A 144,179-nucleotide genomic window follows, 5' to 3' on the forward strand; every position below is an offset into this window, starting at 1 on the left:
CAGCATACAAATGAGAACTCCTCTGAATAAAGATGGATTTCGATGCCTAGTTCTGTACTCCTGAAATTGGAAATGTAGCTATGCAAGACTATAGACTTCAACCTCTATTTCTTTCTTGATGCTCTGCATCACTTAGAATTTGGAAAGTTGTCTTCATGAGTCATCACTAGAACTATCTACATCCTGGAGCTGAGGAAAGGAGTCAGGACCCTCCATGCTGGCACCACAGCATGAGCACGGGGCTTCCCTGTGCTGCAGCAGTCCCCCCAGGTATCAATTTGACTCCTGAGACAGCTGAAACTACATCAGAGTAGGCCCGAGGCTCTGCTCAACTTCAATGATCTTTTCAGGTAGTGAGGCTCCTTCCGTACTCAGCAGAGAAAGAGTAGGACAGTAAGTGAGCCCCTGCTCTGTCTCAGTCACAGGAGATCCCTGTGTTTCGCCATTCCCAATAGCAGGACTCTAATCAGACATGCCAACTGATTGTCTTGCCTAAAACTGTGGTGTCAGCATCCCTCCTGTGCACCCAGATGTGCTCTTGTGCCAAGCCCAGCTTGAATAATCTGGACCTCTGTATTCCATTAGCAGTCCTTTAAGTTCTCCAGTCTTCTCTTTTGAATGTAATGCATTTTTAATACTGCAAACATGAGTGTGTAATTCAGTGCATATGTTTTGGGAGTGGGGAGTCTATGAGAAGGCCAAGCAAATCAATAAAGGTTTAGCACATCGTTATTCATTGTTGCAATGCCATGAGGTATTTTGTATGCCCTTTAGTAGGGAGGGGGGAAAAAAAGGGGAAAGCTGTTACATGCGTAGTAAAATTTGATTTGAGAGGAAGAGTTTGCATCTGAATTGCATGAAGTCTATTAAAATTTTGGTCTTCCTCAGACTAATAGGATTATGCCATTCCCAAACTGATTGTTTCCAAGCAACGACGCAGATCCTAGTACGTGTTTGCTTATCTCTTTAGTTTGCTGCTAACCAGAGAAGCTTCCAAAGATAGCTGCAAAACTGATGATATCAGGTGTTACACATAATTTTGAAGACATTGTTTTGAAAAGATGGTCCATTTATCTTCTCTTTGGAAGCTGGAAGAGTGGACCAGGACTTGTGTAAGGCAGCTGGAAAGTGATTTTTATTTAATCTTTTTAACAAAGGAAATGACCTGCACTGTCACCAGCATGGAATGCTCCAGTATGCCATTTCCATTTGTACACAAACACTTTACTGTGTTCAGGGGTAACTGCTCTCTCTGAGGAGCAATCCCTAAGCGGTAGCTGCGAATAGCATCGCACGGCTTCAGAAACTGCAGTTCCACAAGGCTCTTCAAATGCCCTCAAGCGTGGCTGTCTAAAGGGCCAAATCTTCCCTACTTTACTAATTAAAAGCTTCCTTCATGTATTATAAAGGAATGCACAGCTATATAGACTGTATACTAAATAATAAATAGCCAGTTGCAAATGAAGTCGCCATTTTATATTCAGAACCGTCCAAGTTATGTGGAGATTTTGAAAGGTGCGTGAAGAGGAGATTACAGTATTTTCTCTCTTTTCTGAATGCTTTTGGATTTGATGACATAATGGGTTAAATATCATTTAGGAATCCTTGTTTACTCTTCTGGCATTCAAAAAGGCTTCTTAAATAACTCTGTTGCTTAACATCATTCATGCATTTTCTTTATAGTAAAAAAACCTGTGCATTTATACATAATTTAATATTAAGAAATTACTTTTTACAGTTCTCTGACAGCTGCATAAAGAACATAGTGCAGCTGAGTCTCCATAGAAAGCAATTGATCACCTCAGAAGAGAAATACATCAGCTATTTAGTGGTATAAAGCAACAAAGCACAAAGTTTAGGACAGGAAGTGAAAAATACTGCTATTGATAGAAATTTTAGAAGGAATTTATTGTGGCAGAATGTAATTACCCAACTGGATGGAGTGCTGTGATTTATGTTTGTGCCCATGTGAAGTGTTTCAGATGATTAATAACTGGCTCAATCCTTTGTACTCATAACAACACTTCTGGCACAATAGCACTGTAGTGATCTGTCACTCCAGCTATTGTGTTATTGGATATATAAGACCCCTGCATTAGGCAAGCATGGGGTCTTGGGGCTGGTGAGCAGGCAGATGCAGCCCCCTTCCAATTTACATTGTAGGCTTACCAGGGATCTAATAAGGGCTCAGAGCCCTGGTGGGCCAGATGCTGAGCAGTACTTGAAATGAAAGATGGCTTTCCCTTTCAGAGTTCACAATTTAATTATGTGATGGGAATCAATAGATAGAGCAGAAAAGGAGGGCTGCATCACAGGAGTTGTTGCACTTCATATAATAAACACCAGCCAGAGTCCATCATCTGTCTGCATCTCTTACAAGACACACTATTTGATGGAAAATGAAATTATCTTGTATACAAGTTAAAGGCAGATAATTTCTTTTCATTTGTACTTCAGGAGTAGCCAAAGATAACTGAGATTGTACTGTTCAGGGTTTGACTGCCCAATGGTTTGCAGTCAAAGAAAGCAAAATATAAGAGAGAGACCCTGAAAACATCATGTATGATGTGATGGTATCCCCCTTAATTTGGCTCCCTGGCTTTTTGAAGGATGTAGAGCAGCGAGGAAATAGCAGTGAGGCTGAAACATTTTCTCTTCCTTGGCTGGTTTAATGGTGGTGCACAATGACTAAAAAGAAAAACAAAGTGACAGAGATGATGCACAGAAGTGAGAATATGGTGGAGGAGAGGGAGGCAGAGATTGATGTAAAGAGAGTGAGGCTAAAATAGAGACTTTGCAGGGGATTGTGAGGAGCCTGTGAGCAGAGATTGATGATCCCAAGGGAAAATAGCAGTGTAATGATACCTAGCGTCTGATAGCCTTTGAAGACTGTTTCTTGCAGCTGTTTAAGCCAACCTGGCTGCCTTGGCCCTGAAGCTGGCACTTTCCATACTGAACAACAGGACTTGACATTTGCAAGCAAAATTACATGGTTTCTGAAAGAAGTGATAATGTGCTCAGGATTTCCACCATGCCAGTGAAAGAAAATAATATTTGTCAGATAAAGGAACAATACAGAAGAAGAAGCCGATTTTAATGAAATGACCAGGGTCAAATTTGCACTCTCTGGCACTTGTAAAGAAAAAACATTTATATTGAAAGAGACACCTGGATTTACACCAGTGTCGATGAGGAATATTTGACTGATGTTCTCTCCCTCAGGAAGGCTGTGGTTTTGAGTAGCTGTGTGGTTAGAATGGTCCAGAACTTGTTTTATTTTGTGCATAATATTGGTGGATGCTTCCTCTCTTGGCTGAAGCACACACTGCTCTATTTCTCCTCCTTATTTTTGTGCTTTGCTTGCATTGAGGTCTACTCTTCCCTTCTCCTCCTCCTCCTTTGCAAAACTGCCAGGTTCCGAGATATGCAGCAGTAAAAAACCAACCAACCAACCAAACAAACAAAAAAAAAAACAGGAAGAAAACCGACAACCAATTTCACATTGCCCTTTTCCAAAGGACATGACAAGTTATAGAAAATACAGCAGAGTGCTGGCGATAAACGCATGCAGCAAAGAAAGACGCCTCACCAAGGCTGCTGCCCCTCCCGGCCGGCTGCCAGGGGGCCTGGTGGGGATGGGGAGGCAGTCTCGGGGGTCCGCGGGGAGGGCAGCCCCTCTCCCGGCCTTCCCGTCCCGCTCCCTGCTTGCCCGTCCCGCTGCCTGCCTGTCCCCTGGCTGCCGTTCCTCCGCGCCCCGTCCCTGCCGGCGCGCCCTGTCCATGGTGCTGAGCGGCGGCTCCAGCCCTCGCCCCGCGCCCGCACCACGAGAAGCGTTTTTCCTTCAGGTTCCGTAGGCATCCATAGGCTTGCTGCTGCCTCCCTGGTGCAACAGATGTCTTCCAGCCTGGATTTTCCTCTTTTAGCCCCTCTAAGAAGGCAGGGAGATTAATTAAAGCCAGAGTCCCCATAGGTGAATTAGCTCTCCACGCGCTCAGGGGGCTCTCTCACTTTCCCCGGTTGTATCTTCATCAGTTGCTGGCATAGTAGAGAGGATTAGATCAACACTGAAAACGCCTTCTGCGTTGATTTGTTTGTGTGTTTACTTTTAATTTTTAGGATATCTGCAGAAATAATGAGAAACAGCAGGGAACGAGAAACTGATTGAGATTGATCGTTTTGTGTATTTGGCTTGTGATGACCTTTGGGGAAAGCGGGTATTTAATTTTTACTGATGTTGTAAAGGCACAGACAAAGTCCTGACCTTTCTGATCCGGGGTGACCACTATGAGCATCCCACTGAGAATTAATTACAATTGCCTGGAGCAGCTCCAAGCAGCATTTATTAGAGCACTATAAATGTGGTAAAAGCGATCAGTATGCCTGGGAGAAGCCATTCCATGTGCCTGCTGCGATATCAAAGAGAAGCTCAGACTTGTCGGTTTGTAGCATTGTTTTGCTGTTCATTAACAAGACTGAAATAGGAGAGACAGCATTAGAACTCGAGGGCAAACATTTCCCACCATTCTGCTCTCCACACAGATACTTTTGTATTAGATTAAGGCACAATAGATAGAACCAAGCAGAACAGAAATCAAATGCCTCCCTGAGAGACCAGACATGGTGAAATTCTCCGATTGTGCAAAGCACAGTACAACAGCTTCTAGCAATCTCCTAGAGATGTAAAGTGGAAGTGAACAGAATGCTCCACACAAGAACTCTGTACAAGGAAGTACTTAACACTCAAGGTATGCTATGATGCCATTGTACTTCAGCATCTAGCACAAAGCTGGGACTATTAATCCCATGGGACCTTAAGCCCTTTTCCCCAGAGATCTGCCTAAAAATGGAAGATCAGTTACATGTTCAAAGTTTAGGCAGAACTATTTTCTATAAGATATGATGATTTTGTCTGATACTCTGCCAAAGGAACTGGAATTGAATAAGAAGGTTTAAATACAAATTGTAAACCCATCAATTTTTTGAGAAAGATTTAATTGGGAATGATGATGAAAAAGCCAGAAATGTGTATTAACCTAAAAATGAAAGGGCAGCCAAGTTACAGCAGATGGCTTTTTCTTGTTCTTTGAGTGTCTCATAATGAGGAAAATATGCTATGTAATGACAGTTGTTTCTAAACTGACTTTTTTTTTTCAGTTGGGGGAGCATGTGTGGGATGTGGTTTCCCATGCAGCATTGGTTGAAAAAGGAGAATAAAAAAGACATAGCTGCAGACAGCCTGTATTGAACTGTTTTTGTTGCGGAGTTCCGGAGCTTGGTTTGATGTATGATAGGAAAGACAGCCATCTCCCACTTCAGCTAAAACAGAGTGAGCAAATAGCCTCTATTTCTCCTTGCTGCCTCGCCTCCCTGAGCATCTACATAAAGGCTCTGCCACTCTCTTTCTGCAACAGAGCCTCCCAACAGCCCTCTCTGTGGGTTGACCAAGATTTCTTTATTCTGACAGGTTTTTGTTCTGTCTTGTTGTGGTTGCTGTTATTTCCTTCCAGTATCAGTTAAGAATTCCTCTTGTAATGCTGTTATCCAAACAAAACATTTTCCTACAACTGAAAAACTTCTGCTAAGAATTATTAAAATCTCCCCCTCATTCCATTTTTTTATTCCTTCCTATCCAAAATGGGGTTGAGAGGGGGAGGGAGTGAAAGAAAATGGAAGAGGCAGCCTACTCTATATGACATATGCTCGATTTCCCAGCAAGGCTTAATTACCATTGGGAGTAAGGACTCTTGTTCCTTTTGACACAGCGAGCTCTCAGAGTGCAGCCAATGCCTCTTGCCTATGCCAGTTTGCATGCACATGGATAAGATTTGATTGTGCACTGGGGCACGTGTATATGAATTGTATATGAGAAAGGAGAGTGTAGGCATGTCCCCTGAAGACTGTAGACATCCATGCAGCTTTCAGGCAGATGTAAAACCCAGAGAAAATTATACTTTTTGTGCTCTTTCCATATCAGGTTTCATCTTGCAAAGAAATGAGCATGCTGACCCAGAAAGTACAGGTGAAATTTTGAAACCCCCATGGAACTCAGGCAGAAGGGCCTACGATAACGCAAGGGCAAGGGAGCCTTGCAGGACTGAGCTCACTGATATCTGAAGGGACTCGTGCTTCATGCTTCATGGGTACACAGGTCTAATTGGAGACAACAGGAGGCTTAGGATATAATGTGCAAGATGGAAACCTATCATGGTGATTGCTCTTCAACTTTGCATAATGACATGTGCATTGTGCTTTGAGGAAGAACATGATTTCCCTTGCTTTTGAGTCTAAAATGTAGCAAAATCGTACTAGCTCTAGCCAAAAAGAATAACAGGTAGAGAATTCGCATGCTGAAGCTACGTTGTTAAGGACAATAAAGAATAAGCTTCAAGAAAGGAATCCAATAAATATAGAACTCTAAAACTTCATTACAAAGAAAATTGTCGTTTTCAAGATCAATCATAGTGATGTTGACCTTCAGTCATGTGAGCAAACACTCAAATACATATTACTTACTGATGCTCAAAATCTAAGGACCGTCTATGAGTGAAAATTCAACTTTTGCCTGTCTGGTATCCAAAATGCCCAGCTTTTACTGTCTATTCTGAAATACGGTTTTATGTCTCTTATGCAAATACTTAGTGTTCCATACTAGAAACAAGAGATAAGTAATCAAATTTAATATACTCATGAATTTTAAGGAAATTTTTAAGTTCAACTCCCTTTAAAACATTGATATACAGAGTGGTTTTTAACTTGGTTAGATGTTCTTTTAAGAAGTTGGAAAAGATTGTTTGGAAAGCAATAATCAGGTAATAGTAAGCAAAGGTTCGCTACTACAATGGAAAACTGTTGCCTGACATTCTCCAGGGACGTGTCCTGAGTTTGGTAATATTTTGTATTTACTTTAGGGACCTGGATGATGAAGTAGAAAGTATGTTTAGCACATTTGCAGATGTCACAAAGCTGGTGGAGTAGCAATCAAAGTGATCCTGACAAATGGGACAGATGGCCAAAAAATCTAGGATGAACTTACTTCAAAGAAGAGAATGCAAGGTCTGCACTTAATCTGGAAAAATTAAGTGCATTAACACAGAATGGGAAACAGCTGACTAGGCAGAAGTTTTCCTGAAAAAGATGTTGAGGTTACAGTGACTCACAAGTGGGATATGTATCAACAATGTCATAGTATTACAGTAAAAGCAAACATGAGGCTTTGCTATTGAGAGCTGCATGTCCAGTTCTGTGCAGTCAACTTCAGCAAATGTGGAGGCAATTCAAAAGAAAGAAAGGAAAATGACCAGAGAATTAGAAAACGTCCAATGAGGCAAGAATGAAAGAGCTAGGGGTTTAATTTATTGAATGAATGACTGGAGAGACGTGAGAAGCTTTCAAATAATCACACATTGTCATCTGTTCTACATATTCCATTGTGGATATCAAGAGAAAAGAATGTGCTAAAATTACATCATTGAAGAGTTACATTAGATATTAGCAAAAAGTTTTCGACGATAGACACTAGGCAAGAATGCATGAGGAAATGGTGAAATTCTCTGCTTTAGATTAAATACTTTAAAATAATACAGCAGACATCAGTCCATAACCATATCTCTCTCATTTATTCACACTTGGCACAGGAAGGTGGATTAAGATAGCCCTTTCTGCCATTTTGGCTCCATTTTCCATGTCTCTATCACTACTCTTCCAATTTAATTCTAGTGTGAACTTTTCTAATTGCAGTTAATTTACATATATTTTTGAAAGGTGGTCTCAGTAAAACTTCATCTCACTTCTATAATTCATACATTTGATTTTCTTCTGGTGCTCTCTAACTTCTACCTCCACACCTTAATCCTTTACAACTCAACTTCTTCCACTCTGGGACACCAGATGCCAAGTCCATTGGGCAAGTCTAACTGGTGATCCAACTGCGTCTAGCAGCTGGGGTCAGGGAGTTGGAGAGTGGCATCTCAACTGGAAAATACACTCCTTTGTCATGCTGCTGGAAGGAGACAGTCTCACTGGCCTTGTGTCACTCCCCTGTCACATAACAGGGTACAACAGTGCACTTGTCACAGGACTCCTAAGAGGGAGCCGTGTACAATGGGCCAGGGAAGGTTCAGAAGAATTTTGTACTCACTGTTGTGCATCCTTGTACACACATTTGGTCCCTGCCATCTAAATGGCTGTGCATACAGAGAATAGATTCTTGTGAGGTAGACTCTGAGATTAGTAGCTAGGGTGCTCCCATGACTGCTTTATTCCCATGAGATATGTATGGTTAAAAGCGAGGTTTTTAATATTTTTTATATTTTTATTCATTTTGTACCATACTCCTCATGTTCGTTTGCTATGTAATATGCCTCCTTACAATTCCAGGATATGCCAGGAGCATATTTTTTATTGGAACCCACTATGATTTTTATAATTGAATGAAAAAATGAAAAATAATTTAATGTAACTAATCCTTTCATCACAGACACCTCCTCCATTATTCCTAGGTCACCTTATCTCACATACTAGGCTGCAGCTATTGCCTGTCCAAAGAGGTGGGATGCTGCTGGGACATTCCAAGCTCTTGAACAAGCTTGGGTTTGGCCCTGCAATTTTGGGCATCCATGTGTCATTCAAAGTACTTTCATGTCTAAGGCAAATCACAGGGGTTCAAATATTAGCCAAAGTCACTTCTTGTTCTGATAGCTTATTTTCACTCGGTCTCCTTGACTTTCCCAAAGTCAGAGATGGTAATGGAGGACAACACTGAGGCACTCAGTCTTTTCTGTGGATGAGAAGAGAGATTTCTAAGGGGCCCTAAAGGACCTAGATGATAACCTCTTGCTGAAAGTCAGTGGGAAATGGATGGTTGCAATCTGTGCTGGTAAACTTTACCCTTGAGAGAGACAAGAGAGACAGACAAATCAGACGGAGTGAGGCTACCAGCAACTATTGGACATCAGGCTGGGAGCAATCCAACATAGTTATCATGAATCTTTCAATAACCATGTCTGTTTATGGGCTTAGTAGAGTGAGAAAGCAGCTAGGGACTTCCCAGAACACTGAATAAATCCTTTGACACCGAACAACATGTTGTTATTTCTTACCCTTTTATATTTCTCCAGGAAAGCCTATTTTTACCTATATAAGAGATTTTTTCTCTCTTGACATTACACCCATGTTACAATTGGTGGCCATAATACAAAGAGGCACAGAAGTTTAGGAAAGGACTGCTGGGTTTGTAAAAAGCTATAGTGAATCCAGCCAGGGGAAAAAAATTAGCTAAAAAATTAGCTCATCCTTAGCTGATGGGAAAGTGTTTGTTACAGTACTCTTTGAAACATTCACACTGTCCTGTTTGCAGAAACCCAATTATTCTAGTCCTTCCCTTCCCTTCCCTTCCCCTAGATATTCACCCTGGTTCCCAATTTTTAGCTTCATCCCATTAGTCCTAGCTGTGCCCTGCACCACACTAAATCAAGTGTACTACTAACTACAGCTTTCTGTATATAATTTTTAAATCCCTCAGGGAACTTGGAATCATGTCTTTCCTGTGTTTCTTTTTATAAATGGAGCTTGTTCAACTGGCCACGCTGTAAAACCATTAAGAGAGTCTGTCCACTCCCGCTACAGATCACCAGTCCTTCCTTCATAGGATATCCTGCTACACTGCCCTCCCAAAATGTCAGGACCAGCAAAGAAAAAATGAGTTCTTTGCGTAGCAAATAGTTTTTATGACTTACAGTTAATGGACCTTACTATTAATTGGCAGAATTACAACTCCTGTTTAGTTGATGAAAGTAGCTGTCTTGAAAAGTTATTAGGCTTCCTTTTGTTCTTGCTTCCCTGTATTTTTTTCCCCTCAAGACTGATTACACAGTGACTCTTTGAACTTATATTGAATGTTTCCTTTGAGGATCTGCTTGCATTTTGGTTTCATATTCTTTGCTAGTCTTTCAGTATTCCAGCAATCCAGGGATAGCAGAAGGAAAACAATAAAGAAAAAGCAAATAACTAATAGTCTCAGGAAAATATTCCTGAAAAATATGACTCATATGGTAATATCAGTAACGCTGAAAATATGAGTAGTATGAGAAATACAGACGCAGCCTTATCAAGGCTAAACAGTTCTGTGATAAAGGAAAATAAACTCCATTAACAGAGATGGAGTAATTCATAGAGCATCTTAGGCTGTGCAGTGTCTGTATCTGCTGGCTATCCTAAATCAATTCCATCAGTCAAGACATGGTTCCCCTTTCTCTGGGGTGCGGCTGCGGATGGAGGGAAAGCAATTTATTTCAAAAGCTGGTTCAGCAAGAAACTCTGCAGGGGCCTATCAATGTACCATTAATAATCAGAGATGCTGTAATGATTATCAGTGGTGTTGTAAATAATTTGTGCAACACTATTTATTTTAACATTATTCAGCAATTCTGTGTTTCCTGGAAGACAAAAAAGTTTTCATATCATGAAATACGCCCTTCAACAGGAAGCAACAAGCTATATAACAGGCTTTCAAAATATTGTTTCTTCTTATGCTGTATCTTTTTTTTTTTTTTTTTTTGGTGAAATTAACTATTCAAGAAAAGGAGGTCCTTATAAATTTGGTCTAAACCAGTGATATTACAAGCAGACATTAAGAAAATGTCATGCTCACTCCCACTAACTCATCTTGGTTTTAGTATCCAATAACCCTCCCTTTTCATTACCCTCTGAAGTCTGGTTCTTCCTTCAAGTGAAATTAATAGAAGATCAGTCCTGGATATCTTTTGGTGTGCCAGTCTAAACCTCCATTTACTGCCTTCAGAAGGCTTTTCTGAAGCAAGATTTAACTTAAAAATAATATTGGTTCATACAAATGCTGATTCAATTATTCTTTGCATTTAATTTAACCACCTTTCTTTTTCTCTTAATGAAAACTCAATACAAATTCAACGCAAATTGTTTGGCAGATTTACCTTATTTGCAAATTCAAAAGCAAGGTCAAAGCAGCAGTAATAAAGCTGTGCCTGACTTCCTTTTTTACAAGATCTAGATGTTATTAGAAATGGCATTAAAAATGTCATGAATACAGAGCAGAAAAATGAAAGCTAAGAAGTAATCCAGGAGACTGGGAAGCAGCTGGAACGAAATAAATGTTAATTAATACCTTGCATCACACAGACTACTTACTTGTATTGATGGAGCAGAAAAAAAGTAGGGATAAGAGATAGGACTGTTTGAAATTAATATTTTTCAAACCGCAAGATCCCATTTTCAGCATGAAAAAAGGACCACTGAATGAGCATGAATGCAGCTGTATTTTAACAATAGCAAGTCATTTCCCCTCTGTTTTATTTTACAGTCTCTGAAGTGTTTCCACTTGCTGCATATGTGTTTTAGGAAAAATACCCTTTTTTTTTGGATAGAGAACGAATTTTTCTGAAAACCTTGAGACTATTTTGTTCTTAGGATTTTTGTCCCACTAAACCCTTTTGCTGAGTAAAAAGCCTGCTGCTTCCTTCTTTTAGGGTTCTGTTACTTAAAGACTTCTTTTATGTTTGTTTTGCTAGTGATCATAAAACTGTCACCATCAGCAGTTCAAAGCTGGCTTGCTGCTTTTTGCTGTGTAACCTGGAGTGATTACAGCAGTGGTTCTCAGCTGCTGCTTCTTACCCTGACTGATACCAGTATCAAATACAAATAATTTTTCTGAAAATTATAGCAATCCCATATATTGTTTTGTTTGGTTGTTTGTTTTTTTTTTTTTTTTTGAGACGAGAAGGTGCTTGTGAGCCTGCAACTTTGCTGTAAGGCAAGATGTGGGTAACTGAAGTGGTACAATCGGGTTTGAGTTCAGTAAACTTTTGGTTGCCAGTTGACTGGAGATGGTGTTTTAAAAACTCTTTTAACTGTTTAAAACTTTCAGTTGTGATTATTTTTATTGACTAAATAGTATTTATTCAAAGCTATTACCGAGACAGCGGCTGCCCCTTCAGCTTTCCATAGCCTGAAACACCACTGCATCACTGCTCCTTGGAGTCCAAGTGACTGCAGCAGAGCAGCCTGAGCCTCCATGGATGAGGGCAGGCTGCTGAGCTGGTTAGACTGGCTGCCCATCATCGCGGCGGGCTATTGCCTGATCCTCTTCTGTAGAGCATTATTCCCAGTCATGATAACGGTGGCGTTCCTGACCTCTTCGTCCCATATAAAGGCCAAGCAGAGACTCACTGTCGATCTGGACAGCCTGCTGAAATGGGCAGAGCAACTGGTCGTCATCTTCACAAGCTTGCTGGTTTTGGATGCACTGTGTTAGTTATCATTAGGTATTGAAGCCCCCCCGGCCATTAAAATCCATCTAGCAGTTGTTCTACCCCCCCTGCCCCTCCAAAATCTGATTCACTTGATACACTCCCACCTACTTTTTTCCTAGAGGTTTTGCAGCGCGCAACAAAAGCCCCCGCTCCAGGGATAACCACAAAGGACAGCAACTCAGGCAAAGCTGGAAGGGGCACATTGTAGGGGCTGGGTCGGCAGCTGCAGCCCTCGCAAGGCACCTGCCCAGCGGGACAAGGGCCCCGCCGGCGGCAGAGTCCGCCGCTATAAACATGGATCTCTTGGGGGCCCAGATGACCAGGAGCTGGATTCAGCAGGAATTGGGTCGCAAGGGCAAGGAAAGGGCAGGGGAGGGGTGGGTGTGCCTGTGGCAGTCAGGATTGAGGGCAGGAGCGCCGCAGAGGCCTCTTGCGGGCAGAAAAGGGGCCAGGGAGGTGGGAGCGTGACAGCACAGACCCCGCGAGCGACGTGGGGGAGATGCCCGATGGTCCCGTGGGCTGCGAGGGACTGGCCACCGCTGTCCCGCGGCCGGGGCCGGGCGGGGAAGGGGCGGCTCGGGCACCGGGGCTGGAGGCGGCTGCTCCCGGTGGGCACATGGGTCTCGGGGACCGTCTGGGAGCCCCAGGGCAGCCGCCACACCCTGGGGGCTTGAGCGGCCGCACGGGACGAGGCGGGACTCTAGCCGGGGCTGGCAGGGGTCCAAGCGGCGGGGACGGCCGAGGCGGCCGCAGGAGAGACGAAGGGATGGAGGGATGGAGGGATGGAGGGATGGAGGGATGGAGGGATGGAGGGAGCGAACTGCCATGCCCGCGCCCGACCGCTCGCGACCCCCAGGTAGCGGCCGCTGATTGACAGCTCGCCCCGCCCCCCGGAGCCCTCATTGGCCGCTCCCCACGCCGATCGGCGCTCGGCGCCGCGGGTCGCTGCTCCCCATTGGCGGGCGCCGCCCCGCCCCCCGCGCGCGGGCCAAAAGGGCGGTAAGGGGCGGGGCCGGCGGCTCAGGGGGCGGGGCCGGCCGCGGCTTAGCCCGCGAAGGCGGCGGTGGCTGGAGCGGTGGAACGGCGGCGGCGGCGGCTGGAGCGGGATGGGACGGAACGCGGTGCCAGGTGGGTGCGGGGCTCCACTCCAGCCCCCCACAGCCGCCGTGCAGGGAGGGCAGGAGGGTGGGCGGCTGCGCTCAGGAGGTCCTTTCCCGCCTGGGAGGAGCGCGGAGGGGGAGCAGACGCTTTTTAGCGGTCTTCAGCCCGTGGGGATAATCCCGGCGCTGCCCTGCGGGAGCCCCCTTTCTCCTCCCGGTCGCGGCGGGGGCGCCGGTGGGTCGCTCCGGAGCTGCTGGCTGTGCTCCGCTGGCCCGGGCTGAGCTGCCCGTCCTCGGGCCCTCTCGCCTCAGCTTTGTTCCGAGTCCTCCCGCTGGCCTCGGCCTCTCGCCGGTCCCCGGAGCCGCGGGGCGCGTTCCCCTTCCCCCCGCCGCTCTCGGGGGAGGCTCCGGAGCCCTCCGTGCGCGGGGTCGGGGACAGGCCCCCGAACTGTTCCCCGTGTTTCCCACAGCCCCGGAGCGCTCCGTCCGGCAGCGGGAACACGGCGCCCATTCCCGGGAGCCGCCCGCCCGGGCTTGTTCCCCGCTCGTGTTCGCCCCCCGAGAGCGGCCCCCGCGGCGTGGCACCGGCAAGGCTTTCTCATGTCCAGCGCTCTTCAAGTACTTAGAAATAATCGTCTTTGGCTTTGAAGGGCGCTGGGAGTCCTTGACAGCTCGGGAACTTTTAAACCCTTCCCCGCCCCACCACGTTTTTTGTCTTTTGGGTTTTTTTGTGGGTTAATTTTTTTTTACTTGGTTCTTGAGTAAATGTGTCGCTGCGAAGAAGCTGGGAGTCTGAGTGAGTGCAGGCGTGTGAAGACAGGGATGTATCTCAGCTGCTGAATGTCTAACACTGACCTAAAAGCAGTTAAGAAATGCTTTGTTTATTCTCCTTTCTGATACAGTTCTGTAATCGCTGCAGATAACAGGAGAAGGGCTGATAGTTTTAGGTTGAGCAGTAATCTCTGAAGAGGGGCCAGTACTTGAGTGATGGGTTATTGGATACAGTTGTGAGATTCCTTGATAGAAAACGCTTCAAAGGACAAATGGTTTAGTGTGGTGTAGTTCTTTGTGCCCCTTTTGTAAACTACAGGGAATGAGAGGACAGTATTCCTATTAGAAAAAGATGGGGGCAAATTATGAAAGCAGCCAGGAACTTCAAGAAACTTTACATCTGGGGATGAGGAGGTTGTTTTGTCTTGCCTATCATGCAAGACTGGCCTTCTTTTTAAAACTTTACATCGGGAATCAAAAAATGTTACATTTAGAGGAGACAGACTGTTGTTTTGACTTTGGCTGACACAGTATTTTCCATAAACTAATAGTGAGTGAACTTGAGAGGAATGAAGTAATGGAATAAGGCTGCAGTTGTTATCCTTCAGTATGCTGTGCCACACTACTGTGATCTGTAGTTCAGATGCTAAGTTATGTGGCCTCTAATATATGGAGGCTGACACAATATGCAATAATCATGCTAGAGTAGTGCTCAGGCTGGAAAGCTGTTAAAGTTACGGGTTATGGTGCTTGCAAACTTCAAGGATTCAGGATTAAGCCTTGTGTTTGAGCCATGGAACTGAGCTTTGTTAGTTGTTATGCTACAGCTTCTTGCCTTTAAGTTCTCATCAGAAGAAAATATGCTAAGATGGAAGGACAGTTATCTGCCCACAGGCCCCAAGTCATTCTTAGTAAGAATTAGGATGTTTTATCTGCAGCTATTCATTTGAGACCAGGACCATACTATGTTTCCCTTAAATGATGTGGAAACTTGATTTGTTTCCAGCCGAATTCTGGGGATGAGTTGTGCAAAGCAAACTTCTTCTGTCCCTTGCTGGAAGATTAGTTTTGTGTTTATATAGCTAGCGGCAGTATGAATGGAGTTATTAGGCAGTGAACACAGAGGTTTTGTTGTATGTGAAATAATGTATAATTGAGCCAGTCCTCTTCTCATTTTCCATGGCTATTTTCCTCAAATAAAGAGAAAACAGAAAACATTTTTTTTAAGCAGATACTGAAACAATAGTCTTGATTATACTCAATAGTTACAGAAATTGAATAGTCTTTGTTAATCTTTCCATTTGCCCATGGAAATATTAAAAATTATTTTACATGTCAGAAATAGCATTGTTGGTGCTTTAAAAAGGTATTTTCATAGCAGGAATAAGTTATCACCACTGCATGTTTGATTTATATGGTATAACACGTGTGACATTTCATAGTTAATAGCAGTATAAACCTGTTTTGTTTCTCAGTATATGCCTTTTCTGTAAAGCATGCCTCAAGGGATTATGATTTTAGGAGTAGCAATATAAACTCCTTGCACATCAGCCACTCTTTGGTGTGCCTGCTTTAGCTCAGGTTTATTTACTTTATTCTTCAGTGAGAAGGTATATGCCATTTATTTTTCTGAAACAAGAATAACACAGTCTGTGGGCAGTATTTCTGTATGGAGGAAAGAGAAAGAAAAGCCATCATCTGACAGATGATAGAGTATTTTGAAGTGTCTTACACAGTGATGAGGACAGGGTTACTGAAAACCTAACCAAATCAGAGCAGATACTTTGGTGAAGAATTCCAGAAGAGCTAATGGTAGCTGAGTGTTTCAGTCACTGTATCAGTGTCACCTGGACAGTGAATTAGCTTTCATGCCTTTGCAAGTCTTCCTTTTGGGATTAAACTTCCTGCATGGACAGTCACATCTTTGTGTACTTGTTTTGAGCAGTCCCAGAGCACTGTCTTCCACAGTTCTCTTGACTGCTTTCTGTGAGGAAGGAGCAAAATATGTCGTTGCAGTTAGTTTCAGTCTGCTCTTGCAGGCTTGTCTTTAGGTGATTTGTACTTAATGTTGTCTTGTAACTGCACTTGAATCTGATACAGGTTGTATAATACAACTCTTCTTGGACTTATCAATTCAAATGTGATGTGTTATTACTTCCTGGTTCACGTGTGGCTCCAGTTAAAATTTTTGGACAAATCGTGGTCATTACTTTTGACTTGTTTTTATTTTATTTTTGCTTGCATAGGTTCCTGAGCTACAGGCAGTGAATCACTTGAATTGCGCTACTGGTATAAATTACTGACCAGGTTGTGCATGTCCAGTGGCTTATGATACTAAGTTTTGTATCTCAGTAGCAGAAATACAGTCGTATACAGTACTGATGGGGAGCAATTGATTTTGTCAGGCTAATTTCTTAGTTCTCTAATCTTAATGGCATTCATATATGGAAATCACTGATAGGATCAGATTACAAATGTCTTCCAGTGTAGGATATAACTACTTTGCCTGCAGAAGCTTCCCTGTACAAGGAGTATGATGAGTTGCAGGCTGCCACTGCTTCTTCTCTTAAAAGGTGGAGGTAGAGGGTGGCTATTAACCTCTCCATATGGAAGACTTGCATACAGAATACCTGTAATCTAAGAAAAATTAGTGTCTCGACTGAGAATTAAATTGAGGCACCTCGAGCCTTAGCTCAGTAGCAGAACTGCCATAGCACTTATATTCTCTCCTGAGGACTTAGTCTCCCATTAGAGATAGTAATGAAAATAACCTCAAGTTACACCAGATTTATTTGTTCAATTTTAACCAAATGTTTTCCTTCACATTAAACTATTGCTTAGATCCAAGCTAGCCTTTGGTAAAAGCTGTTGAAATGTTGCATTGGGTTGTTTTCTTAACTGGTAAAGCACGGTTGTTTTTCAACCCTCTTTTGAAAATTCAAATAATTGAAATATTTTTAGCTACTCAGATGTAATTTGTTCTGTCACAAGAGAAACCGAAACATTTGGGAAGAAATTAAGAAGTTTGTTTGTACAGACAGCTGGAGATCAAAATGGCACCCTTTGTGCTGATTTAGCTGCAAACTTGAAGCTTATCTTTGGTTTCTTTGTTTTTGGCGGGTGAAGTAGCTGGAGAATTATTTTGAAGGCTTCTAAGTACGGTAAATATTTGTTGGATTTGGTAGTTTTTATTTGTATTAAGGATTTATAGGTGTCTGGAATTTCAACACATTGTGAATTAGTTTTTCCTTTCACATACTGAAATATTCTGCCATTGAACTGATGGTGTTTTCTGGGTCTAGAAATGACCCAGAATGTATGGGGATTTTTTTTTTTTTGTGGACTTCTCAATTCAGCAGAATTTTAGTTACTCCTTCAAGATTCTTGGAGCCCCTTCCTATCTGTTACTAACAAATAAGATCTCTTTATTCTAACAGAGATTTGGTAGCCAAATTCAGTGATTGGGACAGCGTGTGTTTCTATTGAGTGTAAAGCATAGTATGCCAGATTTAATAAATATTTTGGGTTTGAATATTCATTATACTTGTGCCACTTGAATGCTTGAACTGATTTACTCTTTTATATTTTCAAGTATATGTTCTAGAAGCAGAAAAATTGAGTGTTATTCAGTACTTCAGCTGATCCCAGGTTTCTTGGGCATATTCACAATGGCAAACCACTTTGCTCCTTACAAGTAATAGCTGGAGAGCTTGTGTATGTAATGGGTGATGCATAATACATCAAAACATGTTAATAGTATCCAGTGAATGTTGTAATTGATTTCTTGATGTTTGTTTTGAAATCCCGTAGTTGAAAAGGTCAATATCAAGTGATGCTGAGGAAAACCTTTCATCTGCTATGGACTTGGCTTTGTCCTAACAGAGCAACAGGCAGCTGTGGGGACTAATGTGCTAGAAGACGAGGCCTGCAAAGCTTGTTTTATTTTGAAACTTCAAACAGCCTTTGGAAACACTTCTTTGAGAAGTTCTTCTGCCTCATTACATGTGAATGAATAAATGAAGTTTGAACTTGTGAATTAGAAGGCGGGGGCTTTAGTGGCAATGTGGCTTTTTAGTTCATTTTTCTGCAGCAGTTAAATCTTGCTGATGAGTTTTCTATAGAATGTTGAAATTCTCTGGAACTTATATCAGTACAGGTGTACTGCAGAGTTATTTCCAGGGAAAGTAGTTTTTCTTTTTAAAGCTTGGCTGCTGCTTTGAATGCTTAAACAGCTATAAACGTGGACAAGAATACATCACTTCAAATGAAGCCTTTTATTTCATGCTGGCTTTGAAGGCATTCTTGTATCAATGTTTTTTACACGTGGAATATTGACATTTATTCTCACCTCTGCCTGCCAACTCGAGCTGGAGTGGGCCTGCATTTAAATCTTAAGTCATGTTTAAAGAGGATGTCCTGGTACAGTTATACAAGTGGTTTGGTCACAGTTTCAGGTTATTTAACTGAACAGTAGGAGAAGGGTATTTGCATTTCTAGACAAGCAGATGTGCAAGTCATGTGCTTTCTATCCACCCTTCTTTTGGCAGAAGGAACCAGGAACTAGCATTTTAGTGACTTTCTTTTTTTTCCCCTAGATGGAGGAGATCCTGTCTCCTCCTGCTCGGCCAGCTTGCTTCTCTTGAAGCTTTCCCTTCAAATCCTACAGGTCTTGTACATCTTCACTGTAGCAATCACTGTATGGTTATAGCAAGTGAAGAGTTGCAAAGCTTGGGCATGGTAAGTGTGATATACCTGAACGTTGAAACGAGGAGCTACAAATGCCTTCCAGAGGAATGTCTGAGAATGCACCAAGGTATCGTCTTTCAGCCCTTGCATGAAATGTTGCTGTTGCAACATTTACCTCTGTCATCAAGTGCTGCTCATGCCCTTGTAGACTATCCTGAAAGTTCGGGTATCCTTTGATTCAGAGCGGATAGCTCCACACAAGCACAAAGTGAACATTAGGAGCTATACCTAGTTATAGCTCAAGCTATTAATGCTGGAAAGACAGACCTTCGTGTCTAGTGGCTGAATTTCTGTACTGGATTTGCACTGGTAATGACACGAGAAGCTTCCATGTTGGCAGACTAATAAGTGGTTAAGTTTTTAACCTTAAGGATTTTTCTTATCCTGAAATAGCTGCATCTGAACTACCACTGTGACATCTTTGGGATTCTGTTCTTTTTTTCTAGACTAGTTTCTAGCTTACTGGGGAAGATGTGTGCTTTGCAAAATGTTGTTCTGGTTGCTGTACCAACAATTCTGAGGGCCTTGAAGCTTGCATGGATCTGCAGCTTGCTGTTATGCTTGGTCACTCAGCTGGCTGAAGCATTGTCTGACTAGTTTGCTTGATGCTGGAGCAAGTTTAGCAGGCTTCAGTAATTTCTCTAGTTTGGAGGGTGATGGCTAGTTTCTATTCAGTGGGATTTAGAACTCTTATTTGCAAAAACTGGGGAGAGGCAGGTGATACTCCACAGCTGGGGAAAACTTCAGAATTTCTGTTGTCTTAGCTGCTTGAAATGGACTAAATATTTTACATTGCTTGGTAAATTGGTACAGTTACTATTTCTGTGAGTTACTAATGAAGGACAGACTCAAATATTGTAGCAGATTGAACCCTCATCTTAAAATTCTGGCTTTCTGAAGTGTACTGAAATAAGTCTTATGTAGTGTGTAATCCAACTTGCATGCTTCTATTAGCCATTTTGTCTCTCAATCTAAAGCTATTGAGGCAGCAGTGAAATAACCACCTTTATTGGGTATGTAGTATTACTGCTGCCTGTGACAACAGCTGCTGAAACCTCAAATCCATTGCCTTCTTTCCCTGTTCCATGCTTTAAAATGAAGCTGTTAATGTTTTGTGTGCCACTTCCTCATTTGCATTTTCTGTTCCACTTCCTCTTGCTGCAAACTCTCGCTGATGCATTTTTTCTGAAGTCTTTTACTTCCCTTTGAAACTCTCTTCTGTATCCTAGTATTCCTGGTAAAAAAGGAAAACATTATGGTGAACTTCTGCTTTGTGTCATTTCTAGTAAAATCCACAGATGCCTTATTTTTAGAGAGTGAAATACTTGAAGATGTAAAAAACACAAACCACAACAAAAACTCTTCCCAGTGCCACATGCATCCCTGAAAAAATTTAAAATGGAGGGAAGTAAATGCAAGACACGAAGTGTAAATCCTTGCCAAATGTAAATCCTTCTTCCCTTAGCTGAGTGAACTGCTTACTATCAAATTTCTTTAAGCCACAGAATGTTTTTTTTGGCAGGAACATCAGAAAGAGTTTTCTTTCTTTTAAACAGTTGTTGTTTAGAAAACAAGCATATGTTTGGCATCATCATGGATCTCCAAAAGAGGAAAAAGTGATTTTATTTTCAAAACATATAGTAGAGCTGTGTTTTCAGCAGAATCAAATGTTAAATGCTTCTGGAAGCTTAAGTATAATAGTGTGTCCATGCAGTTGGTTGTCAAGGTTGAAACAACAAGCACAGTTAGCCCCAAGCTGCTAAATGCAAATCCAAGCTTGGCAAGTGTTTTTCTCAGCCAAGTTAGCTGAGGAAGTTAGAGAAGCTTGTAATAATCAAGTTTTTTAAAGCAAACTTAAATGTTGAGGTTCAGGTATAAATAAATGCAGCTTCGTTTTATACTTTTTGGTAATGGTGATGTTAGCTGTACGATCTGTGACTCTAAATCTGTAGTTTGAGTATCCCCACTGTTACTCATCTTGGTGGAATTATGGCTGTTAATGCTTTTGAATATGAAGCATTAGAAAATACAATGAATTAGTTTTTTAGGTTTTGTGAACCTAAGAGATGACAGTCTAAATAGTGAACAGCTTTGATTTGTTGGTCAAAGATAACTTTCTTCATGCCTCATCACAGAACAATAAACACAGCATAGAGCAGTCCGGGTTACTCAAAAGAAGTTTGTCAGGCTCATTCAGTTACAGGGATAGGCTAAGAAAGGAGAAAAATGATGTGCTTTAGCACTGGGTGGGAAACATCAGGGAGATTGAACTGTGAGGGTGGGAAGTATGGGTGTTGAATCTAGAGGAATAAAACAAGTGAATTTAATTGAGGGTTACTGAGAGTTGTTATATTCTCTTAAGATGTTCAGTGTGATATTTTAGAGCTAAAATATGGAGGAAACCCGCAAACAAAAGCTTGTCTGAAATACAAAGCTTGGAGGACAAGTGTTCTTTTGTCAGAAGTGTATTTTTGAGACTTCTAAATCCACTTCAAACAAAAAACTAAAATAAATGTAACTGTAGGAAGATAAGACTGTAGAAATAATTGAATTCCATTGTGGATTAGTTAATTTGCATTATATTAGTATTTAGTGTTCTCTAAAATATGCTTTCCATACTTTTTTGCTCATTTCTGCAGGTGTTTAATGAAGCGTTCATCCTCTTTTCTTGTTCAAAGCATACAGGACTTGCTGCTTTGAATTAGATTCTTATTAGGTGTTAAAAGAAGAACAAGCTCGGCCTAAGTGGGAAGCTTAAGCAGTATGTTTTCCTGTAGGCTAGAAACAACTTTTGGTGATTCTGGATATAAGAGAACATGACCTATGGAACCGCTGGCCCATAAGTAGTAGTTTTGTTGCAGAACGGGCTTACTTACATGTTAACTCAGTAATAGGCCACTCCTAAATAAATGCCTTTCTCAAGGGCGAAATATCTCTATACTGTTGTTATACTTGAAAATGAGGTAGTTGTGAAAACGTAGGATCTTGAAAGTGTTGGGGGCACTCACCTCTTAAAAAAAAAAGTATGATTTCCATGGTAATCTGCAACAAGATTTTCAAAAATAACAAAGCCAGTATGCATCTGCACTGCAGATGAAAAACTGTATTTCTGCAATGCAGAAAGAAAAACTATATTATTTGGGGTCAGATGATAGTTTTAAGTGGTACTTCATAAAGGAGGCTTTGAAAAAAACAATGAACCCCAAACATCAACAAAAACCTCCAAACAGACAAGGTTCCATGCCTTCTTGGATGAGCTGTTTCAGTTCACTGTGCTTGATGCAGAATTTGCCGGGGGGTTCATAACCTGTAATAACATGAATGGTCAGCTCAGATGACGTGGTGCTTACACCACCTTAGCACTTACTAGTCACAGAGCTCACGTCTGAAGACCTACATAAGCATTTCAAACCGAGGTCAGGTGTGGTAGAAGAGTAAAGGCATCACATTCTTGGTCTGGTGTGGCTTTAGTTGCAACCTTCCACCCATCTGCAGTGCATGTGCTGGTGCTCTTTGAACAAAAGCTTCATGCACTGGATATCTGTAGTTTTGATTGAGCCTCCTTGTTTGGTTGTATTTTATTCCTCTACTGCTCTTTTGCCAGCACCAGGCAGCTGTTAAATGAAGAGGGGAAGAGGAAGCCATGTGTCACAGCTGTGCAGCTCTGGCCTTGCCCTCTGCGAAGTGGAGTTGTTACTCTTCAAAGCGTTGTGTGGTTTCTGCTATTTTGTAGGTGGAGGTGGGAAGAGGTGGATTTGAAGCTGTGCCAGGTTTCCGGCTGACTCTTCTCTCTTCCCACCCCAGAGTGAAGTGGTCAGTAATAACCAAAATACCTGCTTGTTTCCATTTCCAAATGTAAGCTACACACTGCTCTAGAGCTGTCAGCTGCTGCCTGGGCAGGCATGGCATTACCCTGGGACACGGCATGCCTTCTTTCCTGTGATACATCCTGTGCCTCCACTCCTGCCTACATAGGGTTAAACAGAACAGCTGCTCTTCAAATGAAAAAAAAAAATCCTTGCATGTTTATTGGCAGCCCATGTCTTTCAGCAACCAGTTGCCACATTAAATGTCGGTTTGGTTTTTTTTCCCCCAAAAGTCAAGATATTTTGTATCTGACATGATGTAAATTTGTATTTAATTATTGGAAATCTAAATTGTTTATAGTTTTCAAAATGTTCAACAGAGGAAGGCAAAATTGAAATGGGTATTTTCTGGTTATTGGAAGACTGAGGAAGGGATGCAGACAAGAAACCAATCCAGAATAGGATAATTTACCTGCAATCACATTATTATGGAGAAATCTAAGATGTATATATTGTATGTATGTATTAAGTAATTTAGGTTTTCTTTGTGGTCGCATCATATCTTTGTTATTGTTTCTAAATCTCTTAATGGAAATTACTTTGTAAGATGCTGCATTTGTGGCAGTTGACTGCCTCTTCTTCCTCCCCCCGGTAGAAAATACTAAACATGGCTGTGAATGTCACAGTGAAGTAATGTGAAGGACAGGATTTACTGAATTTATTGAATGGGAATATGTAGTGGGAACAGGTAAAACTAATCTCTTTAGTTAGTGTCTGTGTGGCGTTGAATCTGATGGTAAGGCAGTAGATGACCTGGATGGGTTATGTGATTAAGATAATGAAGTTGATACTTTTCATTACCCATATTAAAAAAGTATTTTAAAATTCCCTTTTATGAAAACAGGTCTTAATTAAAACCATAAAAATCTCATGCTAACAGCAGGCATGATGGTTTTAAGCCACTTCAGCCTTCTTTTCAAAAGAAAAAGTGGACTTTATTTCACATACTTTGGGATTTCTGGTGATTTGTTTGATCTTCCTAAAGTGCTAAGCTCCTCTACATTGAGTAAGATTTGAGGGCACAGATCCATGCAAAAACTGTTTTAGTATAACTGGCTTATAAATAAAAATGTTAGTAACAAAGAAGACCCAAAAGAAACAAACAAAACTGCCTGTTGTATCTGGCCCTTTAAAAACAGGAGGAGGGAGGGAAAAAAAAACCGTAGAGCAATTGGGATAGACCTGAACCATGTAGAGTGTTCCAGTCTCTTTCAAGAACTGCTTTCCAGCTGGGGTGTAGAATGGAGTAATTCAACACATAAGTTTCACCTGTTAAAATGCTTTCATTTTTCTCCCTCCCTTCTCACCCTCCTTGTTTCTTTATTTATGTCCTTTATTGAACCCCATAGGTCAGCTGTAAGGAGTGACTCTTTAATTCCATTGAGTTTTAATTTTATAAATGGTGGCTCTTTAATAATTAAATCTCTGTGATACCTATGTCTGTTTGAAAACAATTTATATGCTTTTTGAGACTTTAAAGCTGGGGGAAAACCCCACACTTTTCACAAATATCTTCAAATCGGTGTCCTAGTGATAAAACATACTAGTTTTATGTATAGAGAGAGATTTGTGTCTGTAGATACACAAGGCTTTATAAATAGTGAGAACTAAACTACAGGATTAGCTACATGCATACCTAAGTATGTGCATATGAGAGAGCTGTTTATGAGAATAGAATATTTCACTTGGAAGGGACCTAGAGCCATCATCCAGTCCAACTGTCTGACTGCTTCAGGGCTGACCAAAAGCTAAAGCATGTTGTTAGGGACGTGGTTCAAACGTCTCTTAAACACTGTCAAGGGTTGAGGCATCAACCACCTCTCTAGGAAGCCTGTTTGAGTGTGTGACCCCTCCCTTTTGTAACGAAATACTTCCTACTGTCCAGCCTGAACCTCCCCTGGTGCAGCTTTCAACCATTCCCACATATCCTGTCACTGGGTCCCAGGGAGAAGAGTTCAGTACCTCCCTCTCCATATCCCTTCCTTGGGAAGCTGTGGAGAGCAATAAGGTCATGGCTCAGCTTCTGTTTCTCCAAACTAGACAAACCCCATGTCCTCAGCCACTCATCACAGGACTTTTCCTCCCAGCCCCTTTTCCAACTTTGTTGAGCCCCTCTGGACACATTCAAGCACCTTCACAACCTTCCTAAATTGTGCAGCCCAGAACAGCAGACAATCCTTGCGGTAAGGCCACACCAACACTGAATGCAGCAGGACAATCCCCCTTTTTGCCCAGCTGGTGATGCTGTTTGATGCACCCTGGGATGGGGTTTGCCCTCCTGCCTTCCAGGGCTCACTGCTGACCCAGACTGAGCTGCTGCGTACTGTGAACCCCAGACCCCTCTCTGCAGGGCTGCTCTCCAGCCACTCCTCTCCCAGTTTATACTTGTGCCTGGCATTACTTCGTCCTGGGTGCAAAATCCGGCATTTGGACTTGTTAAATGTCATGCTATAAATCATAGCCCAATGTTCCAACCCATGTAGATCCCTCTGCAAAGCCCCCCATCCCTCAAGAAAGCCAAAAGCCCCTCCCAGTTTGGTATCACCAGCAACCACAGTAATGGTGCACTGAACTCCTGCATCCAGTTCATTGGTAAGTACAGGAACAGGACTGGCCCTAGAACTGATCCCTGAGGAGCACTGGTGGGGACTGGTCACCAGCTGGGTGTAGCCCCATTCACTACAGCCCTTTGAGCTCTGCCCTTCAGCCAGCATACCATGAACCTGCTCATCCTACAGCTGGACAACTTGTCCAGAAGGATGCTGTGAGAGACAGTATTAAAAGCCTTCCTAAAAATCCAGAAAAACTGCATCTGCTGCCTTCCCTTCATCCACTAGATGTGACCTTATCAGAAAAAGTTACCAAATTAGTGTATTTGTTAGGACTTTCCTTTTGTGAACCCATATTGACTGTGCCTGTTAATTGCATTATTCTTTAAATGCATTTCAGTATTACCTGGTATAATCATTTCCTCCATAATTTTTCCAAGAACTGAGGCTACATGAACAGGTCTGTAGTTTTCTGGATCTTTCTTCATACCCTTCTTGTAAATTAGAATAAAACTAGCTCCTGATCAGCAGGGACCTCTTGACTCCAAAAACTTTTGGTAGATGATGGACAGGGGTGCTGCTGAAGCACCCCTGTCTCATGAAGGTGTCTCATTTTAGTGGTTTGTGTGTGTGTATATATGGTATTTTTGGCTAATGGCTCCTTCAGAACTCTGGGATGAATCCCATCATGCCCCATGGAATTGTGACTAATCAGCTGATGCAGCTGATCCCTTACAATTTCAGTGTCCACAAATGGAAAGTCACTGTTCCCACACTCACGGCCTTCCAACTCAGGGGACTGGGCAGCCCCAGGTCTATCAGTATTATGTATATCTATCAGTATTATGACTGAGGCAACCTTTTCAGCAGGCTGAGGGAGGTGATTATTTGCTTCTGCTTTGCTCTTGTGAGATTCCACCTGCAATGCTTTATCCAGCTCTGAGGCTCCCAGGCTAAGAAGGATGAGATGTTGGAGCAAGTCCAGAGGAAGGCCATGCAAATAATCAGAGGACTGTAGCACATCTCCTGTAAAGGAAGGCTCAGAGAGCTGGGGCTGTTCAGCTTGGGAAGAGAATGCTTTTTGTGTCAGGACAAGAGGTAATGGCTTTATACTGGAAGAGGGTAGATACGAAGGAATTCTTTACTCAGAGGGTGTTGAGCCACTGGAACAGTGGTATTGTGGACTCCCCATCCCTGGAAGTGTTCAAGGCCAGGTTGGATGAGGCTCTGAGCAACCTGGTCTAGTGGAAGGTGTCTCTGCCCATGGCAAGGGGGTTGGAACAAAATGGTCATTAAAATCACTTCCAACCTAAGCCATTCTGTAATTCTATGAAAAAAGCACTGAATACCACTGTTTTTAATTCACCCCTAGCAGTTAATCATCTCCCACAAGTCCAATTTTTTTTTTTTTTTTTTTTTAGACCTCTTGCTGTTTATGTACTTTAAAAAGCCATTTAAGGGATGATAAAGCAGTTCCCAATGGAAGCAAGCTTCATATCTCAGTTGTGGTTTTTTAACAAAGGATGTGGCCTCTTAGGAGGTTATAATAACAGGGAAGGTGAATTTTTTTCTATGTACCCAGCTCTATACCACAAAATACCTTTCTGTCTGCTAGGGTGAAGGAGGTGCCTTCTATTCTCCAAACATTAAATGAGTGCTCTTATGTTTTTTCATTTCTCTTTCACCACCAAGCTATAGGGGAATTAGCCATGGAGTGATGTGAGTGGTTGCTTTCAGCTAGATCCAGATGCAAAAATATGTCTTGGCCCTGAATGGGGTGTGCTAGAGAGAGCAGCTGCTTGCTTGATCCAGGCTGTGACCATCTGCATAATTCTGATTCCACAGATTTGAAGTTGGCTGTCAGCTCCAGCAGTGCTGAGTTGTTTAGTAGGACCTTGGTGCTGCTTCCTTCCCTGTTGCGCTTCTTTATAGATGTGGTATTTTTTCCCCTTTTTAAAAATCACATCAGTTCTGTTTAATTTCCCTTTTTTTCCTGGACGTTCTGGAGCCTACTAGATTTCATTTATCAATCTTGAGGTGTCTCATTTTAGTGGTTTATGTGTGTGTAGATATGGTATTTTTGGCTAATGCTTTTCAGTGGGGCTCTGTGGCCTGTGCTGATTCACGCCTCCCTTCCTCTGCCACTTCTCTCTAACGTTACGAAACTGTAGGGTACAAACTGCATGGCCCTCTGCTATTTCTGGAGAAGTGTGAGTAAAGAATTATCTTAAGTTTTGTCCAGCACAACGTGAAATCTGGTATTTGCTTTGAATGTTGGCTGTTAATTATCTGACAATATTTTTGTATTGATTTTGTCACCAAATTTAGGTATTTTAATTAAGCATATAACTTGAAAGTCCCATCACCTAGCCTTGGACTAATGCCCTTAATGGACCCGCAGGTTTTCTGTCTGGAGTACTTACACAAAGCATCTGTCTAGATGTTCATGCTTTTTAGCAGTGTCTGCTAACAACAAGAAGTGAGGCTGAATGGTCCAGAAAGTAGATTTTAAGGGACCTTTTAATTTTAATAAACATTTTCTTAAATATTAGTAATTGAAAAACTGTGCTATGTAATGCTGGGCAGGTAACAACTGAAGTTAGAGATGCTGTCTGCTGAGGATGACTCATTTTTAGTGTTGTGTGAGAGTGGGGATGCACTTGAGTAAAGCCATCAGCATTCCTTTCGTGAAGCATTAGGGAGACATCTCTACAGGCTGGGAGTGGAGCTAGGAGGGAGCTCTCTGCTATTCTGTAAAGATGTGTACGCTGTACTTCTGGAGAGGAGTGCAGGGCTGTATTGGGAGAAGGAGCAGGCTGATAGTACAGAAGACTTGTATTGTGATATTAGGATTTAGGGATGGTGAATGCTGCCAGCAAACCTTTTCAAGTGTTTGAAAACATTTTGATATTGATATCCCATCTGAAATCTGTTCCTTCTCAGAGGTATTGGCCTTTTTTCTTTCCTGGTGGTGGAAGAACCCTTTCTTTTTGGATCAAAGATAAGAGAGCTACTTCCTGTCTCTTGTGGTTGGTACTAGTAATTTGTTGTATAATCTTTGTTTGGCTTCATTTGCACTAGAGTCAGTGCTGACCGTTAAGAAGAGAATGTAGTCCTGGGCAAGCCTCTTCTTGTTGAGACACCAAACAGGTGATAGATGTAGGGATGGTCGTGCTTCTTACCAGTGCAGAATGTCTGACAAATCACTGCTGTTACTGGCTGGCCCATAGGCTCGATGGGCTGGCTTTTGTAGATTGCAAAATCTCTGATGATCAAGTGTTTAACCTCAGTTAAATTCCACAGGATGTTTAGGATTTTGCAAGCCTCCTGTTTAGATGGGTTTCCTCTGTCCAGTACTGAAGGACTGCTATACTCAGTCAAGTAGTGAATATTTGTACCATAATCCAGTGAGTGAGAAGGAATAAAAGAGACACCAGGTACTCCACACAGGTTCGGTATTTTTAATTTATCTGCCTATGCTCTGAAGAAAAACTTCAAGAGCTTGAACTTGTTCGTTCCTTGGAAGGAATTTGTGGCAAAGGACACACTGGGTGTTGTGACTAAGTCTGGCTGTCAGAGTGGTTCTCAAGGACATGCAGAGTGGGAAATTGTCCCTTGAGGGCTTGTCAAAGGGCAGATTGCTCTCTGCACTCCAAGTACAGTGTTTATCCCAACTAATTCTGCATTTCTGGATGCCGTGGAGACTCAGCGTTCAGACTAGACAACAGCAAGAGAATCTTTAATTAAAGACCACCTGGAAAACATGAACTGCTGTGTCTTTATGCTGTTCCTGTTCTGTGCCCAAATTTAAGACTGGGATATGGAACAAGTCTAGTTTAGAGATAAGAAACTTTTGAGTTGTCTCGATCAACCTCATGAAAGCTCCTTAGGATGTGCTACTGAGAGGCCCCTTAGTTTTAAGAAATTGATTGTATGGCTCTTTTACAGAAAAGCCCCCATCCCGCTGTAGAACTGCTTAAGATCGAGGGGGACCTAATTACTAATTGATGTGTGGTTCTACTCTTTGAAGATTTCAGAATCTGTCTGGATTTTCCAAATGTGTGTTGCAGAGTTACACTAGCTTCCAAGATTGAGTTTCATGCTTTTAAGATTGAATACATGCATGAATTTAACAAGGCAAACCAGTATTGAGGTTTTAAACCACTTCCTTTTTTGTGTGTATCCATTGGTAAAGCAGTTATTTGAATTCAAACTATAGTGGTAAGTTTTGGATCTCTATATATGAAAGCATGTTTTAAAAACCCTCCCCCCACCCCAGAAAGCAGACTTAAAAAAAAAAATCCTTTTTTCACCATTTTCATGATGACCTGCCATTTGGATACTTTTAATCCTCAATCTGTGTAAAAGTTATGTCTTGCATTAAATCCTTTATGGTTGTTTTCATGTGGATTTCTGAAGTAATCCTCTGTGTGCCATATAGCTTGTTCTTCAAATTGCTTGCCTACAATACCCTCTTTTCTAGGAGTTCTGTTTAGAAAGCTTTAAAACATTGATTTTAAACAAGATTCAGTTGGATATAAATTTCTTGCCAGAAGTCATTGTTATACATTCTGCATGTCTAAATTCTTATCCTGTTGAAACTGTTTAGTACTTTCTGTAACTTAGTCAGTGAATGCGTCAAATGGGGCACTTGGCAGAGGAGTTGGTGATGTACTTGATAATGAGTAAGAATCTTTTATCCTTTTATAATGGCTTTTTTTGTGGGTTTTTTCCCCCCCCCCATCTTGGGGACTTAATGGGAAAGAAGGAAAGAATCCATTCAAAAGGTAATGTGTCGGTTTTCACAGTTGTGGCAGTAGATAGGTTTTGCTGGACTGTTAGTGGTGTGCCAAAATATATTTTCCTTTCTGTATCTTGTGATATGTTTTCATCATAGCTGTGTATCTTAAATGTGGAACACAGAGTCTCCAGCACTTTTTTCTCTGGCTTATCCTGGGTCTTTTTCAATGTTCTACTTAAAAAAAAAAAAAAAATCTGATTACAGAAAAGAGATCTAAAACTGCTTGACATTGACCACATCTTGATTTATACTGAAATATATGTCAAGTTGATTTGTTTTGATTTCACTGTGAAAGCTGAGAATTGTCCTCACTGTGTGGTAATTCTCAGCTTTCTTTCCATCCCTGTATAGGTCATATATCATTGATGTGAGTGAGGAGTTCTTTCATCACAGGATGGATTCAAGGATCCTGTTTATGTAGTGCAATGCTACAGATGATGTGTAGATGTAAATGATGGAAGTGGTAAAGTGTGTGGACAAAAATGTGTAGCTAATGTGGGGAACTGAGAACTTCATAAGGTGCCTTTGCTGCTGAGGATAATGTAATGTGTCAATACATTCTCAACCACCCTGATAGTACTAGAGAGTTTAAGATCTAGATGAAGTTCCAGTCACCTTGTACTACAAGTGCTCTATGGTGTCGTTTCTGTAGTGTTTTTAATGTAGTGCTATTTGCTCTAAAGCAGATTTACTGTTTTCTGAACCACAAGCATACTTAATTCACTGCTGGTTGAAGTCACTGACAGAATCACAGAATAGCCTGGCTTGGAAGGAATCTTGAAGAACATCTAGTTCCAATGCCATTGCCATGGGCAGAACACCTTCCACTAGACCAGGCTGCTCAAAGCCCCATCCAACCTGGCCTCGAAGACTTCCAGAACTTCTCTGGGCAACCTGTTCCAGTGTCTCACCACTCTCACAGTGAAGAATTTCTTTCCAATATATAACCTAAACTTACCCTCTTTCAGTTTAAAGCTAGTTGCCCTTGTCTTTTCATTACATGTCCTTGTAAAAAATCCATCTCCAGCTCTCTTGGTGGTCTCCTCTTGGTTCTGGAAGTTGCTGTAAGGTCTCCCTGGAGTCTTCTCCAGGCTCCTGTTTTCATAGGACAAGGTGCTCTAGCCCCTCTGATAATCATTGGGGCCCTCCTGGAATCTCTTCAGCAGGTCCATGTCCATCTTATGTTAACTCAAGCTAATAGGATCCTGTCTGACATAATTTAGTTGGGATTGTGAAGCTGTGTTTGGAAGGGACTTCCCCCGTGTAGTACACCTGTCCTGGAAATGAGAACATGAATTAGTGATATGTATGTGAGCCTTTGTAATGTCTCTTCAAAGCAGTTTTTTCTCTAAGCGCATAAACACTTAAGTGAGTACCAAGACTTTGGCAAACTGGTAGATTTTGCTAGCAAGTTAACTAGAGGGCAATATTTTATTTGGAATAGGTAGTTACTGCACCAGTGCTTACTGGAATCCAGGTTTGGGCACATTAAAGTTCTAATATTCTGAGGGAGGATGAAGGAAAGTGAGCAAGGCAGGGGGTGTCAGTGAGCAAGCAGGATACTGCTGTTTTGCCTTTGAGAAATCATATGGTGACTTTAACAGTGTCTTGCTCTTCTAGATGCTTTGTCTTTCTTATAAATCCTGGTTTATAATTGTGTCCTTAAGATCAAGAAGTTTTTTTTCTCTTGGAAATTTTAATAGCCTAAAATATTTAGGCAAAACAATGCATAATAGCACCCTTTAAAAATCTGGTAGTAGTATTAACCTCCTATAAGCAAGTGATCTATTTTAGAGATCATTTTTATACAGTTCTTGCAGAAAGGACATTTATATCTTAACTGCAAAAACACTAAATTTTTATAAATTAAGGTTATGACTAAATGTTAATCTATAAGTCAGAATGTTCTCTTGATGCTAGGAACTGTAATATTTTCATGGAAACATCTCAATACTTAATTTTTGCAAGAGATTCTCATTGCTTTTTTTGAGTCTGTTTTTGTGGGTTTGTGTTTAGTAATATTTAATTTGCTGTGAAGAATCTCAGAGGGACTTAAACCTGCTGTTTTATTGTGTTTTATAGTAGGTCATTATATGATTTTTCCATCCTCACAGTTTTAAAGTGGGTAAATGTTACTTTCTCTGCAGATATTTCTATTTAAAAATTGATTATAAAATAACATAAGCTATTTTGTTACCTTGAAAAAGATTAAGCTGTAACGTGAAATATTTAGCACAAAACAATTACAACTGTCTGCATTCTACTCATGTATATTTTACTAAGTTTTTTTTTCCAGCTGATCACTGAACCAAAACCTATTTTTAATGCATAATGTTAATTATTCTGTTACTGAAAGACTAAGCTAAATTTGTCTTTGTTTGCAGAAAAAGCCACCTGAGTGTGCTGGGAAGTTGGATAGCAGCTGTCCCCTGAATCGTGTAAACAGTACGGATATTCTGTACTCCTTTGTAAATGGTAAGTTGTTCAGGAGAGCTCTTCTGGAACATTCCTTGTCACTTACTTTGCATTTGTGTGAATCTACTACAAATAGCTTTGAAGACTGTGATAAGTCCCTCGAACTGAAGACCAGTGATGAATTTTGGAAACTTGTCCAGAAGGTTATAAGTTAGCCTTGTGAAGGAGGTTTATGGTGTGCTGTATTAGGCCCTGAAACAAATGTCAAAAGCACTGCTAACCCAGGAGACTGGTAGCATTTAAATACTAATCTTATTGTGTAGAAAACCAAAATAAGTTTACTTTATTCGTGGTTGTTCATGAGATATTGGATTTATAAATTTGCATCTGTTAATTACTTTTACCCTGTATAATCTGTACTTTGTTCATGTATTGTCTAAGAGATTTAAACTAAATCTGCTGAGGTTGAATGTTCGTTTGCCTCAAAGTGCAACGGATAATAAAAGATTTATATTTATTGATATTAAACTAGCTGTGTGGGGAAATATTCCACTGCCCCCAGTCTCTCTCAGCTGCCACACTCAGCACCAGGGGCCTTTTAGATGAGGACTGTCTGTTGTGTTGCTGGAAGAGTAGCACTTCCCCGTGTGACATAAGAGGTGGGACACACCTGGGGGGGGGGGTGCTAATGAAGGTCTACTGCCAAAGTGCAGACAATTTTGTTTCAATAAGTAAAAGTGATAAGTGTGTGTATATGTATATTTCCAGGGAGCTGCAGCTTGTTGGCTTCTGCAGTGGGAAAGAGAAAGCTTTTGAGCAGGGGAAGAAGCTGAAAAGCAGATTTGTTGTTCTTCCTTCTGAGGGGGTGAGGTTAAAAGTAGTATTAGGTACTTGCAGGTGAGACTGTTTTCTTCCTGTATTGCACACCACAGTGCTGCCTTTGGCAGAAATCACTGCCAGCCTTGCTTCAAGGTCTCTGAAAACCGGTAAAGTATGCAGCAGTGCTTTAGGAGACTGTTGTTAAGGGTACTGTTCTCCTGTGTCCTAGAGCTGACTATGTCTATAACCTTGGCTATGATCCTTTGCCACACTTTTCCTCTCAGCTGAAATTTGCTTATGCTTATTTCAATTTTGAGTTCTGAGTATATACTTGATGATACTCAAGATGCTTATCAGCATACATGTTCTGAAAAAGATTGCACTTTAAGTTAGGAAAAAGAATTATTCTGGAAAATGTGTGCATTCACAATGTCAAATAGAAAACCATTTTGAGGAGTGAAGGAATCAGGAGGAAATATGGAGCACAGAGGAATGGGACAGATATGGCAACAGCCTTTGAAGGAGAAGGGTGAAAGAAAACCCACTCTTTCCCCCTTTACCCTTCTTGCATTACCCATTAAATGGAAAGGTAACCTGATAGTTATGTACTGAAATCGTTTGGAAAAAAGATCTCTTGCTCTAGACGTCAAAAGTGGAGGAACTGTGTCAGGGAATGTAAGTAGTCTGCAAAAAAACCCCAAGGGTAAGCCAAATGGGCATATCCAAGATTGAATACTAGATTAGTAGTTTAGCATATTGCTTATTATTTAACGAAGCAGTGAATGTTACAGCCCTGTTATATTTGAGTTGCATTTCATGATGCATGGAATCATCATTGCTTTTATTTGTGAGAAGCTATAGGAATTAGTTATTACGAATTATAGTAATAATTAGTAATTAGTAACTAAGAATAAGAACCTTGGGTTTGGAATATTTTACCTAGGTTATATTTATTCATAAAACTTTAAAAGTTATTTTGAGATATTTGCTGTTTGTTCTCAGTGTAGTTTTATCAAATATTTTGTTTCTTTGTGCAGTTTAAGCCAAACTTTCATGTAGAGTTTAATTAAAGTGTTTAGTGTTTAACTAGTCTGGAGTTAAATGTAACTGAAGAGTGTATAAAGACAGTGCTGAACATACTTGAAAATAATCAGCCTTTAAATTAAAGGAAAACCCCAACAACCTAATTCTAGTAAACAAGTTCTAATTTTTGGTTGAACATTGATCATTCATGTATCACAAACGTTCTAACTGAACATACAATTTGGAAACTACCTGATCAATAAAATGAGAAACTTGTACTTAAAATAATGGTTGATTTCTATAGAAATGTAATATATTTTCTTTTAAGATTTCTATTCAAAGAATTTCACTTAAAAGTCATAATAAAAAATTTAAACAGCTTATTTCACCTGTTCTGCATTTGTAGTGAGGCATTTGAAATTAAGTCACTCAGTTTGTCACTTGGATTATAGTTGTGCCTTGTCTTGCTTCTCTGGATTTCCTACTGTGTTTTGCTAATATAAATGCCCCCAAAAGTTGTCAGGTTGATAAAAATACTACATTAAATGTTTGTAAACGTTGCTGATTGCTTAGAATACCATCCTGTGTGAGTAGCATGCACTAGCTTTCCTGAACTTCTGTTATAAACCTACAACACTACAGTACAAAAGTGTCTTCCACAGAAAGTTAGCATGTAGTGGGGAATTAAATACCAAATTCAGGGCTTGAAAACAGCCTCTGATGCTTATTAGCCCCAGCTGTCAGTTCAGTAGACTACCAGAAGAATTCTTTTGTCATCACATACAAGCAGTTCTAAGAAATACACCTCTACACTTAGTTTTTCAGATAAAATATTGCATATTCAGTTACACATTTTGAAAAAAGGTGTTAAAAGTGTGTTTGTGATTGCTGTGTGCTGTGAATACTCTTGCAGTCTTTGGAAATACTTTTACTGGGAAAGCAACTTGGATACTTTTAGTCAGGGTTAAATCAAATCTATATGCTAAGACTTTTGCCTGTGCTATCTGGCTCTTCAGTTGTGTGACCTGTATCCTTTAATCTTCATGGCTGCTAAATTATAGATTTATTTAGTAACTTAAATTTTTGATTTAAAATAAACCATTAAGAATAGTTCCCTGAAGGAAGGAAGACTCTAAGAATGTGGCGGAGTGAATATGAAAAGTAGGTTGGGCAGAAGAGAAATAGTCTCTGGAGAATGGTGGAAGGTTTTTGGACTACTTGACCAGCCAGAAGCTGCAGATCACTAATTGCATAGCAGTGGATGGGGGGAGTAGTAAGACAAATGTTTTCCCAGTGGTCTCCTGGGGATGGAAAAAGACCTATGAGAAAGGCAAAAGTATTACAGAATTCTTGCATTTCAAACAGTAAAGCCAAAATGAGGTGGAACTGGTTTTGGGAGAGACTAACTTAAAACAGGATAGAGAAGTGATCACAAATTTCAATCTTGAGGTACATGCATTTTCTAGGAGCTTTTCTTGTTTTCTGTCTGTTTTTGATGTCAGGAGAGGCTGAATATTTGGGCTTAACTCTTGCCTGTCTGGGGTTAAACTCTTCAGTATGCACTTATCTACATTTTGGACTTGACTGCATGGTGTTGAATTCAATTGCAGCCTGGCAAAATGGGTTTCATGTAAACAAATTTCTTCTCTTTGTGTATTAAAACTGGTGTCTGCACTGTGAGAGCCTTAGCATGCTCATCACATATAGATATATTCTTTGTTATCACTGTCTGAGACTGGGAAATTTTCATTTCTGCAAATAAATGCAGTCATTGGCCTCTTCTCTGAACTCTTCTGTGATTGGCATCATAATAACTTCCCTCTGAATTATGCAGCTAGTGCACAGGGCTCTGCTTGAAGATGAGGTTTAAATCTTGGTTGTCTGTGCAGTGATTAAATAAATCAGTTTCTAAATTTAACTGATGTAGTTAAATTACTTTTTGAACTGTGTGTAGATTAGTCTCTAATGGCTTGATTTTTTTCCATATGTGCTTGTAGTCTATGTAGATTACATTGATTATTTTAAAGTGTAGTTAAGAGCAATGTAAGTATTGATAGGTTTGTTACATAATTTGGTGGGGTGTATGGAAGATCCATCTAATCACAGATAACTTTAAATTACAGTCTTTGAGAATTGGAGTCAATGTGTTTGTGCCTACAGTTACCCTGTCAGTCCATAAAAAACCTGGTCTCCAGTCACAACAGGTTTTGCTTGGTTTGATGTGATTCTCAACCTCAGGAGGAATGCCAACAACCATAGTATTGCCCACTGGAGCCCCATCACAAAGATGGCAGTGGCAGTCCCTTTTCTGTTTAGCAGCCAGCTGGCCACAGCTGTAGTTAAGAGATCTATTCCTCTTGGATTGTGGGATCTCATCAGCTCAATGGGTTTTAAACTAATAATTGCATTTCACAGGAGAAGATTTTATCACTGGTGTAACAGCAGCAGCACTGCTGTGAGGGAGGCAAGCTTAGATTAGGTTCACTTCAGAATTCTGCATCTTTCTTCGTTTCTGTTGTATGTTTTAAAGAAAAACAAAAGCATCCTGAACATTACCATTCCAGGATTTAACTCTGGTCCCCCCCCGCCCGCCCCATTTTCACTTCTACATGTTTTAGGTCCAAAATCTACTTACCAGTGTTAAGAATGGACATCTAGAAGTCTTTTTGTTCAAAGCAAGTTAATGATAGGTAATATTGAAAGTGTTTTGGTCCAGTATGCAAAATGTTTTGAAGCAAACTCATGGCAAAGTTCAGTACTAACCCTTGTGGAACTGGAGGGGGGGAAATAATCAGCTGGGGTTTTCTTTCTTGAGGAATAGGTGCCCTAATTGATTTGAAGCTGCTTTTTTTAAGTTTACGAGAGACTGCAGTGATCATCAGGATCTAGATGGCTGCCCTTTCTTTTTTAAATTCAGGAATAAAATTAAAATCTGCTTCATCAAGACTCATTGTGGTCTTATACTTTTGCTTGTAAATAAAGCATTAACTTTTAAAGCTTCCTCATTTTTTATGTGCAGTGTGTGTATTTCACAGAATGGATAAGGTTGGAAAGGACCACAGAGGGGCATCTGGTCCAACCTCCCTGCTCAAGCAGGGCCATCCTGGAGCACATGGCACAGGATTGTGTGTAGATAGTGCTTGAATGTCTCCAGTGGGGGAGACTCCACAACCTCTCTGGGCAGTCTGTTCCAGTGTGTGGTCACTGCACAGTGAAGAAGTTCTTCCTCATGTTCAGCTGGAACTTCCTGTGCATCGGTTTCTGCCCGTTGCCTCTTGTCCCATTGCTTGGCACTGCTGAGAAGAGCCTTCAAGATAAAACAGACTGCCCTTAAATTATCTGGTTGCAGCTACAAAGTAGCCTAAGTTATGCATTAAAACAATTTAAAATAGGCATTAATGGATCCTTATACTTAAAAAATAGAGCACTGAGTCTTTGCAGATAGCTGTCTGGTGTAGCCTGTCAGCATTCTTTTAGTTACAGGACTCTTTCTTCTGAGAGAAACAGTCTTTAAAATCTGTCTCTGAATAGTAAACAGTTTTAATAATAAAAAAAAGAGAAATGTTTTGTACCAAATAGGGCTTGTTGGCAGACACTGGATTGCAAAACTGCAGGGGTGAAAGCGTAGTCAGAAGGATTAGTTTATATCTCTCTTCTTAGTTACCAATGCCTCAACTCTTGTTGGACCAGCTGGCAGCTTCCAAAGTAATAGTGAGATGTGACATTGCAGAAGTGAGGTGTGGAGAGCAGAGCCCAAGTTAGTAGAGGAAAGCAGGTGTAGGGCATGTGAAGGACACAAGTCTTGGTTGCTGTGTTGGCAACTGGAGTGGAGAGTATGCACGAAGCAATGGTAGTGAAGGAGGAGATAAAGCACTGTCAGTAGGGCTGCTATAAAGGAGGAGAAGGTTGGACTGTGGCTCTAAAATGTGGGCAGGGCATCTTCTCACCAGTATAAAACTGAGTGGCATCAGGTGTTTGGCTGAATGCTGATAGATGCAGTTGGGAAATATGAATGTGATCAGTTCAACATGCAATCTACTTGTATACATTTTATGGCTGGTGATTAATGGTAAACAGGTAAAGAAATGTTCTGTTCTCTGTGAATTACAAGATCAATTTGGATTAAATTTGGATTTTAGATCGAAAACAGAGAGAGAATGGTTCCTTAATTTTTTTTAATGGTTTATCCTTGATTCTATCTTAGTCTCTTGGAAAAGAAAAAAGGGACCTTCACAATTTACCAGGAGCTAAGGGTAGCTACTTTTCTTGAGATGTGATGGTACCTTTCATCAGATAAGTGACTTCTTGTTCCTGAGAAGAGGATACGATACCAATTTTTGTCTTGAGCTGCTATCCATGCTCCTGTTTCAGAGTACTGTATACTTATTACAAAAAGTACATATTTAATATTTCATTCTTTGAAAGGAAATTTGGTCTTAAATATTTATGAGTATATGCTGCTTGTTTCTTTTTGTAAACAAACCACAGAAATCGATGTATACCAGGTTAGCATTCACTAAAAGCATGGTTTTCAAAAGAGATGGAAAGGATACAGACATAAACTACTTATGTGGCTAAAAAGATAAGCAGAATTTGTAATGCACACATGGGATGTCTGTTTTCTTCTGTTCAGTAAAGTCTTTGTTGACCTACTCAGAGTTTGCTGGGATGCCTACGTGATTTTGGGAAATATAGCAGCAGAAAGTGGCTGAAAATTGCAAGAGCTCTGAGCTGAGCTCTTTATTGTCATTGATTTCTGTTCCTACCAATAAGATGGACTGGGACTAGAGAGAATGACTTATGAGGAGCATCTGAAGACACTGTGTGTAAGCTTGGGGAAGAGGGTACCTTATTGCTGTCTACAAATTCCATGTGAGGCGGGTGGAAAGGGAGATGCTGCTCCAGCCTGTGTCCAGGTGTCCAGTGACAAGACACAAGGGAATGACGTAAAGCTGCATCAGGGAAGTTTGGATTGGATGTTAGGGAGAAGTTGTTCACTGAGAGTGGTGGTCAAGCACTGGAGCAGGCTCCGCAGGGAAGTGGTCATGACCCCAAACCTGTCAGAGTTCAAGAAGCATTTGGGCAACATTCTTAAGTACCCGGATTAACTTTTGGGTTGCCCTGTATGGTCAGGAGCTGGACTGGACTATCCTCATGGGTCCCTTCCAACTCAGCGTATTCTATGACTCGACTAAAATTCTTTTAATATTACAATGTTGGTGCCATTTCTTGCAGGAAGCAGTTGCTAGTCTTTCAGGTCTTGTTACCTAGTCACTTGTGCTTAGCTTGCTGTTCACCTACACAACTGAACACTGTAACTGGGTATGAAATGGGAGTTTGGCTTGAATTGCTTTGTTTGTTGGGTATTTTTTCTTTTGTCCTGAAGCAGATTGAATGCTCTCACTATCACTTCCATGCTCTCAGATACAGGGGTAGTAATGCCGTAAACTGCTTTGACTTCTTTCCCCTGGATTAGATTTTTGCTGACTTCCAATCTGATTCCAGCATGAGAAGCAGCTCAGCCAGGAGCAGCGGCTATAATAGCACAAATGTTGAAACAGGAATAGGAGAAAGAATCCATTTAATTAAAACAAGGAGTGGTTGGCTTACAGCTGTCTTAAAAAGCACAACCTTAAGTGGAGCAGATCTTAAGGCAATGACTGGGTTTTGCTTCTGAGAAGGAAACATAACTCATTTTGCGGTTGAAACATTTGTTGCTAAGTACTGATGTGATCTAGGTCCAATTTCTGATTCTTCTACAGGCCTTGATGATGGTGACCAGTACACAAGTGGCTTTTTGCTTCTCAGTGGTATAACTGAGGTGCTGCTTCTTGCCTTTCTCACATTTGGAGAGTAAATTTAATGTCAGGGTGTACAGATATTGTAGGAATGCAGGTGTTTGGTAACCTTACTGTAACAGGCTTTGTGATGCTCCTTGGCAGTTACAGCCTTGCTAGGTTTAGGCAGTCTGTTCCTCTTTCAGTGGTTTTAGTTGGCTGTATTGCCAGGATTTTGCTGTGTGTTTGACTGCCAGTTAGTAAGGAAGATGAGGTCCTTCCCCAAGGATTGGGTGGCTGAGTGCATTATAGGGAGTGAGAGGATCAAGGAAGCTCTGACTCCTGTACATAGTTTTTTTTATTCCCTCCTTTTCTAAGGAGCCTTCGTCTGTAAGTATTGGAGGAAAGCATAATTAAAAAATACTGTCACATATTTTCAGCATTAAGATGATTTTTTTTTTCTTTTTAACCTGTATTTGCCTCTCTTCTGCCGTCTTGTCCTGACAAAATTAAAACAAAATAAAACTGCTCTTTTTCAGCCTTTATATAGCAAATCAAAGCATGCTGAAACAACATTGTAGGATGTATTATGCTGCAGGTTTAGTTTGGATCCAGGATTATATTTATGATGCAAATACCCCAGATGTGAAGTATATGAACTCTTTCACGAGTCTAAAACCAAAAGGTTGTCTGTAGGAGCAGATGTTATGGTGTCAGCATCTAACAGGCCGTAGACTGAGAGCACTAATGTGGAACAAATATTCCTGTTTCCCTACCAAAAAAAGTGTATGCAAATAGACTCAGGATCATCACCAGCAGCTATTCTGCTCTGAAGGTGCTTATGCTCCTATTGTACCACACAACTTGCTAATGCAGTCTCTGAAGTCTTTGAATATCCCCAGAGGCTCACAGGTGAAAAACCTGATGGATCATGCTATTCTTTATTATGGAGTTGATGTATTTTGATGGTTTGTGCTTTTATTATACTATGTAAGACTATTTTCATCCCAGCTCACACTTAACATTCACCCACACTTGACATTGACTAAAAGAGGAGAATTACAGACATAGGTGTAAATCAGTGTGATGCTTTCAAATACTCATTGTTAGGTTCTGAAATTTCATAGACCCTTAAAAAAGCTAAGACATATATGTCTTGAAAAAAGACAAAAGGTTCCACAAGGGGTATTTTAATGCACTGATTTGAAATACAGGAATAAAGCAGATTAAAAACATTTAGTGTTATCACTGATAACCTCTGCATCCCCAGTAATCTTAGCTGTGATTCAATGATTTTTAGCTAGGAGAAAAAGTTGCTTAAGCCTCTTTTTAGCGATTATTTGTATGTGGTAAGAACGCCTTTTTTTCCTTGAAGCTGGTTTCTGGAGCACTTCTATCCTGCCAGCTCCATGGAGATGTGTTGATACAATGCCAGATTTCATGGAACACAACTTTCTTTCCAGCCTTCAAGTGTTGAAAGGGGATTTTTACAGAAGAGTAACTGCTGAATTCTGTCTGAGACTCACTATGGTTTTATAGTAGCTTATTTGTCTCACAATGGGAGTTACTGTATGTGTAACGAGGAAATCTCTTCAATGCTGAAAATGAGGTTTTGTACGCCAATGTTACTGTATCAAAGCATGTTACTTGTAGTACTGCCTGACACTGACTTTAGCTTTAACACCCCCCCGCCCCCCCCCAAAAAAACCCCTCCAATTAAAAAAACCCACAAAACCCCTACCCAGAATGCTAGTATAAGCTCAAAACAGCAGCAAAAAGAAAAATCTGAGGCCAGCATCATATGTTGAATTACTAAGAAGGTAATGGTGGGCAGAACCTTGACATCTGAATTTGTGATCCTAGCTAGAGAGAGGATCTGTCACAAAAGAGCCAAAAACACCAAGAGAGAAGGTAGTGTTTTGTATCTGGGGAGATGTAGCTGCTTACGATCTTGGTGTGCCTCACATATCAGTAACAAATATATCAAGTATGTTTAGATTTATGTTTCTTACTGCAGTTTCATTTCTCTTAGTATTCTGTTTCTGGTGAGAGGAACAAATGGATATCTGCCCATGTAGGTTAGTTTTGAAAAAATGTGTTCGGTATTGATAAGGGCAGGAAAAAAAGTATGATCCATCTTGATTTCTGCTGGACCCTATGTTACTTGCTTGTGATTCAGTTGTTGGAGTACGGGGAGCTCCTATACTTCTGATAACTGGATGTTCTGCTGTGCCATCTGTAACTATTACTATTTCATTTTATGAACTGAAAAATTACACATTGCGTATTTCTCATGCGTTAAACAGGAACGGCTTCTGTGATTAACTTAAAGATGTTGACTGTGTAGAAAAACAGTGAGGAAGATTACCTAGAAGAGGGAAATGGCATCCTTAGTGCTCAGGTTACTGTGCACAGGCAGATAACGTGTAGGAAAGACATGAAATGCATCTCCACCCTGGGAAAGTCTCTGACCAGAGCTCAGCCTTCCTTAGGCACCAGAGTGAAATAACCACTACACAAAAAGCTGTATTAGCAGGGGGCCTTGATAAGGCTGCTTGCGCTTTGTGGTGATTTTATTTTTGGGTGGTGGGTTGGTTTTTTTGTGTTGTTTTTCTTTGGGTTTTTTTAATTGTTATGACTGTCTTTGAGTGTTGCTTTGTGTCACTCATAGTATCTTTCTTGATATATGCACTAGTCCTTGATCACATGGCACTTTGGGATAATGCTGTAGTACGGTAGCTACCAGAAGATGGACTTCATGGGAACAGATGGCACACTTGGCTTAGGATAAAAATAGTTGGGAATTTTTGTCAATTCACTTAGAGTCAGCTGTTGGATCCAGACACAAAATATTTAGTTCACTTTTTCCATGAAAGCACCCAAAATAAATCTGTTTTTCCCCCACATAGACTAGTTGCCTTTTCCAGGTTTCTGATACATAGGGAAAGTCAAGTGTTGGTAGGAGTGTCAAAATCAGGAAGATTTGTGGTGTGGGTGTAAAGCTTCACCTTGAGGAACTCCAGGGATGTTGCTTTATTTTGTAGTAATTAAAATCTTCATGGGCTGTCCATGTGTTTCCTGACACATACCAGGAAATTTCTGCTGCTGTTGTCTGGCTGTTCAGATGGTTATCAAAGTTGCTTTGACTGCAAGGTATTTTAAGTATTGTGATGCATAGTGTGGTAGCCTGAAAAAGCATCATTGCAGTTGTTTCCCAGTGGTAAAGTGTCTTCTGCCTGGTGAGAACTGGGAGTGGGGCAGGTTTGTTAGGAATAGAGGTGGAGAATGTATCATGACAATTCAACATTAATCTTAAGTGCTTTTTCTTTTGCTGTTTGACCTACATCATTGGTCTTTTCCATCATCTCTGTGTGTCATATGAATAATAAATGTGTATGAATTACGTGTATATATAGAGCATGAATGTACACATGAATGAACTGTATTTGTGTGTATATGCATAAATGATATCCAGAGGATTTCTTGTATGGAAAAGAACTGTAAGAAATCTTGACACTTCCCTGTGACATTTTAAAATTTGGATTAACTGAATTATGTGAAAATGTAACACTTCCATGTGACATTTTAGATCAACTGCTGGGGATAAGAGAGTTTAAGAACAGTTGGGTTTTTTTTCTGAAAAGTCCTGTTTTAAAAGATTTTTCATGGTGAATATTAGATATGGGAAATGGGGAGCACTGTGTATTGCCATAAAATGGCTATTATTTGATATAAAATGGAATGCTTGATCCCTTTTTTACTTTCCCTTCCAATTTAAGGTTAATTGGAGTTCTGAGAAACAAATTACTGAATTTGCTTCTGGTTTAGCTTGAGGTCATTGGAGGATCTGAATGGCAAGTTGTCCCTGCAGGAGGGCTCCTGAGGCCTCACCAGGTGGCCTTTATCACATGGACTGTGACCCAGACAGTTATTTTGAGCACTTTAAATCCAGTAAGGCTCTGTTAAATGGGATCAATGTAAGTCAACAAGCCTAGCTGCAACTTAGGTTTTCTTTATATAATCAAGGCATTTGCTTCTGATAACCCTTGCTGTTTGTGAAGGAGGAAGGCTGGGACAAATGTACTTCAAATGGTCTGCAGGCGTTATTTATACATTATTGTTGTCTAGAACACTAAGAAAAGGCTTGTTTATAGTTGCAGATTTTCAATATTCTATTACGAGTTGTTCCAGCACCAAATTGTCTGAAGTAGTGTAAAGAAATTACATGATAATGATTCTTGTCACAGAATTTTTCCTTTTCTGTAGTGTGGATAAAATGTGACTGTCTGTAACGTTAAACTCTTGAAAGAATGTGCATCAGATAACCAAAACAGGCTTAAAGTAAGCACTGCAAGGTGTTTATTGCCATTATTCAAGAGACTATTGAAAGAATCATACTTAAAATAGTTTTTTAGTGGTTTATCGTAAATTGGAACATGAAAAGCCACTCTTTGTCTTATTATTTTAATTGTCAGATAGATGAAGAAGGAGTTTGTTTGTAATGATGCTTTTTGGACTGCAGTCCAAAAAGATCCTGGAGTAGGTGGGTAGTGAACAAAGGAATTTCCTTCAGGTGGGTATGATTAATTGTTAATGAAGTACCAGTGTTAAATAAATAGCAGTTCTCTTGGTTTTGTCACATTTAATTTTTTTATTATTATTATTATTTGTTGCTTTATGGTATTACTCTGCTAGAAGAATTAGCAGGTACTAAACAGGTGGGAATCACTAGTGTTGCAGTACACAGCAAGTTACTTGAACTATGATTTTCTTTTAAGGCTTAATTCATCTTCACCAGTTCATGGGAATACTTCTGGATTTTGAGATAGTGGCTGATAGACGTTTTCTCAACTGTCTGGGCTGCTGAGTTTTGCTGTGGAAAGTGGGAACTGTGTGGCTCTGTCTGCATAACAAACTCTGCTCACATCTGATTAAGATCCAAGCCTGTTTCCCGATGACATCTGGAAACATTTTGACCCGCTGGTGGAGGGCTGTTCCTGACCTAATTAGCTTGGTGTTATGACTAGCTCTCTGCTGCTTTGTGATTTTGTTCCTTTTGACTTCATCCGGTTTATACTTCTCACTGAATGTTACCATTTAGGGTACTAAAAGTCAAAACAAAATTAGGTTTTACAATCTGCTGCTTTTCCAGTCAGCGTTTCAGTACTTCTAAATTTTCATACATGTGATCATTGGGTATTCCAAGTACAAAGAGCTGAATAATTCAGCAGCCGTATGGCTCGCACATGTCAAGATGATACAAAAGGGGGGGATGATCAATCTAAGTCTTCTTTCCTGTGCTGTAGGACAAAGCATTGTTTCCTCCTCTTTCTTAACTCTGTTCTGAGTTTCTCCTAGTTCTGGCTGGGTGCTTCTTTTCAAGAAAGAAGTGTTATTTTTAAAAGGTAAATGTCTCTTGAGAGGTAGACAGTATACTGTAGTAAGGTATTTATATTTTCGTTTCTTTCAACTCCGCTTAAAAAACAAAAGGCTACCGCTATTTCTTTATATGCACAAGCAAAATGTTTTTTAGCTGCTGTGCCAAACTGGACAAATAAAATTTAAACAAGCTCCAGCAAATGCATAGTGTGCACCTTTGCAGTAAAGACAAGTAATAAAACCAAAGGGAAACAAATGGTGACTCAGTTCAATTCTGTTTGCTTGAACAGCAGAAGGGACGATAATAAATTCTGGGGGTATAATACAGAAAGGTCATATGGAAGAAAACCGTGTTTTCAGTGCAGCATAAGTACTTTGTGATTGAAACAAGTCCGTTCTTAAGATAGCAGAAATGAAACAAGGGGTTCTTACATGATTTGAAAAGACATTTTTTCCTTTCTCATGTGCATGCATAACATTTACACTGTATTTGGTGTTAGTCTAGCAGTATTAGGTTGACATAGTAAAATTGATAGTGGCAGTAAGGTTTTTATTGTTTTTTTGAAATGTATGAATGCAGTGGAACAGATGTTCAGAACAGCATGGAATATTCCTTGTTCCCCATCCCACCATCCCTTTCACACCGAGCCATCTGGAAGGGACTGTGAGCAGGATGAGCAGCCATCACGCTAAGAACAAGATTAACGTGTCGGCATCTTTTGTTGATACTTTAAACTGGTCGCTGTTTGTTCAGCGGAAAGAAACAATGTGAGGTCTCATGATCCCCTGTGTGCTAAGATCATTCACATGGCTATGGAAAGAAGGCAGAAGAGAAAATGTGATTTATATAGAACAATTAATAAATTTAATGGTAGTCAGTCTGGACTTAGACCTATACAGGCAGAAACCAACTTTTTCCCCATTCAGCTATATTGATGTGACTAGCCACCTTTTACCATTAAGCACTGTGTCAGGTAATAGCATTCTGTTAAAACAGATTAAAATTTACTTATTTGTGAAAAAACTTCTGTACATGTTTTCCAGGGTTTTTCAGTTCATGCTCTTCATGAACTTTATTTTTTTACCCTGAATTTTTCTTTTTTACAGCAACAGGTATACCGTGTGTTGATGTCTTTCAGTTTACTCAGTTGGGTTTCTTTAGTACCCTTTAGCCTTGCATCTTTTGAGAGAAAGTGTAATTAGTGTTTTGGCTTAATGAACAAAATTTTGGTTAGAGAAAGGAGAGCTTGTGGTCTAGAAGCAAGAGACTCTAGTCATGTGTGAAGGTGCACTGGATCATCTGTATTCTGATACAGAATGAGTAGAAAAGGGTGGGTGGATCTGATACTGGCAGAGTGATTGGATTCAGTACAGCAAGCTATTGTATTGTGCACTCTGTAAACTTCTGTTAGATTTCAGGTAAGCAAATCTGTTTCTGAATAGATAGCTGAGTAACATTGTGTGTCAAGGAAGACTAGAATGTGTCAGTGAAGAAGAAATTGTTTCTAAGCTTAACACACAGGTTCAGTGGTACCACAGCGTATTTGTTACATTGTTTTGTGTTTCTTTCAACTGAGAGAATTTTAAGGTATGGAAATCTGAAACAGATTCAGGAAGGCTATTTGAAAAGGAGATGCTTAAAGTCTGAAACTACTACTGTAGTGCCGTAAGCTGTTCTAAGGGAGAAGGTAATCAGAAGAAAGTGACACAACCCAAGATCTCAGCTTTCATCTGTTTTCAGAGTAAAGATAAGCATGAGAAAAATAAGTGAGGGTAAAACTAGTTGAGGGATATGCATAGATGTTCTGGGAAAAACTTATTCTGTGAAGAAATGAGGTGATGGAATTAAGTAAATATTTGTGTTTAAAAAAAATGTACTTCAACGTGAAAAATATTCTGTGTATATGCTTTTCCTGTATTTTCATGAAAATGATAAGGCATGTTTAAAAAGTATAAATATTTAAGTGACAGGAGTAAAAAAATCCAGTGTAATTTGCTGGCAAAGATTTTTACATGCTGGGCAGTGGAAAAAATGCTGTGAGTATAAATGGCAAAGTCCATTAATTTGAACAGTGAGAATTTAATACAGGAAATACATTCTATATTCCATACGTATATTGCAGTTGGGCGAGAAAAGTTGCATACTAAATAGAGATAAATTGGTGTTAACCTTCAGTTAAGTGGCTTCATTAGCAGAGTGTGAAATACCTTTATTTCTTCCTTGAACAATGATGAAGCCATTTAATTGGGTGACATGTATGTGATCCCTTATTTTGGAGCAGGAGATGAAACTTCATCATAATCTGTCTGTATGTACTTCATGATGATAAGCTTTTTATTTCCTTAGAAACTGTGGTGAAAAGTATTGTGAATGGGAAAAAATATTCTTGGGATTGTGGCTTTGCAATGGTACAGTTCTGTTGGGAGGAAGAAGTTAATGCAATAACTTTGAAGTGGTACCCCAGTCTTCTTTTCTTCATGGAGGGACTCTTACTTTAAGCAGAAATTCATGAGAGCTTTGACACTATCGGAGAATGGCAGGTGCCCAAGGATCATCTTTAGCTACAGTGGACAGGTAATGCAAACATGGGGTTGTAGAACAAAGGGGGAAAGACCCCAGAATACTCATCCTGGAAGCTGTAGAGAAAATACAGCAATTTCTGACTTCATAGTTGTTACTAATATTTTGAAGCCTTTTATATTACAGTATGTAGTGTCAAGGAGGAAATAGCTACTTAATTTTAGATTGGATCATCCTCAGGGCCTCTTCTTTCCTGCATTTGTGCATTTGTGAATGTTATCTTTTCTGTGCATATTCATAGTTAATGTGAAGTACTGAGAACTAAATTTAAAGTACCTGTAAGTGTTCACTACTGTGAAGATCTGTTTACCTTTTTCTCTCCCAACCTTTTAATTGGTGGAAATTCCTGAATTAATGCGTTTGCCTTTTAAAGGTTCTGCAGACTTCCGTGTGTCAGGCCCACTGTGTTAGCAGAGGTAGCTATTGTTCTGCTTCTTACACGTTTTTTGGAGATGTGGAAGGTTGACTAGGAGAGTGTACATCCATAAAATTTTAGATTGTAGATAAGCAAAACTAATCACCATCCCTTCCCCTGTTGTCCTTTCTCTTTTCGTTGCTTAATGTCTTGATTTCCTTCATAATATCAGTGGACCATAAAATCTGCCCCGAAGATCTCAGCACAGACAAAAACTGTGCCAAATAAAGAAAAGAAAACAAAACAACCATCCGAGTTGGTGAACCTTCAGGAACATTTCATTGCAACAGACATTAAAGAGCTCTGTTAAAGAAACAAAATAGCTTTAGGGATTTCTGTGCCCATTTCATCATTGCTAATACTTAGATTGGTATGATGTGAGAGGAAGATCAGAAGTGGTGATCTGATACTGAGGAGAAAAAAACCTGCTTTTGTTCCAACCTTGACTGTCATTCCTTTCATGTAGACCTGGTAATCAGGAGGAAGATCTGTGCAAACAATGGTGATAGAATTGGCTATATATTAAATTGTAGTGAGTAGGACATTTTCTAGGCATTTCACTTTACATGTATTGTTGAAAGATGTTTGTTGTGGATAAGAAATGTTCTTGATTTTTAGTTATCCTTAGGAAATAGAATCCTGTTAGACCTTGTGTATATTTGTATCAAAAGTCTGCCCTTGCATCAGCAAACTCCTATCAAAATGAAGAGAGTTGCATTAAAAATCACGTAAAACATAATAAAAATGGTATATTAACTAAAAAATACACCATCCCTTAGATTGGGGTAGCTCTAATAAAAGTAAAGTACTTGGTACTTAAAGCATGATTGTGGTTTAGTAAAACCATATTTTGTTTTGATACTCGTTACATAGTAATGTGGCTGAGAGAGGAATGGCATACCTGATGGAACTTGAATAGCTAGAAGAAACTATTAAAAATTAGTCTTGTTTGTATGCCTTTTGATAAAAAATTCTGGGGTAATAGAGAGCACTATTAAACAATAACTGATGACTAAATAGTCTGTACTGTTTTGTAGTATACAAAATGTGGATTCAGATTCTTGTTAGAGTGAAGCCAGTTAAAAAAAAACTACAAAACTTTTAAAAGTACAGATGAATGATGTTAGACGAATCTTGAATTCAATAGCTTCCAGAATATATGCTAGTTATGGTTTATTTGTTTTTAACTTGTCATTACTGATCAGGTAGTAAATAACATTCAGCGATGACAAGTAGGAAAGGTTCATGAACATCAGGTTCTCAGTCATCTGGAATAAGGAAAAACCAGAAAGGAGCATGCATTAAAGGCACATTTATTCCTTTCCTTCCATTAGGATAAGAGGGATGGCAGTATTTGCACTCCATGTAGCCCTTTCCTTTTGTCTTGAGAAGGATGAAGATCCTTTGGAGGACATGGAGATCTGTAACAATGGCACTTCCACGGGGAAAAAAAAATATGGGGATGGGAGAGCATCTCCAAACCTGGTGCTTGGGGTCTTTCATCTTTCTGCTTTCCTTTCTATTCCAATTTAGTACTTACATGAATGTTGAAGGTGAGTGATGGCAGGCTATCTAGAATTACGAACTTGAACAGGAAAATGGTCAATATTACCAAATTGGATGCCATTCAGAGATGGAAACTGTGTGTTGAATTGATTGTTAGGACATTAGATATGGGAAAACTTAACAGTCTGTAAAAGTTTTAAATGTTGAAATGCCCTAGACATGGAGACTGTGATTAGGACGTAGTGTAACTTGATTGTGTGCCTTGAGGTGAGGAAACTGACAGTATTTCTCTGGTTTTGATGAGGTGAAATGCAGTTCTAGATTCAGACACTGAAATTCAGGTGAGTGCCTATCAAAGCTTACACATGAGGTATTTGAGCTCACCGTGTCATTCTTGTATCTATCAGGAGATGCAGGGATTTGGTTGTTCTTTGGGCTTCTGCTGAGCTCATATAGATGTATTCATACAAATTTAGGTGCTTAATCTTGAATGGAATCCCATCTGGTACATTACTCATGGCAAGCTGCGTATTCAGTCCATCTCGTTTTTCTTCTCCATAGAAGGAGAATTATGGTGCGTTCTCTTTTTATAGCGGTCTGGGAAATTCATCAATGGAAAGCTCTAAAGCTCTCTGAAAAGAATAGACTATATTCAGGGAGAATTTAGAATTGATGCATAGTAAGCTGTTTTTTGTGCTAAAATGTTCAGCTTTGTCATATTTTACTGGAGGATGTAAGAAGAAACCTCTGAAGAGCTTAAAAAAAGGCATTGTACAGTGTCTTTGAGAAAATGTAATAAGTAAACATTCACAAGTAGAGGGGCTGTGTAATGAACTGGAATTTGTTTTGTGGTATTAGTGAATATGTAAAGAACTTAAAATAAAGAACCATGAAATTCAGGTACATATTTTTAGCACGCGTGTAAATTGCAGTGCCTTTTTGGGGATGTGAAAGGATAAAAGGCAGGTTTGGGGGACAGCTGGTACTTCAGGTTTTTGCCAGTAGCTCAAGTATTTGAAAAACCAGCTTGTCTCTTGTAATAGCTGTGCTCTGCTGTTGTTTGGAAAGATTGCACATGGTGTTTGTCATCTTTCAAGTTTGTTACTGTACATCTGCTTTCTACATAATTTTTTAAGAATCTGACTTGCAAAGGCAGTGTCAGACTTCTTGCATGCAGTTTAACAGCTGCTGTCCAGGGGAAGGTGGTCTGAGTAGACCTGGAGTGGTACTTCTGTGGCTGTGGGGGAAGCATGCAAAGAAAAGCAAAAATGCTTTGATTAAGTCTTTCTGTACCACTCTTGCCTCTACAGCAGTGACTACTGGGATAAGTGCCTTCTAATTTTAAGACAAAAGGCAAATTGTTGTGGAGTTGTTATGCAAGTTGTTACGGGAGGGGGAGAGAGAAAGAAGAGAAAGGGAGATGAGAATACTGAGGAAGCATGCAAAATCTGAATTTTAATGGATTGATCTAAGCTAATTCAAGCTTTTGATGTCCTGTCCTTTCAGAATGCGTGTGGAAATCGAGTTGCTGATGCCTGGAGGGTTTGGAGAGCAGTGTCCGTCTGTACTCAGTCATAGTTCAGTCCAGCCAGATGTCGCATCTGATCCATGTCCAATGAGGCACGCATGGGTTTAGTGAGATGTTAAGCGACATCTCACCCTCATAGTTTTTCTTCTCTTCCCTTTTGCCTCCTCTTTCTGGTCTGACACTAATGTCTCATACATTTCCACTTCAGCCAGTTGTATATGTGCAATATAGCATCTTTCTAGATTCTTCATCTCTTGTGCTAGATGCCGCTGATGGTTTAAAGGCGGCTGTCAGGCATAGATGGCCTCACAGTGGTGATGAACCTGTTTATCCAAACTGTAAGTCTCTGGTTTCAGTGTGTGCTTAGCTGGGGTAAAACGAGTAAAAAAATTACAAACTTAGGATTGGGACCAATCTACTGCACTGACACAATTTTTGAAAATAATAATTTATTTGCGTTAGAGTTTTCAATTATTTGTGGGTGGAAGGTGTTCTGGTATGGGCTGGGGTAGAGTTATTTTTTTTCCACAGGGGCTAGTAGGGAGCTGTGTTTTGGATTTGTGCTCAACCCAGGGCTGATAAACTAGAGATGTTATTGCTTAGCATGGCAAAAAGCCATGGCCTTTTCTGCTTATTGTACTTCGGCATTGGCAAGGAGAATATTGGGGATGCTTGGGAGATTGGGAGGAGACACAGCTGGGACAGGTGACCCAAAATGACCAGGTGGACATTCCAGACCATTTGGTGTCATAGTCAGTGTATAAAGTGGGGATAAGAAGGAGAAAGAAAGGGGGGATGTTTGCAATTCTTTGACTTCCCAAGTCACTGTTATGTGTGATGGGGCCCTGCTCTTCTGGAGATGGCTGAACACCTGCCTGCCCATGGGAAGCAGTGAATTAATTCTTGTGCTTTGCTTTCATGGGCAGGTTTTGCTTTCCCCATTAAACTGTCTTTACCTCATCCCATGAGTTTTCTGTCTTTTACTCTTTTGATTCTCACACTGATCCAGCTGGTGGGGTAGGGAGTGAGCAACTGTGTGGGGCTTGGCTGTTGGCTGGGGTTAAACCACGACAGAAGGGAAGAGAAGTTATTAAACCTCTGTATTGCAAAATTGAATATGATTTCTAAATGCCAGTGTGTTTACTATATATAGTGACATCACAGTGACTATCTTGTCTAGGAAGAAGCTGAGACTAAATGCGACTCAAAACAGGTGAAAGATGAATGTGGAAGGCAGTGGAATTGCCGTTGCAAATTCTTGTTTTCTGCTCCTGGTAACACACTCCCTTCGGTCAGGCTGTGTCTCATGAAGACCCTGTAATTCAGAGGCCTATTTTGTCTTGATTTCTTGCCTAACCTCTTGTTACATAGATTTTGAAATTAACTTAGCCTCACTTCTCATGCATTTTCTTAAAAAATATTACGTTCATCTGAGTTGTGTGTGGTGAAGAAAAAGGTGGTTGTGCTTTAGTAGTAAGGACACAAGTTTTTTCCTTAGTAATGGGTTAGTGTCTGAATAGGTCTGTAAGTGTTTAATTCAGTTAGATGAAGTTTTTAAATTAGAAGAAACTTATTGCAGTTGCAGATTTCTTTTTTTCTTTTCCTCTGATCAGGAGCAGGTAGTGGATTGCTTAATTTGTTGCATATATTTACTCATCAGTGTTCAGTTTACCTTTTGGAATTAAACTTCAATCTGAAATGGGGTTGCTACATAATAATTTAAATCATGCATTCAAATATGAAGGTTGTTTATTTTCCCTTACCCTCAGCCCTGGTGTGTGCTTTAGCCTGCTCTTTAGAGAAATGGGATTTCTTGGGTTGGTCTGTCACTCTCCTGGTAGCTCTTGAACACACTGGACCATTTCATCAGGAAGTGACAAGAAAATGAAAAGCTCAAACTGAAGTTGTAGTTTTCTTTAAATTAGCTTTTACAGGCAAGAAAGAAGATTATATGGAGAAGGGACTTAAATTTAAGAGCTCCTGGTGGAAGGCATTCTGATTGTACTCAGTGTGGTAGGTGTTTCAAGATGTAGCAGACAATTAGCTGGGCAGTCTGCAGCTAGCTTCCCACTGGGCCCAGTGTGTTGTGTGGGCTAGTGAGGAAGTTGGGTGAACTGCAAAAGGTAAGGGGGGGGGGGCAGCTCTGAGAATGCTAGACAGAAAGCCATGGGAAAAACAGGCTTTATTCTGGTGGCCTTTTCATATAAAAATTTCATTTAGCACTAATTTATGCTTCTATTAATTTATTTCTTACAAATTATGTTTATATGAAATGTATTTTCACTGTAGCATTTAAATTACAGTGAAAGAATTCCTCATAATGACTTCTATTTCATAGCTACAATGCACTAGCCTGTTTGCAGAGTGTTGGTGCTAGATGTTGCTTTTCAGTAACAGTGAATTTCCAGTTTTGATTTATTTTTGATCAAGTTCAGAAAAATGTTTGCAATGGATATGAAGTAATATTTTGAAATGCATCTCTTTGTAAAGGAATACAAAAATATAGAACAGAAAACAGGAAGTTTTTTTATCAAATATAAAAATCGTTCCTCTGTTACCTCTGATGTGTTGTGTAAAATTTAGCAAACTCAGCTAACCTTAAATTTTGGCATACTCAAACTGTCTCATATTAAGAAAGACGTAAAATATAATTCAAGACTACTGCTTAGAAGTCACAAGCCTGTTCCTTCCTGACCTGTTATGAAATAGTCTTACAGCTAAATAATTTGCTTTTTGTTCATTAAAGTTGTTAAGCTTTTAGAAATGTTCTTGAGAATAAAATATTTTAAATCTTTGGACAGGAAGTCATTACAAAAATTACTGTGCAACATATGAAAGGCAAAGAGATCTTTTAATTTACTAATGTGATTTTAATTAGAGAAATTGAAAGGCTACTTTAATTGCTTTAGTACAGTAAAAATGAAATTTTCAGCTAAGTCTTTCCCAAATGAACTATGTCCTTGGTAATAATGAAACTTCATGTTCCAGAAAATTTCGATGCCACATGGCATATTATTCATGAGTAGTACATGGACATTGAATTTTTGATGTTAAAAATGTAATCAAGTTGACTGTTGTGTTAATGTCATTTTAAAGAAAACTGCTTTAGATGTTTTTGTTTTATATTGCTTCCCTTTTGGGAGAATTCTGTCTCACATGGGCATCCTTGCTCTCAAAGCTGCTCTCTGTAGGACAGTGTTTTCTATGCCATTGTGCCCTTTTGTGATGCTTTGAGATCTCTTTTTGTATTTGTTTTCCCCATTTTCCCCATCTGTCGTGGTTTAGGAATGGTACTCTGCAATTTAGTTCTTCCCCCCCTCCCCCCCCCCCCCCCCCCCCCCCCCCCCCCCCGAGACTTTCCAAACCACACTGTCACTCCCTCGCTCATCTTCTCCCCCTCTTCCCCCTCTGCCCTTCACCCCCTGGGTGGCCAGAGAGGAGAACTGGATGCACAAAAAGCAAAGATCACAACTTGAGATAAGAACAATTTACTGGAAACAGCAATGAGATAAGAAAACAAACAGTAGCAGCAGCACTATTTGTAAGAAAAGAATATAAAAAGAGAGAATGATTAATGTGCAAAAATGCTCACTGCAGAGCCTGCCTTGACCACAGCCAGGTTGTTCCTGACTGTAGAGGAACGCCCTGCTTCTTGGAAATGAGAGAGGAATCCCTTTTCCCTGCCCCTGGCAATGATGTGAGATGGTATCAAATAACACAATGTCTTGGTCCCTCCCCTTGGTCTGGGCTGGAACCAAGGTGCCATCTTCATTTGTTTCATTTTTCCAAGAAAACCAGTTCTGACAACCTTCGTTTTCTCAGATAAATGTCTTCCTGCATCTGGCCTGTTCCCAGAAGCTGTTCAGTTCATGCCCTTACCCCATTCAGAATGCCATACAGCACCACCTGTGGAAAACCATCTTCTTCCTCATGCAGCCTGTTTCTGAGAGGCACTTGCCCTTACGTGTCAGATGAATTTATCATTTTTACTGAAAACTGTCAGAGCTGGGGTAGGTCGGTGTCTGACGTAGTCAGGGGGCTGCAGTCCTTGATTGGTCTGTTGGTGGCCAGTTGCCAAGGCAGGATGCCAGCTTGCTCCAGACAGCGACCTTTCTTGCCACTCCTGTGGGGACTGCCAGTTTTTTTATAAATGCAAATGTGCACTGAAGTCCAGTGATTCTGGAACTGCAGCACAAGTCTGTGCATACAGTAAATCTTACACCAAATCTAAGGCAAAAAGCCTACATTACCTATATTACCTATATTGCCTGTATTCTCTGCTGTCCTGCAGTGCTCTTGTCATATTCTGGCATGAGTGCAGAACTCCAGTGCCTCGGTAGGAATTGTACAGGATCTTACAGTGGGAAGGCTGAAGCAAGGGCTTTAAAAGAAAAATGGTGAAGTGTTTTCTGGAGAAAAAAGCCTGAATGTGTGCTACACTGATTCAGAGCTCTTAATTTCGTTTTTGTAAATGTCATATGTATTTGTTTGTAAATTCCAGACTGTGAGCCATGCCTTTGGTGAAAAGGAACATTGAACCACGGCATCTCTGCCGAGGAGCTCTGCCAGAGGGAATTACAAGTGAACTGGAATGTGTAACAAATAGCACCCTTGCTGCTATCATACGCCAGCTAAGCAGCTTAAGTAAGTATCTGTAACTTCCTGTAAGTATTTGATTAATGATGAAAAACTGAAGAGATGAAAAACTTTAAAATGGATTGTTTTAAATAGCAAAATTATGGTATGGGACATTACCACTTATGTATTGTAGTAATATGCTATTTCATTGCTTTTATGCTCTTCTGTATTTTGGAGTTTATTCAAGAAGCAAAAAGCCCAACCCAACCTTCCCCCGACCCCCAAACCCCACTCCAAAAAGCAAATTAGCAAAAAACCAAACAAGCAAAAAAATCCCAAAAACAAATTTAAAAAAACCCAAAAAACACCACCAAAAAAAGCCCCAACCAAAAAACTGGAGCATAGAAAACCAGAACTTACTTCTAAGGTGAGAGAAATTAGTGCAAGAAACAAGACTAGCACTTGAGTTCTTCTTGCCTTGCAGTTTTACAGGATTGAGCCAGCAAACTCTTCTGCCTCCTGGCATCAAATGACACATTCGACTGAAATTTTAGTTTTTCGTAATGTGCTAATATTTCTTAAGTTTCCTCTTTTATATATATGTGTGTGCTCAATTCATATGAATGAAATTAAGCACATTGAAAGGATGCCATTTGCTGAACAAGCCTGCAGGCTACCATTGAGGCAGGCTAACATCAGCTCTGTACAGAGTAGCCTACACACCACACCTGTCAGGTGACACCACCACTAGCAATTCTAGAAGCATGACTGGAGTGTTTGCAAGATGAACAATATTTTTAATGAAAGGGATAAGAGATGTTTTTCAGACAGTGTTTAACAATCAGCAGCTGTTGTTTGTGCTGATAACGCTGGTCCTAGAAAAGAAATTACTGCTTCATCAGTTGCTTCACTTTGTAAATGGAAGTGGTTTAAGACTGGGAGTCTGTATGGAGCTCAGACTATGGGGCCCACTGGTGTTCAGTTTATGATGATAGAAAAAAGTGCTTAGGGAAAGAGGACAAGAAACACAGCATTTCCTCTTTTCAGTAGTCAGTGATTTAGCGATTTTTCTGAGCTGGAGGTCCATCTGAATCATCCTATGTAATGAGCATTTGTAAGACTGTCACCTGTGGTGTTGCTTAGATCTGTTGAAATAGGGATTGCAGCTTTTTTGTGGCCAGTGACCTGTGGCAGAATGTCCCACAATAGAAGTTGACCTGTTTCTTCCTTTTGATACCTTCTCATTCTGGTGTAATACAAAATAATGAAAGGTGCTTTCATCCTGTGCATTTCCATAATAATTTGTGATTTTATAAAGTGTTTATCCTGTTCTCCTGGTGATATTTTTCCAGGTTGAAGTGTCCTGATCTGTTAGTGATCTTCTCGAATAGAAACCATTTTGTTTTTCTGATCACTGTTATTTCTGCTTTGGATATGTAAGTTACGATATATTGTGGGTTTTTTAAGGTGGAGTGTTGAGGACTTCAGATAATATTCAAAACAGACTTTCTCTGTTTTGTCATTATTTCCCTAAAAATTTGTAGAATTTTGATTGTTGCTAAGCATTGAGGTACTATTTTCAGATAAGCTTCCAAGCTATCCTGTGGTCTTTCTTGAACAGCAGCTGATGATTTAGTGTCTAAAGTTATTTAGAGTTCATTTGTGTTTGTATTGAGTTTCATTTACTGTTTTCTCAGGCAGTTGCACAGTAGTGACATCCTTAAGTTTCAGAAAAGTTAGAAGAATGGCTAATGTTCTAGTTACACTAAAGGATACATGCTAAGACCTCATTTTGGTATTGTGCAATGATTGTCCAAGTGTAGATAATACACTTTCTACTTGTCTGACTTGCTAGGAATGTGTACAGCTTTCATTTATCCAGATTTGGTCTTGCAGCTAATCTGTTACACTGCCTGTTTACATCCTCTTATGATTGTTGCTGAGGAACTGACTACTTACATCCATATCTTGCAGTTTTCCCTTAGTGGATTTCTAGGGTCATCTGAAGTCTTTGTAGACAGCCCCTAAAGTTGTTAGTGTCAGGTTAAAGATCTGTGCAAATAAATGATGTGTCCTTAGTCTTAACAGATGAATACATGGTATTTAACAAGTGAAATGTATCACCATTCTCATCCACAGTCTGAAAAATGTCATATTTGCAGAGGGTTTATTCTGCAGACAGCATTTGCTTTGCCTGTCTTTTGAGCCAGCTGGGAGCAAGGAAATGATCATAGAAAAATGCTGTGCTGGAGCTGAAGTAGTATGTCCTGCTGACAACATCAGAGCTGGCTGGTGTTTCCACAGCTTGAGGCATAGAGTGAGCAACTTCAGGTCTATCTTGCAGTCACACTGGGTTTTTTTTGGTGTTGCACTGTGAATTCAGTGTGGATTTTAAAAACTGGCAGGTCTGTACTGTTGCATACATATTTGGCATGCTTTTACCTCTGTTCTTTTCAGGAGATGTTAACAAGTTCCTATCCAAAGGGAATGTGCTCTCAGGAGAGCTTTTTCTGTATTATGTTTTCAGATTTGGGTTTGTTTCCAGCCAGCTGTCTTGGAGCACAGGCAGAGTGAGCAGCATTCTGTATGAAACTGTGCACTTTTATGTAAGGCAGAATCTTGTCTAGGGGATTCACCTTCACTTGGGAGGAGAGAATCTACTGGAGGGGAAGGACAGGGAGCATTTGCAGGCTGTACCTGTAAGTACCGTGGAGGAAGTGTAATCTGTGGAGACTTGGAAGAGTTTCTCTTTCATGCAGAGAAGAACAGCTACCAACTTGCACTTTGGTATTTTCCTGGGTAGATTGGCCATTGGCTCAGTTTCACTGGTTTTCATGCAGGCCTGAGCACAGTGCATCCATGTCACTACCCTCTGTAGTACTGCTGAATCAGGCTGGGTTGGAAAGGTTGCTTTTTTGCCGTTACGTATCTTGCTAGTGGTATTGTGAGAAAGGAGATCAGAATCAAGACCTAGTCAGTAACAGCCTACCACTTTTGCATCTTTAAAAAAAGAGGAAGGGGAAAGCATGATTCTAATGTTTCTAGTTAATCCAGTTACAAATGGGTGGGTGAAATCACTGTCTTCTATAGTTGGAGGGAACCTTAGAAGGAAAGACTGCATAATTTCTTGGTGGATTTTTAAATTAATGGGTAGGTTGTCCACATATTGGGCAACACCTAATGTTTTAAAATTATTGTCTTAGAGTACCAAAATCAGCTCTTAAATTGAAAGATATATGCTTGCAATTTCAGATAGGTTTCTTTTTCATGCTTGTTTCTGTTTTGTTAAAAATCTAATGTAAAAGATGGCAACATAGCAAACACTTGAAGTATTACTTTATTTCTAAAACTTACTGCATCAGATTAATCACAACAGTGTGTCCAATACTGCTTTACTATGTCACTGTTTTCACAGACAGGAGATTGACAATCTGTCTTCCACGTGTTCTAGGCTAGTAAGTGTTTAAAAAAAAATCAAATATTAAAGAAATATGTTCCCACTTTGCCTTCTGAAAGATAACTGACAAGCATCCATCTCCTTGACTTCTCTAGGGCTGATGTGTTTAATCCTAGAATGTGGCAGTCCTCCCTCAGCAGGCTGATTTCAATATATTAACATAAACTTAACATCTATTAAAATTGATTGAGCTCTGAATACTGGTGGCTGAAGAATGTAATAACTGCTTTATTTAGTTGAAGAGCTGAAAAGCTTATTTTTTCCATAGCTTGGAATAACATCTTCATTTGAAGCAACTAAATCAAGTGGGGATTATAAGTGAATTTCAGCTAGCTGCTGGGAAGCACTTAGAGAACACTTTAAGTGTGAAGGTGGTTGAACACTGGCATGAACACTTGTGGAGCCTCCATCCTTGCAAGCGTTCAGAACCCAGCTGGTCAGAGTCCATTGGCAACCTGCTTTGTTTCATTGTGCTTTGAGCAGGGAATTGGACCAGATGATTTTGAACTTCAGCTGTTCTGTGGTTGTGTGTGACTTTTGTTGGGGGAGGAGATTAGGAGCAGGTAGACAGCATAGCTTTCTTACCCACCTTCCACATATATATGAAGCAGAGCTTGCATACACTGGCATATCTTAATATTTTGGGTTAGTTATTGGCTGATCTTACACATAGTAATGAAAACTATTATTGGTAAAATCCTCCATTTGAAGGCAATCACTTCTTCTTTTGTGATTCGCAAACTGTTTTCCAAAAATGTTTTAGTCTAGTTGTTGTTTCCTCCCCCCCTACCCACGTAAGTGATCCAAGAAAGGGGCAGATTGTCCTGTTGACTTCCTAAAGGTGGCCATTTTTTTTACATTGAATTACTGTCTAAGGATGGGATCTTAACTGAAACTTTCATTGTATTTTTACTTTTCTTTGTTAAGTATTAAGGTTGGTTGTTGGACCCTACTTTGAATGTCAATAATGACTGTTCTTTTGGAAGTCATTGTCATTTAGGTGGTTAATGCATATTCCATATTCTTCCAACTATGAGGTAAGTTTTACTTTGCCCCCCCATGTCAGCTCTTTTCCTGATACTGGTCATAACAAGATGAACTTAATTCAGAAGCAGGGGTTTAACATTTATTTTTGTTTAAAAAGCGTGGTTAAATGCAGGAGGCAGGACTTTTCTTTTTACAAGGATTTCTTGAAGGTGTTTGGCTGCAGAAATTGTAGAGGGAGGCATCTTAAATGAAATAGCAGTGTCTGGGTAGGCAGGACCATCAATTCAGTGAGTGGGAGCAATGAGTTTGGGTGGAATCTGAAAATTGTAGGGGAAGTTCGGGGGCAGGCGAAGTATTAAATTGTGGATCTGGAACCAGTGATCTGGAGTGGAGGAGAGTTGTGGACTGGGGTATAAAGAGAGTCAAACTGTGGATGAGTATGCCTAGTTCTGTGGGAGGACTGGGAAAGGAAGGGCCATGCACAATGATCTGTGCATCAAGGAGGGATTTGGTTTATCATGTGGCACCTTCTGTCCACTGTAGCACTTTTAGGGAAGGGCCTGAGGCTTCAGATCTGTACTAGGCACTGGTGAGGTCACACTTTGGAGTACTGTGTCCAGTTCTGGGCCTCTCTATTCAGGAAGGACATTGATGTGCTGGAGCGGGTTCAGAGAAGGGCAACAAAGCAGGTGAAGGGTCTGGAGCACAAGTCTGTGAGGAGCAGCTGAGGGAGCTGGGGGTGTTCAGCCTGGAGAAAAGGAGGCTCAGGGGAGAGCTTATCACTCTCTACAACCGCCTGAAAGGAGGGTGTAGCCTGCTGGATGTTGGCCTCTTCTCCCAGGGAACAAGTGACAGGATGAGAGACATAGTCTTAAGTTGTTCCAGGAGAGGTTTAGGTTGGACATTAGGAGGAATTTCTTCACAGAAAGTGTGATTAGATATTGGAATGGGCTGCCCAGGAGATTGTGGAGTCACCATCCCTTGGAGGTGTTTAAGGAAAGACTGGATGTGGCACCTGATACCATGGTCTAGTTGACCCTGATGGTGTTTGGTCATAGGTTGGACTCAGTGATCTCAGAGGTCTTTTTCAACCTTATTGATTCAGTGATTTGGTGATCTGGACTGGACTGTCCACTCTCACAGTGACTGAGAACATACAGCATGTGAAAGGGAGGCTGAAAAGGTTGTGCACTAAGTCCAGTGTGGCCATGGGTAAATGTGGTCAGTGCCCTCTGACCCTCTCTCAAGTGACACCAGGGACAGCAACATACGCACTCGGCATTTGTAGAGATAAGTGGGCTGCCTTGCAGGAGAATCCTGATTTTGATCTGTTTCACTCTGCTTTAATTTTGATGTTGGCCTGTGCTTATGCTTAAAATTAAATCTTAGCTACTATGGATTGCAAGATTTTAATTTCAAAATGTACTTCAGAAGCTTTTATGGACTGCAGTAACTCTAGGCCTTTTCATCACAGAGGCAGGTTTTAATGCTTAGTTGTCTGTCAGTTGGCACTAGTTCAGTTACATAAGGATTAGAATTTTTAAGTCCCCCTGTGTTTTTAAGATGACTACTAACCAGGATGTCCAGAAGAATCAGGCAGAATTTATGATGTATTTTGACATTTTTGTACAAATCTGTTGCCCCAAATTTTGCTGCATGACAAACTGTGCTGTTCTAATCCTACAGCTACTGTGTTTTATTATACTTCATGATATTGAAGCCATTTGTCTTGTGTTTTGTAAGCCACTAGCAAAGGGATTTCCTTGTCTATTTTCTTACACAGGCAAACATGCTGAAGACATATTTGGTGAATTGTTTAATGAGGCCAACAGCTTCTACATCAGAGCAAATTCCCTCCAAGACAGAATTGATCGCCTTGCTGTCAAAGTCACCCAGCTGGATTCAACAGTGGAAGAGGGTAGGTAATTGCATGAAAGCATTGAGCCAGAAGTGATGTTGACAAGACAACAGTATTTAATTGCACAATAACCTCTGTCTTTTCAAAGTAATCCTGTGCTGATATTTCATCTTGTTGTCTCAGTAAGGCAAGCTGGGAATAATCACTTTAGAAGAGCAAGTAAAAATATTCTTGAGTCAAGAAGCCCCTGTAGTAATGGAGCTATTAAGCTGCCTTTTTCACAAGGAAAACTTTGAGGTTTTGAGTGTAGTAAATCATAAATGAATAAATATAGACCTTACTGGAAGTAAGTCAGAATATTGGAAAAGGTTTGAGACACTGGGTGTCCCTGTTAATTTCAGGGTAGGGTAGTCACAAAGTACATTAGTAGTATCTGTTCTGTGGTTGTCAAAGATCTTAAAATACTCTGTATCTAAACAAGGTACTTTGTTTGGATGAACTAGGTGAAATTTTTTAGGGGGTTCTACTCACTAGAAACTGTATTTCCTTTAAAAATATTTCCTGCTTCTGCGCTTGGTCATTCACTTCATAAATACACAGTAAAACCAAAGGATTTAAGTAACATCATTATATTGTTTGAAAGCACTTGGGTAGATAAAGCATTTCTCTGTCTAGCTTTAGAAGCTGTTAACATGCATCTTGGCTTCCATGCTACATGTCTGAGCCAGCCACTGCATATACTTCCTGTTTAGATGATTCCTGACATTTACTAAAATGTAAAAGCTTTTTATATCAGGACAATAGGGTAATATTGACTCAGTAGTAGTTAATGCTGCTTGTGATATGCAGTTCTCATCTTGGTTTTGCTACTGTTTTTTTTTTTTCCTCTTTTTTCCCCCCCTCTCTTTTTTTTTTTAAGTGCCTCATTAATGTCTCATTAGTGTTATACAGTACCACCCAGGTAGTTTTCAGAGTTTGGAGAATAATTAAAAGCAATCTATTGGAAGAGGAAACTAGTGTATGGACTGAGAATTTAATCAGTGTTTATTTTAAATTGACAGCAGTTGTTACTCTTGCATTGCTAATCATGCTTCATATTAATAAGCTGTATATACAAACTGCTGTCACCTTAGTGTCAGTAGTAGATTTTCTTAGCTATTTCACTGTAGAAGTTGAAGTCTATAATAATTCATTGTACTGTCAGAAATAGTACGTTTCTGGATAGCTTCGGCATTTAAGCAAAATGCCAATTGCAACATTATTTTAAAAAGCCCTTCAGATTTGATTGCATCAGTGATTTCATATATTCTTAGCTATGACTAATACAGTGTATTTAAAAATATTTAATATACATAATACTACAGCTGAAAAAAACATTAAAATAATTGAGGTTAAGCTTTCAAAAGCATATAAATAACTTACTCTAAAAATCCCCAGAAAAAGGTTGGTTTTTTTTTTTTTTACTCTTTTGAATGTCTTCCTATAAACAAGAATGAAACAATTCAGATACATATATCTAAAAAAATCTGCCTGAAAAACCTTATACTTACAGGCAGGTTTAAATAGAAACTACTGTCAAAAATGGTGTTTTGATACTTCATATGATGTGAATGGGGGAACGACTACTAGACAGGAATTATTCTATTTTTAATTTTTTGCTACTGTAAAACTTACAGAAGAAACTCAGTAGTTCTTGGAGTCAGATGCAAGACCTCAGCACAGATAACAAAAATAGTTGGGCAGAGAAGTCTGAGTGGGATTTGGTGTCCCTCATGACAAATGATAACAGTGCAAAATTTCATCCCTTTTTCTTTTTTCAGGTCTTTACTATACTACATTTTTGGCCATTACTGTTCAGTTACCTTGTGAAATTTCTCAGTTTGTCCTTGAGACTCAATAAATTAGATGAATGGGCAAGAAATATTACATAAAGTGTCAGTGGGAATAAAAGGACACTAAGCCAGTGCATTTTGTTTGCACAAGTCCTACAGCTTGCACTCCTATAAAACACTTGGATCAAATCCAGAAGAGGTCAGTGTAATTGTAGACAACCCAGTGAAGACTTCAGCATCCTGTTCGACTGCAGTCTAAAACCTGTATTTCAGGGTGCTTAGGAGTGGAAGATGGTATCAAGAGCTTACTGCCACTTTTAAATTGCGATTGGCCTTTACCTGGGTCTTCTCTAACAATGATTGCTGCATCTCATGAAAACTTAAGAGTGAAAGAAAGTCCTGATAGAAGTGAAAGGAACAATTAAAACTAACTTAAATCTTTCATTTGAAAAGGAAGAATGAAAAGCCTGGTATTGTTTACCCCAGGGCTGTGTATGAGAAGTGCAAGTATTCTCTCTGTAGAGACATGAGGAAAACTTTAAAGTAAGGAGTGTTCAATTATATGGGAAGACTTAGAAGTTGAAAGAGAGTAAAGTAAGTGGAATTCTCTCTCACAGGAGGTTGTTGCAGCTGTAATTTAATTATACTCAGAATGGGCTAAATGTGTATGGATACCATGTGTAATTATAAAACACACTGTGTTAGAGGAATACCAGACCTTGTGTTTTCAGTCTTGAAGCCAGTCTTTCTGCTGTTAGAACTCCATGATAAACCTCATAAAAACGGGAAGTTGTTGAACATCTGCATGTGACAGCATTCTTGCATCATCTTCCAAGACACAGTCCATGGTCCCATTATTTTAAGTGAGGTTCTGGACCAAGTGGGACTTAAATCTGTTTTATTGTGGTAATTCTTACATGCCTTTGCACTTAAATATCAGGATTGTCCACTAAGGAAAAACCTGTCTTTCTATATCTTGCTGAAAATATTTCAAATAATTAGTGAAAAATGGATGTTGTTTATCCACTTCCATTTGTTTCAGACCTGTGGTAAATGTATTTCTGTTTCTAACAGTATCCTTACAGGACATCAACATGAAAAAAGCATTCAAGAGCTCAACAGTTCAAGACCAGCAGGTAGTTTCAAAGAACAGCATTCCGAACCCGGTGGCTGATATTTATAATCAAAGTGACAAACCACCACCTCTGAATATTCTTTCACCTTATAGGTAAGGAAATATTGATTGTTTACATTCTTGTACTTGGCCCTTTATTTCCTAATTGTATGCAGTGAATTATAGCAGAAGGGAAATGCTATATTGATTACTGAGATTTGATTTTTCAAGGACTTCCTTGTTCATGGAAACAAAAATTGCTATTGACACACTTAGAATTGTAAGTCATACGTAACAAAAATCATCATATTTCAAGACAAGTTGTACATGGCAGCACAGGAATCAGAGAACATGGGCCATTGATTATGTAAAAAAGTGAAAAAATTAATACACTAAACTGGCTTCCTTGGTGTCTTTATCCAGAAAGTTGTATTTGTTGCTTTTGTCTTCTCACTATTCTCCCTCTTGTCCCCAACATATACACAGGTGTGCATACAATCTGTACCCTTCCTTTTCCTGGTTACTTGCTGGTGAACAGAAGAGCAGCAAGCAGGACTGTGTTTTCTGTTTCCTTTTCCCAATTCCATTATTGTTGTTCATGAAATGAGTGCAATTTGTCTGAAGGGTTGTGGACAACAGGGTTTTACTGTGTTCTTCAACTTTTGAGAGGTACTACGTTGTGAGGTGTCTGTATAAAATTCAATCTGCAATAAATAGATGTATTTTTTAAGAATGGTATATCAGAGCATTTATAGTGTATTTAATTTTTAAGAATTTTTAATTGGAAGGTAAATTTGTAGGCTTTATGACTGAAGGATGTGCTTTTTCTGCTGCTGCAAACAGTGGTGGTACTTGTTTATGGATATCCAGTTAGTAGGGGTTGTTATTGATCAGCTTGAGGCTTGGATGATCATCAAAGGTAAGTTTTCTGTATTTAAAACATACTAATTAATGTATTTTTAGCTTTTCTTCTGCTGTTTTTCCAGGGATGATAAGAAAGACGGATTGAAGTTTTATACCGATCCTTCCTATTTTTTTGATCTTTGGAAAGAAAAAATGTTACAAGATACTGAAGATAAGCGAAAAGAAAAGAGGAGGCAAAAGGTAAAAGCAGAAACATAATAGCACATTTGTACATTACAATTTTATGTGCAGTTGTCCAGGCATAAAAATTGCCAGGTCATACTTAGTTTGTGTGCATGGAAAGACTGTTCCTCTTTGTGTGGCTGTAGATTCAGAGCATTCCATTTTTATAGCTTATCCTGTCTATTTTAAGAAGGCAGCAAATTGAATTTTAGGAGCACTGTAGTTATCTTCCAAGATACTTTCTTGAATCCTTTGCCAGTATCTGCTTATTGGTACCCAGAAAAATGGCCTTGTTGTGCTCCAGAAAAAGACATTGTAATAGGAGAGGAAAGGAATTGGAATTACAGCGTTTTCCATTCTGACTTCCCATTTTTTCCATTCTGATTTTAAAGGAAAAAATACAGATGCTCTTAAAACAGTTTATAAAATGACTTGAACATTTCTTTATTCCTTTAGAATGATTTCTACAAAACTATGTATTTAAGTTGCCTTTAGACTTTATCTTAGGGCAACACATCCTGCTTATTTCCATACGTGGTATATTTTTGTAGATTTTAATTGTCTTCTTACAGTCTACAAACCAAATGCAAATACGCTCAATGCCAATCATGTAGGATTATAGCCATACATCACAGAAATACCCCTTGATAAATTCTAGCCTAAGTTCTATTTGATTTGATTAAATATATGCCAAGTCCACCTAAGAAGAAAGCAGCATAGACTTGAGTTTGCATGGATGCAATTCACTTTGTGACAGGAAGAAATCTCAGTTTTAGCTGTCCAGAAGATGGTTTGCAAATGAGCATTTCATGATCTGGGTCCCTTAGAGAGCAGGATGGTTTGGGTGAGATGTCTCCCAGGCACACTTTGTTCCACAGGTTGCTGAGCCAAATGTCCTTTTTCTTTTGTTCTTGTCCTTATGATAGCAGAATCCAGAGCATTTGTTAACAATTTGGTAGCTGAACTTAAATTTTCAATCTATTAAATGAGAATTCTTTACTCAATTTGTACTCTGCAGAAGCACAAAACTTGATAGATGTTGAGGAACTGTGCAAGTGAAATGAATGTGTATTGTTTAGCAAATTACAAGCTAGACATCCACGTGCCCTCCTACTCAGCTGATGAAATGCAGCTAGTTTTTAGCCTCAATTTTTCAGGTGCTCAGTGAAATCTGAGTGAGTCCCTGCACCAGAGAATCAGTTTTCCAGTATTATTTTGGTAATTTGCCCTAAGTGCTGAAGCTGTTGCAGCAGGAGGTTTGTGAGTAGTTTAGTTTTCTTGCCTCAAATACCATGCTTTTTGTTTCTGTATACACTTTGATTGAAAAATTCTAACTGGCTTCCTCTGATTTGGCTCCTTCAGGTAAACTTTTTTCTGAAGAAAACTATAATTTTGATTCTTTAAAATCTGTGTAGTCAGTTTGTTTTCCTTTCAGTAGATCAGTGTCTGAGAGTTCAATGTAGTTTTGACTTGGTCTGTATCAGTAGTATTCTGAATTGAATGACTGTAGCTGGGGCAGTTGTAACAAAGGAAAGTTGTTATAATTTGCTTTTTATTGTTCCTGCTTTTTATCTGAGAATAATTAGCTATTTAAACAAGTAAAAATTCTAAAATTTGGAACACTTGTATCTCAGAAATCATTCTTGATTACTTGTGTTTTGATAGGATTTTATAAATTTGTGCCTCTTGCTTCCAGTTGTTTGAAAGTATTGAAAATACTTTCTGAAGCTACTTTCTGTTACTAGCTCTTAATTCTTTATTAAGATGCTTGTAATATCATTTGCTAATTCTTGATGCAAATACCAAACTTAAAATTAACTCAACCTTATTTGAAGGCTCTAATATGTTTTGTGTTTGCTGAAATAATTTCCTGACAACTTCAATGATGTACCTGTTTTCTGGCTTGATCTACAGCACCCACTTGTCTGCCATAGCTTCTATTACACTTGGTTTAAAAAAAGTAACTCCTCTTAATATTCCTTTAATTTCCTGAGAAATATTTCAAACTGTAGTTATCTAGAAAGGCTTCAGCTCTCCTAGAACTCTGTCATCTTTGCCCTGGGTAGTAAAGCTAGAACTGTCACCATTGTCAAGGGCATGAAACTGCTACTGGAACAATTTAAAATTACTCTTAGAGGTATATTTAGCTTTGTCAGCTGCTACTGATAGGGCTGCCCCACTGTTTTGGAAGACATTTAATGTTTTAGAGATGTATCGATACAGTATTCAATCAAAAAATCACTACCAGTAGGGCTTAGTACTGCTTGAGTAAAAAGGATTCCAGTGTATTTATTCATTAGCATGCATACAGATGCTGGTCTGGAACAACCTATCCAGCTGAAATCTGATCCAATTAAAACCAGCTAAGCTTTGTGTTTGTTTTTTGTTGTATATACATCCATATGTATTTACCTTTTCATAAAAAACCAATGATCTCTTTAACCTTTTAAATAGTAAGCAGTAACTGTAAGCAGTCATGTAAGCACTCGTGGTTGTACAGGAATTGTATAAAAATGATTGTCTTGTCAGTGGCATCAAAAGGTGGATATTTATTTTATTTAGAATCTTGCAAGAAATATGTAGTTGTGACCCCTAAATGACAAAATTATTGTTCTGAAAGAAGATAAAACTAAGCGTTTTCGATGAACCAAAAGGCTTACTTGGTCTTTCTCCTCAAATCTAACAAGACTCAGTAACAAAATCTTAATAAATGAATCAGGATAAAAGTCACAAATTAAAAAAACCCAAAACAGTTGTAGCAAGTAATTGAAAAAGACAGATGTAAAGCTTTTAACAAGCATATATGCAATCATGGCAATTAGAAAAACTTCATATATTTAAAATAAAGCATGACTGAATCTGTGTCCTTTCTGCTCCAAATCCTATATTGGCAGAATTTGATGTGAAAAAGTGGTTATCAAATGTAAAAAGGGTGTGATTCTAAAAAGTTTGTGGAGGAAAAATATTGTGGGAGAACTGATGAAGAACCAAGATGATCATCTTTATTTAACATAAATCAGTCCAAAAATCTGTTTACTGTAGGAATGAGCAAGAGTTGTCAAAACATTTTGGTGTTGAAGTCTTTCCTGTCATTCTTAATGTTGGCAGGATCAGCAGGTCCCTCATGCAAACATGCACGAATGAGCGAGAGATCCAAAACAGGGGCAAATAAGCCATTTGGTAGTTTTTTGTTAGTTATGTAATGCCAAATATTATTTCAGAATTATTTACTCAGCGCTGTTCTACAGTTGGAGTAAAAAACCTGTGTTCATCTGTGATGCACTTTTTGTTGAGCTAGCTTTCCAACTCTTATCCCCTACTTTGCAGGTCTAAATTCCAGGGAAAGGCTTGCCTGCCAGGGTTTGACCGAGCTCTTCTCTCAATACAGTTCATTGACTGCATCCTCAGAATAGCAATATAGTTCTTTCATGAGAAACTATTTTTCTAGCAGCTAAAAGCCTAATGCCAACCTACTGATAGAAAAAACATGTATTCTAAGGTGTGGGTTCTAGAGCTGATTAAAAAAACCCCTATGAACTCATGAATACTGAGAAAAGGAGTAGCAGATAAATACCCTTCTCAGTCTGAACTGAGCAAACTTGTTCATTTTTTGTGCTGAAGCACCAGTATGATTTTTATATTCATACTGAGTAGTCAGAAGTAGGTGAGGACAACATTTCTGAGGTGCAAAAGCATTGAGACCTGATATTAGGAGATCTTACTATCAGTGAGGTAAAGATAAATAAGTAACATAAACACTGACATTGGCTGAGCCTGGGGTTATATTGAAAAATATAGGCAGACAAGTTTGCCATGAACCTATCAAGCTGTAATATACTGCTGGCCTGGGTATTACTGGCTCACTGCAGAGAGAATTAGTGTAATTTATTTTTATGTAAGATAATGGGAAACAACGATGAGGAGAAAGTAGGAGGAATTTCGGTAGCTAATCATATTTAAGGAGGGAGAGGAAGTTAAACAAAAGTAATTTCACATAGACTATGGAATAGGAAAGTGTGTCCTTCTCCATACTTCCCCAGGCCCTCTTGATTGTGACCCTAATGAATAACCCTGATCTTATTTAACATTCTCAGAAGTTTGATTTGCAGGAGATAAAATTACAAGTGCTTCAGGGTGGTCTAAATAAAAGACATGATGTCAGAAGAAGTTAAACTTTCTGGCTTTTAAAATTGGTCATATTTCTGTATTACGAAAACCAGTAGATTGGTATCACAGTAGCACATGTATCATACAGAACAAAGGCAAATCAAAAGTCCTGCTGCTAATGAAGTTCGTAGCATAAGGAGATATTCTTATTTTCAGTGCAGAGAAATTATATGAAGACTTGGCTTCATCTATAAATCTGGTCTTATTTTCATGCACTCTAACTGCATTTTAACCAGCTTTTTTCCTTTCCTTTTTTCTCTCTCTTTGCATGCTTTATTTCTTTTGTTTGGCATTAGGAGCAAAAGCGTATAGATGGCACCACCCGTGAGGTGAAAAAGGTTAGAAAAGCCAGGAACAGACGCCAGGAGTGGAATATGATGGCATATGACAAAGAGCTTAGACCTGACAACAGGTTGTCTCAAAGTGTGTACCATGGAGCATCTTCCGAGGGATCACTGTCCCCAGATACTAGGTCTGTTTACAGCAAAGCTGTTTGTTATACCACAGTTGTATGTTCAGCAATACTGAGTAGAATTAGGTGTTTCTACAGGATGGGAATAGTTAGACAAAACATACAATGCATGTTTAAAACATTCTTTTCAAAATTATTTTAAAGCATAAATGACATAACAGATTCTGTAATGATTTTTTTCTTCCTCAGCTTCACATGAGCATTTTGTCACCGTAATGTCATGCACTGCAGAGGAAGAAGTGTTTGCTTTCTATTTGATCTTCAGTAGCTGTAGTTACAAAAGCATTTAATCCTCTACTAGATAATGTCAGTAGCTCTTCCTTAGTGTCTCATTTGTTGTTTGGTGCTCTGCTGGTAGCTTAATAAATATTTTTCTGTGATCTACTCAGTCGAGAATACTTTTGCCTGTAACAGAATGCTTCAGTGGGAGAAGAGTTCAGCTATTGATGTTACATTAGTCTAAAAAGCAAGCTACAAAACCAGATGAGATGTTATTGCTTGAAATACCAAAAATCTCTGCTTAGAGATACGCAGCAGAATTCATCTTCATTGACTGAGATTCCCTTTGAGCTCAGTGGGAGTTACTTGATGTGCGTTGAAATCTTAGTTTTTTCGCTAAGCTGGTCTCTCCAGAGGATTTTCCCACTTATTTTATTTCCTCTGTCTGTTGTGATTAACTATTATAATAAAGATAGAAATAATAGAGTCCACTGGAAAAAGTGTTTAAATTGTTAAATGGCCAGGTTGAGGAGGTAGCTACCACTGCAAGAATATGGACTGCTAGCTTTAGTCCACTGTCCAGTGGGGATTACTTTTAAAAAAAACCTACTCAGAACTTTGTAACACTGTGGTCTTTGTGAAAAGTAATGAACTTGTAATTGAAACATAGTATTTGATATTGCTATTGGTCGTTGAATAATGTATTAGACTCCCTGCCTGTCTGAAAACCTTTGTTTGTTTTTGACAGTTTCTAATGCAAAACTTTTGTCTCCTATTAGTCTTAATGAAGCACTGCAGACTGACAAAGCTTTCCATAGGTTGATCTAGTAAAAGAGTAAAAGGTGTGGATTTTTTCATCAGGAGATCTGTTTCACACTATTTGAGTCTTTTTTTTTTTTTTTTTTCCCTCCGATTTAACACCTTGCTTCCAGGATTCCTGAGTTTAAATTATCATGTAGAAGTGCTTTGTTTTTTTCTCCCTGCAGTGTCAACATGTATTTGGCTGTTTGCAGATATCTGCGGTATTTGCAGTCTGTAGGATTTTTTTCAAGCAGAAATTGTAGGATGCATCTCTGTGTTGGATTTTGATGTTGTGGCATGACAGATACCTTGTATTTATATAAGCCTTTCATATTTTATAAATTATGGGGTGTTTTACATTTCAGTGAATCAGATATCTGAGATTGAATCCTGAAGTCTGTTTCATATCCATGAAGGGTTAATTCTGCGAATGATAGTGAAGAGAAGGCTTTTCTAAAGTACAAAAAAACCCCAAAAAAACCAAACAAAACCGCTCGTATTTCTTACTGTTTGCTAATTGTAAGACTTAAGCATTAAATGTTGACATCGCAGTGTTTGGACTGTGTCAATTTACAATGTATTTGTTATACTTATTGTACTTTAGAGAGAGAAACACAAGCTGAATCCAAACAGAAACCAGCAAATTAATGTGAGAAAAGTAAGAACAAGAAAAGAAGAGTGGGAGAGAAGGAAAATGGGCATTGAGTTCATGAGTGACGCAAAGAAAATGGAACAGGCAGGAAGCATGAAAGAGGACAAAATGCCCAAAGGGTTTGTTATTTTGTTTTACTCAAAGCCCTGGCTTTTTGTTGCTTACCTTGCTTCCAGTCTCACAGATAAATGCATCAGTTTACTGTGTTCACTAAAAGCCAGGCTGCACCATTGTTCATTACTAAAACAAGTCTTCACAGTAATGGGATGAAAAGATACTTTTGCTCCCTCTCTTGGGCTTATTTGACAGAGCATCCTAGACTTTGTATCTTTATGAACTCTCTGCTCAACTAATACTTACATTTCCCAGTTTCTTTAAGCCTTTCCAACAAAATTAATTGTGCAAGGAAAATAAAAAGCATTTTCTAACTTTTGAAATTGGGTTTCTCTTCATTGGTGAAATTTGTACTTCTGCATAATCGCAAGTGCTTGTAGTATTGCTTTTCTTTTTCTGCTGCCATCGTTAACTTGAGGCAGGCTGGTAAGTATTATAATTTCCAATACTGGACTGTCAAAATCATTGACAAAAACCATAAGCTTCCTTATGGCTACTAAAATTCTTGTGCTTTCTGTGGACTTAAAAGGGAGCAGTGCTTGATAAATCGGGGAGTCCTCTTGCAAGGAAAATAATGCTGATTGTATTCTTTTTAGCTTTTTTTGTCAGTTATTTAGATAATGCCCTGTTACACTCACATAATCTGTTCTTCTGCATCAATTTACTTTAATTTTAGGTCCCATGCATCTGATGTTACAGATTATTCTTATCCTGCTACTCCGAATCATTCCCACCATCAGCAGATAGCAATGCCGTCATATGGAGCAGGAGATGGTCCCCAGTACATGGCAGCATCCCAAAGCCATGAGCACGAATACAGACCACCCTCCACCACTGTACGACACGCCACTTTGAACAGACCTCAGCAACCACCTCCACCTCCACCCCAGCCTTCAGATGGCCAGCACAGCTCAGTACCTGTGGTACCAGCAGAATATGGGTAAATCTCCTGATTTATTCCAGTGGATTCTTGGCAAAACCAGAGGAATGCACATTTTTCATAACTATTGTAATGTGTAACGCATCAAACAAAAAGACCCCAAATACACTAGTTACATCCTTGGGGAGGACAGAAGAAAATTGGTATAATTTCTATGTATGAACTGAATTTAAGTGAAGAAATAGTGAAAGCAGAAATAACCAAGTGTGTATTGAATATGGTGAAGTCAGCATGGTTGTAAAATATTAAGGGTGCCTATTACAATATTGAAGAGGGAATAATTTTCCTTTAAAGTGGAAAGTAGTTACAGGATAATTTGGATAATACTTTAAACTTCAGGAAATGTGCAGAAAGAGTATTGTTGATTGTGGCAGTCTCTCCTGCATCCCTGAAATGACTTTTTAGAGGAGCTTGTGATCGAGTTGGAAGGGGTCTCCTCAGACACAAATTCCATACTGCCACAGGAGGAATGCCACTTTTTAATTCAAGATAAGAGATTTATCAAACCCCTGTGTAGATACTTTGCCTGAATGCATTCTGAAGGAAGGCTTGCTCCAGACTACTGGTTCTCCTGTAGCAACAAAACATCTGTTTTCTAATGAGTCTGTGTCTGTCCTTTTGTGTAAATAGCTTAAACTTTCAAGTTGTAACCCCAGGAAAGCTGTAGTCATTCTTGCCTGTATTGTTTTATACTATGCAGGCCAAGGTTTGTCATCCTTGCTTGATGCATCCTGGGATAGCATTTGCCTGATTCATGGCTATCATGCTGCAGATGACTCAGTTAGGAGTGACTGCTCCAGCCTGCCCTTTCTGTGTTGTTTCCAGTGTGTAAGACATTGTTGTGCTTAGTCCTCAGGTCCGTGACCATTGTCAGGGTGTTGCAGTTGTCATACATTGGCATGTGTCACTCAGTGTCATCAGTCACTTGGTTCAACTCCTGTCTCCTGTATCTAGTTCTTTACCTACTTCAAAACTTACAAATTCTCATCTGTTTTCTGCTTAAGATTTCTTCTGATGACATTTCAAGAAAGAAATGAGCTCTTCCCTGTGCTTCCTATTTAAAGAATCAATCAAATGTATCAATTTAATTAAATGGTATTTAAACTGATAAACTTAACCGAAGAAGCACATGAGATACATTTACCTTTGGGTAAATCTTTCCTTTCATACTTTCCATTGTTCTCCATGTCTGTGTCCTCTGTTGTCTCTTGGCCTTCTATGGAACTGAAGGGCATAGTCTGCAGTTTTCTTAGTCCCTTCTTCATTGAAGACTTAGTACTTAACAGTCCCACAGAGTAGAAGTTTAATAATAAATGCAGCTTTTTACTTAACTAGGCAGGAGAATTAAGATAAAAAGCTCACTTTGTAGAGTGCTGAAAGGATATTGTCTTTAACTTCAACATTTGTCTTAAATCTCAATGTATCACCAATATTTGACAATTCATACACATATAATCACTTGCACATTTAAGCCACTAGTTTAAATTGCCTTTGATTTTTGTTTCACCTGAGGTTGGATGAGTGTAGTTTAAGGGGCGATGATTCTGTAAGTCCTAACTCTGAATGCATTAAATATTTTTGTTCTGTTTTATATAGGATGCTCCCTGCTCAGATGGTGGATTATTACAATCCTACAGGTCCTCCCCCTCCGCCTCCCCCCCCTATGATTCCTTCAGCACAAACTGCATTTGTCAGTCCCCTTCAGCTTCCTGTGCCACCTTCCCATTCCGGACTGGTGACTGGCTCTACATATGCAGCTACTCATCCTCCTCCTTCTGGTGGGCTTGTTGTCACTGCTCCTCCTCCTCCCGGCCCACCTCCTCCCCCTCCAGGCCCACCTGCTGCAGGTGCATCCCTCTCTTCCTCCCCCATGCACGCTCCTCCGGCGTCGGAGGCGAAGCAGGCACCGATGAGCGATGCACGGAGCGATCTTCTGGCTGCCATCAGGATGGGTAAGTGCACACCGAGTTTTAGGTATTCCTTTTTTTCAATGAGAGCATTGTGTTTTCCACTGAAATGAGTCTATGGCTTCTTTTCCCAGCTGGGCAGATTTCACTAACCATAGGTACCTACCACACACCTGTTCTGACATTTGTCAGCCATGATTCTGGATCATTTTCTAACTCCTAAAGATGCACAGCTTTGTCAGGCATGTTCTAGGGTTTGTGTGGACATAATCTAAAGAAAACAGCACTTGTGTTCATTATGTAAAGTGCCAGTAGATGCACGTGGATTTTTGCTTCTGTTCAGAAGAACTGAGTTACCCAACACCAGGCTTCAGCCCACTGATTTTTCAACCAGTGACTAATGGCTCTTCCTGACCTGGCTTACAATATGGAGCTGTAGGTCTAATGGTATTTCCAAGTACAGTTTTGAAAACTTTCATCTTTAGATCAAAATGGCCTGTACAGTCTTGAATATTTAGCTTCAACATACTGTTAAGAGTTTTAGAAGTCCAGAAGTATTCAGTTTCTGAGAAGTAATTCCCATCTGCCTTTTTTGTCTTTCCCTCTTCCTTGCTCAGGGAGGCTCTCTTAACTCAGTGCTTGCTTTCTTTTTTCCCGTTCTTCTTCCTGAGTATATTGTTGGAATACAATAAACTCAACACCAGCAGCGTGAAATATGAAATCTCTTGCCTGAAAAGCTTTGTCTGAGAGTAATTGTCTCTGCAGGAATCCAGCTGAAAAAGGTGCAGGAGCAGCGTGAGCAGGAGGCGAAGCGTGAGCCCGTTGGCAATGACGTGGCCACCATCCTGTCAAGGCGCATTGCTGTGGAGTACAGCGATTCCGACGACGACTCCGAGTTTGATGAGAACGACTGGTCAGATTGAACGTGGTCCAAGCCTACTGGCAACTACATTAAATACTTGGCTTCAGTGATTGCTTTCTTAGCAAGATGTAAAGCAGGACGTTGACATGTATTAAGGCTAGTGAGGGAAGTGCTAAAATTGAATTGGTATTATTCAGAATGCTGTAGCTTAGCAACTCTGGTAATAATGATGTGATTATGCTTATGCAGATCAGAAACTTGTCTTACTTTCAGTATTTACTGCATAATACTTAAGTGCCACTAAATGTAGCAACTCTTGTGCTGCGTGCAAAATATGCTGCAGTTGTTGCACTGTTACAGAACCAGCATTTTATTTTACTTTCCTGTTCTTGAAGGGATAAAATATATTTTTTTGACTTTACATCTTATTCTTTTAATCATGTAAGCAACATAGATACTTGTGAATTGGTCTGGTTGTTAGTCTTTGAGGGCAGTTAACTGTATGGCTGAGTGAAGTGTTGAGTTCCATAAATGTGACTTTTAGCTTTTTTATTAGGGACTAATTATGCCCACCTTAGTCTATTTTTAACTACTTCTGGGCTTAAGTTTTTATGCATACAGAATTGATTTTATACTATCTTCGTTTTTATCTTAAAAATGTAGCAGATGATGAAATGTATACTTTGAAAAATGAATCCACATGATCCAAGAAGAACATTTGGTGAGCAGACAGGATATGTCTGTAACAGTACCAGCTCTAAGTTGCTGGCTGCTTGTTGAAAAGAGTGTTGGGGGGGCTCTCTGCTGGATAGCAGATGCATGTCCATGTTATAATTGAAAATGAAAATACCTGTAGAGCTTTTCAGTCTTATGATAAGGTCAACTGCATGCAGGATAGACCTGATTGAAACCCTGTGGCTATTGCAGTGCAGAAATGCTACTGTTATGACTAAATATTGGAACAGTCCAGATCTAGCAATCAGATACATTTCACAAGTATTAAACTTGGTCTTTATGCCTGTAGGTATAAATGTGTGTAAATAAGTTTTGTTGTTGATTTGTACATGTGTAGTCATGTAGCACATTTACTCAGAAGTCTTTCTTTGAATGTATATCTTTACCAGTACCCCATGGATAAAACATGGGCAGTTAAAGCAGTTTTAATGGCTGTTGAGGTACTATGCCATATATATACACACACACTTTTTTGGTCCTTTCCTAGGAATAGTTGCTGCCATAAAGTCTGCTTTGACTGTCTCTGTTTTCCTTTTTTTTTTTAAAAATCAGCAGTGCAGTATTAAATATTTTTTTTCCCTCTCTTCTGGACTCAGAGTCAGGCTGCTGCTTTGCCCAATGAGGCTTTTAAATTTTATTCATAGCAGGGGAAGAGTTCTTTCCTTACCAGATTACAGTTTTAATCTTTGTGACAGAAGTCTGTGTAATTCCAGGCCTAACATTTGGTAGAGCTCCTTTGTTCTGTGAGGCCCCCTGTCTGTTCTTAAAAGAAGTATGTAAAATAAGAAGAGAAATGGAAGGTGATTGTCTAACCTGTGTTTACACCATTAACAGTTTTAGTCCTGAGAATGTAACAGTCTAACACGATGTTTGCATGCAAACTGTTGGCTACTGCATTGCTGTTTAATCTGCATATGATGTTTCAATCTGTGGTGGCTGCCTGTATGGTAGAGGGGTAACGTGCTGCCTCAGTGCTGGTGTTAAAATTTATCACACAAAGTATGACAGATCTCTGCATAGTGGTGAGCAACCACAGCTCTTGGTAACCAGGGGCAGCTGAAGGTACTCGCTGATCTCCGTCCCAGCTGGAGCTGGTTTTGTCTTTGCCTTAAAATGCAGAGCTGAAGTCTGCTTTATTTTGTGTCCTGGGGTCTGAGGTCTGTGTGTCCACCATAGAGGACAGAAGTTAGGCTGTAGCCTGATGGTGGTTTTCATCACCATGTGAGAGATGGCTTGTCCTTACCATCATGCTGTGTTTGCACAGTGCCCTGCAGAATCATTCTTCTGAGAGGTAGCTGAAGGTGCAACTGCGACCTCAGTGTTACATCACTGTGTAGGTACACAAGGTGAGAGCACTCCTGATGTTCTTTTGATACATGCTGAAATGAAATGTCTCAGCAGAAAATCCTTTCCAATCTACTGAAATTTGATATGACAGAAGATATATTTTATGAGCACAGAAGTTGGGGTGTGTCTGAAATTTTGTAATATGTGCTTATTTTAAATAATAAGCATTAAAAAAGCAATCAGTTGTGACCAGTGAAGATAGTGTAGTAGCCAACCAGTCCTAGTAGCTGACCTGTTTTTCTGAACCTGCAATGTTGTCATTTTCCTTTTGGTATTTTATGGACGAAATGTGAATTGAATTTAGTGATGTAAACACTCTTCTAGGCTGTTTTTATCAGTTTTACCATACTTCAGGTTGTGCATAAGTAACAAATATGAATAAAATCTCACTTTTGAGCCTGTGTTTCTTTCCTTAGATTAGTAAGATTTTGCTGGTAATCTTTATCTTAACTTACCAATAAGAAAAATGAAAATGTAAGGCTTCCACATGCTGTCTATGATCCCAAGGAACCATGAGGTTCCTGGGAGGAAGGCTGGAGTCTACAAAACCAGATTCCCTTGAGGTACTGCTGCTCCTCCTGGCATCCATACTTGGTTCTTTTGCAGCCTTGATTCAAGCTCCAAGTTCCTGGCTGGCCTAAGCAGGTATGAATTTCCCTACAGGTAGCTTTAGGGATTTTTTTTTTTTTCAGTGAAATGCATTAAATGCCAGCTCTGCTTTCGGAAAGAACAAGACAGAAAATACAAGTTATATCAGCAAGTCTTCTTGCACACTTTTTTAATAAGTCATTTTTGTAGGTTAGTGACACCAAGCACAATACTGTAAAATACAAGCCCATGTAGGCCTACTAGAAAAGTACTTTAAATTTAATCTTTTAATTGTAATCAGATTAAAGCCAGAAGAGGCTTTTCATCCTGCTGGGAAGAACTTATATAAACCAATTGTGTAATATAGTAGCCTAATTGTAAATTGAACAGATTTGTTTATGCATCTTAGATGCCATTGTTTCTTGGAAAATAAGTTAATCTTTATTCTGTTCAACTGAAAACTCCAGTCCCTCTGGCACTCGGTTCTTACTTCTCTCAAATTTCCCACTTTTTGATTTGAACTTAATTCAGGTAATTTAGAGCACAGACATCAATTCTACATAGAAACTGAACGTGCAAGCTTGACATTTTTTGGTTCAAAGGTTCTCTTAGTAAAGCATTTATAGCTGCTTGTTGGAGCTTGGTTGGAGTTAGGACTGAAGGTCACTCAGTATGCTGCTTCTACAGCTTTTGTGGTTGTCCTTTGAATTTTAAAGAATTTTCATGGAACTAAACTGAACTGGATTTTTGGGTATTTGAGATTTCTGTTGACCAAGATGAATGGAGAAGAAAGACACCTTTATTATGAGTAGTCATGTGTCGAAGTCATGGTGTTGAGAACAAGCTCCAAATTGAGCTCATTTGCAGTGTGCAGATGGAGTTGGGAGGAAGGGAAATGTCTCCTTGGGAAATTGGTTCTTGATCTATTTTTCAGCTATGTTCTCTCTCTGCTGGGCACTGTTTAAATAATGAAGAGGCATTCTCTTCCCCTTGAAACAACATACCTCAGGAACAGCAAAAAAGTAATTTCTAAAAATGTTTAAAATCTCACTTTAAACTGAGCTGAGTGTTAAACCTCATCATAATGAAGACTTCATTAGAATCTTTTGGCTGGAAGCTGAAGTTGCACAAATTAAATTTTGAGCTGAGGTATTAGTTCCAAGAAGTAAAAGAAAAGAACAGCTTAGGTAGAGATGGTTTTTTAGCCTGAATTTTTTTTTAAGGTGACATTACGCATTTTTTCTTTTTGAAAAACCAAATAAACAAATTCAGCCTGCTGTAGTCTGCTTTGAGGAAAGGTGCTTGCCCTGAAGGGGTGTGAATTTCCACTTCTGAATCTGAAGCATTCTTGATAAGAGTGAGTCCATACACACATAAGCGCACACATGCACCAAAGTCCAAGGATTTTTAGCATATTGAGGCAGATCTGCACTCGGGTACTTAAACACTGAGAGTGATATACAGGCGATGAAAATATGCTATGATCCCTGCTAGAATCCCTCAGGTGCTGGTGTCTGCCACAGAATAGTTGTGAGAGACTTGAGCTTATCACTGAACACCCTTCCCAGTTTCCTTGGACTTTAAAGGAAGTGTGAGTACTCCAGAAGGACTGTGGGTTCCCAACTGACCGTCAGCTTTCATTAAAAAGAAGAAGAGAAAGAACAAGAACACTGAGAAAAAGAAGTCCTTTAGGTACAAACGAGGCAGAAGGAATTTCGTATCTTGCTTTCTCTACTAGCACACAAAGAATGTCTTCTTATGTGCTGTCAAGTCTCTGAAATTTCTCTGGAGAAACGTGTTCTCATCGGTGGATGACATAGATGTGCACTCCTACAAGTGAAAAGCACTCTCAGGTTTGTGCTGGGCTGGGCTTTTCAGCTATATGGGAAGAGAAGTTCCTCCTAAGATTCTTAGCTAAATATAGTAGTCTCTTGGAGATTAATTCTTACTGCTGCAGATAGAGAAGTTATCTGATTAGCCGGAGCAGGGTAGAGTTCTGTGCTTTTCTCTTGTTATGTGCAGACTGATTTAGAGATTAGAGCTGAGGGCAACTGTTTTAAGATGTCTCAGCAGCTTGTCTTAAGCGTGTTGCCTCTCTGAGTCATTGGGCATTTCAATCACTGCGCTGTCGCACCACATGGAAACTGCTCCGTTCAGCAGTCACTCGTTGCCAGTGAAGTGTGGGGTAGAGGAGGGAAGAGAGGCCTGGGAATCTGCCCGAGTAATGCCAGTTAATACTGGGCAGCCTGTCCCTTCTGCCTGGGGTAGCAACTCTGAACAGCAGTCCTGCCAAACCTCACTGAAGGGGGTGGCAGAAGTCATCTCTTTTCCTCTGTTCCTGGAAATCAGGTGCTGTCTTGGTATCTGCCAGTGCTGATGAATTTTTTAGTCAGTTTCCTGAGTCATCCTGCTGTTAATGTTTGATTTCTCTAGTGAGTTTAACTTTCTAGTCCCTTACCAGTCACCTTCTCTACTTGCTGAATGGCCCATGCCCGCTGCTTGTCACCCTTCACAAACTGGATGCTGTCACCAGCCATGGTGGCAGTGCCCCTGCTTTCCTGAAGTCCACAGCCCAGCACGGGCTGTCACCTGCAGCCTGTCCCTCTGCCTCCTCCTCTTGTGAGTCTCGTCCCCCTGGTTTTCAGTAGATGGTTTGCATGTTACCAGCCAAGGATATTCCCCTTCCCTGTTTCAGCAGGACCTATGGTTTGGTTGGTTGACCATGAAGTCTTTCCCTTGAATGGATCCTTGTTCTGTGACTGTGCTGGTACCAGTGGGTGTTAAAAGGGGTGCTGCTTCAGGAAAGCACAAGGCTTTTCCTCTCCACAGAGGAGGATGGTGGTAGTAGGATTGTTTATCATAGGCTTAGCTTAGTGGTGAAGTGCGACTCTTCCTGAGTTCACTGCTTACTCCAACCATGCGAGGCCTCACCTTAGCCTTACTTGGGACACTCTTTCAGGTCTGTTTGTATTCATTTTCTCTCATCGGATTTTGGGGTGTTTTCAGCTATACCTGCACTGGTTTGTTTTTCTGTTCTGTTTGTGTTTCCTTCCAAATTTGGTATGCTTCCTAAAACTCTTCTTAGGGTGCCTTCACACAGCTGGCTGAACTGCTTATGGTTGCCATTATGTTGTAATCATTATCTCTGTCTTTCAGGAAGAAGGATTTTTGTTTGTTTCATATTCTCAGAATGACGACCAAAGTAACATTTTCAAGGATGGCTGTTGAAGTTTCCCCATAAATTTATTTCTACGTGATTTGTATTTACGGCACATTTTGCTGTAACAAAGGTTTAGAAGTTTTTCTTACAGCAGATGGTGAAGTTTTTGTATTGCTGTGAAGAACTTTTGTATAGGTTCATCAAAATATGTAATGTGACTGTCGAGACTGTTAAGGTGTATAATGTGTGCAGTGCTGTGCTGCAATGTGATCTTGATTAGTTATAAACGTCTGCGGTTCCTTGGGGCATTTGGAGTTTACCTTAAAATACCAGGATCCTGCTGGCTCACTGCTCCTCCCAGTACCAGTCACTGATTTGCCGTAAGTGATGCAAAGCACCACTGAGACATTTCACAAATGTTTTAAGGAAGATAAGCAAGATTGCTGCCTTGTATGCAACCATCAGACAACCATCTGCCATCAGACAAGTGTTTACCTGAAAGCAGTATCCCATTTTTGATCTTCCCCTGTACTCTGTTCAAAACCCTCAGTTATTAACATGACAACCCATGCTTTTTAAATTTTTTTAAGAGCCATCTTTATTCTATAAGTTGACATGGTCTGCCTAGAAAACTGAATTTAGGTCTACCATGTGCTTTTAAGTAAAGGATGCTCCATTCCTCTCCAGTGGTGCCTCTCCTGTCCTACATTCTTTGCTATGTTTCTAGAATTTATGTGAGTTATTTATATGGCTTGATAGATTTACTTTGTACTTTACTGAAAGAGATAATAAATCCTTTAGGGATTTTCAAACCTCGTTAAAATACACCAAATGACGAGGCATCTGCCAGCCAGCAGCTAGAATTATTTGAGATAGGAGATGTGGGAGTTGTCTATAACATTGCTGCTTATTTACTGTGTTAGCAGAGTAAAAGCATTTAAGCATGGATGCCACATTTATGTGGGGAGAATAACAGCACAGATCTGTGGCTTTCTTCTGTCACTTAAATGGGAGGTAGGAAAATAAAGATTTTTAGGACAGAGATGGGGAGGAAGAGAAAGGTCAGGATTTTTTTTCTGTTTTAAACAATAGGAGAAAATGTTTCAGTGAAATTGATGATACTTCTCTTTGTTTTATCTCCATACAGAAGCCTCCAAATGGTGAGGCTACATTTTAACCTTTTCCCTGAAGATCACCTTCCCTATTTTATTCTCTTCACCTTATCAGCTGCAGTATGCAATGACCTTTCTCTTCAATTCAGCCATCTGCCTGCTTCAGCTTTTATTTCCTTCACTGATCAGATGAGACGTGAGGGTACAAATGGCACTGGCGGCGCTGCTGGCCTCGATACCATAATAGACTTAAGCTGACATTTTAAATAGTAAATAGGTCTTTTTTAAAATTAATGAATACAAGAATTGCTAAAGGAGTCTAGTGAACTGGTAATGTGTTCTGCTCAGCAAAACATAAAATACTCAGGGTGGTAGGATATATAAAAAGAATGTGTGGGTAAAGCACACCTCTAAAGTGCTGCTCTGTTTTAAGGCTTCCAGATGTGAGCTTTGCACAATTGCTGCAATTACCAGCCTGCTGCAGGTATTGCTTCTCTCTGGGTTTGGGCAGCAACTATTTATTCTCACTCAAGTGCTTGAATGCCAACAGGGATTATCAATGCTGTGGAAAGGATGCAGAAAAATTTGTTGCCTCAGGAAGCATATATGGAATGAAATGGAGAGGTAGTGGGATGGAAAGAACAAAATTTCCCTCTGAGAACATCAGTGGTCTTGGCAGGACAGAACTGAAGATATACAGGAGGCACCATTAATTTCTTAGCATGGAAGTTAAAGAAGATAAAGTAGAACTTGAAAGTTGTAGGTCTTGAGATCCTCAGCATGGGCACTGTCTCATCTCATCAGTCTTAATGCCTGAAACTGCAGCCTAGACAGCCCTGATGTCAGCTGGCTGGTGAGATCATGTCCAAGTGACTCAGAAGTGGGGCTCAAAGGGAGCCTGTCTGTGGACCAGGGCAAGGCAGGTGCTGGGGCTTCAGTCCTGCTTCATGCAGACTAAATGCCTGGAGCTGCAGTGACAGCAGGTCTTGTGCCTACCTGCATCTGGCAGGAATTGAATTCATGTGCTGCTCCATGACAGGAATTACAGCATGGAGAAATGGAGTGAGCAGATTTGCTTCCAAAGCGCTTCTGATCCACACTAAAGTACTGGTATGGACTGCAGTGTGTGAGCAGTGCCTGTGCTCTGTGTACGACTGCCAAACAGCCCCGTTCTCATGGCTGTTCACCCTTCCTTGGCACAATCGCTCACTCCTGGTCGCTGCTCTTGCCATCCTCCAACATCATCTGTTGCTCAGCCTGGGAGAGGCAAACACCCGTATCTTTGTGCTGAATGTCTGGCAAAGTGTTGGCAGTAGCTGAGGAAGCCTTGCTAATGAGCGGGTGTTGCTGAAAGCAGCGTGGTGCAGCACCTCTCCTACGCAGCCTGAGCAGCAGCCGAAACAGCCGCCTTCTCTGGAGCTCATCCTGGCACACGAGCCAAGTAGGATTAGCTAGATAGTAAAAATCTATTGGCTGGTAATTACACTTTAGTATCTGATTTAAATACAAAGCCAGGTAATGCGGAAAGTGTGAAAATGTTTCAAAATGGTCATTCATCAGTTATGAGCTTCCTGCTCAATGAGATGGTTTTTTACCCAAGAGAGAAGCCTGGCACTTGGTTCCTGCAACGCTGCAGCGGCGGCAGGAGAGCTGCAGGAGAGCACTTGCAGCTTTTGGATCGAGCCTGCTCAATAGCTGGGAAAACACTACATGTGAGCTTCCAGCAATTCTTTGAGTCACTTTGATTGAGAAGGGACATGCCTGGAGCAGGCTTCCATTATGGACCTGCACTGGGCTTCTGTCTCATCTTGTACCCAAAGGCTTAAAATCCTGTGACAGGAATATGAGGTACTGCTGTAAGATTTCTGTCCCCTGCAGACCCACCAGGTAAGAGGGACAGTCTTTCTGTAGCAAGAGACTGACCTCCAGTGGACAAATGGGGCAGTCATAAGAGCTTGTTCTAATTAAAATCCAGCTGTATGAGGACAGAGAGAGGAGATGAAAAAGTTCTAGTAATAGAGAGAGATGTTCCTCTCTCAGTAATCGAGTCGTAGTGTGGTAAAAGTGGATGTACAGCACAATCTCAGTGCATGTGTGTCTTGGGGTGACTTTATGATGCATATCCCCTATCGCTGCTCTATGCCCAGAAATTAATTTTGTGCATTTCTGTGCCTTTAAACTGAGCCCGAGAGTGGGGAGAGGAAAATAAGCGAGCGAACTTTTCAAAGCAGTTGTTCAAGGGCACAGATACACAAACTCCTCTGCATTCTCCTGATGTGGTAGCAAGAGCAGAGGAAGCACCCCGCTTGCTTTTCAGCCAGCTTTCGGCTCCTCTTCTCTGGAGAGAGACGGAGAGTTGAACTTTGTTTTCCTGGGACTCCTGTTTTTCCCTTCTTCTCTTCTAGACTGTTTCAATATCAGAACACATCGGGAGAATTTTCCACCAAGGCCCCAGAATTTTATACCGACCCAGCTCCCAGAAGGAGGAGAGAGACCATACCTACAGAAGGACTCTGAAATCTTCCCAGGTTTCTCACCACAGCAAGAGGTTTTATTATTTAGCATTATTATCCTTTTCCTGTGTGTTTGTTAAATAAATAGTTTTTTATCTCTTTCACTTTCCTCCGAGGAAAATTTCTTTTTTCCTGAACCTGGTGGCGGAGGGGTGGTTCTAACCTGCTTTCTATCAGAGGATATTTTCCTCCAAATTTGTCCAAACCGGCACAATGTGCAACTGTGCTGACTGCTGGAGGCTCAGAGTCTCAGGGTCCTTGACAAACTTGGAACAAAGTGCTCTGAAATGTAAAACTGCCATGAAGCTAAAAGGACTGGAGTAACAAGGTCTGACAGCTGAGGAACTTATTGCACCTTTGCTGAGCTCCTGCCTGTAAATGGCCTCAAAAGTCCCCTGAGCCTGCCCTGTTTGTGAGGTGATGTGACTTTGCACAAATGAAGAGGAGGCCTTGTAGTGGTTTGGTCCAAAATACTCATTACTGTTTATCTGCTGTGAGATAAGAATTAGGAGAAATGCAAAACAGGCACCAAACTTGAAAGAATATAAAGAAGTTTATTAACAGACCTAAAAGAAGAAAAAAAATTATACCACCTTCAGAACTCTCCTCCTCCCCCCACCTTCCTCCCTTCTCCCACTGACAATGTGAAAAGACAACCCTTAAGATGTTCAGTCTGTTTACCACTTCCATAATAACCTTGTTCAGTCCATTTAGAAAGAGAAGTCTCTTCTTGCTCATGCTATGAAACCATTATCACAACGAGACAGCCGCCCACTTCCAAATATTGTTCAGTCCATTTAGGAAGAGGAGTCTCTCTGCCTGCGTGTGAGTCCTTTCCCCCGACTTGCAGCTTTTCCCGCAACTGCTTTCGAGGGTCCACTCTTGAAGTTTTTTGGGGTACAATTTTAAGGTTGAGCCGTTCAGAAACAAAAACAGAGGCCCTTCTCCTTCCCTGGGAGCAAAGGGTCTTCATCATCTTCATCTTTAGGACTATCTCTGGGAGCATCTCTAGGAACTGAGGTTTTCTCCTTTCCCATTTGGAGCAAAAGTCCTCATCTGATTCATCTCTACGGACTGAGGTTTTCTCCTTTCCCGTTTGGAGCAAAAGTCCTCATCTGGTTCATCTCTCCCTGTCCAAACTTCTCATGAAATTACAGCTGCGTCAGCATCTGCCTATCTCAGCGCAGGTGCTTTTGCTCACGAGTTGAACACTCCACCCCCCATATCTTCATGAAATTACAACAGGATACTCTGATATATCATAGCTTCACAAGAGAATTTCAGCTTTAAGCATCTCCTCTCTCTCTTCCCTCAGGTTTTCAGCTCTTCACAGCAGTAAAAGAGTTAATCTCACCTCGGCCTTGCAGCTTTGCAGCTGGAATGTTGAATGTTTCTTATCGCAGTGGAGAGGGGGGAGAGCCGAGCCGCTCCGGCTGCCCACAGCAAGGCAGTGGGGGGGGGGGGGTTCCATGGCTGGAACAGGTCCATCGGCTTCAGGATGGCCGTGGCCCGGCCCGGCCTGGCCCGAGCAGGGCCTGGCCGGGCCCGCTGGCCCCCACACGGGGCCCGCAGCCACCTGTCCCAGCGCCGGAAACGAGAGAGAGCTTGGAGGGGGAGTTTGTCTATTCTTAAATGTGGATCACAGAGGTGATCACAACTTTAAGTGGCTTAGAGAATTGTCCATATTCAACCTGGCCAGCTGATAGGTTCTATCAGTTCCCAGAGGAAACTGTAAGCACCCCTTAGCAAGGACGTCCCTTCCGGGACTATGCTTGCTAACCTATGACAGGCCTCCAAGAAGTTAGGAGAGGGATGTTAATTGCAGCAGATGTTAATGTTGGATGTTTTAAACTTTTCTTTCACAGAATCACAGGGGGCTTGAGGTGAGAAGGAATCTCTGGAGGTTGTCTGATCCAGCCACCCTGCGCAAGCAGGATGACCTAAAGCTACTTGCCCAGGACCATGTCCAGCTGGCTTTTGAGTATCTCCAAGGAGTGAGACTCCACAGCATCTCTGGGTAACCTGTGCCAGTGCCCAGTCAGGATCACAGTGAAAGAGCATTTCCTGATGTTCAGAGGGAACCTCTGTGTCATTTTGTGCTTGCTGTCTTCACTTGTGTGCTTAAGCCCTATAGATGCTGCCCATCAAAGCTTAGTAACTGTGTTGCTGTAAATGCAATGCTTGAGTTAAAAACCTTGTGAGTTTCTCTTACAGAGAAGATTATGTATGACTAGAAGTGGATGTGCTGTTCAGCTTCTGAGTAACATGGTAATAAAAATCACTAAAGAAAGAAGCTAGTTGCACAGCAAGTTTCATCATCAGACTTCCAATGGCTGGAGCTGAGCCTAATATGAAACCAGAAAACCTCGGCTGTTCTTCTCCAGCCTTGCTTGGGTGATGTGCTTTGAATTTCACCACACAGTGAGGTTTTTTAATGCCTATCAGCAGCCTAATGAGAAATAATCAAGGGCCTTGTTGGGTTTGATAAGGCTGTTTTTCAAGGAGGTGAGAGTTTTGTGGCTGTCTTTCAGAAAAGGACTGGAGGGTCAGAGCAGGGTTTTGGCAGACTTAAGTTTTCCTACACTCTGTTGTGTGCAGCACAGGTTTGGATGGGGAGGTGATTTGAGACCCATCTCCTTAGTCAGGAAGGGAAGTACATTCAGCAACAAGAGCTAATGCTGTTTTCTTAGACTCCAGTGCTGCTTTGTGTGGTGGAAGCCAGTCCTAGTAGAAAGCCTTTGCTCTGCTCTTTCCATCACAGGGTAGTTCAGGCAGGAGGAGGCCTCGGGAGTTCTCTTGGCCAATGTCCTGCTCACAGCAGGGTCAAACCAAGATGCTCCACACTTGATGTGGCCCCCAATGCCTACAGTAACATTTGTTTTTTTCCCCACAGCATGTGACAAGGACATTCATGGCAGGGTTAAGCTTTCCCCTGCCAAATGATTGAGATGTGGGTCCCACTGCTGTCTTCATTGCTCTGAAGAGGAGAAAACAAATGCTTCCTGGTTACTAAGGGAAGAGCACATAGGAAACACCTCGCTGCGGTACAGGGAGAGCTGTTGGCAGTGCTCACGCTCCCTGATCCCCAGGTGTGTGTTAGGGGAGAAGCTGGCTGGGGTGCTGTGTGGGAGACCTTACCACATTGATGCTGCTGCTCTACTGTCTCTCCTCTGGAAGTTCTCCAAGTATTTGAAGGATTTGAATAGCTGGTAGGTGGAAGACATTGCTGTCTTCCCCTGTCCTCCTCAGGTGAAAAGAAAGGGGGTAATTATTCCCCCAGAACAATGATGGTGAGTGATGCTTTTTGCGGCACTGCTGTGTACACCACTCCTTCTCTCACAAGAAATACATCCCAAATTTTCCTTACGGTGTTTGATGATGTGCCTGTAGATGTGAATGTTAATGGGCAAAGGCCTAACCGGATTTCACTGGGTGTGTTATTGCCTGGAACTTGCCTGTTGGTATGAGAATAGATCTAGGCTTGAATGACAACTAATCTATATTGTGAAATATATGATACAATCTTTAATTTACATAGAGATGAAGTCTGCTTATAGGAAGTGGAAATCAATAATGGCTTTTATATCATCTTCTGGGTAGAATATTAAGTCTGAAACTTCATAATATCTAAACTGCATCAAGAGATTACAAGTCAATAGTACTAATAGCATGAAAAGGATCATTTTATCCTCTCTTAATAAACTTGATATATCTGCAGTTTCCAGATGGGGTTTTTGTTCTTTCAGAATGAGAAATGTGTTGCAGGCTTTGTCATTTTATTACTGTTTGAGGTTATGGCCAGAAGCTTGTGATGCAGCTGGTGTATAAACACAGAAGGAAAAGGTGGTCCCTGCAGTCTAATCTGAATTTGAGGGGTAGCTGGTGGGCAGCCACATTATCTGAACAGGAGCCTTGGCTTTTTCCTGATTCAAAACCCTCCCATGAGCAGAGAGATTTGCTATGGACCAAACTGTACTCAATTTAATGCTGTACTGATAACCAAGCAGGGAGTGGATCCAGATTAAACCCAACCTTCTCTGCAAAGAGCCCATTGCCACTGCATTCCTACAGGGAATGGTGTGATTCCCAGTCCAGCATCCATCTCTGCTGTGCCTTGGAAAGGCATTGCTGCCACTTGATTTTCTTTGTTCTTTCCTTTGAGCTAACTCGAGCCATACAACAATCTGCTCCAGCCATTCTGAAGGCTCTATTTTTCTAGTTTGCTTTGATTCTGAATAGATGGGAGAAGTGACAGTGAAAGAAAACATTTCAGTCAGAACAACGTCTCTTTCCAAAGGCATGTCACAACAGGAAATACAATTAAAATTGACTGAATGCCCATGGTTGGTACATAAAACCTTGTGCTGTGATTCACAGTAGCGGAGCACAGTGAACATGATGTGCTGGAATATTGACATTCTCTGGCTGTTTCTCTGTAGCTTCTCCAAGTTGTTCTATTTCTCTTTCACACCCTTCACCTCCCCCAAATGCTCTCTCATTCTGTATGATGAATACAGCCATTAATCCAACATTAACTTTATTCACGTTCTTCACATCACCTCTTTTCCTCTGGTTTTAATCAGCTTTGCACAACCAAGTTAGGTCTGTCTTAAACCTGCTGTGCTTACAAAGGTGCAAGAAGAACCAGCAGGTGCAAGAGGATTGATGTAGGGGGAGGAGAATAGGTGGCTTTTCGGATGGGCTGTTTAAATAGCTTGAAAAATTACTTTTTTCAGAGAACACATAATGACTTCCAAGTAATTTACTCAAAACCGTGACTTCTTTAGACTGAGGTTTTCTCAGAATTTCTCAGGGAATAGAAATTAAAGCATTGAGCCACTTTGATTAATAATCTTCTGTAACGCAGCTGCTTTTGTGTGTACAGCAAAACCATGTACAGGCAGACAATTTTTTTCTGTAAAACTGCATGTCTACTGCAGCATTTAAAGCCTATATCTACTATGCATTCCTTATTTCCCATGCTGTCATGAGAAATCAATTTGATTTCTTTGGTTGCGCCCTATTTAGACCAAAAAAAAAAAAAAAAAGGAAGAAAACTTTAGAGACTGCAAATTTCATGAAACATACTGAAGTTTTCTAGGAAAGAGAGCAGATTCTGAACTATTTCTTTCAAGGTAATTAGCTTGGCTTACAGATAATTCTATTGAAATGCCTAGAGTTTGTGAATTGTACAATTATCATATTTTCCCATCTCTGTAGATCTCTAGCCAAAACAAATTCCAGGGCTGGCATTTTGATTTGTGTTCACATTTCAGCTCTGCCAGATGACTGCTGTTTCTTTAAATGAACCAGGCTAAAAAAGCCTCATGTGAACAGGTGGCAAGAAATAGAGCAGACAGGATTCTTTTCATCATTCTGTTCCTAGATTGCCTCCTCAGCAATGAGTCTCTTTTAGGATTTCATGTCACAACACACATATTTTTCCTGGCCCACCAATATTTTTAATAATTCCAGGTCAGTTTAAGAGTGGACCTGAAGAAAAACTTATGCCCACCAAAGTTGCAAGTGTCACTTGTAAGTACTGAAGGCTGGAAGTTTCAGCCATGGAAGCATGGCCTAAGGATAGGCATGGACAAAAGCAAAGTCAAGAGCAACTGAAATGGTTCAGTGTAACCTGTAATATTATAGCAGAGATCCAAAAAGCTCTTAGCATCCACTGAGAAGGTGACTGTTCCTGAAAGATCTGATTTATTTCATACATTATGGAAGTGTTTGTGATTAATCTTCATCTGGGTGCCTGTGACAGTTGCTGTATTACCAACCTATGGTATGGGGCATGGTGTTGCAAAGGTATCTGGTGTCTGGAAGCAGATGGTTTGTTACGATTCTGCTGATGCAAATTATGCAGGGAAGCCAAAAAAGTGACTCAGCATGGATCTGGTATGAGTTACTGCTCTTGGTAGCACTGGCACAGCCTGATGACAAAGGGACCTGGAAACTGAACTGCTGCCTCACTGCGGTGCCATTTGAAGAGGAAGTGGGAATTCCAGAACTGTATTTGCTCTCAAGATATTCCAGGCACACACTAAGGGAGTAGATGGTACAACTGCTATGAATTTCTTACTTCTCTGTGTTGGAGAGGTGCTTAGGGCTTGATTTGTTCTCAAAGTGCCACCTAGTCGTGATGCTCTCTGTGTCTGCACTGACCTTGGCCAGCCCAGGCCTACTGCATGTTCAGCATTTCTCCTTTTTCATTAATTTTTAACCAGTCCTGTAGACTTTCCAGGTGTTCTTTCAGCTGTCGACTCTGGCTGTGCCACAGCTGCTGCTGCTGAGCCACTCAGTGTGACCCTCTGTGCTGCTCACTTCAGGCAGAGGAAGAACAAGACTCAAGAATGGCCTGTGATATGCAAATGACTCTGCCAGGTAGGAGAGCAAAACCAAAGCAAATGAGGGTGTCTTCTAATTAAATGTAATGACAAGAAGGCCAAAGAGCATCCCCTGCTAATTCCTGAACTACTTTGGCAGGAGGCAGAGAGGAAGTAGAAAGGGAGAAGAGGATATCTGCCAGAATGGAGCAGGGAAAAAAAAAACAGGACAAAAAGGGAGGTGGCACTGCAGCTTGTCCTGCGCGTCCCCCTGGGCTTTGGTAAGGGCACCTCTGCCCCGCTGCTCACACCAGAGCTGCCTTGCAGCAGCTTCGGGATCCTTCAGCTCTTGGTGCTCGGCTTCTCCTCGAGAGAGCGTTACACGAGCAGTCTCTCACTGGTAAGCAAATCTTTTGGATGAGACAGCACTAGCTGCTCTGGTTTTAATCTTTTCCTAATGCTTGCAGGAATATGCATGCGCCTGAGATAATTTTAGAAATGTGGTTTCTGTAATTCCTTTTTATTGGTTATATAGAGCTGAGGGAAAGCCCTGGTGTCCTGGGAGTTGTAGTCATAAAGACAAAACTTCTTCCTTCGTTTATTTCAGTTTCTTTGTCTTTCAAGTGAGAATGTGCTCTGGGCACCTCAGATCAGCTTCTTGGCAGGGCTCATGCATTAGCTCATGCAAGATTTTGTGCTGCAGTAGAGGTAGGTGGCAGGTACCCTGCACAGCTGGTGCGCAGCTCTGCTGGGCTGTGCAAGCTCTACTTCATTTTGTTGCTCAGACCCCACTTGGAAAAACACCAATGACAAGCAGATTCCCCCAGGAACTGTCCTCAGCTGCTCCTTCTCCTGTCAGGGAACAGAGTGGTGATGGACAGGCTTTACCTTATGGATGGGTGTAAATGTGTGTGTGTGATACTATTACCTTTGGTACATCTGGAGCTTCATGTTTTCTCTATTGTTAGTCTCCATTGTGGAATACACTCGACACGGAAGGGATTCTCCACATACCTTCATTTCCAGAAGTGTTCAGGGAGTGATGTGAGCACGTGTCCCCCATGTCTCACTTTCTACACCTTCCCAAGAACTTCCCTCCTACCCAAAACAAAGAGGTTTGGTGGCCTTTGGTGGCCAGTAGAGTAACCCAGGTCAGAGAGCCCCGGTTTCAATGGCAGGGAGGGACATTATTTTTTACCCTGTTTTGTGTGGGTGTATTTTTTTTCCTCCTACATGAAAAGTTAGGAAATAATGCTTTTCTTTTAAGGTGAAACCTGGCACAGTTTATAATGCACATTCTCCTGAAGACAAGCCTCCTCCCATCCTCCCTCATCCCCAGGCTAAGTGCTGACTCTCACTGGCAGCCTCACACCCTCCAAGGCTGAGTTGCTGAGTGTTTGTAGGGCACCTTCTGCTCTGTTTCAGGGTGGGTTCCCATGCCACTCAGGAGTTGGTACTCAGGGTTTCCAGTGACCAACTGCCAATGAACTGAGGTTGTTTCTCTCTGGCTGATGGAGATGGAAGCTGCCAGGTGAGCAGCTTGTGGCTGGGCAGGATGGTGGTGGGCCCATTGCAATTGGTCCAGATGGCCGATATGGAGACTTCCATCAGGTATTTTTGAGTGTGAAGGTTTCTTAAACATGCATGCAGTGTAAGTCAGGAACAAGTTCTTGCTGCAGGTTCAAGACTTTCAACGAATCTTTTCAACAGGACAAAAGCCAAAAAGCAGTTTGAACATGATTCCTAGCAAGGGGTTTTTACAAGTGGCTGGGACAGTGACAAATGAGCTGTTACTTCACTTACTCAGGTGGTTTGGTCCATTGCAAAGACAGAGCAGGGAAGAGGAATTTCTATAAACTGTGGATGTGTAGTATTTTATTCTGTTATAGCAGCAAAATTGTATTATATCTAGAGATAATGCCAGACATAATAATATGGAAAATAGTATTAAGGAATATATATTAGTTTAGCAATGCACCAGCTGCCATAGAAAATGTTCATGTCATAACCATTAGTACTTGATTAGTAATGCTGGCAGAGGCAGGATATTTTACCTCCCTTATTTTCCCCCCTGTGACTTCAGCATTGGTAGTCCTGACGACTGGAGGGTTCACTCCATCCAGAAATAGTGCAAGCTTTTCCTTGTACCTCAGTCCTCGGGAGGACAGGACGTCTTTAAGTTACTTTTGTGCTCTTGGTTCTTTTCCAGTCTGTGAATAAAAGAGTCAAACATCAAGGGAAAAATGGATCAGTCACCACCAACTAGACTGATACCCTCAAATTATTTCAAATAGAGAAATAAATAATGGTGAATTCATATTTGTGATTGATAGTTCTATTTTTTTATTTGTACTAAACACAGGTTATCTATGATTCTAAGGTGGAGGAGCAGGGTATGTTGTGCCAGGTACCCTGCAGACACAAGGTTCTGCTTTAACTCTTTCAGATGATATGGCCCTGCAGACTTGACATCTGCCTACAACTTGGGCTGGAGCTGAGTGACTGTGAGTTGTTTGGTTTCACAAAGAACATGCTTTTAATGGTACTGGAAATTTTTCCCACTGCGAATACAAATGCTAATGCTGCCTCGTGCTGTAACTCTGATCTTTCTGCTGTTCTGGTTTATCTGTTGAGTAGACTGACATACAAGTGTTAACTTTTTCTTTCAAATACTGTTTCTGCCTCTGATCTGACATAAACCCTCTGTGGGTGAATGAAGACCTTGGTGTAATTTTAATTAATTTTATTTCCAATGCTCATGTCCCAAGGCAGATCTTTTTATAATGTTTGAAATTTTAAAGTGTGTTACCTTCTGTGAGCACCCAGTGTTATGAATAATGGGGAAAATACTTAAAATTCTGAAGGACATAGTGTAAAAACTGAAAAAAAATGGCTAGGGGCCCTATTCTTTCTCTGCCCTTCCACTTTGGTAGACACCAAAGCTGTTTGTTACTGTTCAAGGCAGCAGATACCAAGAGGCAGAGAAGGAAGATCCAATGTGTAACCTGTGGAGGTTGTCAATACCTCTGCTGTGACCACGGTCGTGGATTCCTATTGTTTAACACCAGAAATGTCCACTAGATCTTTAAGCCAGACCACCAGTATTTCATAGCCTCTTTTAATTTGTCAGGCATTTATTCTTTTACTAAATCCAGTAGTTTCTGCTTGCCTCAAGCCATCCCAGCAGCTGATCTACATGTCAGGAGATAGGGATCCCCCATTTCCTAGGGAGTGTCTTCCAAGGCTTGATCTCTATCTTCCTCCTTGTTAGGAACTAAAAATAAGACAAAGAAAAATAGGTACAAATTGAATGAAGGGAAATTTAGGTTAGATATTAGGGAGAAATTTTTCACTGTGAGGGTGGTGAGACACTGGAACAGGTTGCCCAGAGAAGCTGTGGATGCCCCAACCCTGGCAGGGTTCAAGGCCAGGCTGAATATGGCCTTGAGTGACCTGGTCTGGTGGGAGGTGTCCCTGCCCATGGCAGGCGCATTGAGACTGGTGATCTTTAAGGTCCATTCCAACCCCTTAATATTCTATGATTCTATGATAATGCTCTGTCAAGGTCTAAGCCTTCCAGATCATGGTACAGACACCCAAAGGTGTGTCTCATTCTCCATGAGAACCACAGGATAGTTCAGGTTGGCAGCGACCCCAGCAGGTCTCTGGTCCAACCTCTGTCTCAAAGCAGGGTCAGACCAGGTTGCTCAGGGTTTTGAAAACCTCCAAGAGAGATTGTACAACCTCTCTGGCCAACCTGTGCCCTTACATGGCTGTCCTGATGGGGAAATAGTTTCTTCTTATATCCAGTCTCCTCCTCACTGTTTCCCTTGGGCCTGTAGTCTCTCAGCATGCACCATGAAGATCTTGTATCCGTTGTCTTGAAAACACCCCCACAAGCTTTGCTGGGTCCTTGTGAAGCCAGATCTTCTCCAGGCTGAATGAGCCAAACTCCCCCAAACTCCCCAGGCTGTTGTGCAACCTCTGACTTACCTGTAGGGGTGTGTGTTTATAAATAAACAAACCCCTCAACATCCAAATGCAGCACAAGATGATGGCAATTTGTTGAGCAGTCTGACCTCTGTTATCTTGATGACAATTTAGGTATTATAAAGCCTTTGTAGGTAAAAGGACGGATGTCTGTATGTTTTATATAAATGTCAGAGCTTCCAAACAGTTCCTATCTAGCCATTTCATCTGCTAAATTTGATTTCATATCGAAACTCATGCATCAAGGTTGAAATCCCTTCCTCCACGCAGGTCCAAGCTGAGTCTCTCTCAGCTGCCCTGCTGGCTTCCAAGCTTTTTTTGGCTCACAGTGATCTGAAATACCATCTCCATACCTCACCAGCTACCCCGACCTCTCTTTCTCCTGATGGTGAACCAGATGAAAAGCTGAGCTATCAAAAAGTTTCCGCATTGCTTCCTGAATTCTTTTACAATGTTCACTGTAGACAAGATGAGCTCTCACATAACACAGGCACCAGCTCATCACCCCACTTATTTCTGGAACACTGTATCCCAGCCGTGATGCTGTGCACTCAAAAGCAACATCCTGCTCTTCCATTTACACATTTGCTCTGGTTTTACCATCAGTAACAAAGCCGTAATCTCTCCTGGGCAGGATTTTGTGTCGAGTTCTGGTTCTCACAGTCAGATGCTACAGCACAGGGGCAATTATAGTGCTTGACAACTGCTGCCAGGTGGTTTTTAAATGGAGTTTTAAGGATTGCTTTTGACTCGGAAAGCTGCAAATGGCCTGTGACCTTTCTGCAGGAAATTGTACCTCTGCTGCAGTTGAACCAATGGATGCTCGTTGCAAAATATCTCTTGCGCTCCAGCTTCACCAGGAAAGAAAAGCATCTGGTAAAACCCTCTTGGAAGTGAGGCTTTTAGTAACTTTTAATGGGTCAAATAAACCTTAGGCCTCATAGGTTTTAACCTGATGCACTGCCCAGAAATTCTCAGTTGCTGTCTCTCCCGTTGTGTTTTCCCTGGCTCAGACTGGAGACATGTCTGCAGTGTGCAAGGGGAGGTGGTGCACAGTGGCCAAAGCTTCACAGAATCTGTGAAGTATCCCTATCTTTCCCTTACCCTATTACTGGAAGCCTTTCAAATTGCCAGCTCTTTTTTACACTGCTATTTGCTCCTTCAGCAGCAGAAAGCTGATGCCAGCCTGTTTTACACTCTAAGCCTGACAACAAGGCAATATTATGTTAAATTTTACAACTGCAATGTGGTGGTGCACTCTTCCAGATGATATGAGCTATTGGCAGGGGGAAATACAGGTGATGTGATATGATGTGATGTAGCCTAGTTCAGGAGTGGAAATTGTTCAGAACTTTTAAGTAAGTGTTAAACTCACTGTAATAATTTGTTTTAGACATTAATCCCACAAATGCACAATGACAGAGAGCACTAGTCTTATCTGCCACATTCTCACAGCAAACACTTAGGGAAGCAAGAAGGAAGAGCAGCAGATATTTGTGTTTGCCACATGCTTGATATGACCTCTTTGTGCTCACGTTGCCATCTGTTGTGGAGCACTTTACATGTGTTTGTCAAGGCTTCTGTATCTTTCAAAACAAAATTGCTACTTTATCATAAATGGTCTGAACTATTCTATAATGGGCCCACCTCTCCACATATACTGACATCTTTACAGGTACTTAGCTGCTGCTTGGGATTTTTGCTGCTCATTTCCACCATGGGGGTTGGAGCCCTGCTGGCTTTTGTCTCAGAACAGCTTTCCAACAGGAAGCACTCTCCACAGTGATATAGTATCACGCAAGCTATTCACAGGGGAAACTTCACCTACGGCTGCAACACAGCTGCGACTGATGTTAAATATGGAATCCACTGATATTTTGACACAAGGGGAAGACCTGTGCTTGGGGAAGTCCTTTAATCATATGATTAAGCTGTCATCTAAATGGTGTAAAAAATAACTTCTAAGCAGAGGAAAAAGGAACAGTCTTTTTGCAAATGACTGCTGAAGGTGAGAAGATTGAAAGGGACACAGAGCAGCATTTTGTTCTGTTTTTAACTTGTCTTTAATGAAACACTGTATCATTTTGTGAAGCAGTGGAAATTATGGAGATTCTGCTGTTTAGATCTCTGGAGACAGACGTGTGTGATCAATGACTGCTCATTAAAAAAGCCTCTAATAGAATCACACAGAAGCAGAAAAACACTGAAGAGAATAAGGGAAACTACTGAGCTCTGATGAATGCTTTATCTCATCTCTGAAGAAGAATGCAACGTTCCTTGGCAAGGCAAATTAAGGGTAAATGCGATGGAAAGACATTGAATTGATACGAGCTGGAAGCTAACAAGCTGCTGTGGGTCTGCTACGTACACACTCCTACAGCACAGCCCTGCTGCATGTCCACACACCCAGATAGCCAGGTGAATCTTAGAGGGAAGATGCACCATAGATGGCTGAGCAGCAAACATATCCTGGACAGGTAAATGTCTGTTCCTACACCTGCTCGCAACCTGGGATCACAGGGGAAGGAAAATCAGTCTCCCTGACCAGTGCCTGTTGCTGTCTGTCCCTCACTCTCCCCAGGCCCCAGGGATGTGGTGACCACAGCAGCAGCAAACAGCACCCCAAGGAACAGTCTCTTGGCCTCCCCTTCTGCCAGCAGAAACATCCAATTTTAGCACAGGCAGGTTGCTGCTGCCATCCGAGCAGGGCTGCCGCTGCTCCTGGGGAAGAGGCGGCTTCTGAGTGCGATTCCACAGCTGACACGCAGCTGCTGAATTGGAGCCAGCCTGAACGACCCTGTGATGGCAGACACGGGGGTTTGCAGATCTAACACCAGACACATCTACTGGCAAGGCTGACTGTGTTTTTGTGAAGGCTGTGCACAAGCTGTGGCTGGATGGAAGGCAAACAAACACTTTCCAGAAAAAGCATGATGAATGAAATGGACTGAACATCAAGAAACCACACCATTTTTCTGTGACATCTTCCTAGAAGAGGGTAAAAACCCAAACCAAAACCAACCTCAGCACAGAGAGCTCCAGGGACACTAATATAGGCTGTTTAATTAAACAACAAAAACCAGATCTGTTCTATTAGTTGCCACAAAAAGCTGTAAAGGGATTGGGAATCCAGCATTGACAATAAATCCTGGAGCCCATTTGAGCAAGAAACAAGGCTGCAGAAGGATCCAAAGCATCAAGGGAGAGATGAGCTGCTGCTGTGTGGCCCTGGCTCAACATAACACATGCTATACCTTGCCAGGCAGTGAACTCAACCATACCTCCAGAGTAATGGAGTAAGGGAGTGTCTGCAGGCTGTGCAGGGACCAGCCCCTCCACTCCAACAGTCCCCTGCCTTTAGGCCAGGGCCAGGGGAGCGGCAGCTTGCCCTTGCTTCCCTCTGAAAGCAGTGGGGCTATCTGATCTGCTTAGATGTCAGGGAGTGGTTCTTTGTTGGGCTAGACTGGCAAATAGCAAGTGCTTCCTTCTCCAGCCTGATGCCCTTGCAGATGTATGGTTTGCCATGTTGACAGTAATTTCCATGTACGTCCTTGCACTGTGTCACCAGTGGCACCACTGAGGAAAAAGCAGAAGGGGAGCTGGAGGCTGCAGCAACAGATGCCATGTGAGAGATAAGGGGGGAACAAGAACCAGCCCCCTCATGCAAAGGTGAAAGACTAGGAATAGCCAGGGGAGTGAAGGAAATCCTGAAGTTAGTTTGAGATTCTGGAATCTTCTGGCCCCACTTAGACCTATCTAATGCCTGAAATGGGAGTTGTGAGGGCTCTTTTCCACTTCAGTTTGCCATATCCTCTGTATTCCCCTTGTAAGCAGAATGATTTGGAATGTGTTGATCCTTGTTCTGGAAACTGTGTGTTTTTGAGCTTGACAGCTCAAAATGATGATGATGGCAAACTCAATGTATCTTAGAAAATGTGTTTATATAGGCTTTCTGTCAAGCACCGTTTAAATGCCATACATCATGATAAAAATGAAGGTGAAAGCAACTCTGCTAGGCCACTGCTGGGAAGACAGTGTCCTGGTTACATTAAAATATCTTTTGCTGTCAGATAAAGAATGCCTGCATTGAAAGGCCACCAGCTTTACAGTTAGTGCAAAATACGGGGATGAAAGGCTTTGGCAGATATGAAAGAAAATCCCAATAAAATTTGCAAGCAGAATATGCTCAAGTAAGAGCCGATCTGCATGTACTACCCAAGTGCTGGTTGTAACGTGCTGTACTGCAGTGGGGTTGCTCAGCTCACATCCACATTAGAGGAATGCAAAAGCAGTAACAACCCCATGGAGCACTTTTGTTATGAGGATGACATTTCGATTAGAAAAAAACTAAAAAGAAAAATAGATTTGAGCTGCTAATTTTAGAAGCAATATTAGAGAAATGAAATACTTGGATGTGCATGATTATAGATAATTTCAAAACAACTTTAAAATGAAGGATTTCTAAAATATCTGCAAATGGCGTTGTCTTTGTCATACATGCCACATTGATGGTCTCTCCTATGACATTTTCAGCAGTGAATGTAAAATCTCCATTAACTGCACAGGCCTCACACTTTCCATAGACATCAAAGATTCACGGTATAGGACAGTGGTGAGGTAGCAGACACTCTCTGACATTCTGCTATGCCTAAGAGGACTCATAAGAATTTAGTAAGAAGGTAAAATATGCTGCTCTGTGTCCAAAAGTCTGTCCAACTCAGCAGCTCATCTCTGATGTGACTTACAGATGCTTAAATGAACCTAAGAACAGGCAGGCACACCTGGAGCGATGCAGTCAAGCATCCTTGAACTAAAGAACACTGAAACTACACTTTTTAATTTCCACTTGTGGGCCTCATATAAAGAACCTTTGTTTTGTTTACTGTAGCATGGAAATTATTTCATCTCCTGGACAGCTTTCAACTTTTTTATCCTTTTAAGCACCGTGACCATTTATTATCGGCCACATCAGTTTTCTGTTGCATACCCATTATTAACAATTCTGTTACCCTCTGCTTAGCTCCAGACTCAGCTGGCATACCTGATATCCAACCATAGTGCATAAAGCACTCTGCCATTGGCAGGAGGCACAAAGTAGTTTTCACTGCTTGGTCTAAGCATTGCCAATGCCTAAGGTTCCCAGTTAACTGTTTCCTGAGCTTCTGATACTGTGGATTGCTTCGTAAGCAGGATGTTACCTGCTCTAAACTAAAATGCAGCCAGGATATCTACCAGTTCTGTAACGTCATTAATACTTCCACCATTTTAACAGGAACTCCTTTGCAATTCTGGCTGATTACCATTAAGTTTTGGCAGGTTTTTACTATTCTATTTATTGTTTTGGTCAGCCGTTTTGCCCTCTTAATGGTAATTCCTTCTGTTAGGCTGATGCCGACACTTGGACATATGGAAGAGGCACCAACACAGAAATGTCAAGATGCTTGAACCATCCAACTCTGCTGTTCCTGGCTCATTCCTGGTCCTCCTGACTGCAGTAGCAAGTTAAACATGCACTGTATGGTCAGAACAGGTTCAGTTCATTGTCCTACTTTAGGCTCCATCAATCAAGCCCTAACTGATCCCCAAACAGCCAGGGCCAGATGATTTCAATATTGGCTTCTCCATTAGGTGAAGCATTTATTTCCCCTCCCTCTCTACTGGTATTTTTCCAATTAATTCTTATTTCTTTTCCAGTCTAGTAAAGTGGATGGCTGAAAGTTCCTAAGGGTCTATATTGTGTAGTTGTAGTTAATGTTTGTTGTAAGCAAAAAACATTTATCAAATACATTCTGGTCACCACTGTGCTGCAGTCCTTTTGCCTACAGTTTAACTGCAGAGAAACCAACTGGGTCTCTACTCCTGCACCATGATATCAATTTCTTCTTTAGACAAAACAGGTGGTGCCTACTGTCTGATGTGAGAGGTGGAGAGGACAGCTGTGTCTGGTAGAAGTAAACATCCCTAAAATCTCCTTCAGGATCCATCTGACACGCAGGACTGCAGTCCTGCATAGTATAAAGGAAGTAGCCTCACTCTTAGTCATTTACCTGGATATCAGTCACTGGCCCATTTCTTTTAGAAGCCACACTTGAATGGCTATGGTACATGATAGCCAGTCCTACGGTTAGAGATGTAACTCATTCCATCAATTTGTATGCCTGGAAAATAAGCTGGGTGTTCAAGAAAACCATTCAGACAAATTAAGATAGACATTTTACAAAAAAATTTAATTTGGAAAATGAGACAGTCGACCATTTTCTTTTAGCCTATCTGAAACAGTCAAACTGGAAATACAGAACTGTGATTGTGCATCTGATTTTTCAGTTACTTAATTCAAGGATTAGGACCAAGCTTCTAAAAAAAATCTAGGTTAACATAGCTTCTTACTTTCATAGTAACTTTTACCTCTCCCAGTTAATGATTGTTAACTCAAATATTAAGTATTTACATCCATTTAGCAAGATGAAATGTAGAACCTCTTATAATCCATACTGCATTTTGTTCCCCAAAACTGAGTGTGTACTACGATAATAAAAGGCAGTGTGTCAGAAGAGAGTGCGGTATAGATAAATTAACTTGAAGGTCACTCTGGCTTTCACATTCAAGAATTCCTGTTAGCTCTTCTTTCAGAGTTTTTGTCTGTAGTGCCTGGTATTTCCTTCTGCAGTGTTAGTAGATGCAGGGGATCCACAGAAGTTCACCTTAAGTTTGCACAGGTTTAGTCAGTGTCATCTGTCATCTCTTTGCACTGGAACATACTTAAATCTTAGAATTTAAAAATTAGAAAGGATATAGCTTTGTTATTTGAAACAGAATGGGGAATTCAATGAAATGAAACAACCAACCATTCTTTTTTTAAAAAGGAGAATTTATTTATGGCTACATACACCACATATAAAATTAACATTTAACTGAAACATGTAATTGTTTCAATCATTTATGACTAAACACTTACAATGTTGACTACAAAACTGTACAGTTTATATTTAGTAACCAATTCTTACAGCATAGTGCAATTGTAACATTTTATAAAGAAAATAATTTGTGCCTTTTTTAAATAAAGTGCATTAAATTACTATCTTGTTTACAACAAGAAGCTCTGTAGTTGCAATTCAAAGCTTTAAGCTTAAGGGAAACTGAGGCAAAGATGTTTCACTTCCTTTTAAAATCACTTCATACACTGGCAAGCTATGGTTCAAACTTCAACCACAGTTAAATAAACAGAAACCAAACCAAAAACCTAAATTAGTATAAGAAATAACCACAGGCCCTTACGTATGAAACCAGTAATTGGTTCTCATGAAAAGCACAACATGCAGGATTTCAATCCACCTGGCTCCTAGTGGGACGTGTAGCATGAGAACTATCCTCCATGCAGATGCTTTTGCTAAAGCTTTTAGAATTCAGCACGGAACTACACTGCAGTCAGTAGTATCGAGTGTCTGCCTGAAATGTACAATGTTTCCTAGGAAAAGTTCCCTCTGAGGACTTCATGAGATGAACGTGATAAACTACAGGTTATCTTTAATTGCATTTGGCAACAAAAAATGTGGGGGTCTAGTTAGTAAGTCTAGAAAATGACAAGTGGTTCTACTAGCCCGGGGTATTCCAAATTTCATGGCCTGAAGCTAAAGACAGTTTACAGTGTTATTTCAGAGGCACACTTATAGCACTTATCCTATGAAATTCCATTTGTAAACGCATTTACAATCAACTTTTGTAGATTTTGGCTGTGACAGTAAAGCTCAGACCAAACAAAGGAGGACTTTAGCCCCAAAGAGGAAAAACCTATAGACATCAAAATGGATAGAGGTGTAATTTGTCTCTCTCTAGAAACAATGACAAAACCAAGAATGCCCATTTCCTTTGGTTGGCCCTGGCTGAGGCCCAACAGGAAAGTCTGTACTCTTCTCCTCTTCCATACATATATGAGACTGCTATCAGCTTCAACCATAAAATGTATTTGAGCACATGCAAATAACCCTAGAGACTGCCTATTTTGCTGTATGTGTATCACAGGCAATTTACCTGCTGCTTCAGCTGCAATCCTCATTCCACACTTTTGGCACAAATCACACACACTGCTCCTGCATTCTGGAAAAGTGCATTTTCTTCCTAGCGGGACCAGCCTGACTTCAGAAGCAGATTGCTGTACCTTCAGCTGCTCGGCTCTGGGATAGCTGCCGTGTAAAAAGCTGTGTGCTGGAGGGTGCTAACTCCCAGCAACCACTTACCCTCCTCCTCCTAGACTAAGGAAAGTCTCTCTGCTTACACTGAGAGGGTGACACAAAAGAGAAGAGCTCCAGTTTGCCTGGAATGTGGTTGAAGAAGGCTCCCTACTTTCTGTCACACCTTCAGAAAGCTCTGTGCTGAGAGCAGAGCTCCCTTCCAAACCTACCATGCTGTGACCTGTGACCAACACTGCAGACACACCTCACCTCTCTGCTCTTTTCTTGTGAGCCCTCTGGGGCAGAGGCACCATGAGGTGGACTGAGTGTTGCTCATATATTGAGGGACTACACTGTCAGAGGGCAACCAAAGAGTGGCAACACAAAAACCTATGGATGTGGCACAACTGCTCACACTCCACGGGGACACAACCTTTTGTCCTTTTCTGGATGTATTTCAATTTTTGAAGGGCCAGGTCATGCTGCTTTCATTTGCATACTATAAAATATCTCTTCCCTGAAAGCAGGGGAAGCCAAATTCCTGATTATTTTGATGGGTTTAATCTTAGTGAACACTGAAGTAAGAGGAAAATTCTATGGGACCGTAAGTAATCAGTGCATTAGAGCTCTATACCTTGGCCCTAGATCTTAGAGGTCCTAGACCTTTTTCCCAGAAAACCCCTGAAGCATATATGTATTTTGTGTGCCCTTTAAAAATGAATGCGTAAATTTTTTTAGAAACTCTAATATTCCCCAGGTGAGCATCAGGCAGTGAGAAATGTCCACCTGTGTCCCATGACTGTGTGGAATCATGATCTGGGCAGTCCTGTTAAAGGACTGTTTAAGTTAAAGACAGAGTTTACAGCGTTATTTCAGAGGCACATTTATAGCACCTATGCACCAAAGCACCTATGAAAGACAGAAGAAGAGTGAGAGACAAAAGGGAACAATGTGTGGATAAAGATGTAACTGCTCTGCAGGCCCATGCTTGTGACAAATATCTTTCCTGAGTTCTATACCACCTGCGGTCATAGAACACATTCCTGTAATCTCAAAGCTGGCAGTGGGATTTGTCCAAATTAAAGCCATGATAATTTGCTTCCCCTCCCAAACCTCTAGCCTGTCTTTGTTTGTTGAAATATCAATTACTGCTGGATCTTTCAGTGTTTGTAAGACTCATGCAAGTTGGGCAATATTTTTCTTTGATCATAAGAAACTGCCTCAGCAAAGAGGTTACACTTTAACCACATCCACAACGAAGGTATAGAGTATGATATATGGCGTGTCATACATATAAAAAGTAACTTAATTAATTGTAATAATTATGTATGTGTATATATATATATAATATTTAAGTATGTAATTATGCTATTTAAAAGTGATAGCTCATCATACTTAATCAAGTTAATGGCATACTAAAATATTCTAAGAAACTGTTTCTCTACTCAGCACGTAATAAAACTAGTATGTTAAACCTGGACATAGGTATTTCCTTTTAAGAATGAGTTTATACTTGAAAGAAAAAATAAAACCTCTATTTTGCTGGCTTCTATTCCTTCAAAGTGGAAGCCCCCTCCATATTCTAAGGTAAATCATTGCAGGATGCAGTCTTCAGCATGTGCAGTTAGTACTGGCTTGCTTTTTCCTACAGAAACCAGGAGTAGGCCTGTGGACATCGTGGTAGACCATATGGTTGGGATCAAATGGTTAGAGGAAAAAGAATACTACCAGCGTAAAAAAACCAGTAGCAGTACACTTGCTTCCCCTCCCCACAGGTGAATCAGATATTTCCTGTACAAGGCAAATGCTCACTTAAGTTGTTCAATGAAAAAGGACTGCTGATATATTTGAAAGGGTTATAACAAACTATTAAAAACTTTGTATATCAGCTTTTTCCTAGGAATGCACCACTGTACTTACGAGGCTGGAAAAAACCTTTACGATCATTGAGTCTGCAAACCAATGCCTGCCTTGAAACAAAAAGGACTGCACCAGACATCTTACTGCCGGGGGCTGCAATGGTGGGGACGTGAAGGAGAAAAAAAAATAACCCAACCTCTAATCCTATGGCCACCAGTTAAAATAGTAATACTCCACACTTGTAATTCAAGGAAGCCCCCAAATGTGCAATGAATGTCCGTAAGTACTCCATGCTTTTTAGAAAGGTCTGGGCTACTTAGAGATATCAGATAACTAAATCAGTTTATCAGTTCTGGGACATAACACACTTTCCCCTACCTGGGAGGGGGAAACATGTAATACTATCTTGTCCAATTGAACATCTGGCATGTCAGCAAGTGTGTAAAAATTGCCTTGGCATATGTAAAGTGCAAAACAAAGGCTTGGGGAGGTGAGGACAATTTCTTTAAAAGCTAATTCAAGGAGTTTGTGACAGCAACTGTAACTGATCATTGTTTTAAAATGAGTTTTACTCTCGCAACCTATTTACAAAGAATCTCCACTAGAAAAGTCTCCCCCCGTCCTTTCCATGGGGCACTGAATTAGTTGGCATCAGAGCAGTGACACACTAATTAATTGCAATATGGTTTCATCTAACCTACATTCAGGTTTGGTTTTTTCCCTTCTCTTTTGTAAGAAGTTAACAGTGAAATGTGCAACTCTTTCTTCTTGGGGGGCTTACAAGATCACAACAATTTTGTGAATAAACTGCAGCATGGACTTTTTTAGTGCAAAGGCATATTGTTTTCAAAGAAACATTTACTACAAAGGTACAGGCTTAGCTGCTCCCCAAAAGAAACAGAAATACATAATGACTTACTGTAAAACAATCTTCTGGTGGTCCCACTTTGAATTTTCAGTATTTTTCCACAAAAACCCTCTTCTGATTTCAAGTGGAGCCATGCAAGACTGTGCTAACAAGAAAAGTAATAATCTGAATAAAATATGGAAAATATTTTCAAGGAAGGTGGGCCTCACTTCTGATCATATCTCCTCTCTGCTCTCTGAACATCCCTCAAGAGGGGCAGCTGTACTGCCAGCCTCAAGGACACAGGACTGCTGCACCACACCCCAGAACAGGCACAGCCCCAGGGCCCTCCCAGGTGCTCTGTGTACCTCGGGTAAGGTTCCAAATGGACAGTTCAAAATAACCTTCTCACAGGGGATGCATTTATTCAAGCATCCTTCCTGGCCAAGCTCAAGCACCGAGTGACTGAACCTGGCTGCCATAAAGGCTTCCATCTCTCATCTTTCCTCATCCACTTAATATGAAAGCAGATATCCGTGCAGTTCATCCAGATTTCTGATCCATTAAAAGGAACTGCGCATTCTTGATCTGAAGAAGAGAGAAGCACCCAGTTTTAAGGGGTAATTTCCTCTTCTACCAAAAAACTATTTCCAGAGAGGAGCCTTTTCAAGTTTATTGGGAGTACCATCATTCTTTTACTGACAAATGAGGGAGATACACATGCCTAATTTATCTTTCCTGACCTATTGCTTATTCATGAGATATAAATTATACCACTCCCTTTTAGTTCCCTATAAGCAGTGATTGAGGGATCTTACTTTTTCTCCATTGAACATCTCTGGACAACCGCTAAGCCAATCTAGAACTGTTCAGTATCTCAGATAAAATTACAGGATAGCTGGTGGGTTTTTAAATAGCAACTACTCTGTCCAATTCTTATTTTTATTTATTTATTGTACATAGGAAAACCAGACCAAATATATAGTTTCTCTTCATAAAAGTCAGGGTCAACATTCTGAAAACATTGTTCTGAATGTTACAGAACCGCCTTTTTTTTTAAAGTAATGAGTGTGTAGTTATGCTTCAGGGGCTTGATTTGTAGCAATGCTATTTTATCCCAACTTCCAGTCACACAGCAGGTTGCTTACCACCTTGGGGAAATGAAGTCACATGTATTTTATTTTTAAAAGCTAAAAAATCCCTAAGAAAATGAGGCAAGAGAATAATAGCTCTTTGGGGACAGCATGAGCCCTGGTACAAGCCAAAGTTCACTGCTGTCCATGGAGGAGTTTTAGTGACTCCAAGATGCCTCAAGGCTGGTCCCTGAACACTAAAGGATGGATGCAACTGCTGAGTGTCCATGGCAGGAAGATACAGCAGCAGTATCAGGCCTTTCAGCTTGCTTCCAAAGAGCCTGGGTATTGGTAGGGGTTTTCTCCACTGGTATCATAAACAAGCTGTCTTCAGAATGGGCTAGCACCATTTATCATAGCCATCTTGATGAGCATGACAAATTCGGGTATTCCTGGGATTAAGTTACAACTGGAAATCCTGAACACTATTAATTTATCCACAGAATGCTGTACAACTAAATGCCAAACAATGAAAAGAATAAAACTCCCCACTGCAGTATATAATTCTTTCAGCAAATAGCACAAATTCAGGATCCAAGAATTAAGGTAAAATGTTATTGCTGTGTAATTCTATTCAGGAATTCAATGATTACAAAACAAATCAACCAGAAATAATGTCCCACATCGGTCTGATAGCATCTGCTTAGCAAAGGAAGACTTACGCTTACTGAAAGTTCTTATGAAAGTTACTTTTTTTTTGTCTAAAATATATATTGCTTCCTCTCTATTGCTCTGAGTTTATTCAGCAATTTATAGTATCCACATCATGGAGGATTTTATTGCTCTTGTGCTAAAAACATATTTCTCCTTATTGCTGAAATACTACTATTGGGGGAAACGGTTTAAAAAAAAAAAAAGAAAAAAAAAGAAGACAATTTTAAAAAATCCTCTCCCAAGCTTTGAGGATAAATGTATACCTAAATAAAGTTTTCCCATCAGGATACAACATGTTATTAACTTTGGGTTAAGTGTGTTAATAAATAAACACGAACTTCTATTCTTTAAACCAAATTACGTGTTAAAAAACCCCCAATCTTTTGTCATTACAAAGGAGATATGAAAGCGACTTCACTGTACACAGAATGGTGAATCTAATCCCCCTGGTCTTATGCACTGTTGTCCTTTGATGGGACAACAAAATATCAGAAACTGCAAATTGGCTGGATTTCTGCCAGTTTCAGGAGGGCCTTGGATGGATCTGGCATCTCACCATACAGAACGGGGGCCTCCCCTGTCATTCTGAGGGGACAGCAGAGAGTTGCTTAATTCTGCAGGGCCTGAAAGGTCACTGGCTGTCAAGCACTTCTTCTGTGCAAGTGAGGTAGGCAGCTTTGTACCCACAGCTCTGCCCCTATTTCCCAGAGCTCAGTCAGAGGTGTGTTATGTAGCACCCATCCCAGTGCTGCAGACCATGGTAAAGTTTGGCCAGACTGCAAAGTTTTGAGCTGCAGGCAAACCTATGTCATTGACTTTCAGTAGGATTTTCTGGCCTATACTGCACAGTCTCAATTTAAGAACATATTTCTGGAAGAGGCAAAATCCTCACTGGAGGTCACAGCAGTAGCTTGGGAGGCAGAATCATGTTTCTCATCTGTTTGTGGTGGAAGGTAACCATGCACAACTCCTCAAACAAGGGCAAATCACATCCCTATGAGCTAGCTTTGTGGGATTGCTATAATTAATCCTTCTTTCCTCCGTTTGACTTGCTCTGCTCCTCAGGAGAGAAGCTTCCAATTACAAATCTCTCTGCTCTGGCACAAGGAAGAGGTCGGCTCCCCCGGCACACTGGAGAGCCTCTGCGGAATTGAGCAGCCTGTGGAGTGAGGAAGATGACAAGGACACGAGGTGAAACAGCATGAGAAGAGGAGACAACATTATCTCCCTCTGTGCTGTTTTTCTCTGGCTTCCCTACCACACAGGTGTTGCCTAGAGAAAAACACTAATGCCTGTGAGGTTATCCAAGAGGATGAGAACAGGTCTGCATAAGGAAAACAACAGTTGCCCTCAGGACTGAATTTTCGTCACAGTTTTAGCTGCTCATCTTCATCATACTTTTAGCAATTTGATACAGAAGAACAAACAAGGGAAAAAGCAGGGGGAGCAAAGTTTGCATGACTTTAACTTATTTTCTCTTTTAAAAGTACCATCCTACATTACTTAGCCTCTCTACATTATTCATCTCATGACTTTTACTGCCATTATTTCCCAATAGTTTGCATACTTGCAAAACTGCACACATTTGTAGCATGGATATTTATGAAGTATTTCTTATACAAAAAATTGAAACAAAATTCAATGACTAGAGTTTCAGTATCATTCATAAGTAGATGAAGAACACCAATACCCTACACTGAGCAGAGGTTATAGTCTAACTTTGCTGAGCATCTGTAAATCACAGGGAAGCCAGGGGAGCTTCAAATTCACAGCTCTACTGGGTCATGCCATGCAATTATTAAACTAATCAGATAACCAAGTAAAAACCAAATATCATGAAGGTTGAACCAAATAAATAATGGAATTTAAACGCAGCATTGCAACTAAAATTAATTATTGCTCATAAAAATCTCTACAGAGCCTTGTTTACAGACAACTCACATTTGAGATTCAGCTTTGTGTATAGCATATGATTCTTAACGTCACAGAAACTTTGCCACAAAAAGCTACAGTCATCCAGATGTCCACATGAAAAGGACAGATTCCATTTGGAAAAATCCAGACCAGCAGCACAGTTGTCTCTACTATCTCTACTACACAGGTATATTTTTTCATTGAACTGTAAATATTGCTATTTTTACATTTGAGTTTTGGATTTTTTTTTTTTTTAATGGAAGGTACTGAAGCAACAATACAATATGCAGACTTTGACATTCAAGGGAGTATAACCTTCTACTGATGCCAGGGCATGAACACACTGAGCTCCCATCAACACTAATGGAAGTGGTACTCTAAACTCCCATGCACTGACATGAGGGTACACCGTAAGTTTCACGAAGACAAGTGCCAGGAAGATTTTCTCTCTGACAATCAAGTCTTCAAATCAGAAAACAATGCTTTATTTCTAGTGCATTCTAATGTGGCTTCAGTGGAAGGTTAGAAGCAGTTTGAAATTTAACCATTCACGAGAGGAAGCTCTGCTTTCTAGACCAGCACTATAAAGAAGTCCTATAATTAAGTGAACTGACGTGTGTACAGTGCAAAGAATGAAACTTCCAGAAAAGGAGAAAACACTGTTTCATCTTGCAGTTCTGGTTGCATATAACTTTGAACCAGATACGCTTTGAGAATTTATAAATGTTGGTATTTAAAATTACATAGGAGAACAGTGAAAACAAATGGTAATAGTTTTGACTTGATAACAAATGTAGGGGAACCATTTCATGTAGTGCTAAAAACGTGCTGCACACAATTTGTAGGTTGTTTTATGAAACATTTCTTATACTCTTCTGAAAAGATAAACTTGTCTGAGAAACCTAGTTTTCAATCTATTACAAATGCATAGCCGAAAGAGGCCATATTATTTCATCAATTTCAAAGATACCCCCGTCAGTTTTAAAATCAACAGCATAGCTCCAATGTCCAACATGCAAGTGAAAACATACGTCTGACTTTTGAAAAGGAAAGCAACGCATATCTCTTGCTTTAACACCCAGCCACATGAGAGAACAGGTAACTCTTGAAAACAATTGTCAACCTAATTCATGCTGAGATGTAAAATAAAAAGCTGCACAAATACTTTCTCACTTAGAGCAAATTTGTTGCACTGAGATTATTACAATAAATACCATATAAATCAGTACAATTGGCCATTATTTTGAAGAGTATTCTCATGATATACAGATGGGGTAACAGGACTTGGTTTGGTTTTTTTTTCCATTTTAAAAAAAATTAAAGAGGAAAAAATATCCTAACAACAGATTGTAACATGCAGTATGACTAAACTCAATCACCTAAATGATTTTAAAGAAGTATGCTATTTCAATCTAATTTTAATTAGAAAACTTAATGTAAAATCATGGCAAACATGGCAAAGTCTGGGTAATATGACAAAAAGGACCCTGAGCAACATCATAAGTCTGTAAGAACACTGATTATTTTGATTTTGGAAATCTTCCTTAAACCACTTGATTGATTTCGGTCGCTGGGGTTTTCTGTTTACAAAAAGGTCCGTCCATCCTGTGGTTTTTATGTGAACCCATCACACACCATTTAATGAATGCATCTAAACCAAAGACAGAATGTCTGGAAAGTAACATGTTAAGGAGCGTCCTCCTGGCTGCCAATCAGACATCACTGGGTGATCTTGCCCTCTGAGAAAGGTTAGAAGGAATACAACCACAACAGACGAGCCAAAGTGCTTTCTGTATCTCCTGGTTTCTAAAAGCATATATTACAGGATTGATGATGGAATTGTAGGTAGCTGGCAGGAGGGTGGCATAGGTGTATATAGAAGGATAGGTGTAATCTGCTATTAAAGAATAGAGCGTAAAAGGCATCCAGCAAGCAGCAAAAGTCCCCAAAATAATGGCCAAAGTAGACACTCCTTTTCGGGTGGTCACATAGTGGGAAGTGGCCAGGAAATGGTGTTGCAAGGCAATCTGATGGGCATGGCGCATCACAATTTTACAGATCTGAATGTAGAGCTGCAGCATGAGGGCAAACATAAGCAAGAAAGAGACCGAAAGGACAGCTGCATTATTTTTAGTGAGTGGTCTGATAACACTGCAGGTGGATTCATCTCTGAGGCAGTTCCAGCCCATTACAGGCAGCAGTCCAATACAGATAGATGCTCCCCAGAGCAATATAAGCATGACATAGGTAAAAGTGACAGTCCTCTCTGAATTGTAAGTCAGAGCATAATACAGGGAGAGGTAACGATCAACAGTGATAGCCAGCAAGCTGCCAACAGATGCTGAGAAAGAGGCAACAATCAGTCCAATCGTAACCAGTTTCGTAGCTTCTGACTGCAGAAGGTAGGCAAAAACAAAATTGATGATCAATCCAATGCCTGCTAAGAGATCTGCCAGCGCCAGGCTGCCTATCAGGAGGAACATGGGGGCGCGAAGACTGGGATTATGGAAAATGATCAGAACCACAACGGCATTTTCGCAGGAGATAAGGGTCCCTGAAGTACACAAGACAATGTCCCAGGGGTTTACCAAAAGCTCTGGCTTAGGGTCTACGGCAGGAACCAGGGAGGAGCCTGCAGCTGAGGCATTCTCTGTAGAGCTGGCTTCTATATGATCCTGAGGCAGCCAGCTCAAATTAACCTTCAGATCTTCATTCATTTTAACCCCTGTCTTCTTCAACAGAAAGACATTATTTTTAATGTTCAGCCACAGCACTGGATACATCACCCCCCGGAGCATGCAACGCCCTAGACAGGAACACCAGCCTGATGTGCAGGCAGGCACTTGTTACATAAATGTGACAACAGAAAATAAAAACAAAAACGGGGGATGGGGGAGGATATTTTAAACTGCCCGAGATTATCCTCCAAGGGACCGATGCACGAAGGCTGAGTGATCCTTAGGGTAACCTGCACAGGGAAGGAGGCACGGGCACGGGAGGCAACCCATAAAGCAGCTAAAGCTCCCTTTAAGCGCCGCAATTTGGGGTGGGGGCCGGCTGCGGGGCGGCGTAAACCCCGCTCTCCTGCAGCCGCGATTTGAACGCGGGATTATTTCTGGTCACGGAGGGAGCGGACAGGATGAGGAAGGAGGAGGGGAAGGGGAATATCTTTCACCGACCCCCAGTGAGGAAACCCCGCCCGGGCTCGGGGGAGAGTGGGGCGATATCCTCTGAGAACTTACAAACTCGACGCGGACACCACACACACACCCCCCCACCCCGACCCCACGCACGCCCAGCGGCGGTTCACCTGGGCTGTCCCCCGGCGGGTCGGAGGAAGGATGGATGAACGAAGGAGGAGGAGGAGGACGAGGCACGGAGGGGTCGCCGCGGTCCCTTCCAGGCGCCAGCGGGGCCGGCGCGGCGCGGGGGGGGGCGGGGGGGGGCCCGAAGGCGCAGCGCAGGTGCGCGCCCCCCGCGCGCGCGCGCGCAGGGCGTGTGCGTGTCCCTGTGTGCGAGGGAGGGAGTGTGAGGGAGGGGGCGGGGGCGCGCCTCGTGCGCGCGCGCCTGCGCAGGTGCGCGCGGGGGAGGCGGTGAGGGGGGAAAAGGGGGCGGACGCCCCCGGCCCGGTCCCCCGCCCCCGAGGGACCGCCGAGCCCAGCCCTGCGGCCGGGGCGTCCCGCCGGCCACCGGAGAGATGCCCCTCGCTGCTCTGCAGGGACCAGCCGGCTTCTCCCTTGCAGCAAGAGCCTCCCGGAATTATTTAAATGAAAATTGTACTGTGGGGGTAGCCAAGTGCTGGCGGCACGGGTTTGCCCAAAGAGGTTGTGGTGTCTCTGCCCCTGGAGGTAACTCAAAAGCTGATGACATCGCCGTCCCTGGTAGTGTTTGAGGCCAGGTTGAATCGGGTCCTGAGTGACCTGATCTAGTGGGTGACATCTCTGCCCATGGCAGGGCATTTGAAACTAGATGGTCTTTAAAGTTCCTTCCATCCCCAACCATTCTACACTTCTATGATTCTGTGGTCCTGTTCTAATTGACCATGTTTTGGGAAGTGGGGCTGGACCAGATCATCACCAGAGGCACCCTGAGGCCTCAAACATTCTGTGATCCTGTGGTCTACAACCATATGAAAATGAATCACAGAATCATAGAATGCCAGAATCAATTAGGTTGGAAAAGACCTCTGAAATCATTGAGTCCAACCCATGACTGAACATCATCACATCAGCTAGACCATGACACTGAGTGCCACATCCAGTCTTTCCTTAAACACCTCCGAGGGATGGTGACTCCACCGTCTCCCTGAGCAGCCCATTCCAGTGTATAATCACCCCGTCTGTGAAGAAATTTCTCCTTATGTCCAACCTAAACCCCTCCTGGAGTAGCTTAAGACTATGTCCTCTCATCCTGTCATCTGTTACTTGGGGAAGACACCATCCCCCACATGGCTACAAACTCCTTTCCCAATAGGTGCTGAATGACCTCTTCTAACTGACCCTACTTTGAGAAGTGGGGCTGGACCAGACCCCCACCAGAGGCACCCTGGTGCCTCAACCATTCTGTGATTCTGTGGTCTGCAACCACGTGAAAATGAAAATACAGTATAAAAAATTTAAAGGAGTGATGCCCAGTGTCAGGTCTAGAGCAGGTAGCTCCTGGCTGTGCAGGGAACTTGCTGGGGTAGCGTGGGCATGGGGATGCCTGCCGTCTTTGGATGGTGACATTATGGACACATGGCCAAATTTACAAAGGTGTTACATATTGAGTAGTGCAGGCAGGCCAGTGGCACTTGGAGTGAGTTGGAACTAAACTTGGATATAGGCCACTGGGTCAGAGGAGCCACATAAAACATCTTTAGACACCAGATACAGATGGTTTTTGAAAAGAGGATAGTCTCTCAAGATCCTCTGTAGAGTCAGTGGAGAGAAGCGTGTCCTCCAGAGCATGTCAAAACAGTGGGATGAGTTGGTCTGTAGAGGAGCCTGGGAAATTTTGGGAAAGCATGCTTCATCCTCGTTTACACCCATACAGCTAAAACTCTCTGGAAAATCAGGCCCTGCGGGATGACTGGAATCTGGAGGGAAGATTTCCTTCTCCCTTGTTGAGTTATGGATGCCGCAAACATGCATGGTGCCATCCTTCATTCGGCTCAACCTCAGTCACTGTGCTAAGCCTTGTGAAACTTTGCTAGGTGATTCAAGATGATTCATTCATATTTCAGGTGCCCCTCCTGCTTTATAACAAGGATTAAAAATGGATATCACCTTGCTGCTGATCATTGTCTTCCAGTTTTATCCAGTGATTTCTTATGTGACAGTGTGACAAATACTTTCCTGTGATCTGGACTGAATATGTTTGGTGTGTTTCATCATCTGTCACTCTTCCATTTAGAACAGTTGCAATAAAAATGCGAAAGCTTTTCTTCAAATGTTTTGCCGTTTTTTTCACAAATGGCGAAGACAGGCGTTTCAATTGAATATTTTAATTTAGGACTTTGGAGAGCTGTGTTTATTCACTTAGTTAATTTGTGAATGATTTCCATTCCAATTATAACACATTATAAACAAGCTAATGTTTGTATCCTATATTGCCAGCTTGTCACTTTTTACTGAGGTAGTGGACTATCATCATTAGTGCAAACAGCATTGGCATGGATTTCACCCAGTGAAACAGAACACTTGTAATTTAGAGGAAAATCTCTTTTTAGGCATTGTGAAGATTACCAGATGCAAAAATTAGTGATAGGTCATAGCTAAAGATCTTATGTACCACTGCCTTGCTATTTATTTCTGTTTCTCACAAACCTGCTGATAGAGATGTTTGCTGACCCTCAAGCGAGCACAGAACAGCCTAGTGCTGGAACAGGAAGCAGAGGTCAGGCTGTGCTGGCTTTGGACCCAGGATCTTAGGATCTCTGTCTGATGCTGTGACTGCCATGATGATGTACAAAGATACTCTGGCCCAGCTCAGGTAACACAACATGACTTTGCACAATAATGGCATATCCTGAGGAATAATATACTTGTGAAGTCTAGTGCTGTTATTTGTCTTGGTCATAGTCTGGAAGTTTCTCACTCTTCAGGCAGTCTGTAACCTGCTGTGTCCAGGAGGTTTGGGTGAATTCAGGGACGTGCACTTCTTTCCTTCAGGTGTCTGCGACTGGAATACACAGCAATGTCCTCTCTGGGGTCATGCCCCAGCCGTGTCCTGAGGGCAAGTCTGCTTCCAAGACCCTGTGTGCCATGGATGGGGAGCCTCTTCATACAGATGAGGGATGAAAACCATCATCTGCTCCATTGCCTTCCTGTTCTGAACAGTAGGAGCATCAGGCTTTGGGATACATCCTGAGCTACGAGCCAGTAAATTATAGAGCTATCACAGAAACTAAATGGTCCCATTTAAACAGAAAAACAAATTATCCTGAAATAACACATTGACATATTTTTCATCTGGGTCCCTACCATCTAGCAGGCCTCCCTCCAGGAAATCCAACAGGGTCCCATGCCTCTCTTATTCCATCCTAAGAACCCTCTCTCTATTCTTAATCTCTTTGTTTTGACTCCTAGCCATTAATCCATATAATCAAAACCACCCTGAAGAAGCACCTAATCAAGTGAGAGTCATCCTTACCTGAAGTAATTTTTCCTTTGGATTTTATTTTTCCCCATATGTAGTCTTATAGTAATTTAAATCAAATTAAGGAAGTTCATATTCTGGTAACAACTCTTGCAGATAGTAATGGTTTGCTGTACAAAGGAAGTGTGAAAACCACAATTATATGACAGCATCTTGTGTGCATTTTAGAAATGGCTTTTGTTAGAATTTCCTTTCAGGAGATTTCATCTTCACATTGATTTAATCTTCAGTGTTACATGAATGTCATTTAGACACTCAGACCATGTAATGAACCAAATTCCTCCCATGCACAAAACTGCACAGTTATTACTGATCTTTCAGAATCTTTGAACCAGCATACCCTGGGCACTGCACAGCCCATTTAACCTTTGTTTTTTAATTTAACTTTCTCCTTTTTTCCTTCCCATTGGTGAATCAAGTATTGGAATCTTCACTTATTTTTTCTGAATTGCTAGGCAACCTGGAAACAATTAGGAGCATAACTAAAGTAGGGGTTATATAGAGAATATTTTGGGTTTATTCTAAATCAGTCTTTGTCCATTTCCAAAGGAAAGAAAGAGAATGGAGCATAAAAGAATACTTGCCAATTTATATCAATTTAATAGAAAATAAGTCTTGTCACACAGACATTATTACAATGGGAAGATATATTTTGTTCCTCCACAGATGCAACTGATTTTTGAAAGGCACTTGTCTTATCATATGCCATTATAACAGAAGTGCCAATTTTCATTAAAATACTTTTGAAGGGGATTAATACCTGTTTTCTTACAACCTCTTAAAACATTAGCTTCCAATAGAGCCTGTGGCAGACTTGCAGTTATTCCATAACCCACAGAACTGTTGGCAAAGAATGGACATGTTATAGAGACAGGTGGACGTAATGGTAAACAAAGAAGACAGCAGAGCATTTGGGGCAGGGGCTGGGCTTTTGTCACACAGCTTGTTCAGGCACTTTATTTTTTAATACATGCAGCTATAAACATAACTGTATTTCTAAGCAAAGGTGATTTAGTCATACCTGCATTATAGGGGACCAAGTATGGGACAGCACTGACTGTGCACGGGAAGTAGCTGGTTGTATACGAGTTCCCTGTGCAGAGCTGTGACAGAGGGCTGCTGTGATAAAAGGAGAATCATGAACAGAAGCAGGGAAGGAATTATTACTTCTGGACAGGGAACTGATGAGATCAACATTTGAAAGCTTTATACAGTTTGGGCCAGTGTGTTTTCAAAAGTGCTGAGAAGTGAGACAGAATGCAGGAAGGAATCACAAAAAATATTCTGAAGAACAGAGAAAATTTCTCCTGGTAAAGGATTTATAGAAGTCATTCTGTTCAGTTAGGCTAAAAGAAGATCAAGAAATGCATGGATTAAATCATACTTTCACCACTATTTTGGAATGGCTCTTGAATTTAACAGAAAATGGTGTAATGTCTAGAAGCTGAAGTTAGAGAAGTTTAGATTCAAAATTAAGCTCAAAAATTTAATAACAAGATAATTATGCTCTGGATCAACACACCCAGGGCAAGCAATGGTTCAATTTCCTCTTGATACTTTCTTTGGAAGACACCCTTATCAAAAAGAAGTTCTATACAGGCACATGCCACAATAAAAACCTTACCCAAAATGAGTAGTAATTTCATTTTTTTCCTTTTTGTAGGCCATTAGAGCAAGGAGAAGTTTCTTATAACTCACTGTTTGTCCTTTTCAGGTGAAAGAACATGATACTCTGATGGGCTGAGATGTTGGAAAACAAACCCTTTTCCCTTGCGTTCTCAGTAGTCTGGGCTTCTCTGAGGAGTTGTCCTGTCCTGATGGGCTCCTTGCCCGTGTCTGACAAATGGCTGAGTATTCACAGTCTTCAAAGTTGTCTGTCTTGGGGGCATGTTTCCCTACAAATATATCTCATGTTTTTCTTGGTAGCTGCTGTGTCTCTTTCCTGCTCCCTTCAAGACGACATACTGTTTTTCTTTTACTTCTTCTCATAGGTACTTTAAATAACATTCTTTTCTTCCTTTTTTTTCTTGGAGGGTGATTTGTCATGGGTGGATTATTCGGAAACTGAAGACAGCGTACTTTGCTTTGACTTTTATAAGCAACTTTTGGGTAGTTTTTATTACATCGACAACAAGTGTTTTCATTACAGTCTTCATTTACTAATTGGGAATGAAGCATGAGGTGAATGAGTGAGAAGCACTTAGCTTCTTTATGGCCCCACAAAGTACTTGAAGTTCTTCAACAGACCACAGAGGACATCAGTGGTCTGCTCACCTCTCAAGGACCAGAGAACAAGGCAAGTGTATTAAAGATATTAAAAGATGTATGTTGTCCTGGGAAAAGTTTGTGCTATAAACCCCTATATTGACTGTACTTAAGTAGAAAGGCTGGCTTGCAGCTATATTTGAATGCTCTGCTGGCCAGCAAAGTAGTATCTCAAAGTGGAAAATGATTTGAAGCATGTTGATTATTCTGCTTCTTTTATAAGGAGATAATGGGCATCATGGCTCTTAAAAGCATGGGGAATATTTCTCAGAGTATTCTGAAAAGCATGTTCAGTTGTAATAGATAGTTCTCTGAAGGGTAGGTGACCATATTGTTGAGACATATAAATGTTGCTTTAAATGTTCATGCTTTCACCTTGGTGGAAATTGTGGTAATAATGCTTAAAGATATGTTATCAAGCTCATCATAAAGATATGCTATCAAGCATTTAATGTCATTTAATTTCAATGTCATTAAAAAAATATTGAAGTCAGGTGTGTCACAGTGCATGACATGGGAAATGCTAGCTGTGTGAGGAGGCTGGAAGGAGGGGTTGTCCAGCAACATGCATTCCTCCTGCAGAAACCTTAGCTTTGTTGTCTCATGACTGCTTTGTATTACATGGGATGTTTAGTGAGAGGGGTTTAGCTGTGAGCTTGGTTGGTGGCAAAATCCACTGAATGGAAGAGTTTGACTTCCTCTTTTGTGTCAAAGAGGAAAACGTCAGAAATTCTTTGTGGGTCCAACATGTCTTTCACAGAATTATCACCTGCATAGAAGTGATGCTCCACTTCAATCCATGTAATCAAATGAAAGTTAGGGTTCTTTTTCCCAGAACAAGTCCACTGAAGGAAAAAACTTGCAATTCCACTCTGAAAGACAGCACCTTTCTGAATTGCTTATTTGTAAGCACCAGAGATCTGTGGAATCCAAGTGTGTAATAACACAAGTGCAATTTAGGACAGGTCAGATGGAAGCTTAATTATCTATGATCATAGTTAATGATGTGGAAATGTGGGGAGCTGGAAACCATCGTTAGTTTTTACTTGAAAGGAATATTCTTTTAGTTACTATGAACTTCTTACCCAGGCCTTTCAAATCTTGAATATTAACAATGGGTACCATATATGACCATGTTTATAGAGCAGTAGTAGCAGAACTGCTTTTAAGTTCTCTGTCAAGACAACAAAGACAAGTTAAAAATTACTTTTTTTGCATCCAGTCATCTTCAAAAGAAGGAAATACATGTGTGTGTGTGTATGTATTCCTTAGGGAAGGCATGAGTGAAAGAAAGAATTCTGGACAGGAGCAGGAGCTATCCACCCCACTTTATTAAAAGGGAACATTCAGTAATGTTATAAAACTTCCCTAGACTGGTATGGCTAGTCTCACCTCTTTACCTGACTTTCCCAGTTATTTCCTGCCTTGGTCAGTGGTCACCACCCTACTTATTTTTCAGAGATTTTTTCCAACTCAGCCCTGTCTCTTTGCATTCAGACTCTACCTGTGTCCTTTAGATTATGATACTGCCTTTCTTGACCCCCTGCACGGTGATAGGTCTTGCCCAGTTCCTCATCACTGAAGCACGATTCTATCCAAGCTCAACAAATGGAGCCTTCTCCAGCTGATACCCATCCAAAATGCTGCTTGAAGAGGTCACTTACCTAGAGCAGTGCTTTGAAAGATTTAATTCTCTCTTCACAACCTTCCATTGACTCTTGCGTCTCAAACTTCAGAAATGAGAGGCTCATTTTCTCTTCCAATACCCTTCAGGAAACATTACATTTAGTACTGAGATGTCTTCACCACCTGTAAAAGCCTCTGGAGCCATCATTTGCTACCTGTTGATCACTTCCTTTGACACTTGGCATGTGTGTCCTGTAAAACATCTTAGCCACTACCTCATTATCCCCTTTTAAATGATTGTTCAAGCTGTTGACTGATTAATTCAAATGTAAGGATTAGTAGATGAAGTCTAACAGACTTGTTGATTCAAAGATACACTTCGGTCCTAAATGTTAGTAATCTCAATGATTTCTGAGTTTTGTTTGATCTTTGTGCATGTGATCACATGCTCTGTGCCATGTATGTAGCTGGGTATACTTGTTAGGTTTTACTGCTGTGTATCATGTTTCTAAAAGTGTTCTTATTATCTGTAAAACAGAGGTATTTACTGAGCCTTTTCTATATTTTTCAATTAATTTATGTGATATCTAATGAAATAGCCTCTTCAGAATCCTTCTGCTCCTCATCACATCATCACATGAGCTTCTAACTTTTTGTTTGCTTCCAGAATTCCCTTTCAAAGGCAAAGGTGTGGTAACAATTAGAACCTGTGTTTCCTGTTGCCTCATCTTACAATCACTCCCACTCTTCTGTTAAACAAATAGTGATAGAATAAAGTTACTATTGTACTTTTTGGACAATACAACGATACTGAAATTTTAAGACATAGGTTTGTTTTCTTTTAGGATGCCCATCACAAGTACTACTAAAAATTTCTTTGAAAGTTTTGTAATTTATAGACATATATTAACAAAATCATTTGACTTGGTGTTTAAGCTCTATGAGCTGCAGAGGTCTCTAGAGCAATTTCTGTTTCAGGAGAAGAAAGGGGTTTTTATATCTGTAGGGCTAACTATAGCCTATCATGAATTATAAACTGGATCACAGGCTTCTAATATTTTACTATCTGGACAGTGACCCAGAACAACCTCTTTCTGTGGCCATAAAAGTGATTGATTTTCATGGCTCATTCATCTGTAGAAGTATTTTCATCTAAGATGACCAGTTTCTGTAATGAGAATGATTTTGAGTTACAGATTTCTGAAGTTCACAGAGAACATATCTATTCACAAATCAATTATTTAAAACCAGTATCAGTTCTTACTATGGCATTTATATGATGGCATGCTAATTATAACTCTCTTGTATTTTTGGTTCAGTGATCATGCTTATAATTAAATTTTTTTTATACTAGCAATTGTTCTCACTTAAATTTTAAAATTGGACACTTAAAAATATGTATACTAGGGCTGAAATTAAATATTGAAAATTACATGTATTGTCTGAAAATTAGTGTATTGTCATATTTGTTATAATGCTGGTATTTCCCTAAATGTCAAATACTTCATACATCTGACATTTAGAAACTGTAAAGGAAACAAGAATGGTAAAATACGTGACCATAGAGCTGATAATTGAAATGTGACCTTATAAATCCAGGTCTATAGGGCTGCTACCCTGGTCAGAGATGTAGGAGGTGTGTGATTAAGTATCTGAACCTGTGAAGATTTATAAGAGCCATCATTATTCACAGCAGCCATATGAAATAAAAAATGGTACTTGAAAGATAGATTGAGGATGAGGAGGAAAAGTGTGATGAGCAGAGCTGGTGGTTCATCATGATTTCATTTACGTGTCTGTAAATCTCTAACTGCTTGACATCACCCGTACATATTCGGGTTCAGTGCCTGACTGGTATTTAATGATCCCACAGTCCTGGTAGAGAACCCAGGGCTGGTACAGCGATGGTGTAAGCAGTGCAACTGTGCAGCTGCTGTACACATGTAACTGGGAACACTGGGCTGCCTTGGCTTACCCTACTGGAACAGCAAATACAGGCCCAGTAAATATAGCTGTATTTCTATTGCAATAAAGTGTAGAAGGAACTCCTGAGTACGGCATCTATTCAGAGACCTCTGTCCCCTTGCCTTTAAGAGGGATGAATATGCAAGGAATTCCTGAGATGAAACAGTTGCAAGAATGATGCCTGATTATTATGAAGATTCTATCCTTCAGTCTGATGCTTTGCAGTGTAATTTTATCTGCTCATTCTGCTAAAAATTGCTCACTGGGGAAATTACAACCACTAAAAGCATTTGGGGATTTCAAGCCTGGTAGAATGATTTTTCTCTCGTTTTTCTCTCTCTGGCAGGGGTGTAAATACAGCACTTCTTCACAGGGTTGAGAGGAAAGGGGGGTGGGACAAAAACCATTGGAAGTGGCTCTCCTGGGAGCCTTCCCTGGGGAAAGCACCACTTCTGAATCTAAAGTAAAGCTGTTCCAGTGCCTTCATGTAAAATTAGTCCATACTCATAGCTTAACAGTGTAGCAAGCTCTTTCACAGAACTGAAGAATCTAGCCTTGCTTTTTGTATCTTTATCGTGTTGTTTAGGTCTGTTTTTAACCTTTGTGCCACAAAGGCTGCTATAATCCTCCAGGTTTCAGCTGTTTCCGGGAAAATTGTTTTCCAGGAAAATTGCCAATAACTACTGCAGAAATGGCCTGCCAGAAGCTATAACAATACTCTGTCCTCATTTGTGGGTGCAGTGAGTGGTACATTTCTTCTTTCCGTCTTTCTTCCTGAAGCCCTGTGGCACAGGGATGGTTTATAGCGCACGGAACAGGACAGCAGGTAGCTAAGTGGCAACATGAAGGAGTACAATGCTGACCAACTGTAACATGAGAAGTTTCTGAATTCCTGTGTGGTGGCTATTGTATGGAAAAGGTAAATATACCTGTGCTTGCATCCTTGCAACTGTAAAGTTCCTGTATCAGAAACGCTCCAAGCCATGCACTGTAAGCATTCTAGCTTAAATATTTCTTCTTCTTAGATGCTTTTGGTTAATTCTATGGCTGTTCATTGTCAACTTGAGATTAGCCTGTTTTTACATTATTACCTTGTGTGCTGAGCAGGACAAGCTGTGGGTACAAAAGCTGTGAAACTCTCAGCTGCAAATGTGTTAGATCGTGAGTGGTGAAGCCAGTGCAGAACCTTGAAGTTGTTATTGCCCTTCATTGTCACAGCACTCTTAGAATTCAGATAGGCAAATTACAGGAGATTACACCTTTTGGGGATTAGAATCTTTGTAATATTTTGTCTGAAGTCTTTTAATATCAGAGCAGCTCTTGGGGAAATTCAGTATGAAACATGCTGAGCAGAACTAACTTCTATTGATGTAGGTAGGCCAAGTCAGTTCTCAGTGATATACTGATGCAACATTGATTTACAACAGGTTTCAAAAAAGTTGGGCTGTGGTTTTATCTGTTTGCTGTGTACACACAAGACAGGGAGATCTGGATCCACCATCTGGCAAACATGAGGGATGCATGCTGGTCTGAAAGTGCCCCAAATATGACTGTAATTAGCTGCTTGAAATGGGTGCTTGGAAATGTGACAAGTGTAGTAAGTGAGACAAGAAGATATAGCAAGTGCATTATTAAGCAAAGCAGTGAGTTAAAGAGCACATAGTCACCCCTGATAGTAGGTGGCTGATAAAGAATAGGAAAATGTGTAGTATGGTGTAAAGAAAAAAGAAATACATATACAATGGAAGCTGGAATGCACAGTTCTTAGTCTCAGACTGCTGGAGGGTTTCACCTCTCTGTCTGCATTTTGATTCCTAATTTGCCATGCTTTTGTGTACCCTTCTATAAATGATTAATTTATGGTCTTAGTTTTAGTCTTTATTTCAGAATTCAGATCTGTGGGGAATGAAAGAGGAAAAGTCTGGACTACTCAATAGCTAGACAAGAGTAGGAAGGAGCCCTATTTGTGAGAGAAAGAGATCTAGCAACAGTAACTGACCCAGTATATTTTCATTTATGCCTGGAATGTGTTTCCTTGACTTCTACTTTCCTTTTGGGTTTTTTTTGTTGTTGTTGTTTTTGTTTGGTTTTTGGGGTTTTGTTTGTTTGTTTTTGTTTTGTTTTCTGGTTTTGGGGTTTTTTTTGTTTTGGTTCGGGGTGTTTTTTGTTTTGGTTTTTTTTTGTTTTGCTTTGCTAAGTGCTCCCTTCTGGATATGGATATGAAAAAAAAAAAAAAAGGAGCATTATATAAATCATCAGTACTCTTGTGTTGTTGTTTAACCCCAGCTGGCAACTAAGCACCACACAGCTAGTCCCTCACTCCCCACCCTTGCCAGCACGATGGTGGGGAAGAGAATTGGAAGGGCGAAAATGAAAAAACTTGTGGACTGAGATAAGAATGATTTAATAATTGAAATAAAATAAAACAATAATATTAATATTGGAAACTTATTGGAAAAAAAGAGATGAATAAAACCCTGGAAAGACAAGCGATGCACATAAAAAACAAGGACCAGTGCCCAGCCAGTCCCTGAGCAGTGGCCTGCAGCCAACTTTCCCCCTTGTTTATATGCTGAGCATGACACCACATGGTTTGGGATATCCCTTTGGTCAGCTGGGGTCAGCTGTCCCAGCTCTGTCCCCTCCCAACTCCATGTGCATCCCCAGTCCACCACTGGCAGGGTGGGGTGAGAGGTGGAAAAGGCCTTGACCCTGTGTAAGCGCTGCTCAGCAGTAACCAAAACATCCCCATGTTGTTACTGTCTCCAGCACAAATCCAAAACACAGCCCCGCACCAGCTACTGTGAAGAAAATTAACTCTACCCCAGCCCAAACCAGCACATCTTGATACAAATGGTTAAAACACACTTGTCTCTAAGACACAAATGTTTGTCCACTAAAGTGAAACCTCCAAGGTCACGCCCGCTGGTTTGTACTATTTATGAGATATATATTATTTATTTGACCTAAATATTCATGTATGCCTTTCCATCACGTAAAAAAAGCACAAGAGGTTGTACAGCCAGTGTATTGACAAGCTGCCTGGAACTACTCATCTAAACCATAGGAACACTCTGCTGTGCTCTTTTTTTTTGGTTCTGTAGCTGCTGTGGTGTAGTTGTGTACTGATTCTACAGACTGACTTCTTTGGTCTTTTATTTCAGTGCTTTGACATTTCCTTGCCTGTGCAGTAGGTAAACTCTGGTTAGCAGAGTAACCAAAATTTGGAATGCATTTATTTTAAAGCATTTTGGTTCCTCTTTAAAATAGTAGACTTAGGAGTGGGCTCATTAGAAGTGAGTCAATCTGAATTGATTTCAGAGTAAATACAAATGTTGAAAACCAGCCGGGTTTGGTAAAGAAAAAGAAGGAATACTCCTCATACGTTTCTCAGCTGTACCACAGCATGCAAAATCAAGCCCAGCAGAAATCAGAACTTTGCCTGAAATTCATAACTGATTACCTTGGTTATTGTCAAATCATTGTAAAAGTGAAATAAATAAAATCACTCACTATGTAAAACCCCAAACACTTTGGCTGTGACTCAGCTTCCAAAATGTGGAATGCATTTAATACTAGTTTGAATAGACCTATGGTTTGGCCATGCCTTTTCTGTCTGTTCTAAACACCTGTTTTCATTTAGCTGTACAAGATGGACCACAGGTCTGCACTTAGCTTTATACTCCAAACAGCTCTACTGAAATCAGCAATAGCAGTTGATTTTGAACACAATCTGAAGTATCACACTTCATTTCTTCTGGAAACGAAATAGTGGGGAAAAACTGCAGTGTAACTAGCCAAACTGATGGGAATTTTATAAGATGACTGTAGCGCATTTAAAACTCAACTATGCTCTTGTGGCTTCATTCTCTCCTTTCTCTTTGGATGCTAGCTCATTTCTCCTGCCCTTGTGTTACTTGAAAGCTGACACATTTCATGCCAAAGCTCCAGGAAAGGATTGTGACAGGGGAGTATTTCAAGTAAATAGAAACAAAGTAAAAGAAAACAAAATTATATTCAACAAATGAACAAGATGGTTCCTTAAATCTGCATTATTAGTTGATTAGTTTAATCCAGAAATCCAGGCTGGTTTTTGACCTTCTTCATTTTCTGTTCTAGTGGATTCAAAAGAATAAGCAACTACATGATCCACCTATGTGTTTGATGACTTGCTGCATGCAATTTTCAGTTGTTTGTAGTATTCAACTGTGTCACTAGATTTACCATTCTCATATGTCAATTTTTTCATACATCATTGTACCTATCAAGCATTTTCAAACAAGCTACTTGGGTCTGCATCTGTAATAGCTGTGTTATAGAATTATTGATAGATTAAACTAATCCTGTAATTTCCTTATTGCATCAAATCCATCAAAGAATATTTTTAGCAAATGCTTATTTTACTGTCTTGCCCACTGTCTTATCTTACTCAACTGTTAAGATGTGGGCTTGAGTTTTGAGAAATATGAGATCAAAATCATGTTTTGCTGCATACTTTCTTTGTAAACTAAATCCCTGTGCATGGGAACAAAGTTAGTGTCTTGTACCCTCTAGCCCTCCAGTTTCTCTATGTGTCTAGTTTAAGGTTAGATAATGTCTGAGTGTAATTTCAAGTGTCTTCATTTCGGAAGGACCAGTCACTCTGAAAGTGATGGCTTCTCTTTTGCTTCATGATGAAGGGAACCCAGGTTCATAATTCAGATTGAGAAACTAAAAGTTCAGTGAGGTGAACCTCAGTCTTTCAGTGTTTCAGCTTGTCCTCTCTGAAGCAGACATGGCAGCATTACCATGCCTCAGGAAGCTGCCACGAGGATGCTAAAAATTCTGAGATATTTATGAATCATAATAGAAGCTTATATGAATATTAATATTTATCTCATGCAAAAAGGAGAGCTTCTACCTCCATCTAGTTGAGACTTCCTTGTACTTTTGCATTTACCAAATATATTTTTGCCAGCATTTGGTATTAGAGAGATTTTGCATATAAAATGTGTGAAATCTGAATTTTTACATATTTTTACAGGCTTATTTAGAAGCAAAAATATAATGGTATGTATAGTACCAAGACTTCTAAAGAAAGGACAGATTCTTAAACTGTCTTACTGCACCTTAGAAAATAAGCAGCAATCCATCCTACAGCCATCCCTGGGAGAAGTTCCTGTATGAAGGGCCACAGCAAAGAGGGATTTGAGACTTTCTAAATATGGTGTGGAATTTTTTCCTTTGACTGTGGAATTTGAAGGGAATCTGTGTTCTGGAGTGCCATTTCCAGCAGTGAATGTAGTGAAACATGGACAGCCTGAATGAATCATGATGACCTCATGTCACCTCACAACAAAGATAGGAAGCTGCATAATCAAAAAGTGTCTTAAGCTGGAGAGAGAGGCACTTCAGAAAACTTTCCTAAGTCTATCTGACCTTTTTTTTTTTTAACAGGCTGCATGGAAGGTGACTCAATGAAATGTCCCAGTATGAGTCATTATAGCCAAAGAAAGAAAATAAGGCATGAAGTGGCAAATCTGATGGTGACCTCCCAAGTCTCTCTGATGGGCTTTGTTGCTGTTACCCATGTAACTTTCTCTCTGTGTATGTAGGAGTGGACCTCTGGTGAAGCTGGGCTGTTTGAAGCTGGTTCCTCCTCCAAGTGGATAGTACAGGCTGTGTTTAGGGGGTGAATATTGGTGTGGTGTGCTTCATGGGTGAGTGCACTCCTGCATTTGCTGCAGCATTCCAGGTGCCGTGTCACTTAGCATTATGTCACTCGTCGCTCTTTTTTTTTGGTCTTATTGCAGCTCAACAACTGGTAAGTTCAGAATTAATGTGCAGCAGTAACTCCCCATGGAGCAGATATTTAAGGCCAGTATTTCAATATCAGAATCCCCTAGTCATGATTTAAAACCAGTCTCTCCTTGCAAGACTTGCAGCTCTCTTTCTGATTAGCAAGAGCCGGACATTGTTTCTTGAAATGTCAGTTTTGCTGCAGCTCAGTGATGGATGTGACACTGATTAAAGAAAGCAGAGGAGACAAAAGCATTGCTGTTGTAACTCTGGCAAAGCTGCAGGCAGATATGTATTTGACTCTAGCGTTGCATTTTGGATACTTGCACAGAGTAATACTTGTATCTGTGCCAGTAGTTTGTAGAGCAGGTTACTTCTCTTCTGCATATTCTCTTTTGTATTAGGTGCCTATTGGCAATGCAGAGGCATTTAGCTTCTTTCTCCGTGGAGCAGGCTGTGTGGTTCAGGGAAAGCACATTTTATTTCATGTGCATTTTATTACAGAGCAATCTGCTCTTCTGTCTGTACAATGAGAATGAAAGAAGTCTGAAGAACTTCAGTGAGAGCCATGCAAAAAGTAATGGAAATCTCTGATACAAATGGGATGGAATACATGAGAAAGAAAATATCACAAGGCTATATGTCCTCACTAATTAAAAGGAAATGGTCTGTGCTGCAGTACTTCACGAAGGCAGCATTGCATTTCTGTATAACTGGCTACAGACTTTTTGAAACAAGCAGAACTTTGAGAGAAGGCCCTGACCCTCTTAGCTTCTCTCGGTCTGCAGCACTGACCTGACAGCTGGAGCCGTCAAGATGTAAACTGAACTTCAAAAAGTGCCAGTAGCTCTGTATGAAAAATGTAAACAAAGATCACAAACTTGCTATAAGGGAGAATTCAGCCAGTTCTTGGAGTTTGGAGGTCCTTTTTTTATTCCCACTGTTTATATTATTTTGATCAGGCCTCTGATGAAGTGCTGCCTTAGACATCAAACCCAGAAATCAATAAGTATTTTTTAACTTTAAGGTTGTTGGGATTCAATGCCTTGGATGGGTATGTACAGAGTGCATGGATGGAGAGATTAAATGTAGCAGTTGGTTATTTTCCTGATTATGCGTCTTTTGTAGGATACATTCTTGAGCTGGTAAGGGAGTAGGTAATTGGGATTTACTTGGCTGTGACAACAGCCAATGCTGAATGAAATGCTTGGATGGACAGAGGTTCTAGAAAGCTGCTGTGTTTTCCTTATTAGCCTTTTTCAACCCCTGTTCAAACAGTCAGATTGCTTTAGAATTAAGGTCAAATTTAAGAGAAATGGTTAGTTCCTCCATAAATCAAAGATTTCCAGACACAGTGAAGGAGAAATTCCTCCCTGCAAATGTAGTATGGAAATATAAAAGAAAGAAAATATGTATATCTTAAGCTCTTTTAGGTAAAAAGGGAGGGTTACAAATACTCCACTTGTTTACTTGGCACCTTGGCTATGTGATGTACATGCACTGTACATCTCTTGACTGGGAGAAATGGAGAAAGGCAGGTGGTTCCCCAATTAGTTTATGCAGATATATTTTAATACCTATCTGTGCAAACACACATCATGTGTAGCATGCAAGGGACACTCTTCTGCTTTTTAGAGAAGGAACCTAAACCTCCAGTCTTTACACACAATTCTTTGCACACCGAAGTGGGCACTTTCCCGGCCCAGCCCTGTGTGGCTGCGCAGGGTCCTGCTTTCAGCAAGCAGCCGATGAATATTCAATGCCAGGTTCTCTGTAAAGAAATTGCAGAGTTAAGTATTTTGTTCATTTCAACATTACTGCAGTGTTTTTCGGATTACCTTCTGGCTGGTGCCATTACTGGTTGTCACAGCGTGCTCATTACAGCATTGCAGGGAGCTGTCGCCACTACAGAGCAAAAGCAAGCCTGTCTGCTGTTACCTGCCAAGAGGTCAGGGCTTTACTGGTCAGTGCAGGAAAGACAGACTGCTGTTCAAATAAAACTGTCCAGCACTGTCTGTAATGGTAGATATGGTTAATTGTGCCATGAATAAAAATCCTGAATACATAAAATGCTGGAATAGCAGTCTTTGTTTCCTTTAGGTAAATGTGTTCAGCTGGTTCAGGTGAAAATTGTACTGAGCCATGGTCCTCTTATTATCCCACTACTGCTAACTTGATTAACAGCTCAGTGCTGACAGGTATAATTTTGTGCTACTTGCTATACAACAATGTAACACAGAGCTTACCAGTGAAGACAGTGGAAAATGTAACAGATGAACGGGAGAAAAAACACCCCAAACCAGATGAGCTGGAGAACAGGTGGTATGTGTGAGAAGGGAGATGACAGGGCAGCAGGTTTTTATACACCTGATCAGTAGTTTGGCTCATGTATCTGTTTACTAGGTATGCTCAGCTACAGTACATAATAGAGCTCAGTCTAGAGGCATTTAAGGCCACAGTGGCTTGATGAGGGAGGACCCAGTTCACATATGAAAGGCAGAATCTGAGAAAGTTCTGAAGGAGGGAGAATTACGCTTTTGGGCATGTATTAGGGTAGCAGTGAAAGTAATCTCTGGTTTAACTGATATGGGAAGTTGCCCTCACTCAGTGAGTTGGTGAGTTGGCCTATTGGATGTTTTTTTATTGTTTTATTGGTTTTTTATTGTTACTTGATGACCCAGCTGGCAGCTTTTAGTATTCTCTTTTAATATTTAATAAATTACGTATATGTCTCCTGTGGAGATTCATTACACAGCTTGACTCTGAGTTGCTTTTTTCCAGTCCTTTCTTCCGCACAGTTAGTGTTTATGTGGCTTTTCCTCATAGTGATGTGCTCTGGAGCAAAGTACATCTATCTTCTCTTAACTAAATAGCAGCCCATAAGACACAGTGTTGCATAGCAAAGGGGAAAAGAGAAAGTGACGAAAAAAAGGGGTTTATGAAGTATAAGATCCTTTTCCTATATGCAAGTCCTTAAATGAAGAATTGTTCATCCTTGTTTAACCAACCAAATGAAACTTCCTGAGGGGTAAGAGACAAACAATTCCCACCATGAATGAACTGTGAATTATTTTTGCAAATAACTTTTTTACCTATACCATATCTGATCCTCCTGCTGCTGGGAGCAAAATGCAAGAGCCTGTAAACCAGAAACCAACCAGTTCCATGTTCATTGAGTGTTTATTGCCTGTTTTCTCAGATTACAGTGGTAGTTTGTTTAGCCATTCTCTGACAGGAGAAGAAAAAGTTGAGAATTTTGCTGATTCATACTTTCAGACCAACAGATTTTAAGGTTGCAGGTCTTGACATATTGCAGAATAACATAAAGAAGTGTGTCGATGAGACTGCTGCTCTACTCAGAGGCAGCAGTGAAGAATACAGGGACAAAGCCTGCAACCTCAAATATTTGAAACCATGACTTGCACATCTAAAGTTTGTGATAATTGCCTTCATAATATGAGGTGCTTTTTTGTTTATTTAGTAATGAATTGCGGTTGTCTTATTTTCCCTCTGTCTTTCAGCCATTAGGATTCCCAGGAACATGCATCCCACATTTGTAGCTAATATGCTGTGTTTTCCACACACAACAGTGAAGCTAGAAGTGCTGAAATTATGTCTCTGTTGAAGTCTCTAAAAGTCTCTACCTAAAAAGTTTTACTATCACTTTTTTCCATGGTAGATACATGTCCAAGAATTCTGAGCACAAACACCATTCTTTTAAAGGTGATGAACTGAGGCAGAGAGATGGAGACCATCCTGCTCTTCCTTTTTCTTATTAGATACAGTTATGACTGTAAGCTGTGTGATGCAGAGGGCTGTCTTCATCTATATTGCACTGTGTATAATACGATGCCACTGGGATATGAATAGTAAACAATGATGATAAACAAATTCAGGTAACTAAGTAGCTGCCTCTACCTTTGTTGCTTTGAGAATTTGAGATCTTGTCTTTAGTAGGGGAATAAGGCAGACACATACAAATTGAAGCCTTTTTTTTTTTTTAAGTGAAGGTTTGTACCTTATGTTTGAAAGATATTGTGACTATTAAGACCCCAAGAGAAATTAAATTGTGCATGGCTTAATTTGAAAAGTTGCTTCTTTATGCATCCAGAGTGCTAGTGCCAATTCCAGAAATTTTGTTGTTGTTTAGGGAGGGAAGGCAAACAAGCAGAAATATCCAACTTATATTTTAAGAAAGCCGGGAGATAAAATGAAAAAAAAAAAAGGAAATAACACAAATCTCAGATATACAGAGGATCCATGAGCTGCTATAGAAACAGCCTATTTAAAGTCATCGTATTTTATAAATAATCCAGCAAATTCTGGAGTGTGTGTGTTTCCCTGTCTATTGTTCCCATGGGGCGTTGCTTGGTTTGATCGATGCTGTTTTATGTAGTCAACTTGAGTAAGAAGACAGTGCCAGTTTTTCTGTTGAAATACATGTGACCTGCCAGCCAGCAAAATCCAGCATTTTTAAGAAAAATGGACATTTTAATTTGTGAAAGGCATGTCCCAATCACTTAAAATATGACAGTGAAAAAACTCCAAAGCTTTAATCAAAAAAGCTAAATGATAAAGGCAAAGTGCTGGACCTTGAGCTGGATGTCATTTGGTGCAGATCTGTTGAACCCTCATGCTGGTTGCCAGGATAAAAATGTGATGCATGTTTCTGTTTATGTCTCTGGTTTTATTTGGATCTCTCTATTTTTTTCCCTCTGGGGGAGTTGTTCTTTGACCCAATCATTTTTACAAGGCAAGCAAATATCTGCAGTAGCTATTTTCTTGCTGAAACAATTTATTTTCTTATTATTGCAAACTTTAAATAGATGTATACGATGATGCACCATGGGTACAGATGGGAACTGTAACCAGGTAATACTGTAAGCTTTGAAATAAGCTGACTTGAAACACTGAGTAGTTGTAGAAAGCCTTTGGTGTAAAAAGAGGTATAGCAGTAAAATATTTCTGAACTTCAGTCTTGAAGTTAATTCTCAGGTTGTTCTCAGAGAAGGCACTTAGCCGAAATTTCTTTTCAGTGCGCTTCTAAATTTGCTATTGTACTGTACCAGCCTTCAAAGAAGAAAACAAAAAGAGGACAAGAAGGTTTTGTTTCCCTCTTGCTCCCCAATATTTTTATGCTTTTATTGGGAGTGAGCCAAGGGTCCCGTTTGACATGACAGCATTTTCCTTTGTTTTGAGTCAATGCCCTCAGAACTGCAATCACACTATCAGCTATTACCTTCCAGCCTCTGTGAACCCTCATTGTCCTCACTCCACTGAGAAGCATAATTTTTCTCACTATGCCCTCTTCTTTCCTACCCCTGCCCAACCACTAAATCATAGCCAATGTTTTCTTCCCACTCCATGGGTGCTTCCCTGGGCCCTCTGCCAACCAGTGCCTGCCAGACCCACGTCTGTGTATACACACTGTCAGGCTGTCCTTCAAACAGGAGCGAAGCAGGAAATTATAGAAACAAGCTTCCAGCCATCTGCAGCGTGTGTCTACACGGGGCCTGTCAAATCAGCCAGCAAAATACTACAGGCAGCACAGGCAGCATGGAAGTGGGAAAGAAATGACCTCCTATCAGCTGATGTGCTGTAACTGTGCACACAGTCTGTGGCAGAAGCAAATCACAGCCACCAGTCTTTCCTTGCAGACATTTAACAGCATCAGTGCAGTTAGCCATTGCAGGGTAGCTGACACACAGTGACTTGTCACTGTATGGTAACTTGTCTGTATGCCTGAGGCTTCTCGCTTTTGGCCATGTTGCTAAGGTACATTCAAGTTAGCCATGGTAGGAGCGTGATGTTTGTATCTGAAAACATGTCCTGAAAACACAGTGTCTCAGAGAACTGCAGCTGGAAACCCACTGCATAAATGTACTGGTCTGATCCAGCTTCACGGGGAGCATATGTGGGGTATCGGTCCCGGTACAGGAAACTGTACAGGACAAGGCAGAGGAAAGGGACTGATGTGATACCGCTTTGTGTGTAACTTGCTCTGTCTTTCTTATTCTATGTGCCACCTGTTTGGATATGGATAAGTCTCTGCAAAGCCAGGAAAATCTTTCTTAGAAGAAACCAAATGACAAAACTCAAAAACATTTATAACCCTGTTTGTGTCTAGATTGTACCTGCACAAAACAATTGTTTGGGCAGTTGGCAGGCTTCAGTGCCAAAATAGAAACTTACAGCAGGAAACACATGTGGGCCAAGAAGATTGTAGGACCTACTGTTACTAGAGAAGTTTCTGTTCTGTACTGCTGATTTCTCTTTTGGGATTCAGAGTTCAAAGGAGGTCACTCATGGTTTTTCCCACCTCCAGTCCTCACTGTGTTTCTATCCTTCAGCCAAAGATTTCAGTCCTCCAAGTTCTGCTGAATTTTATAGTGAGTAAGTGAGCCCTTGCAGTGGTTTCCTCAGTTTTCCTAATTTTTTTGTGTGCTTGTCCTTCAATCTCAAACTCTTGTCTCCATCCTAATTTTTTGAAATATGTCACCTCAGATCGTTTATGAATCTTTCAGTCTCTGTACAAAACTTGAAGGGGATTGATTTATTTTTCTAGTTTCATATGTGTTGCTGAAGTCTTCTGTGACTACCTTGGCACTCAGAACGCAACAGCAGCTCACTATAGTAAAACACCTGAAGGCCTGATCTTTCCCTCTGAGTATTGAACTTACATTAGAAATCCCAAAGAGCCTTAGTAAACCTGTTTTCAAGTCCTGCCAGAAGCATTAACTTGCTGCTCAGCTTCTGAACCCAGCAGAGCAGGCTGGTGCCTGCAGGCAGTGTGCCAGTAATATTTTAGTGCAAGGTAGGAGTGCGCTTTAGCAGCAATTGCCCCCTTAGCATGCTTTGGTTCACAGCAAAAATTGGTCTTGGAGCACACAGATTGAATTCCCTTCAAACATAACTAAACCAAAGAGGCCCTTCAGGAGCACCCTGTGCACTGCTGCTGCTTGTGGGGTATAGGTGGCTTGTGTAGGTGGCAGGTGGCTGTTTCACTCAGTGAAGGCATTCCTTTTGCTCCTCAGTATGCCACAAGAAGGTATCACTCTATTGTCCTCACAGCCTCTAACAAACCTTTCTAGAGGTTTGGAATTTAATTACTTTTCAAGTTACAACCGCAAAAAACAAAGGTTTAGGGAAGTACCTTACCTGACCAAGTCTTAACTGAGAAGTCTGTTCCATAATTTTTAGTACAAGTATCCCATTCACTTCCACCTTAGGAGAGGAGGAAAGAAAAATAGCTCTACTGGTTTTGGAGGAGCTTTGTCATTAGTACTGCTAAGGTAGTATAGTTTTTTTTTCAGGCTGCGCTCTGAGTGGAAGATTAATCAGAATCTTATTGGTGCTCTTCAGAGGCTTAATTAATTGATTCAGACCTCATGATAAAAGAATCTTTAGCATTGGGGGGGGGGATAAACCTGTGGAACAAATCAAGGAAATAAAGGATGTTCTTTAAGATATAGACTGGATAATGATCTACCTGAAGAGATCCCAAAATCAGCTTACTGTTGTATAGATTCTATAAAGTTCACAGTTTCACCTTGAAGCCATATTATTCAGTCTTTTTAGTTAGGTTCTTAGCTCAAACCTTACTTGCTAGTGAGCTAATTTGTTCCTTTCTCAGTGTCCCAATTAATTTTCTCAGTCACCTGAATACTCTGCAGTTACTTCCAAAAGCTGGCAATAGTGTCTGTTGCATTTCATCTTTCACCTTCTTATTTGTCTATATTGATATAACTTTGACATTTTTCTTGTTGTGCAACTTAGTTTTCTTTGATGTGCTTTGACACAATTTTGTGTTTTTTTGAAAGTATCAGGTGCTTCCCATGGATTCCAATTAACGTTGTTTAGAGGTTGAGTTTATGGCATGACATAGCTATTGTGACAATGCTGTCTTCTCAAAAGGAAGGTAAATGAAGGTGGCTTCAGCTAAACAAACATCCACAGCTGCAGGAGTCACCACTTAAAAGTCAGTCTTTGCTCAGTATGTACCACAGACACCAACTATTTCTTGTCATATGCTGCAGAAATGAGCATCATTTTGTGAGTACTGATAGCAAAATCCAAGATTTTCAAGCCTTAGTGTCATGTACTAGGGTTGATTTTTTTAAATGGGACATCACCACCCTCACAGACAAGTTGAAATCAGCTGGCTGTGATATGCAGACACCATAATGTTTCCAGACCTGCATTGAAGGCATTTTGCTGCAATGCAGCTATTAGAGCCTGGAGTTTCAGTTCACACTGAAGCTCATCTGGTGCTGTTTTATAGATGTATTCAGTCAGCTTTTGCAAGAGTTATTCTAGCAAGCTCTTACATGCAGGCTCTGTTGGAAGCCCAGGAGTGGTCCCACAGAAACCTACCAGCCAATTCATGAGTTTAAAGCTATTCACTCTTAAGTGCCTTTGTGGAGTGAAGCCTGAAAACACTTTGATAACATCTAACATCTATCATTTACTATAAATGTAATCTGCCTTTAACTATTGGTGACTTACATACTGAGGAAATATCCTTTTAGAAGTAATTTTTAAGGGCAAAAGATTATTTCATCCATAGTTTTCCCCTCAAAGATCCCCAACTGAAATAAGTTTGGAAGAATAATTTCTTCTTTGCTAGGAGTCACTGGATAAAATTGTACACTTAATACATGCAGTGGTTACACAAGAGTTAATACAGGCTAGATGATGCCAGAAGTCCCTTCAGGCTGTAAAATCTATTAACCTATAGGATAATTTACAAATGGAACAATTTATGGAGTGATAATCTGTCTACCGTGCTTGAGGAATGAAACTGCATCATTTGTTCTGATAGAGCTCCTGTTTACACAGTGTCTGCATGCATATTACAAGGGAGCAAGAATAAATTAGTGAAGACTGATGAGTGTTAATGTAGTATTACAAAGGCTATCTGTAAGCAAAAGTCTTCTCTAAATTTCATCTTGTTTTTTAATTGATTCCTTCTGCAACAAATGCAGCATCGTGGAATGTTCAAATCCAAAGGCAATGATAACAACATATCATGGGTTGGGCAGGATGGGGACATTGACAAATGAGAGTAATTTGCAACAGTGGTAAAGATTTAGGTAATTGCAGTAGCCTACAGCACTGCAGGTTGGGTTCTTCATAACAAGCCGTTCTCGCAGCTCTTCTCAAGGATCTGCTTACAGTGACAGACTTTGAAGTTTTTAGAAAAGGAGGGCAAGAGACATTATGAATAAGTATGATTTCATCCCATTAGTTTTAATTAAATCTGAAAAAGCTGGAGTCCTTGAACATTTACAGCCAAGCTACTGCCAGGGTCCTTAGGGCACTAACAGGCTCTGTTGGCCTTGCTTGACCTCCTCTAGGACCTCCCCACATTGTGCCCATGGGCCAGGACCCCATTCCAGCCCCTTCCCTGGCCACGCAGCAGCAGTGCGGGTCTCCAGCTCTCCACAGCCCTGCCTGGCCATCCCAGGGCAGTTCTGACCCTGGGTGCCTCTGTGGAGCCTGGTCCTGACCTACAGGACCTGCCCCATCATGGCAAACCTGCCTGATAACTTGAGTGCTTGGTTGACCCTGCTGCCCTCCAGAGTTTTCCCTGTTTGCCTGCAGGAGCAAGTGCCCACATCAACTATTTCCAATGCCACAGAACTAGATGATTAAAAGGAAAAATAATCCCAGTGGTTTCATCTTCTCAGTCTCATGTTACGTGAGCAGCCAGTCCATTTCACGAGCTCCTTTTCCAGGTCTCCTCTAAACTCAGGTCTGTATGAGGCAAAATTTGGCTTCCACAGTGAGGGAGGGAGGCAGGTAACTTGTGAGAGGGCTCAACCCAGTCTAGGATGCCTTTGGAGTTCTTTTTCCTTCTCCTTGGACTGTTGGTTTCCAGCCTCCTCCTTTAAGTGTCAACAGCTGGATCTGGTGAATACATCTGTGGCATTTGCCTCCATGTATTTCTACCAGCAGTTTCCATGCACTGATTTGCTGTAAAAGGCCTCACTGGCATTTTCTGCCTAGAGATTTGGTCACCTTCCTGAAAAAGGGCAGCTTCTAAATTATGTGCAAATGAACAGCATTAAATACTTCCTTAAGAATAAGTTTTCGTGGTAAAAGTTGCTGCCATGGCTACAGAGACTACAGAGCTTTTGTTAGCCTGAAGAGGGAAAAGGATCCACACAAATGTGGACTGGGAGAAAGTGAGAAAGTATTTTCTTTGAATTGTCTATGCTATGAAATGTGCTTGCTGCATGGATCTGAACTGTATTATTTGGAGGTAAAATAGGTGCCAATGTAAACTATGTGTGAATAAAAGAAATTTGCAAGGATGGGGTTAGAGAGAGGAAATCATGAGAAGTTATCTATGTATCATCCTGTAGGAGTTTTGTTTATTCTGCTTTACCACTGTTGACTGGTTGCTCCTTCTGCTAAAATTTTCCCCTCCTGCCACAATCTCTCCCTTCTGCTCATGAGTGTGTTGTTCATTGGCAATCATTTACTTGGAGTCTTCCACTTAGATTACCTCTGTAGTTGTCCCACTAGAGTGCTGATCCAGGCTCCATCCAGGTCGTGGGAGCCTTACCACTAACTTGTGGAGGTTTGGATCAGGACCATGTATCTCCCTGTCAGCATGTACCACAGGCTGGATGCTGTGCTGCCCTTGGAGCTGGTGCGGTGCTCCAGGTGTGGGCCAGAACTGTGCATTTATTCCCACCCTGAGCCTTACATACAGGCAAACATGGTGAGAAATTAGGTTCCTTGAAGGTGTTGCAAACCTTGCCTATATCTGGACAGCCCTTAAACAGGTGGTCAGTTGCAAAAGAAAAATAAGGAAAGGTTCTGGTGCAATGGCAAGGACTTGCAAAGCCTCAGTTGTTCCATGGTGGAAAACTATGAGAATGGGATAAAGGAGGATGTAAGGAGAGGTAAGGTAAACCATATGAAAAAGTTAGTTTGGTCCATTCAAAATTGTCTCATGCCATTTTAATTATGTTGAGAAAAATTTGGTGAATTCAGCTCTTTAAATGCTAAACTCAGTTTTTGTTTCTCTTCTTGCTTTCTTGCTGTTGCCCCTGGACTGTCACTGTATCTTCATCAGAGTAGATAGGTGGCATCTGAGACATGGGAAGTGGCAGAGTGGGGGACTTGCAAAATGCCAGAAGCCCTGTGCAATATGAACGCCAATCCACAGCTCAGGGTTCCCTGTGCGTGGGCCCATATTGCACTCTAGAGAGCTTCCTAGACTATTTTTCCTTTAGTGAAATTAGTATCTTCCACTTTGACTTCCTTGGGTTGTGCTCAAAAGATTTTGGCGTCATTCAAACTGAAATTGGAAAGTAGACAGATCCTGCTTAGCACTCAGCCTAGAAGTAAATCCATGTGGGGAAATCTGACACAAGCGTTCCAGTGGCTTTCATTTGCTAATGCATTCACCCAGGGCCTACCATGCTAAGCTGCTTCCCCTCCATCTCCAACACTATCATAAATTAAGTGATTCAGTCCTGATTTTGCTGTCAGATATTGCTACCACAAGTTTTTGAAGCCTGGTGGGCCTCTGGTGACTTCGGAAGTCTGCCAGTGCTGGATCCACCCAGTAACGGGAGCAATGAGCAGGCCTAAAAGCCTGTCCTGTAAAGTGAATGTGAGTCAGTGATCCTCACTGAAGGAGCCTTTATCCCTCATGCCATGAGGCTTTGAACAACACTTAGGAGGTTGGCAGAGGGGTGAAAGGCAACCCCAAGGAGCCCACATTAAGCAAATGTAACTAGGGATCAGCTGGATGTAGCCATGGTGCTGATGAAAGTGGCTCCAGAAGGATGGGGACATTTCCCTGCCACTTGGATCCAGCTGCCACTTCCCTGATGTCCCTGCAACAATGTTAGCGTTTCTTTGCCTGTTACAGGGGACAGTGATATAAAGTATTAGAGATAGCCAGCATCGAAATTGGGCTTTTATTAAGAACAAGCACTTTTGAAAACCTGTCTGCCCCTGAAATGGCTGCTGAGGGAAGAAAAGTGTTTGACATGAGAGCTTAAAGTTTTTGTGTGTGCCTCTCTCTTGTACCGTCAGGTTATTGGGAGAGACAGGGAGAGGAATCGTTCCCATGGGGACTGTTCAGATAACATGAAAAGGGAAACTCAAGAGCAGTTCTTTTCTTTCTGCTCTGTGACAGTCCTTGGTGAGGTGGTCTTGCCTTATACAAGTTCATAGAGCATTTGTGTGGATTTTCTGGTGCTGTGATTCTTTTACTGGGCAGGTAATTATCTTCTGTCCCAGAGAAAGCTATTGAGGACGTAGCTGCCATGAGAACAAGCTATTGCTACAGGAACCCAGTGGTCCCTGTGGGCTGGTGCCAGCATAGTAACAAAGCTGTGTGTTAAATTATACAGAGGTGGTTAATGAGTTTTCACCTTGTCAGGAGAGCAGTCCAAGGTTAACAAATGATGTGTCCCAAAAACAAGAGTGAGAAAAGCTGAGGTTTGAAAATATACGACCTGCAGGGTGAGCCAGTATTATAAAACAAAACTATGATAGTATCTTTCTTTTTATGGAAGCAAGGCTCAGCATAACAAAAACCAGGAGAGAGGCACTCTGATTCTTAGTGCAGTGTGGCAGCTAGAATAAGCTTAGCATGTTATTATGCTATCAGTAGAAGTGTTTAATGAGATTTACTAGATGTTCCCAAAGCTGCCTGTCATGTTTATGTATTCAGACAGGGACTCAATGAAGTGGCCTGTGATTTATTTGGCTGGCAAGCCAGGGCAATGGGGGATTTCAATATTTCATACTACATCTCATCAAGCAAATCTGCTTTCATTTTTGCTGAGATTATAAATGCTACACATGATTAGTATCCAGCTAATTGGTGGAGGCAAAAAAGAATAATATTTATTCAAAAACAAGGAAGGGAGAAAGATTTGTAATTATTTATGAGAAAGAGCTTTTGCCTTTGAATATTTGGAGGTCCCATCCCTGTTGTGCCGCATCCTCAAAGCAGTGCTTCCCACATCATCCATCCTTTAAACACTTGGATATGAAGCTCCATCCTCTTCTCTCACCCTATGTCCACAGATCAGAACCCCAAATCAATCCCACCATGCTCATTGCCCTCTCGTCCTACTCCTGATAATCTCAGGCTGGTACTCTCTTGTCTCCACAGCCTTGACTGCTTCTGGCTCACATTTGTAATGAGCAGAGCCTGTGGTGGGTGGCAGGGCTGGGAGTGCCTGCCTCACACTGGCACAAACTTCTGATGTTAATTGGCACTCACTGCATGTGTAAAAGCTCTCACTCCCACCCTGTTCACACTTCTGCTCGCTTTATTTTGATACATATCACACCCTGGTCCATTTTTGTTTTGTGACAGCCATACTTAAAGCCAGACTCTCCAGCACACATCTCTGGATTGCTCATAGAAAGCAAGATATGAGTAGCATATAAGAAGTATTTTTAGAGCAATATTCCTAAAAACACCTTAAATTGTCTTGAATTTGCATAAGTCTAGAAGCTTGTCATAGGAAATCATCGCCAGATTAAAGTGTGTCTCATGAGAGTCTTCAAGGCTCCATACAAGTACCAGCACTATTCAATATTTTTGGTACTGAACTTGAAGCCAGAAGAAAACTTGCAACTCACACAAAGACTGTAGAAAGACCTGTAGACATAAGGGGGCAGATCTACTGAGAAGTCTGGAGTGCTGGATAAATTGGCCTTGTTACACAAAGTTGTATTTAAGTGTAATCAAACAGATGCTCTACATAGGAAAACAGTGATGCTGATAAAAGCTTAAGAATCCCAATGAGCATGTACTTGAATATTAAATTCTAGTTTGGTGCTACAGTAAAAAATGTTCATGAGATGCACAGCTAAAGGACTGCTGAGTCAAAAGGGAGCTGAACTCTGTACTTAGCACCAGTAGGGTTGGTACTCAAAGGCTGCACCCAGTTTATACATTCAAAAAAAGAATGATAAAAGTTTGCAGAGGTTGCGAAAAAGTCACATACTTTTTCTGAAGGTAGTGCTTTACTATGAGAAATATAAAGGGCATTTTTAGTCCTGGATGCTCACTTGATATTGATCTTTATCACTTTGCTTGTTTATGCTTTGTCTGGTCCGGGAAGTCCCAGAGCCACAACCTGAGGGGGGCCAGGAAGCATAACCAGGGCAGGTGCTGATGGGTGCTTTCCCTGTTGTCATGCTTTGGCCTGGGCACCTGTGTTTGAGCCAGACAGAGAATGGGAACAAAACGGAGGACTGAATGGACCATTGCTCTGTACATGCATGGCTGTTCTAATGTCCCTGACAGTTTGTCCAGGTCCTAATAGTTCCTTAAAACAAAATTAAAGTTTTGGGCTGATTGCAGGGGTAATCATGCAAGAAACACCCAGAACTTGTGATGGACGAGGTAATGCACACCTGAGCATCTAACAGTTCCTTTTGTCCTAAAAGTGTGTTCCCATTTGAAATGTTTACCTCAAGTCTTGAGGTAAATTTTTAAGGACAATATCTTGTTCAAAGGCATGGGTCTAGCTGCATGGTCAAGGGACAGCTTGTTTTGACTCCTTAAAGATCTCTTCTCCTCTTAAAATATGCCAATACCACCTTCAAACGACAGACAAGATGACATGCCTACACCATCCTTGCTTTGTAACCAGGTGGGTGGATCTGGCAAAACACTGCTCTCTACAAATCCCTGAAAGGCTACTCATGTATTCAGCTTACTATTAATGAGATCTCTTGCTGTATCTCTTCAGTGTATAACCATCATCACCTTCAGGGAAGCTTGGGGATGCCTCTCTGCCGCCATAGACGGAGGGCAGGATTTGAACTAGGTTGCTATTCCTTGCCTTGTGCAGTTCCCTGCTGCCTAGGGTGCACCCCAGCATGAGGTATGCAAGTGATCAGACCATCCATATTCCATCAGGAGGACAAGGATGCTGAAAGCTGGGCATTGCAATGGCAC

General features: G+C 40.8%; 2 protein-coding genes across 7 annotated transcripts; one reads left to right on the forward strand and one right to left on the reverse strand.

Annotated features, from left to right (window-relative positions):
* The first annotated feature begins 13,319 nt into the window (after nt 1-13,319).
* Nucleotides 13,320-79,084, forward strand: WASF3 (WASP family member 3). Of its 4 annotated transcripts, XM_032099477.1 has the most exons (11): nt 17,270-17,316; nt 32,502-32,592; nt 33,301-33,397; nt 56,062-56,204; nt 62,366-62,500; nt 65,347-65,500; nt 66,373-66,490; nt 70,936-71,111; nt 73,574-73,837; nt 75,434-75,789; nt 76,510-79,084. In XM_032099477.1, the coding sequence occupies exons 4-11, from the start codon at nt 56,072-56,074 to the stop codon at nt 76,665-76,667; spliced, it is 1,494 nt and encodes a 497-aa protein (XP_031955368.1). In that variant the 5' UTR covers nt 17,270-17,316; nt 32,502-32,592; nt 33,301-33,397; nt 56,062-56,071; the 3' UTR covers nt 76,668-79,084. The 4 variants fall into 4 exon arrangements, with proteins under 4 accessions (XP_031955367.1, XP_031955368.1, XP_031955366.1 ...); XM_032099476.1 differs by lacking the exons at nt 17,270-17,316; nt 33,301-33,397 and adding an exon at nt 13,320-13,412; XM_032099475.1 differs by lacking the exon at nt 33,301-33,397.
* Nucleotides 79,085-94,068: 14,984 nt separating this feature from the next.
* Nucleotides 94,069-114,388, reverse strand: GPR12 (G protein-coupled receptor 12). 3 transcript variants are annotated; one of them, XR_004238221.1, is made up of 3 exons: nt 114,267-114,388; nt 95,415-95,664; nt 94,069-94,600 (listed from the first exon to the last, which is right to left on the reverse strand). XR_004238221.1 is itself a non-coding variant. In XM_032099480.1 (2 exons), exon 2 carries the CDS (start codon nt 113,671-113,673, stop codon nt 112,669-112,671), a length of 1,005 nt encoding a protein of 334 aa, XP_031955371.1. In that variant the 5' UTR covers nt 113,674-113,685; nt 114,267-114,388; the 3' UTR covers nt 103,228-112,668. The 3 variants fall into 3 exon arrangements, 2 of the variants coding, with proteins under 2 accessions (XP_031955371.1, XP_031955372.1); XM_032099480.1 differs by lacking the exons at nt 94,069-94,600; nt 95,415-95,664 and adding an exon at nt 103,228-113,685; XM_032099481.1 differs by lacking the exons at nt 94,069-94,600; nt 95,415-95,664 and adding an exon at nt 103,228-113,688.
* Nucleotides 114,389-144,179: the final 29,791 nt, after the last annotated feature.

Source organism: Corvus moneduloides, chromosome 2 (assembly GCF_009650955.1).
Source record: "Corvus moneduloides isolate bCorMon1 chromosome 2, bCorMon1.pri, whole genome shotgun sequence".
NCBI classification, from domain to species: domain Eukaryota; kingdom Metazoa; phylum Chordata; class Aves; order Passeriformes; family Corvidae; genus Corvus; species Corvus moneduloides.

Coding starts and splice junctions, on each gene's coding strand:
- GPR12 (XM_032099480.1), bottom strand. CDS start 113,673: ATGAATGAAGATCTGAAGGTTAATTTGAGCTGGCTGCCTCAGGATCAT.
- WASF3 (XM_032099476.1), top strand. CDS start 56,072: ATGCCTTTGGTGAAAAGGAACATTGAACCACGGCATCTCTGCCGAGGA. Junction 62,501..65,346: donor GGATTCAACAGTGGAAGAGG/GTAGGTAATTGC, acceptor TGTTTCTAACAG/TATCCTTACAGGACATCAAC. Junction 65,501..66,372: donor AATATTCTTTCACCTTATAG/GTAAGGAAATAT, acceptor CTGTTTTTCCAG/GGATGATAAGAAAGACGGAT.